Source organism: Perognathus longimembris, chromosome 3 (genome assembly GCF_023159225.1).
Source record: "Perognathus longimembris pacificus isolate PPM17 chromosome 3, ASM2315922v1, whole genome shotgun sequence".
In the NCBI taxonomy this organism is placed as follows: domain Eukaryota; kingdom Metazoa; phylum Chordata; class Mammalia; order Rodentia; family Heteromyidae; genus Perognathus; species Perognathus longimembris.
Window position 1 is genome coordinate 95,614,360 of NC_063163.1, and position 123,509 is coordinate 95,737,868.

At 51.0% G+C, this 123,509-nt stretch overlaps 3 protein-coding genes across 8 annotated transcripts; 1 reads left to right on the top strand and 2 right to left on the bottom strand.

Moving 5' to 3' along the window:
• The first annotated feature begins 28,969 nt into the window (after positions 1–28,969).
• Tbx1 (T-box transcription factor 1) lies at positions 28,970–39,019 on the top strand. Of its 2 annotated transcripts, XM_048340943.1 has the most exons (9): positions 28,970–29,010; positions 31,374–31,493; positions 32,752–33,121; positions 34,986–35,087; positions 35,915–36,086; positions 36,631–36,786; positions 37,450–37,517; positions 37,602–37,702; positions 38,072–39,019. In XM_048340943.1, the coding sequence occupies exons 2-9, from the start codon at positions 31,460–31,462 to the stop codon at positions 38,557–38,559; spliced, it is 1,491 nt and encodes a 496-aa protein (XP_048196900.1). In that variant the 5' UTR covers positions 28,970–29,010; positions 31,374–31,459; the 3' UTR covers positions 38,560–39,019. The 2 variants fall into 2 exon arrangements, with proteins under 2 accessions (XP_048196900.1, XP_048196899.1); XM_048340942.1 differs by lacking the exons at positions 28,970–29,010; positions 31,374–31,493 and having other exon boundaries at positions 32,691–33,121.
• A 21,983-nt stretch (positions 39,020–61,002) lies between these two features.
• On the bottom strand, positions 61,003–118,111 carry Gnb1l (G protein subunit beta 1 like). 3 transcript variants are annotated; one of them, XM_048343473.1, is made up of 7 exons: positions 118,014–118,111; positions 93,635–93,779; positions 92,816–92,941; positions 85,076–85,238; positions 80,776–80,874; positions 77,612–77,827; positions 61,003–61,436 (listed from the first exon to the last, which is right to left on the bottom strand). In XM_048343473.1, the coding sequence occupies exons 2-7, from the start codon at positions 93,757–93,759 to the stop codon at positions 61,125–61,127; spliced, it is 1,041 nt and encodes a 346-aa protein (XP_048199430.1). In that variant the 5' UTR covers positions 93,760–93,779; positions 118,014–118,111; the 3' UTR covers positions 61,003–61,124. The 3 variants fall into 3 exon arrangements, with proteins under 3 accessions (XP_048199430.1, XP_048199432.1, XP_048199433.1); XM_048343475.1 differs by lacking the exon at positions 118,014–118,111 and adding an exon at positions 108,680–109,036; XM_048343476.1 differs by lacking the exon at positions 118,014–118,111 and adding an exon at positions 97,482–97,512.
• Positions 101,865–118,111, bottom strand: Rtl10 (retrotransposon Gag like 10). 3 transcript variants are annotated; one of them, XR_007210506.1, is made up of 3 exons: positions 118,014–118,101; positions 114,133–115,941; positions 101,865–101,875 (listed from the first exon to the last, which is right to left on the bottom strand). XR_007210506.1 is itself a non-coding variant. In XM_048343472.1 (2 exons), exon 2 carries the CDS (start codon positions 115,725–115,727, stop codon positions 114,528–114,530), a length of 1,200 nt encoding a protein of 399 aa, XP_048199429.1. In that variant the 5' UTR covers position 115,728; positions 118,014–118,111; the 3' UTR covers positions 113,726–114,527. The 3 variants fall into 3 exon arrangements, 2 of the variants coding, with proteins under 2 accessions (XP_048199429.1, XP_048199428.1); XM_048343472.1 differs by lacking the exon at positions 101,865–101,875 and having other exon boundaries at positions 113,726–115,728; positions 118,014–118,111; XM_048343471.1 differs by lacking the exon at positions 101,865–101,875 and having other exon boundaries at positions 113,726–115,941.
• Positions 118,112–123,509: the final 5,398 nt, after the last annotated feature.

Genomic DNA, 123,509 nt, shown 5'->3' on the forward strand with positions numbered 1-123,509 from the left:
GGCTCCTCTCTTCCTCCCACTCGGCTGCAACTGCCCTCATTACAAAGTCCCATGTCCCTGGGGGACTCACCTAGCTGTATTTGTTTGAGCATGTCAGACAAATGGAGGAGGTGGGCCAGGCAAATGTGATAGGGTAGGGGAGGAATGCAAGGGCACCTTCACCAGGAGCCAGCCTGCCCCTTTTCCAGGTGTGACTCTGTCCCCATCTAGGCCACACAGAACCCTGGGGTCGGCTCCACAAGGACACTGCACCCCTGGCCGGTAAAGGAACCCTCCGAGAGGCTGGGAGGGGATCCTTGCCAGCTTTGCCTGGTAACATTCTGTGGTGTGTGGGCACAGACTTAGCGGAAACAGGCTCCCCATGGTGGCAGCCACTCTTGAATGGGAGGTGCATGCCCATCTCAGGGAGGAAGGCTGGGGGAAGGGTTCAGTGAGATGCAAATGGGGATCCCTGGAACAGGGCTGCACAAGGGGATCTGTGTCCCTAGGTCTGAGGAGTTGGGGGAGGAGGACTCCCAGATGGAGGAGGAGGAGCTTCAGGAAGGGAGGTGGGCTCTGCCCTGGTGTCTGGGTTCAAATCTATTTTGAGGTGATTTGTATAGGGCAGGGTGGGGGGTGCTTGCTTCTCTCTGGGCTTTGTTTATTTAAAGATGCTCTTGAAGAATTCCAGCCAGTCTTTGCAGATGCTAAGGAAGAAGCCTCTGAGCAGGGCTGGAAAGGGGGAGCCCTGACTGCTGCCTGTCCCAACATGCCTGCCGGTGGCCCTGACGCCTGCTCAGGGGGTCAGTAGAGCCTACAGAAGCAACTTGGGTGCACACACCAGAGCTGGGTAGAGCCATAGATGTGTTGAGAGAGAGAGAGAGAGAGAGAGAGAGAGAGAGAGAGAGAGAGAGAGAGAGGGCCCAATGGACACCAAGGACTCTGGGAGGATGAAAGTCTCTCCTGGTACTAAATATCTCACCTGAGCACTTTTTTGGGGGGGGGGCGGTGAGTCATGGAGCTTGAACTCAGGGCACTATCCCTGAGCTCCTTCACTCAAGGTTAGTGCTCTACCATTTTGAGCCACAGCGCCACTTCCAGTTTTCTGGTGGTTCATAGGAGATAAAAGTCTCATGGACTTTCTTGCCCAGGCTGGTTTTGAACCATTATCCTCAAATCTCAGCCTCCAGAATAGCTAAGATTACAGGTATGAGCCACCAGCACCCAGCACCTGGGCATCTCTTGTGCTGGGATCACCAGTTAGGGTCACTATTTTGTGGGTCTTTCCTTTGCAGATCCTTGGTTGGGGGTTCCTAGTCTGTGAGTCCCTGGTGTTCGTGTCTAGTCTCAAAATTCCAGCTATGAAAAAATAATCCTTTAACAGGTGCCTGCTCTTTGGTTTAGGGAGTGACCTGTCTCTCTGCTTACTTACATCTCTGCTATGATCATATCATAGTTCCATGTGGGACATCAGTGACCCCTCTCAATGAGCTAGGAACCTGCTATGATCAGAGGCCTGCATGCCCAAGTATCGTGTGGCAAAGCCAGGAGACCTGCCACAGCCTGAGGAGTTGTCCTCGGCCTCTTAGGACAGTGCTGGCCACTCAGACTCACCAGAAGACCCTCTGCTTCCCAAGTGTCCTGGACAGACTCGAGTGCTAAGGTTGACTCCACACCCAGCCCTCCCAGAGTCCCCCAGGTGCTCCCTGCCCTCCTTACTTATCCCAAAGTGTTCAGGCCCTTCATACCTGGAGCAGTCCCAGCCTGTATCTGGGGATAGAGTTCCACTGTCACCAGCAGAACTGTGAGCCTGGAGTCCCCTTTGTCCTAGGCAACAGAGATGGGGTGTCAGACACCAGTGGCTTATGCCTGTAATCTTAGCTACTCATGAGACCAAGATCTGAAGATCATGGTTCAAAGCTAACCTGGGCAGGAAAGTCTGTGAGACTCTTATCTCCAACTAACCAGCAAAAAGCTGGAAGGGGAACTGTGGCTCAAGTGGTAGAGTGCTAGACTTGAGCAAAATATCTCAGGAATATCCAAAGGGTTAGTCACACTTTCTCAGAGTGGCTGACTCCTTGAGTGTCCTTATCATCTAAGTATGCAAGCACGCATGCATGTGTACGTGCATACATGTATGTGTTATCAGTGGGTAGGTGTATCAGAGACAGATAACCGTGTGATTGTGATATTCCCCACACCCCCATGTGTATGCACCCTGTTCCCAATCCCACCTCATGAGTGTGTGCTGTGTCACCATCGCCCTGTCCATACATCTCTTGCATGCTCCCGTCCCGCTGCCTTGCCTCCCCCTCCCCTCCAGTTCCTCCCCATCACGCACCCCTCCGCAGCAGCCTTTCCCTGCTCGCCACCGCCACACCATGTGTACACAGACTCTTGTTTTCTCTGCCTTGTGGGCCAGGGGTGTGCTCGTAAATCGTGCAGCCGATGACACATTTATCCCGCGGGCGGCTGGCGGTGTGAATTTATGGCTGCACCTCCGAACTGGCTGAGGGAAGGCAGGAGCTGGGACAGCTCACAGGCAGACACCTTCGAGCCATATCGCTGAGCTTTGGTGGAGAACTGAGCCAGGAGGAACTCTGATATGCACCCTACCTTGCTCAGAAACTGCAGTTTCGGGGTGCTCAGCCATGATGGGGGCCAGGAGGCCAGGCCAGCCCTGCCTGGGTGAGCAGTGAGGGCTGCACAGGAGTTGCCAATCTGCCTGTGGCAAGGAAGCCAAGGGTCCAGCCTGACACCAAGGCATCCATCTTCCCTTCCCCCTCCCACTCCTCAGTCTTCCAATCTATGAGATGGGAGAGCAGCACCAATGCCCCCAGAAGAGCAGGTGTAGCAGCCCACCGTCCTCAGACGTGCAGTCAGCCTACCTACAGCTGCTGGGAACATGGAGGTTTGGAGTGGACTGTCCCTGACCTTTGGGGGCAGCTGGGGCTATGCCCAAGCAGGAGTAGTGCATCAAAGCAGAGAGGCCTGCCCTCTTGTGCCTGGTAAAGATGGGGAAACTAAGGCCCCATGAAGGGACAGAAGCCCAAGGCCGAGCAGCCTGGCAACCAAGCCTTCCTGCTCCCAGAATGCAATATGGGGGTCCCAGGCTCGCTCTCTCCAGATAACCGCTTTTGTCCTGCAAAATCTGAAAGTGGGGCGCCTGCCAAGGATTGGAGGGTTGGATGGGGGGGATGATGGAGCAAGTCAAGTCCTGTCCAGGCCACAGCTCTAGGGGTGGGGGCTGGCTACCTCCCCTCTGTCCGTCTGTCCATCTGTGTGCAGAGGTCGGGTCTCCAGGGGACCCTGGGTCGGCTCTCAGGCTCCCCCATCTCTGGTGCCTGGCCCCCCCGCACTGCCTGCTGTCAGGATGAGCGATGGCCAGGCCCCTCCCCAGGCCCTCGCCTCCGCCTGGTTCCTGCTCATTAGCGGCTGACAGTGTTTGCTTTCCCGCAGGGGACGCCCACCCCCGTCACAGGCCATTTCTCCTGGCGCCCCCTATACCCCCAAGGGCCAGCCCAGGGGTCCAGGGTGCTGGGCCAGAGTGGATGCCAATGCAGGACGGGTTCTGCATTTGACTCCCAGGGCTATGGCCAGATGTAGCTCTAGGAGAGTGGTCCATCCGTGCTCCTGGTCCTACCTATGTCACACACGGGGCCACAGAAGAAGGGAGCCTGGGCTGTGTGACTGCTCACCAGCCATCTACACAAAGGCTGGAGTGGGGCCCGCAGGGGCAGGGGCTCTGCTAACGGGCACCAGGCCCCAGTCTCCCAGTTTTCACCTCTGTTTTCCTCATGACCTCTAATGCTATCTTTATCCTTCTGGGTTTCTGCTGCCATTCCTAACCTTTACAATGACCAATGGAGCCAGGCACCATAGCTCACGCCTGTAATCCTAGCCCCACAAGAGGCTGAGGTCTGAGGATTATGATTCCAAGCCAGCCCAGGTAGGAAGCCTGTGGGACTGTTATCTCCCAATAACTGCCAAAAAGCTTGAAGTGGAGCCTTGAGCCTACTTTATAAGCTTAAGCCCCAATACTAGCCCCCAAACAAACAAAAACCCACTGAGTCCCAGTCCCTGGGCAGAAGGCCCCTCCCCTCGCCAGACCTCCCCCTCCCTCCCCCAGCTCCTCAGAAGTCCCAGGCACAGCTTAGGGCCGCAGGTCTCAGGCCCGGGCGCTCCTCCCTCAGCCTCCCCGCCTAGTATGACCACAGCTGGGCGGCATCAGGACCCGAAGGCCGGTGGCAGCCAGTCCTTCACTTAAAAATGTGTTTGTGATTTCGGCGGCGGGGCAGATAACGGTGACGAATGGCTGGCCTGCCCCACGGGCCCCTTGGCCCATCTGGTTTGACTTTGGCCTGTCTGCGGGTGCCCTTGGGCCCCCAGAAGTACCCCTAGAGTGAGGTGGGGAATAGTGTGGGTAGCTCCAGGAAGCCTGGTTCTCTGTCTGGCCCAACATTACACTGCCATGGACCTCCCTCATCTGTGCCTACCCAGGTCTCCCACACCATCCAAGCCTGGCACTGGGCAGGTTTGCAGAGCCATGAGAGGGCACGAGCCCAAAAGAGGTGAGGGGTGGGCTGAATGCAGAGTCATGTGCTCTCACCTCAGGCCTGAGGCATCATGGCAAAGAGGAAGCCATGACCTGGTCAGAGGGAAGAGGGAAGGCAAGGTGGCTGGATGCCCTGCACGGCAAGCCCATGTGGTCATTGTCAGGAAGAATTTCTGACAGGGCTCCGGAGCCTCTGCTGCCCCTAGATCATCGATTATCTCCAAGGAATGTCAGCTTCCGGTGCAACCTCATGCTTATCTGGGGGCAAGGGGGGAGGTGAGTCCCACTACCTTCCCTTCCTCTCCCTTTGGGGCTCCTCATGATGGCTAGGGGGATCTTGGGGACATCTCTAGACATGCCATTCCACACCCCTGTTCCTGCCCACAAAGCCATAGCCAGCACCCTAATCAGGATCTGTGCCCAGGCTAGCCACTGGGCCCCAACAAATAGGAAGCTATAGACTGCCCCCCATGGGGAAGGGTGGGTGCATCTTTCAGCCAAGTTTCCTGAGCCTACCCAGTTTTACAGGCAGGTGTTGGATTGGCATCTGGAGGTCCCCAGGCCCAACTCAACCTGGACACTTGAGAAAGCAGAGCGCTGTGGCTCATGGAGGTTGCTTCAACTGCTCCTTGTCCTTCCTGGTGGGGATAGCTGTAGGGGGAGGGGAGGGGCAGCACTGTGCCAGGACACCCCCCCCATCCTCACCACGCTCCCTATAGCAGGAAAATCCCTCTGCCTCGGTATCACATGGTTAAGAATTAGCTTTGTTGAAATAAAAATTGGTCTTGGTATTAACTCGGCCTCTAGGATTTTCTTTGGGATCCAGGAGGCCGCAGAGGGGTCAGACGCCCATTCCCAGAGTCGGCTACTGGCTCAGGTTTCAGGGGTGCCAACGACCTTCTAATCCCTTGCCTGGTTTCACCTTTTCCCACCAGGATGCAGCTCCTGATTGCCTGAGCTGAGAAAGCTGCACCGACCCCTGCTTCCTCTAGCCCTGGCCATGGACAATGGGGACCCCCACGAGTCCATCCTGGCCCATACCCTCTCTTGCCCCCTGCCTTGTCTCCTGTTTCTCTGTGTCATTTATACCTGGTAAAGCATAGGAGACCTCTCTCACCCACACACAGGGCTTTGCTTTATCCTCAGCCTCCCAACCTCCCTGAGCCTCAGTTTCCCTATCCCTATCCATAAAAAATGGGAGACTTAGCCAGGCGCCAGTGGCTCATGCCTGTGATCCTAGCTACTCAAGAGGCTGAGATCTGAGGATTGCAGTTCTAAGTTAACCTAGGCAGAAAAGTCCCCATGAGACTCTTATCTCCAAGTAACCACTCAAAAATAAAAAATAATAATAATGAAAGAGGTTCTGTGGCTCAAGTGGTAGAACGCTAGCCTTGAGCACAAAGAGGCTCAGGGACAGTGAGTGCCCAGGCCTCATGTTCAACCCCAGATGAGGTACAGCCTCATCTTTCAAAGAATACCACACTGGCACACAGACAGGTACCTGAGCATAACCTTACTGCTACCACCAGAAATCAGCAGCCCTGGCTGCCAGCTGGCAGGGATGACAACAGTAGGTACCATTCAGAAGGTTCCCCCAAACCAGCTCCCTGTTGAACAGGCAAGGACTTGATTCTGTCCATGCTGTCAAAAAGAACAGCCAAGCTGGCCACTGGTGGCTTGTGCCTGTAATCCTAGCTACGCAGGAGGCTGAGATACAAGGATTGTGGGTTGAAGCTAGCCTGGGCAGGAAAGTCTGTGAGACTCCTATCTCTAATTAATCACAAAAACAGCTGGAAGTGGCATTGTGGTTCAAGTGGTAGAGTACTAGCCTTGAGCTCAGGAGCGTGCTCAGGCCTAGAGTTCAAGCCCCAGGACCAGCAAAAATAAAATAAAATAAAATAAAGAGTCTTATAGACTTTCTTTTGGGGGCTGGCTTCAAACTGAGTTCCTCAGATCTCAGCTTCCCGAGTAGCTAGAACTACAGACATGAGCCACTAACTAGTGCCTAGAAGTATAGACACTTAAAAAAATTTTTTTTCAATCAGCAGTTGGTAGAATTGGTGGATTTGGGAACCAAGGCTGATGACTTGGAACCATGCAGACTCGAAGACACCCACTTCAAGAGCTGCAGGTCTTGTATCCATCGTGTTGTCCTCTTTAGCTCTGGGGGCTAGTGACCCCCTGGGGTTTCACTCTTCAGGGAGACTGTGCCTATGAGTTTGACTGCAAAGACACTGGGGTCTGGGAGGGCCTCCCACCCACCTGCAGGCAGCCGGTCCTGCATCCCAGTAGCTGGGGGACAGGTGATATCTCCCCACTGGGGAGGCCTCTTAGTACCTCAGCACACCACATCCCAACAAGTGTGTTTTGGGGAGGGGCTGCAGCCTGGGAATGGGCTTGCGTGGGGGCCTGGGAATGAAAGTGGTAGCCCCCAGAGTACGCTCGAGTGGGCCCAGCTGTTGTGGCCTGGCTCCAATTCCTGCTCTGTACTAAGGCTGGTCCCAGGGGCCGAGGCTGGTGGTCTGTCTGGGAGGGAGGGACTGTGGGGGCTGGGCCTCCCTCCAGGCGGGGGTCCCTGGGGCTGCTGGAGCAGGAGAGAGCCACCTTTGTGCCAAGAGACAGAACTGGCCAGCAGGGAGAGCTCTCTGTGTCCCAAACTCTGTGTGCCTGCTCTGAACACCTGAACCCCAAGACATCATTACCCTCTGCCCCCCAAATCATCCTGTCTCCCAGCACCCAGGCATGGGTCTGTGTTAAAGGAAGGAGACACCGGTGCTTCTCTGTCCCTTATCCATGTTCCAAGGTTTGTCTTCTACACTGTGAGTCTGGTGTCAGTTTTCAGACCTTTGCTAAGGAACCTCCTAAAACTCCTTTTCACCCTTCAAGACCCTACACGATTGTCTCCGTCTCTATTTTTTCTTTTGTTTTCTCTCTCTCTCTCTCTCATTGGTCATGGGGCTTGAACTCAGGGCCTGGGCACTGTGCCTGAGCTCTTTTGCTTTGTGCCACTTCCACTTAGCTGGATTCATTGGAGATGAGAGTCTCACAGACTTCTCTGCCCAGGCTGGCTTTGAATTGCGATCCCGAGGTCTTAGCCTCCTGAGTAGCTACAATCATAGCCATGAGCCCCCAGCACCCGGTGTTGATGTCCTTAATCCACCCCAAATACTTAGCCCTTCACTAACCTGGTGTCTGTCTGTTCAAGATCCCTTCCAAGTGCCTCTAACCTGGTATAAGGCTGCATACTAGATTGGGGTACAGAGCTCCTCTGCCACGAGAGAGGGCCTCTTCACAAGGTCTTGTTCCCCTGGCCTCAGTTTACCATCCAAATCATCTTTGGCTGAAGACATTCAGCAATTTTGAACTTGGGAAACTGCCTCCCCCCTCCCAAGTGTTCTGAGGATGGTGGGGGGATTTTGAAGAGGCTGCTCCCTCACATGAGGAGAATGGGGGTCCAGCTGGTACCCCATGACACTTAGCTGACTTCAGCTCAGACTGAGGCACAGGCAAGAGTGGCTGGTGGGGCGGGGGCCCAAGGGGGAATCTGCTTACTTCTAAAATCCCTCCCGCCTGCCCAGTGGCCCCCAGGGAAGCCCCGTGATGCGGGAACCTGATATTTTAAGACTTAAAGCAAATGTTTCTGGGGCCCTGAGCTGCACCGAGGCGCCCGCCCAGGCCTTGTGGGGGCTGGGCCAGGACAGAGAAAAGGATCCCTCCACACCCCCTCCCACAAACCAACCGGCCCCTCCCCAAGCCACAATTTCTGATGCCAGGGGAGCCCTGGAAACCCTTCAGCACTGAGAATGGGAGGCTTGATGTCAGACCCCCCTCTGCTGCCCACCCCACTCTGGTCTCCAGACCCAGGCGAGGGCCATCAGAAGCCTTGAATGCCTCTAGGGCTGGCCTTGCCCCATCCAGAGCACAAGGATTGACTGCCCTGCTCAGCCACCATCAACGCGGGCCTGTTTATGTCCAGGTGCTATTTTTGATCCAGTAGCATCTGGAGTTCTGAGCTTCCTGACAGTGTGGGAGATCTGGGATTGACTGGTGATGTCTGCCGGGGGTGCAGGAGTGAGAGTGGGGAGTCTGTGTGTTGAAACATCTCACAGAGACAGAAAGGTAACATAACAAGGTTAACATAGGAGACAGAAACTCAGCCCTGGCTGAGTGAAGCTGGCAAGGGCTCTACCCAGGTGAGGCCCAGGCTCTAGCATCCCACCCTCACCCCCAGGACTCCCTGGTATCATCTTCCTTCTGGGAGTTTTTGAAGGCTGGAGCACCTTGGGTCAGAGGCTGGGTGGGTGGGCAGAGAGTGCAGAACAAGGAGGCTAGGGCTGCACTGGGGCAGTCAGGGATTAAGGCCTAATCTCCAAAATATGTTTCCAGCAGGCCCAGCTGGGATGGTAGGGGTGGGGGGTGGGGGGAGAGATGTTCTGGGATTCTTCCAGGGTGGCCCAGCCCAACCAGCTCAGCCAATCAGGCCCCACAGCCCTCTAGAGCACCCCATACTGGGTCTCAATTGTAGCCTAAGCCCATCAAAACCAAGAGCTTCTTTCAAAGCCATTTGACAGATGGGGAAACTGAGGTCCAGAAAGGAGTGAGCCCTTCCAGAAATACAGAGCCTCCTGTCAGTTTAGCTATGTGAATTCCTTCCCCAACACTCCTCCCTATTCTGCAGCCTATGGGAGGAATGGAGCTCTGGGCTGCGGTTTGAACAAATCTAACAGTATCCAGGCCCCCACCCTGTCTCTGGTGCAGCCCACCTAGATTGAGTCCCGATTTTCAGTGTCACCTCCTGACCTCGATCTATCTGTTCCCTACTGGCTTCCCCAGCAAACTCCTTTCCTTCCTTCTCCCTTATATACCAGTACTGGGATTTTAACTCAAAGCCTTATCTTTTTCATTTAAGGCTGGTGCTCTATCACTTAAGCCACAGCTCCACTTACAGTTGGTTTTTTGTTGTTGTTGTTGTTAATTGGAGATAAAAGAGTCTTACAGGCTTTCATGCCTGGGCTGGCTTTGGACCATCATGATGCTCATATCTCAGCCTCCTTTATAGCTAGGATTATAGGTGTGAGCCATTGGCATCTAGTCTAAGGAGCTTTCTAAAACCTACCTATCTACTGCTAATAGGCCCTCATCTGCCAAGGAGAATTCCTTGCCTCAGTCTCCCGCTAGGATCCCACCTGCCCCTACCTCAAATGCACCAGGACTGGCCCTTCCCATGTCACTGAACAGGCTACTTTGTTGGCAGGCCTGAACAGACACACTATGTTGTGTTCCTGGGCCTCAGTTCCCCAACTAGGAAACAGATAGTGGAATGCCAGGGGAGTATTGTATGGGTGTCCTGAGCCAAATAGAGGAAGGGAGCTGGTAGGAAAACTAGGGGGCAACACCACATGATCCTCTGTGGTGCCTTTCTCCACTCTAGAGCCCTGGACCCCACCTACGGACCCCTCCAGGGCCCAACATCCTCACCAGGCCTAGAAGCCAGGCCTGGCTTCCAAGCCCCTGCTGCCTATGGGACAACTCCCTACTATGGCCCTGACAGGCTGGAAATAGGCAACCCTTCGCTGGGGGCTGATGCCACCATGGGGTCAGGCTGCCCAGAGCTAGTGTGCCCCTAGTGGCCATGGCCGGCACTTGGCTCGCCACTAGTCTCAGCAGTCTGGCCATGACCTCCCATCAGCTGCTTCAACTTAGCATTTTTTTTCCTACTCTTTGGGCCTTGGATTCTTCATATCTTTTACAACAGAGTGTGACTGGAAGGGAGGAAGGACAGAGGGTCCCAAGTACTCAGGGTAGCTGGGCGTGGGGTGGGGAGGGGCATGGGTGGTGGGACTTTGGGGCCAGGCAGAGGCAGGAAGTTAGGAAGATTGTCATCGATTTCCTCAAAGATTCAGAGATCAGCTGGGTGCTGGTGGCTCAAGCCAGTAATCCTAGCTACTCAGGAAGCTAAGATTTGAGAATTGCAGTTCAAAGCCACCCAGAGCAGGAAAGACTGTGAGACTCTTTATCTCCAATGAACCAGCAGAGAAATGGAAGTGGTGTTGTGGCTCAAAGTGGTAGAGCGCTTAGCCTTGAGCAAAAAAGCTCAGTGACAGCACCCAGGCCCTGAGCTCAAGCCCCAAGATTGATCCCCATTCGCAGCAGGCACATGATGTGGACTGAGGGCAGCTTGGTGTCACACGGGGCTGCAGGTTTCCACAGGCCGAGGTCCCTGGGTACAGCCCATCCCCTAAGTGTCTCCAAGGAAGACCAAGGGGCTGAGAACTGTGGCTGGAGATGCCAGAAATCCACCCCTGCCCTTGGCCCTCAACCCTCTCTTCACAGGGCCACAGAGGCTACACCCTGGGTCCCTTCTAGGCTCGTGACCTTCGCAAAGTCCCTGGGGCACCGATCACCTGGTACGCAGCGTGGCTCTCAGTCACCTGTCAGTGTGAGGGTGGGTGCAATCACTTGGCCCTGGGCCCCATCCCTTCTTTCAGCCCTGCCCAGCCATAGCCCCTCTCTCTCCTCACTCCTCCCACCCCTGTCTCCAGGCCCCCAGCCCTGCTAAGGTACCCAGACTGAAAACTGGAAAAACGGGATGAAGAATAAACAAGCCATGCTCCAGCCACCAACAAGTCCTGTGTAGGCAAGGACTGTGGAGCCAAGGTTCCGCCTTTCTTGGGGTCCTAAGGACCAGGGGTAGGAGGAGCAGCCCAAGGGGCACTCAGTACACCACAATGCAGCTTACTGTTTTGGTTTGGTTTTTCTGCCAGCACTGGGGCTTGAACTCAGGTCCTTGAGCTCTCCCTTAGCTTTTTTGCTCAAGGATGGCTCTCTATCACTTGAGCCATAGCTTCACTTCCAGCTCTTTGGTGGTTAATGGGAGGAGATAAGTGTCTCAGACTTTCCTGCTTAGGCTGGCTTGGATCCATGATCTCAGCCTCCTGAGTCTCTAGGATTCTAGGTATGAGCCACTGGCTCTGACTCAAAGCAAGCTGTGTATATCAGATGGCCCAGGTGCCATGGGATACCCATTGGGAAGAAGTGGCTCACCACTGGTAGGGTGGCCTCACACAGTAGGGTGGCCAAATTACATAAGGTTCTTTTTGGGGGTTTTTTTTTTGTCAGTTGGAGGACTTGAACTCAGGGCCTGAGAGCTGTCCCTGAGCCCTTTTGTTCAAGCCTAACACTCTATCACTTTGAGCCACAGTATCACTTCTGGTCTTCTGGTAGTTACTTGGAGAGAAGAGTCTCAGGGATTTCCTGCCTAAGCTGGCTTTGAACCATGATCCTCAGATCTCAGCCTCTTGAGTAGCTAGGATTACAGGCATGAGCCACCAATGCCCAGCCCCAAGGCTGTTCATACCCAGTCTTTAGACCCAAACCTTCTTCTAACACTCAAGTTCTAGGATTCTGTTAGATGGTGAGCACAGTGCTAGGCACCACATAGGTGCTGGACAAACCCTCACTCCATTGACAAACACCTTACTAGCGTCCAGGGGCCATTGGATGTCTCCGATTCATTGAGCTTTGCCCTTCCCTCAACCTGTTCCTGGCATGCCCACTTCCTCCCTAAGTGTTCTAGGCAGGTCTCCTCCTCTAATTCTGTTTCCCTAGGGCCCTGGTATAGCTAGAAACCAAAATGGAGCCATCTCTTCAGGTCTGCTTGCTGGTTCTCAATACCTTTGCAGATTGCTAGCTTAGCAGGTTTCTCTTTATAGGAAAGATAGAATCCTGGTGCCAGTGGCTCATGCCTATAATCCTAGCCACTCAAGAGGCTGAGATCTGAGGCAAGGCTCAAAGCCAAGTCTGGACAGACAGATCCAAAAGACTCTTATTTCCAAATAATCACCAGTAAGCTGGAAGTAAAGATGTGGCTCAAGTCGTAGAGTCCCAGCCTTGAGCAGAAAATGCTAAGGAAGAGCACCTAGGCCCTAAGTTTAAGGAGAGAAAGGAAGGAAGGAAAGAAAGAGGAAGGAAGGAAGGAAGGAAGGAAGGAAGGAAGGAAGGAAGGAAGGAAGGAAGGAAGGAGCGAACTAGGCACTGGTGGCTCATACCTATGAGGCTGAAATCTGAGGAACGTGGTTCCAAGCCTGCCCAGGCAAGAAAGTCCGTGAGACTCTTATCTCCAATCAACTACTTAGAAAAAGCCAAAAGTGGCACTGAGGCTAACCAAGAAATAAAGAAAGGGAGGGAGGGAGGGAAGGAGGGAGGGAGAAAGAAAGAGAAGGAAGCAGAGAAGAATTGTGTTGTGGAGAACCTAAAATGACACTGGAGAGGCAAGGCAAGCCAGCATGGAGAATGTGGCACTAAGCTTGGGACATAGGCCAGAGTGGTACCCGGGGCGAAAGGCACTGCCTAAGGGCTTGGGGGAGCATCCAAGAGTGGGCAGGGGCAGGGACACCTCCTCAGGCCACACCCCTCCTGTCACTCTCAGAGCCCTGGCCCCAGTGCTGGTCACCTAGGAACAAGGTGACCTCACCTGAATGGCTGAGAGCTGGAAGCCTAATCTGGAGAGGACTGGATGACACTAGTGAAGGTCTGGAGGTGGTCATCTGGCTGATTTGAGGAAGTTTGAAGGGAGGACAGGATAGGGCTTGAGGGTGAAGGGGACAAAGGAAACCTGGGCGATGTGGGACAGGATGGGAGATGGCTTCTTACATCTGGCCTGTGGGAAGGCTGCAGGCCTGGGCTGTGGAGGCCAGAGGTGTCCACTTTGTACAAGGACAGCTGCCCGTGTGTGCTGGCAGGCTGGGCACTCAGCTGTCCTATGAGGACACTGCTCCACCCTTAGGCTTTGCCACCGGACACTCACATGACCCATGCCTGGCTGCCTGCCTGCCAGTCCCCTGCCAATCATGCTGACCTTCTTCCCACGAGCACCTGCTAGGGGCTGACAGAGGTCTCTATTCCCGGCCGGGCGCCTGCTTGGGTTATATTTAGGCCATGGGGGGAAGAGGGGAGGGGTGGCACTGAGATGTTGACCCTTCTTGGGGCCTGGAGCAGGGGCAGCTGGGACTGGGCCATTTGCCTGGGCCCAGCCTGGTGATTGAAGCTTAGCTCTAGGGCTACACAGCCTCCCCCGCCTCTCTCTCTCTCTCTCTCTCTCTCTCTCTCTCTCTCTCTCTCTCTCTCTCTCTCTCTCTCTCTCTCTCTCTCTCTCTCTCAGATCCTTATCTTTCTATCTATCAACTATATGCAGGTTGGATGAGTCTGGCCATGACACATAAGGGGAAACTGAGGCTGGTGCTATAAAAGATGAAGCTGATGGCACTGGATACTCCAGGGAGGGGGTAGCCTGAGGGGATAGCCAAGGAGAGGAGCCCAAGCAAGACTTTCAGCCCCAGAGATTCAGCCGTACCATGACATCACTCTCTCCAGGGGTTCCCAGAACCTTGCCCTAGGGACACTGAGGCCCAGGCCCTTCCTGCCCAGCCAGAGATGGAGCTCTTGTCCCTCCCACCCTCATCCCTCCCACCACCCCCACAGGATGTTTCCAGGGAGGAAATGGCTGCTCCCAGCCACACCAGCATTGCTGGAACCCAGGGCCACTTCCTGCCTTGCTTGGGCCTTCGTTCTTCCCCTCATTCTGCCAGCCTGGGCAGGACCCCACACTTCCTGCCCCCATCGTATGGGGGTGGGGGGAGCACGGGTGTTGTGTTCTCACACAGAGTGTTAGGTACTGGACTCCACGGCCTCACCTAGTGCCTTCCCCTCTTGCGACATCACCCTGAGCAGAGAGAACAAAACTGGCCCTGTCCCCAAAGTTCCTCCACGCCACAAACACCCTCCTTCAGACTGGCTCTGCTCTGGGATCACCTGATGCTTCCAGGCCCATCATGGTGGGGAGGGTACATGGGACTCAGCCACCCCCAGTTCACCCGAGAAGCTTATGGCTACATCATTGTCTCCCTGGCTACAGCCCCATAGCACTGGCTTTGAACCGTTGGCTGTCCTGGACCTGATGGGTCTTAGGAGAGAAGTCATGGGCAGCCTGGTCTCCAGGGGATGTAGCTCCTCAGCCCAGCCCTGGTCCATCAGGTTTCCTGCCCCCCACTGACCCTGGATCTGGGTAAATCTCTGGGTCACCCCCTGGATCCCCTACTCTCCAGCAGCAGGAAACATCACTAGGGGGTGGGGAGTGGAGGGCTGGAGACTGGGACAGCAGGAGCTGAGGACAAGGCTGGGGGCTCTGGACGGAAGCAGCCGCCTAGTCTACTCTGAGGTTCAGGAAGTGGGGGTCTCAGAAGCTTCCTCTGGGCCAGACGTGTCCTCAGTGGGGCTGAGCAGCCGGAGGGTCAGAGGCCTGGCCACAGCTGCCCCTTCCTTTCTGACCAGTCACCAGTTGCATGACCCCCAACTCCAGCAGGCCTCAAGCTGGGTAACTGGGTGTCCCTTGGGTCCCCACAGGTGGCTGGCAGACAGGGCCGGAAGACTCTGAGTCCAGTCCAGTGTGGGATAGCTGCCGTGGTGAAATGGAGTGGTAGGGCTTAGGAGCACATGGCAGGGTCTGCCTTGGCTTGTATTCCCTCTGGCCAGACTTCCCTCAAGCCTCAGTTTACCCATCTCTATTGTGAAGCATTAGACTCTGGCCCCACCAGAGGAGCTGGCATAGAAACAGGAGCAGGGTGGGTGGGCAGGGTCTGCCAACCTCCATGACCTGTGCTGCGGTTACCATTGCCATTATTGTTATTGTTGCTGTTATTATTTACCAGTATTAGTGTTTGAACTCCAAGCCTTGCACCTGCTTCCTTGACAGGTGCTCTATCACTTAAGTCATGTCTCTAACCCAAAATTTTGCTGGTTAGTTTAGAGATGGAGTCTAGCAAACTTTGCTGCTTGAGCTGGCTTTGATCCTCAATCCTTTGGATCTTGACCTAAGTAGCTAGAACTCTGCTCTGTACTGCTATTATTCACTACACAAGCCCTTCTACTGGGCCCACCTGACCCTAGCCTAAGCTCGAGACCCAGCCCCTCCAGAGTCTTTCCTCCCACTGGCACCAAGCCCCCAAGTTGGGCTCTCCATCAGCCCAACCAACACAGCATTATGCAGCCTGCTCAGGCTCTGCTGGGGGAGGGAGTCACGGAGACTCCTGGCCACGCAAGGACACACAAGTGAGGCCCTGGCCTACAGAGGCCACAAGGCCAAGCAAGGTGGGGATATGGAAGATCCCATCTGTAGTAGGGGGTCTGGATTATGACCCCCAAAACACCAATAGGGAGACAATGGAAATTGGTGCTCCTGAGTTCCTGCCCTCCTAGGTCTCTAGCCCAGAAGAGTCCCAGGGTAGGTAGAGGCCAGCACTTCAGCTCTGTTGTGTTTCTGAGCCTGGCTGGCCTGTCCTCAGCCCACACATGATGAGCCGTTGTCCATCAGCACAGCCAGCCCCTCTGGCCATCCATCACCAGCCGATGGCCACAGGAGGAACGGCCTGTTTGTTTTGCCAGCTCTGTGTCACTCCCTGGGGTGGGGGGTGGAGGAAATGCCATTTTCTGCCTGGTGGGAGGGTGGACAGCAGGAGTGGGCAGTGCATCTGAGGCAGGGCCAGGCTGGGATGTCCGAACCCCTTGGCCGGCTCATACTCCTTGAGATGTCCATAGCCTTACCCTATTCTGTGCCTCTGTCTCCCCACTGGCACCAAGACAAGTGACATCAGTATCTCCCGATCATTCTCACAGAGGCTGTCTCCAACCAGGTCACTCACCCCTGCCCCTGGTCACAGGGTAGGGTGGGCTCAGGTATCAGCTGCCACCGGGTGGGGGGTCTCCAATCTGAAATCCAAGATGCTTGATCCTAGCTGGCCCAGGGGGAACAACTCTAGGGCTAGGCTTTAGAACTAATGGTCATTGGGAGGTGGGAGCTACCAGGAGATCTAGAGGGGCTTGAGTGCCAACTTGGAGACATCCAGTCTTGATATCAGAGCGAGGGGCTTGGGGCTACATGAAGACTACAGGAGGTGGCATCCTGCATTGGGAGGGGGCAGTTGCCATGGGGCAGTGCCCTCAGTGTGTGCTTGTTGTTCATGAAAGCATAATTTATACTTATGTATAATTTATGCTGGATGCCAGTAGCTCACGCCTTTAATCCTAGCTGCTCAGAAGGCTGAGATCTGAAGATCCTGGTTCAAAGCCAGCTCTGGCAGGAAAAGTCTGGGAGACTCTTATCTCCAATTAACCACCAAAACCTAACAACAACAACAAACTGGAAGTGGATGTGTGGCTTCAATGGTAGAGCACCAGCTTTGAGTGAATAAGTGAAAAGACAGCCTAGGCCCCAGTAATGGCAGAAAAAAGCCCACAAAAGACAAAAAAAAATCCCAGTATGATCCCCTCCAAGAACAATGATGTGACTATTGAATACCTACTACTGTAAATTATGCTTGTTGTATACATCTTGTTCACCGATATATATGCATACAATATTATCATATTTTCTGATGATTAACTGGAGATAATGGTCTCATTGACTGGCTTTGAACCACGCTCCTTAGATCTCACCCTCCTGAATAGCTAGGATTACAGGTATGAGCAACCAGCACCCGGATTTGTTTCATTTTTGTTTTGAGATTTAACTTGCTATGTTGCCCAGGCTGCCCTTCAACTCCCAGGCTGAAGCGATCCTCTTGCCTTAGCCTCCAAAGTAACTGAAACTACAGACATCAGCTACTGTGCCCAGCCTGCGGTTGCCTTCTGCTGAAGCCTCAGACCTCTGTCTTTATAAGCTGACACATCCCATGGTCATTCCTCACACTCTCAGTCCTGGGATCTTTGGACAAGGAAAGCAAGACTCTCAAGTCCATACCATCTAGGAAGTGAGTGTGAAGCCCCTGATCTTAGAGTGGATTGAGGCAAAGGGGCTTCCATCCCAGAGGCCAAGCAGAAGCCCAGGGCTGGAGTGAGGAACATGTCTGCCTATCCAGCCCTTGAGACCTCAAACCACTTTCCCCACAGTACCCTGTTTATATCTTTCCCAGGAAGCTGTGCTGATCCTATAGCAATTCTTCGTTTGAGAGCAAATCTCCTTCTAGAAAGTTCTTCCTTTAAACTTGAGCTGCTTTCTCTGCCTCTGTGGGCTCACTGGATATCTGCAGGGTATCCCCTGCCCTATTAAATCTCTCAAAATGAAAAGCTACTGTGCCTTAAATTAAGACTTTGTCAAAAGCACAGGCAACAAAGCCAAACCAGGCAAATGGGATTACATCAAACTAAAAAGCTTAAGCTCTGCTAAGAAAATAATCAATACAGTGCACAAACAATCCCCAGGATGGAAGAAAACCTTGCCAAGTCCACCTCTGATGAGGAGCTGATAAGCAAAATATAGAGGAAACAGAGAATTCTATTGCAGGAAAAAATAAATAAATTCTAAATAGTCTGTCACCAGTGGCTCACACTTGTAATCTAAGGTACTCAGGAGGCTGAGATCTGAGTATCATATAGCCAGCCCAGGCAGGAAAAAAGGAGAGACTCTTGCCTCCAATTAACTACCCCCAGAAAAGCTGGAAGTGGAGCTATGGCTCAAGTGGTAGAGTGCTAGATTTGAGCAAAAGAAACTTAGGGATAGCACCCTGGCCCTGAATTCAAGTCCCAGGACTCTCATACCCCCCTATACACACACATATACACAATCTGAAAGATAACTAAAAAAAAAAAGGGATGAAAGCATGGATTAAGTGGCATGGCTCAAGTGAAACCATGCCTGAATCCAAGGTTCTAACTTTGAGCCCTAGTACAGCAACACAGAGAAAGAAAGAAAAAAAAAAGGAAAGGAGGAAGAAGGAGGGAAGGGAAGGAAGGAAGGGAGGGAAGGAAGGAGGAGAGAAGGAAGAAAGAATAGAGGGAGAAAGGAAGAAAGAGAGGGAGGGAGGGAAGGAGGGAGGGAGGAAGGAAGGAAGGAAGGAAGGAAGGAAGGAAGGAAGGAAGGAAGGAAGGAAGGAAGGAAGGAAGGAAGGAAGGAAGGACAGAAATGTAGCTCAGGAATAGAACATTTTTCCAAGGCCCTGGGTTCCATCCTCATCATCAAAAAAAAGAAAATATATAACAAGTGTGGTTTAGGATACAGAGAAAAGGGAACCTGTGCCCACAAACTGTGATTGAAAACACTACAAAAATTCCTCAAAAATTAAGAATTTAAATACTCTGTAATCCAGTAATCCAGCTACCAGGTGTATATCCAAAGGAAAGGGCATGTCAGAGAGACATTTGACTCCTGTGTTCATTTTAACCCTAGTCACAGCAGCCCAGAAGTGGCTACAATGTAAACATTTATCAAATGTCAAAAAAATAAAGAAAGCATGGTATATCCATTCAAATGGAGTATTATTTAACCATAAAAAGGGTGAAATCCTGCCATGTGGCACACATAAATGAATCTAGAGGATGTTATGTTAAGTGAATCAAGCAAGCATAGGAAGACAAATATCACATGATCTCAAATACAGAATCAAAAAAGTTTGGGCTGGGGATATAGCCTAGTGGCAAGAGTGCCTGCCTCGGATACACGAGGCCCTAGGTTCGATTCCCCAGCACCACATATACAGAAAACGGCCAGAAGCGGCGCTGTGGCTCAAGTGGCAGAGTGCTAGCCTTGAGCGGGAAGAAGCCAGGGACAGTGCTCAGGCCCTGAGTCCAAGGCCCAGGACTGGCCAAAAAAAAAAAAAAGTTTCCTTGGCACTGGTGGCTCATACCTGTAATCCTCACTAACCAAGAGGCTAAAATCCAGAGGACTGAGGACTGAAAGTCCGTGAGATTCCATCTTCAAAACAACCACCAAAAAACTATGGCTCAAGTGGTAGAGCACCAATTGTAAGCAAGCAAGCCAAGCAAGAGCACAAGTCCATGAGTTTAAACCCTAGAACCAGCCCCATGCTAGTGGCCCCTGCCTATAATCCTAAACTATTCAGGAAACTGAGATCTGAGGATAGAGGTTCAAAGCCAGCACAGGCAGGAAAGTCCATGAGACTCTTATCTCCAGTTAACCACCAGAAAACCAGAAGTGGCACTGTGTCTCAAAGTGGTAGAGCACTAGCCTTGAATAAAACAGCTCAGGGACAGTTCCCAGGCCCTAGGACCAACAGAACCAAAACCAAAACCATAAAACCAGCAAATGCAACACAATACAATAAAATACAAAAGTTTTTCTTTTGAGGAAACAGTAGAATGGTGGTCTTTAGGAAAGATTAGAGGGAAAGGGCAATATTGACCAAAGAATGCACAATTACAATCAGATAGGAATAACTTTAAGAAATCTATTGTACTGCTTGGTGTCTATAGTTAGTGACAATACCATGTATTCTTTTTTTTTTTAAGTTCTTTCTTTCTTTCTTTCCTTCTTTCTTTCTTTCTTTCTTTCTTTCTTTCCTTCTTTCTTTCTTTCTTTCTTTCTTTCTTTCTTTCTTTCTTTCTTTTTTTCTTTCCTTCTTTTTTTTTGCCAGCCCTAAGGCTTGGACTCAGGGCCTGAGCACTGTCCCTGGCTTCTTTTTGCTCAAGACTAGCACTCTGCCACTTGAGCCACAGTGCCACTTCCGGCTTTTTCTCTTTATGTGGTGCTGGGGAACCAAACTCAGGTCTTCATGCATGCTAGGCAAGCACACTACTGCTAAGCCATATTCCCACACCAGCCATGTATTCTTTGTTATTTTTGTTTATTAAATGGTTCTATAAAGGGGTTTAAATTCAACAAGTCAGATTATGAGTACAACGCTTCTTGTCAGTGTCACCCCTTCCAGCATTCTCTCCTGTCTTTGCCCCTCCCATCCCTTCTCTTGAGTTATATAGCTCAACTTTAACATGATGCACATTGATTATAACGACTGCATTAGCTCACCCTTCCTCTCTCCACTCATGGCCCCCTCCTTGTCCTCCACCCTCCCAAACATGTTTCAGCTTCCTGGTATTCATGTTGTTAAACAGTTCATCAAATACTTTGTATTCTTGAAAGGTGCCAAGAGATCAGAGTGCGAGGTTATTTGTTAGTCACATTTAGCTATTCTACAGAGTGTATATACATGCATTGATCCATTATGTTTTGCACAATAGATACAATCTTGATTTTTTTGAGCCAGGAGCCAATGGCTCACTCCTGTAATCCTCACTATCCAGGAAGCTGAGATCTGAGGATCACAATTGAAAGCCAGCTCTGACAGACAAACCTGAGAGACTGTTATCTCTAAACAGCAAAAAAAAAAAAAAAGCCAAATATGGAGGTGTGACTCAAGTGGTAGAGCACCAGCTTTGAGAGATAAAGCCAAGTGAGAACTCAAGGCCCTGAGTTCAAGCCCCTTGTACTGGCATGTGCACATGTGCGTGCACGCATGTGCACACACACACTTTGAACATTCTCAAAATATTTTTTAAAATTTAAAAACTGGGTCTGGGAATATGGCCTAGTGGCAAGAGTGCTTGCCTTGTATATGTGAAGCCCTGGGTTCAATTCCCCAGAACCACATATACAGAAAACGGCCAGAAGTGGCGCTGTGGCTCAAGTGGCAGAGTGCTAGCCTTGAGCAAAAAGAAGCCAGGGACAGTGCTCAGGCCCTGAGGCACGCTCCAGGGCTGGCAAAAAATAAATAAATAAATAAATAAATAAATTTTTAAAAAACTGAGGATAATAGCAGATTTAGGAAAGTACATAATTGTAAAACTCTAGTGATAGTGACTGTCACCTGCCCAGACAGCCCAGCTAGGGGGAAGAACTTCCGAAGGGGTTCTGGAGCGAGTGCCATCCTGACAGCCCCAGGAAGCAGGCCGGGGCAGCAAAGCAGAGCCTAGGCCCTTGCAGGTGTGAGGGCTGCCTGATCTGGTGGTGGTTTATCAGTCCAGAAGGAGAGGACATATGGGGGGTACATAGACGCAAGAGCCAGGACCTAAGTAAATGGACCACACAGGAATTCTATGGGAGATCCAGGTCCAACTCAGTTGCTCTCACCTCACCTGCTGCACACCCACTGCCTCAGTTTCTCCAGGTTGGGTTTAACCTCCAGCTGCTCCCATCTGCCCCAGGGCCTAGCTGTCTCCAGAGACACCTGAGACCGCCTGGCGCCTGCCCCCATACCATGCTGCCGTGCGGAATGGCCACTGGTCCGTGATCCTGGCAGGCAGCCTGGAGGGAGGAGTGGTTTTAGGGAACCAGTGAAAACTCACATCCGGATGTCTGTCTGCCTAGCACAGCTGGGCCAAGCACCTACTTAGCATTAATAGGCAACTGGCTCCCCCATGCCACCCCATAACCTTTTCTTTGTCTCTGAGGCGTGACTGTGAGGCCTGCTTTACCAAGCCATTCTCAGCCTCAGTTTCCCCATTTGTGGAAAACCCCCTCCATAAGACAGACCCTCCCTCTCCAGGCCCCAAGTGCTGAGCCAGCTGTCCCCCACCTCCCCCTTCTCCAAACATTCCCCCCCATTCCATCTCCACATTACCTCAGAGTCTTCAACTGTTTAGTGAGGACCCAAGGGGGTGGGGAAACTTCTGCCCAGGCAGAATGGGCCCAGCTCAGCCCAGGGGACCTGTTTAGAGGACTTCCAGGGGAGAAGGCCCACAGGCAGGGGCTCCCGGCCCCTAGCCTCTACTCTGTCAGACCCATCCCCATCCAGCCAGGCAGCTGTCTCTGCTCCCATCTCCCCCGCCCGCCCCCAGGACTCTTATTTCACTAAGGAGATTAAGACCACCTGGCAAGAGCCCCACCACCACCCTCCCTCCCAGTCTCTAGCCCCTGGAGGTGCCCTCCTGTCCCTCCCGCTTCTCCCACGCCCATGTTCCCACGAAGCCCCACACCCTGCCTTGCCACAGCCCCCGTGCCCTTCTGATGGCTTGCTCCAGATACCGCCCCCAAAGCCCTTCCTGGCTCCTCTGAGAACCGCCTCCTCCAGCCTCCACCTTCCCTGTAGTCTCCTGCTGTCCTTGCCAGGTGCTGGGAAGAGACCTGGCCGGCCAGTGCTGTCCAGGATGATGGGCTCCCAGCCTGAGCCCTTGCTCTAGTCCAGCCACCAGCCGGCTGGGGGCAGGGAGTGGGGGCCCTGCTGACCACATGGGGGTAGCCAGCAGGGACTGGGGCTGGTCCAGACAGACTCAGGAGGAATCTGAGCTCTGCAAACCGCAACTCTGAGCTCGCCTGTTTGTTTGCTTTTGAGAAATTCCAACCTGGTTCAGCAAAGCCTCCAAGAAGGGGAGGGATTTTCAGAGCTGGGGTGGAGCTGGGGCCACACACTTGGACCTGGGGAAACCGAGGCTATGTGGTGGCATAGGAGCTATTGGGAAAGCCAGGCAGAGTGGGGCTCTAACAGGGAGGGCAGAGCTGACATGCCACTTCTGTAAGCCCAGACCAAGCCTGGAGACTGCGCATGAGTGGCAGAGTCTAGGGTTGCCCCACTCACAGTGTTGGGGACCAGCTGGGATGGAAGGGCAACAGCACTGAAGGTAGCACCAGCTGAGGAGCTATGATTGAGAGTCAACACCAGCTCCCTCTGTCCACCTTACAGAGCCTCAAGAACTCTTCCATTTCTCAGGTGGAAACACTGTGTCTACGTGCATTCTAGATCCAGAGGCCCAGGGGGCAAGGCTCACTTCTGACACCATCTCATGACAAGTGGGCTATACCACCGCTCTGGCTTGTCTCTGCACTGAAGCCCGGGCCAAAGCCTCCCCAGGGGAGGCTGGCATGCCAGCCCTGCCAGGCAAAGGGAATCTGGAATCTCCTTTCCATCTTGTCCCCCTTGGCAGAGGAACTGGAAAGCCCTCATCCATCAGGCTACTGTACCTTTGTGCCAATCTGTTGTGACAACAATGTCTCCCACCTGCTCCCAGCTAAAACAGCTCACCTATCTGCAGTGGGAGCTTCCTGGGAAAGATTATATTCAGCGCCCAAAGACAAGGGGGAGATAGCCAAGGTAGGCCTGCTGTATACAGTGGGCACATAGACTCTAGTTACCATACTGGGCATCTGGGCATGGTCTAAGCCAATGGGGATGCTCCAGTAACTCCGGGGTCTCTGGCAGAGAGCAGGATGGACAGAGAGGCATGAAGCATGGTGGGGAGGGGGGGCGGGGGGGCAAATCTGTAGTGCATTTTGGCCGGATTTCCAGTTTCAGTTTCTCCAAATAATCATACTTTGCTGCCCAAGTGAATGTGTGAACACTAGGACTAATTGAGCATTGAACAAAAGTTCTCAGTCTGATATGTTTGGTTATTTAAAATACCTTAAGTGCCAGGTGCTGGTGGCTCATGCTTATAATCCTAGCTGCTCAGCAGGCTGAGCTCTGAGGATCGAGGTTCAAAGCCAGCCTGAATAAAAAAGTTCATGAGACTATTATCTCCAATTAACAACAACAACAACAAAGGCAGAAGTAGAGCTTTGGCTCAAGTGGTAAAGCACTAGCCTTGAGCAAAGAAATCTCAGGGACAATACCCAGGCCCTGAGTTCAAGCCCCAGGACTGGCGCACGCGCGCGCACGCACACACACACACACACACACACACATACACACACACCACCACCACCACCAACAACAACAACCACCACAACAACAAACCTAAAATTCCTTAAACTCACACCTGTAATCTTAGCCTCCTAGCAACTCAGAAGGCTGTGATCTTGGATCCAAGCCAGCCCGAGCAGGAAATTCCATGAGACTTTTATCTCCAATCATCCACCAGAAAGCCAGAAGTGGAGCTATGGTTGAAATGGTAGAGAGTCAGACTTAAGCAAAAAAGCTCAGGGAGAACACCTAGGCCCTGAGTTCAAGCTCCAGTACCAGTATGCATGCTCCCATGGAGAAAAAGGGAAAGGATGCAGCTTGGGGTTAGAGCACTGGCCCAATATGTGCAAGGCCCTGAACCCAATCATCAGCACTGAAAATGAAATGAAATGCCTTAAGCATCTTTAAGAGGAAAGATGGAGTAGCTGAGTGACTACAGGTGGTCTCAGGCCTGCCAAGCTTCTCTGGTCCCATTGTCACGAGCTAGACCCAGTTGCTAAGCCTGGAAAGTGACTTCCAGTGGCTTCACTCACAAGCTTCCCCATTGACCAAGTCCCTTATGGTAGAATCTTCCAGTATTCAGGACATTGACCAGTCAGAGCTTCTCCCGAAGGCCAGCACCAAAGCATGTCACCTTCAGGAAATTACCTGGCACAAATGCACACTCTGGTGGAAATATTTTCTTCTTCCTACCTCATGCAACAAGCACCATGTTCCACAAGAGCCTTGTTGAAAGGGAGTCAAAGGTCCCACTGTGACTGAAATACATGACATTAGGAGTGAAGGTGAATGACAGCAGCCTCTGCGAGTGACAAACTTGCACCCACGTACAGATCTGTGCCCACGTGTAGTCCAGGTTGCTGTGTGTGCACCCTCCTGGGTGGTTGACTGGGTGTGTACAGTGTTGCCCACGTGCCTGTGCTCAAGTCTGTGCCCCCTGAGTCCAGGCATGTTTCTAGTTACCATATTATGATGGGTTGAGATTGTACATTACATATGTCATGATGTGTGGATGTAGGTCCATTCAGTTATGTGTGACACGTGTGAACATAGTGGTAGGGCCCCCAGGCATGGGCGCATGGGGAATCCTATCCAGTTGGAGTATTTGCAGCCCAGAGGAAGCTGGAGAGACTGTGGGCAGAGCTCTGTCTTTAGACCACTCCCTGTCAGCCAGCAAAGCCCTTTCCCTGACAGTGTGGCATTTTCTGCTGGGGCCCATGGAGGAAGGGAAGGGGCTGTTTTCCCCAGCTACTCCCTCCCCAGCACCTCACCTCTGCCTGACAGCACCTGGGGTGGAGGGGCTCTTGTGGCCAGAAGATGGACAGCTGCCTCCCCATGTGGCTGAATTTGCCCGCCAAGTGGGCAGCTAAATCAACAGGCTCAGAAATTGGAGAGGGTCTTGGGCCCTGGCTGTCCATCAGTCTGTCTGTTTGTTTGTTTGTTCTGGGGTTGTGGGAACTTCCAGTCTACAGGGGGCCCTGGTGCCCTGAGAGGTCGGGGAAGCAGGGGGTGCTATCACCCATCTGGCCAGACCCATTCCACTCAACAGATCTCCCCCATCTGCCTTCCTGGGCACGTGGCCCAGAGGAAGCACCCATAGTGGAGAAGAGAACCAATGGTAGGCAGGACCCAACTGTCCCCAGCTATGTGGCACTGGCCCATTGCCTGTCAGCTCCCAGGCTAGGGTCACAGCAATGAGTACTTCTGTCTTGTTTTCTTTCTTTCCTTTTTTTTTTTCTGTTTATCAGTACTGGGTTTGAAAGTAGGTCCTTGTACTGATCTGACGGATACAGTATGAGTGCAACAATAGAGCTATGCCCTCAATCTTGTTTTATTGCTGGTTATTTTGGACATGGGCCGAAACCCGAATCCTCCAGATCTCAGCCTCCTGATTAGCTAGAATTACAGGCATAAACCATTGGCACCACCAATGCAAAACTCATAGGAAGTTATTTTTGTTTTGTTTTTGCAATACTGGAACTTGCTAAGCTGGCACTCTACCACTTGAACCATATCTCCAGCCTATCTTGTCGTGTGTGTGTGTGTGTGTGTGTGTGTGTGTGTGTGTGTGTGTGTGTGTGTGTGTCCTAGGACTAGACCTTAAGACCGGACACTGTCCCTGAGCTGTTTTGCTTAAAGCTGGGGCTCTATCACTTGAGCCCTAGCTCCATTTCTGATGTTTTGGTGGTTAACTAGAGATAAGAGTCTCAAGACTTTCCTTCCCCAGTCTGGCTTCAAACCACCATCCTCAGATCTCTGCCTCCTGAGAAGCTAGGATTACAGATGTGAGCCACCAATGCCCAGCTTGTCTTCTTTTATACCTAGCCTTGCCCCCTCTTCATATGTCAGCTTCTTTGGGGTCTCCATTTTTCTTTCTGTTGGTTTCTCTCCATTTCTCATCTTGTAGTCACCAAGTCCCCAGGACCCAGGTGTGGGGAGACTGAGGTGGGTAAGCACTGTCCTGGCACAGAGGCAGTAGGGCTTAGGTGACTCCTCAGGAAGAGCCACACATCTGCTCATCCCAGCCAGCATCCTCCCCCTGCCACCAGATTGACCCTCTGAGCTATTCCTAATTCCCTGGTCTTTGCCAAGAATTTGATCAGATCTACATGTTGAGCCACCCAGTCCCCTCCTTAGACCACTGGTCCCCCTCGCATGAACACTGAACACAGTGGAACTGGGGATGCTCTCACCCATCTGGGCGGGGGTCCTGCCGCTGTGTTTTGTCACATCCCACAGTGATCAGCATATCCTCCCTTGGAGCAGTTGGGTAAAGGCACCAGGGCTGACACCTGGGGTGGGCTTGGCAGGACTTTCTTTCAGTAGAGGAGTGCCTGCTGCTCAGAGAGGAGAGAAGCTGCTGAGGGCAGGCAGGGCCTAGCAGCCTTGAGGGGTGTGGTGATTGGTGAAGAAGGTTTGCTGCTCCCTTCTCCAACCTCACCAGACAATGCTTCTGGTGGCAGCTGCACAGGATTCCAAGGTGGAGGGAGGCAAGTGCCCATCTGCTGAGACCTGACCGGGCGCTGCTCCTGCCCCAGCCCCTCCCTTGCCCTTGGCCTGGCCCAGGTTCTGGATCCACCTCCCAGCCTCAGCTGGAGCTGCAGAGCTCAAATCCTTATGTACCTATGGCACTTAGACCAACTGGTGCAGCCTGGTGTGGCTTGGGGCATCTTGGGACCAAAGATGGGAGAGAGGTCACAAGCAAGTGATCCCATGATTGTGCAAATGCAGAGCTCCTATTGGCTGGATTCTCCCTGCCTGCCCCCACCCCACAAGGTCTCCTGTGATGTATCTATCACCATTGCCTCAGGCAATGCACCCCCAAAGGGGACCTTGGTCACTTCAGAGGCACCAGTCAGTGGGTTTGGATCTGGGAAGGACAGAACCTTCCTGCTCATCTGATTCTCCCGCCTCCAACGAAGGCTGAACCTTTGGCTGACTGTCCCCCAGCTGCCTGTGGGACGCTGAAGATTGGATGTATCACAGACTGCTGGGGCCTGGGTGGAGCTGCCGACAGCTAGGAGGGGCTGGGGACTGGCTGAGCCTGGGGAAGGACGGGTTTTCTTGGAGCCTTGAGGCTAGCTAGTGTTGAAGACAATTTGTGACTATCAATCCTGAAACAAATTAACCAGGGCACTGTCAAGCTAGGTCCTTCTCCATGTTTCTCTCAAAGCCCTGTGGGTCACAGCCTGATTCTGCCACTTGGAGCTCTGGTTTCTGGAGAAAGGGGGGTCTCAGTGCACCCACCCTTGCTCCAAGAGGCTGGGAACCAACACTGGGAGTAGCTAGTCCTGGCATCTTGTTCTGGGGAATCCATGGGCTGTGAAAACACCAGAGAGACACACGAGGGTGTGCAGACCTTCTAGAGCTAGGACCCTGGCTTCCTGAGCTGAGCAGAATTCTCAGCGGCAGGCAGGCAGGCAGGCGAGTAGTGTCTTTACAATGGATGGGAAGTGAGGAGCTGGCCGGTGGGCGTGAGGGGCCTGTCAGAGGCTCCCCTGGGGGAGCCACGTGTGCCCAGGGGAGGCGGAGCTGGGCAGATAGCTGAGCAGCCAAAGACTCCAAGAAGCTGCCTCTCGTGCACACACACTGGGGAGAAATCTTCACAAATTTGGCTTGCTCCACGTCCAGCTCTGAAGATGCGAGACCAACGGGTGAGTGAGTTGGGGGCACATCGGACTCCAGGGGGAATGCTGGGGTGTAGCCCAGCACCTAGGCGGGCTCATGGCAGTCAAAGCTGTTGGGTGTGCTCCCTCCCACCCTACCCTTCCAACTTCACATTCTCATCCAAACTTCTGGCCCCCACATCTTGCCTACTGTCTGCCTGTTTCAAAGCCAAGCCTGGAGTTGCAGGCTGTAAAAATGATTTAACAAAAAAAAATCAAGGAACCCTTCCCAGTCCCCTCGCGTGGAGAAATGCGGATCTCACCGCGTGGCGCGTGTAGGAGCAGAGCGCGCACCGCAGGTCCCAAACGCGCACTGAGCCCTAAGGAGTCCGATCCTGGGCGGCTGCTCACGACCCCGCGCCGGGACGCACTCTCTCGGTCCGCACCAGGCCGGCTCCCAGCCAGGCCTCCCACCGGCTATGGAGGCGCGGCCGGCAGGGGGAGCGAGGCGGAAGGGAGACGGCGGCCGGTCCAGGTGAGGGAGGAATACTTCTCGCGGGCGAGGCGCTGCGTTTGTGCGGGCGCGGAACCGGCCAGTGCCGGGCATTACGGCCACCGGGTAGGTGCGCTCGCTCCGGGCCTACGGGGAGGGCACGGGCTATGGGGCAGCGAGGAGCTCGGGTGAGTAGTAGGGAGGCTGCCGAGCCCAGCGAGGCTTTGATTCAGAAGACAGAGAAGAAAAGTCCCCGGAGCCCTGCCCAAGGGGCGGTGAAGACGGCGGGGCTGGAGGCTCGCTCCCGCCGCCTCGCGCTTCCAGGACTTCGAGAACCCTTTGGGTCCCTGTAGCCAATGACTTCGAAAGGGTTCCAGCGTCGAACTTTGCGGGGTTAGGGGTTTCGCGACCCAACGGGTGAGTATCGGCAGCGGGTGTCCAGGATTGGCCGCCGCCAGAGGGGCAGCGTGGGGTCCCTCACGGTCCCCCAGGGCTCCGCAGGCCGCTAGGCTTTCCACCACTCTGCCTGAGGCTCTGCTGTGGTGCCATTTGTCTACCCAGCTCTTTTAATTCCCTTCAAGGCGGCGTGAAGGGGTTAATGGGGGCTGAAAGCAATGCACCCCAACTATTTGGGTCGGGAGCTTTGGGGACCTTGGGAAAGCACCCTCAGGGACAGACCTGGTATCTTCAGGATGCCTGGGGGTTTTTTCACTTTCACTTCTTGCTTCTCGCGGTTGGCCTTGTGTACAGCCTCAAATCTGGCTCCCACCTTCAGGTGTGTACAGGCAGGACCTCAGACACCTTTGTATTTGGGTACTATGCACCCCAGATATGAAAAATATATCTGAGCACCCACAGTAGCTCTGATTTCCATGTTCCCACCTACCCACAGCCTGCACTGTTCATGGCCTTTCTGGGCACAGCCCTCTGGTGCTAGGCATCACTACTGTGACCTGCCCCACGCGTGCCCTTGTCACCTGCCAGAAGCCTCATCTCCATTCCATCAGGGGTGGGCTTCCCGGAGTCCTTGAGGCAATGGGCTGGCCCTGCTCAGGGAAGAGGGACAAGGGCCCTGGAGCCCAGCTGGTCCCCTCTGCACTCCTCACTCCTTTACATTGGCCCTTGAGCCCCTTCGGTGACAGTCACTGAATGACATAGATCACCCCAAATAGTTTCTCTCCACGACCAAGGAATGGTGACAGTTGCCCTTTCCTGACAGGGTCCACAGGAATCCAGCTGCGGGTTGGGGGCAAGTCAGGGGCCTCCTTGCCTAGGCACAGTTACACACCACACCCAACACCCAGCACCATCTGTGTTCTGACCCAATACCCACTACACTCTTGGCCACATGCTCCTTCCTGGACCTCACGTCCAGAACCAGTCCCTTCACACTAGCGTCCTTAGACTCCGTTTTCAGGGTCTTCCCAGCTCCCAGCTAGTATTCTGTACAGTCCAGGATATAAGGCCTAGGATTGTAAAAGCCCAGGGAGAGGCTGCCTGCCTCCCACTCCCATCCCAAACAAGCAGAGCATGAACCTGCAAGGTCATAGGCAGAAAGGCCTGGGAAACTTGGCAACCAAGGCCTGAGAACAATATCAGGGAGGATTCTGGGAAGCTGGGAGGCTGCAGGCTTCATACCTAACTGGAGACACCCTGGACAGAAAGGCCATGGATGCACTGAACTGGCCAGAGGAGGATCCAGAGATAGGAGACAAGGCACAGATCAAATCAAGAATTGGCATGGAGATGTATGCCTGAGCCTAGTGGCAAGAGGCTGAGGACCTGGTCCTGAACCTCAGTAGCAGGGCCTTCTCCGGGTCAGGCTGGCTGAAAGGTGGCAAGGGGCAGCACCCGACCATGACCATGCGGCCTGAATTTCTCCGACGTGTCCTCAGCTCCCTCGGCCGGCCAGGCCCCGCCCCCGGCCCTCCCGGTGCGCAGGGAGGTCGGAGGAGCGGGCACTGCCCACCCTCCGGATGTAAAAGCGTCCTGGCCAAAGGCAGGCAGTACGCGCGGGTGCGCGTGACGCTGGGGCTCCCAGGCTTCGGCGGCCTGGGCGGCGTCCCCCCCCCCCCCACCTCGGGTCTCCAGCCAGGACAGCCAAGTGTCCTAAGGGGGTCTGTGAGATTATTTACTGGGCTAGGGCCTGTCCCGAAGCTCCGAGGAACGGAGGACTCCGAAGCCCAGGGGCATTTGTCCGTGGCCAGCGCGGGAGCTCTCTCACCCAGGTGCAGGGGCAGCCGGGGAGGAGAAGGAGGCAATAGGGACTAAGGGCAGGCGCAGAGCTGGTCTCGGAGCCCTGTGTGCTTCATCAGTGTTCTGCCACCTTCCGCTGGGGATGGGTGCTCTCCACAGGGCGGCCTGACCTCTGGGGCAGTAAAAGCTGATGGTGGCTTCGCAGAACAGAGAGACGTTCGATCTCCGCTGGGGCAGCGGGATGTCCAAGGGGCGTTGGTCACCGAGGGCTCTGAGACCAGAGGCGAGGGGCAACGAGCTTGGAAAGCAAGAGAGCCCTGAGCTCCCAGGGCGCTCCACCCGTTCAGGACTCCTGGACCGATATTGGCTCCAAATGGGGGGCCCATGACGCCATAATCCCTTGGGCCTGGGGCCGGCGGCTGTGAGTGGCACTATAGGCTCCCGCCCCCGGGCTGGGCTGGGCGCGGTGCGGCTGGGCGCACGCAGTCGGAGGCGGCGCCGGCCAGGCCGCTGGGCGCCTATGGACGCGCGGAGCCCGCTGTCTCCCCGGGCCAGCGCGTTCAGCATCGCCTCTCTCGTTGCAGCCGAGGCCTCGGAGGGCACCGCCCACCGGGGCCCGGGGCCCACCGATCCGGCGAAACTTCGCCGACAACCGGGATCCCCAGCCGGGATGCACTTCAGCACAGTCACCAGGGACATGGAAGGTGAGCCTCTTGGCCGTGTCTGCAGCGGCCGCCCGCCAGCCCCCTGCCTCGCTCGGGTCCCTTGAGGTCTTGCTCCTAAAGTAGAGGGTGCTCCTGGAGGAGTGGGCTCTAGCCTTAAGGATGGGACTCTGGCGCCAAGAGGAAGGGTGGGCATCTCCCCCCACCCAGTCTATGCACTCAGTAGCCTAGGGCCCCGGCCTCAGACTGGCACGCAGCTAGGCTAGATGTAGGCCTGTAGGAGGGGTTTGGAAGCGGGAGAAGGGGGACTGTAAGCTTGGAGAGGCGAGGCGAAGCTGGGAAGGTAAAGAGACTGATTACAAGGGAGTCAGGGAACACAGAAAAAGGAAAAAACAAAAACAAAACAACAGAAACGATGAAGGCAGCCAAGAGGAAAAGAAATCGAGAAATGCAGAGAAAGCACTATCAGAACGTAAGAGAGAAAAAGACAGGAAAAGAAATAAAGACAACAACGAAAAAGAAGAGAGAAAATGAAGAAAACATGTGAACACAGACAATAAGCTCATTAAAAATAAAGAACAAGAGAAAGACTCCAGGTTTTATTATTTTAAAGAAAGGAAAACATGAGTAACAGGACGTATAGAAATGGGAGGGAAGAGTAGATGGAAAAGACAAAGAGTAAAGAAAATAAAGTGGAAAGACAGGAGAAGGACATTCAAAAAAAGAAAAAGTTGGGAAGTAAAACAAATTAGGAGAAGCCAGAGATACTGGGAAAGGGAAAGATGGGTAGGAAGAACATTTTTTAAACGGGGAAGACAAAGGTAAAGAAATAAATTGGGAAAAGAAAATCTGGGACAGAGAAAGGAGAACTCCAACGCGGGAGGGCGGCAGAGCAGGGGCCGCGGATGGGCCCGCCGCTCCGGGGAGCCGGTCCGGGCGGTCGGGGGGCCCGGGCCCAGCGAGCCGCGGCGGGCGGGCTGGGGGCCGGGAAGGGGGGGAGAGGAGGGGGAGGGGCGAGGGGCGGGGGAGGGGAGCGAAGCCATTGTCTCGGCGCGGGAGGGGGGGCGCGGGGCGGGGCGGGGCGGGGCGCCTCCTCGGGGCCGGCCCGCGGTGTGGGGCGGCGCGGCCCGGGGCGCGTGCAGCGCTGCGCCCGCCACTCGGCCCGCGGCGCGGGACAGCGCTCACCTCGGCGGCGGCGGCGGGGGCGGCGGCGGCGGCGGCGGCGGGGGCCCTCGGGTCATGATCTCCGCCGTGTCCAGTCCGTGGCTCACGCAGCTTTCGCACTTCTGCGACGTTGCAGCCTTCACGGCCAGCAGCCTGAGCAGCCTGGGGGCCGCGGGGGGCTTCCCGGGCGCCGCGTCGCCGGGCGCCGACCCGTACGGCCCGCGCGAGCCCCAGCCGCCACGCTACGATCCGTGCGCCGCCGCCGCCACCACCCCTGGCGCTCCGGGCCCGCCGCCGCACGCCTATCCGTTCGCGCCGGCCGCGGGGGCCGCCACCAGCTCCGCCGCCGAGCCCGAGGGCCCCGGGGTCAGCTGCGCGGCCGCCGCCAAGGCGCCGGTGAAGAAGAACGCGAAGGTGGCCAGCGTGAGCGTGCAGCTGGAGATGAAGGCGCTGTGGGACGAGTTCAATCAGCTGGGCACCGAGATGATCGTCACCAAGGCCGGCAGGTCAGGGCGCCCCTCCCCGCGCGCCGCGACCCTCCCCACGTGCTGCCACGCTCCGGCTGCGCGCCGAGGACCGACGCGCTCGAGGGGGGCCGAGAAGCCGGGTGGGGGGCGCGGCCCAGACACCTGCGGGCCCCTCTGGGCCTGGCCGCCTTCTTCGCTCGCTGCGGTCCCGGCTCCGGCGACAGCCGCCCGCCGGGAGCGCCAGGCGGGAGGGCATGGCGCAGGAGGCGGAAGGAGGTCTGGACACTCGCAGCCCCCCAGGACGGTGCGAGGGGGGAAGCAGCGTCTGGGGGAGTGGGATCCTCCACCCAGGGGCCTGGCGGCCCAGATGGTTCCCAGAGGGTCCTTCCTCAAAGGAAACTCCAGTTTGGGTTCCTGAGTTGAGTCTATGTATGATGGCAAGATAAAGAGTAGAAAGCAAGCAATTTGTGTGGATGGTTTTTAAGAGAGAATGAAGACCCCCCCACACACACCCCCAAAAAAAGAGTGCGTTCAATTCGGTGGAAATCTCTCTACCCTGTTTCCTCAGGTGGTTGTGGGCCCAGCTCTGCACAAGCTGGGCGTCTGCCTTCCAATGGCCTATATTTGTTTTAAGGGCTAAGAGAGAAGGGGAACAAGTTTTGCAGATGCTCCCGATTTGACCAGAAGACAAAGGCGGGTGCTGGGCTGTGTCTAATGTACACACCAGCTTGGTGTCCACACAGCCAAGGGATCTATCTCAGAGCCTGTTTGCAAAACCTTCTGGTGGTTTCTGTTTCCCTGCTGTGCAGTCTTCCTGGGGGAACTTGTGGCCAGTCCTGGGATCGTGCTGTGTGGATTTCTCCAGGCTCCTTTTGCTGTTCAAGGGTACACCGACCCCCTTAACAGCTCAGGATCGCCTGGGCCCAGCCAGGGTCCTGTTTGCAGCCAGCGGTACCCTAGGAGCCGATATTCGGCAATACTCTGTAGCCTGAAGAGGCTGGGTCGGGGTGGCAGGACGTCTGTCAGAGTCCTAGTGTGTGCTTTGTCTACTGTCTTCAGCAAGTTGCGTGTGAGGGGGGACAGAAGGAAAGGGGGGGGGCAAGGCTTGTGTTGTTCCGCAGGCCCAGGGGCTGCTTCTGCAGCACTGCCAGTGAGGGGCTAGCCTATTGACAGAATGTCCTTTCTAGATCCCCCATGGGTTATGGAGTTGGGGTCCAGAAGAGATTTGATATAAGCCAACTCCTTCCTGGGAAACTGCGTCTGGGGTTATGCGTCCTGAGGGAAGCAGGAATTTGCCTGTGTCCTGCGGAAGATGGGGGAGACTCCAGCTTTGGGCCAGGCCTGAGAACCGGAGATCTGAGGTGTTAGCCTTGCGGGAGGGAGCGGGGAACAGCCGCAAACCCCACTGAAGGGGCACGGGAGACTCTTGTGAGTTTATCGGTACTCAGTTTCGCTTTGTTGGAGCCGGGAGCTGCTTAGCTCAAGCTAGGGAGGCTCTGTTGCAGGAGGAGAAGCTGATGTTAGGAGAACCTGTGTTTTAGGAGCACTGCTTCCAAAGCTAGGTTCGGGAAGCTAAGGAAGCCACACACAGGGAAAAGCTGTGTATATGTAGGCAAAGGTGGCAGAAGAAGGTTGGGGCTCCAAGGCCTTGGTACTGTGTTTTCAAAGAGGATCTGAGGCCTGCCTGGCCTGTCGCTCACTTGCCCGTGGTTGGGTAAGTCCCTCACTTGGATTAGAGAAGCTGAGATAGAATGGAGACCAAAGAGATGGACCGAACACTGCAGACAGCCCCAAGGGAGACCAGAGGGTCCACTAGTGAAGGGCTGCCAGTCCCCTGAGGAAGTCAAGGCATGGCAGCCCTGCCCTCCTCCACCGAGGTGACCTGAGGTCCCAATACCCTCAGGCGAATGTTCCCCACGTTCCAAGTGAAGCTGTTCGGCATGGATCCCATGGCCGACTACATGCTGCTCATGGACTTCGTGCCCGTGGATGACAAGCGCTACCGGTGAGCAGACCCTTTCCACCACTTGGGTTATGAGTACTTGGGACCTGGGAAGGCACTCTAGGAAGCCATAGATCTGCAGGTGACTGACTCCAAGTGTCATCTATAGCATGAAGCTCTCAGGTGCCTTTGCTGATTTGCCCCTCTGTTCTCGACCTGCACCCTCCCCTCTCCCCAGTGAGCCCCAGAACTCACAGCATCCCTTCTCCAAAGCCTGCCTCGGGAAGTCACAGCTTTAGGCCCAGGGCAGCTCGGACCCTTAAGGTTGGGGTGGAGGGGAGGCAGAGTGGCCTGAAGGAGGTGGGCCAAACACACAGCCCGTGGTTTCCTCCTGTCTCCCTCTCCCAAGAGGCAAGCCTAGTCCCCTTCCCCCATCTCCAGGGAACCCTTAGTCCCACAGCTTGGCCGGAAAGGTGGGGTGGCCAGGAGAGATTACGCAGGGCGGGCCTTGGCTGCTAGGACAATTAACAGCAATTAATAAAGTGAACGTGCACTGCCCACTGCCTGACTCCATCTGGTCAGCCATGTTGCACTGAGGTGGGCAGACCCGTGTGCAGCGAAATGAGGAGCAGAGGGGAGCAAGGTCCCCTCTTTTGGTGTTACAGTAGAGCTTGGTTCCCAGTTTGTTTTGTGTTTGGAACTGATGTGAATTTTCTGTTTTCCACAATCATCTTATTAAAAGCTTTCAGCCCATGTGATATTTTTGGAGGGTTTGATTTCCCTGGTTAGGAAACTCCTCATTCAGAGACACTTTTGGGGTTCACTGGACACATTAGGCAGTGCCCTCTTAGTTTACTTCTGCGCAGCATAACCCTACCCCCACTCTGTAGGTACGCGTTTCACAGCTCCTCTTGGCTGGTGGCAGGCAAGGCAGACCCTGCCACTCCTGGCCGTGTGCACTACCACCCTGACTCACCAGCCAAGGGTGCACAGTGGATGAAGCAAATCGTGTCCTTCGACAAGCTCAAGCTGACCAACAACTTGCTGGACGACAATGGCCACGTGAGCGACCCCCTCTCAGCTGCAGGGATGTCCCTCGTGCAAGCCCTCTGGAGTCCCCACCAGCCAGAGACAGAAGCAGAGCTGGACTGGCGGTGGGACAGACCTCCAGGAAGGGACTTGCAGTCTGGGGGTGGGCCTGGGAGAGGCCCTTAGGTCCCCCACCACCACTCCTGAGCTTATGTTGGAGACGTTTTAATTCGAAAAGATGGAGGGCTGTGTGTGGGGCTGGAAAGAGGCTTGCGGAATTGAAGCCAGTGTGCCTGCCTTCTGGCTGGGCTGACCTTTTCCCCTTGAAGGTCCGGTGACAATTGTTGAGGACCTAAGAGAATCTACATTGATGGTTTGCCACTTGGGACTTTTTTTTTTTTCCCCTGGAGACCCCAAATGGGTCACATAGCCTGGACTAGTTTCAGTAATGAGGGGTTTTGCCCAAAGCATTCGGGGAAATCCATTGCCTCCTCTATTCCTCTGCCGGTGCCCCTGCTCCACCTGGGGTCTGCCACCCAGCCTGGCTACTGGAGCCGACCCCCACCCTGTCTTCCAGATTATCCTCAACTCCATGCACCGATACCAGCCCCGTTTCCATGTCGTCTACGTGGACCCTCGGAAAGATAGCGAGAAATATGCCGAAGAGAACTTCAAAACCTTTGTGTTTGAAGAAACTCGATTCACCGCTGTCACTGCCTATCAGAACCACCGGGTGAGAGCTTGCCAGGAGGCCCTGAGGAGGGTCGGTCACATTCAACGTTTTGGGAAATGGGCAACATTTATGGTACCCCACCGCGTGGATGGCAGGCTGTGGATCCTGGTGGGGCACAATCCGATTGCCCTCCCCTCCCCCTCCTCTCCCCACTCTCTCCCCCCTCCCTCCTTACCCAGACCTTAAGCTCCCCCCCTCCCTCTGAGCGGGCTGCTCCAGTCTCCTATCAGTTTGACCTCTGTGCGGGGACTGTCACTGTAGCCTGAAAGTTTGTTTTCCAAACCATTCCGGAAACTTCCCATCTGGGGCCTGATCTGAGGTTTACCCAGATTCCAAGGGCACCGCTCAGTTTCCCCCACTGAGCTGTGGGGGGCGGAAGTGACTACATTCCCACCCCAGTCAGGGGCACGAGGTCCTTACCCCATTTATTTGGGGTGGCAGAGAGAGGGTCCTCTAGTGAGAGAAGGCTCCCCAACCCCCCTACTGAAAGAAGGAAACAGTGCCCGTGGGGCCGGGGACAGATGGGGCCGGTTCCTCTCTTGGCAGCGCAGAGAGGCGCGCCCTGGCCGGGTGTCTCCTAATACTCCTTGGTTGGCCGCCGCCAGGTCGGGTGGCCGCGGGCTGCAGGGTTCCAGCTTCTTTCTCACGCTCGTTCCCCCGCAGATCACGCAGCTCAAGATTGCCAGCAATCCCTTCGCCAAAGGCTTCCGGGACTGCGATCCCGAGGACTGGTGAGTGACCTTTGGAGAGAGCGCGCGAGCGCCCGCCCGGGAGCCTACTGGGGACGTCGTCCTGATCTGTCCTCCCTCCCGCAGGCCCCGGAACCACCGTCCAGGCGCGCTGCCGCTCATGAGTGCCTTTGCGCGCTCGCGGAACCCCGTGGCCTCTCCCACGCAGCCCAACGGCGCGGAGAAAGGTAGGATCCCGGGTCGTGGGATCCGGGGCCCGGAGCCCCGCGCGCGCGCGTGCTCCGCCCTGGGCCGACGGCCGCGCCCGGCCTCGCCTTGCACCCCCGGGGCGCTCGCGGCCTTCGCGCCGGTTGCACAACGGCCGTGGCGGCGGGCAAGCGCGCACTCGCCCGCCCGACGGCTGCACCCCGCCTGTGCGCCCCGCCCGCCGCTGCCGCCGGCGGAGGGGCGCGGGTCTCCGGGGAGGGCTCGGGGCGCCGGCGGTGCAGGGGCTCAGCAGGCTCGCCGAGGAGGGGCGGGGGACCCAGCCAGAGCCTTCTTCCAGGGATCTCGGCGGTGCGGGTGCACCGCGCTCACGCACCGGCTCTCCCCCGCAGACGCGGCCGACGCTCGGCGAGAATTCGAGCGCGATGCGGGAGGGCCGGCCATGCTGGGCGACCCCGCGCACCCGCCGCAGCTGCTGGCGCGAGTGCTGAGCCCCGCGCTGCCCGGGGCCGGCGGCGCCGGCGGGCTCGTTCCGCTGCCCGGCGCCTCGGGAGGCCGGCCCAGCCCCCCGCACCCGGAGCTGCGCCTGGAGGCGCCCGGAGCCTCGGAGCCCCTGCATCATCACCCCTACAAGTACCCGGCCGCCGCCTACGACCACTACCTCGGGGCCAAGAGCCGGCCGGCGCCCTACCCGCTGCCGGGCCTGCGGGGCCACGGCTACCACCCGCACGCGCACGCGCACCCACACCATCACCACCCGGCCGTGAGCCCGGCTGCGGCCGCCGCCGCCGCCGCTGCCGCCGCCGCGGCCGCCGCCGCCAACATGTACTCGTCGGCCGGGGCCGCGCCGCCCGGCTCCTACGACTACTGCCCCAGATAACGCGCGCCGCCGCCGCCGCGCTCGCCGCCCGGGCCCCAGGCGCCCCGCGCAGCCCCGAGGGCCGGCGGGGCCCCGTCCACCCGGCCCCAAGGGCCTTCCGAAGACTCCTGCTCCCCACCCCGGGGGCCACCGCGGGTCCCCCCCTTCCCCAGCCTCGAAGCCATCGGGGTCCCACCAGCCCCCAGGACTACGGCAAGTCTCCGGTGCCCCCAGGCCCCATAGTTCCCGCGGGTTCCTCCCCAGCCCCGAGGACCCACGGGGCCCACCCGCCAGTGCCAAAGCGCCCGATCCGAGGCGGAAGGAAATGCTAGTATTTATTGTTCTCCCCGAGAGCGCGTCGCCTCCGGCCCGGCCGGCATCGCCGCGTAGACGACCCGACCGAGCCCCGCCCGCACGCGGTGTAGATACGTGTAGATAGCGTGTAGATGCTGGAGATGCCGCGCCGGCGCCGACTGGATGGATAAACGGTTTCGCCTCTTTTCCAAGCTGCCTGTGCGTCCTTTCATTTGCGCCCACCTTAGATGAGAACCGGGAATCTCGGAGAGAGGGAGTCGTACAAGACTCGGGAACGTCGTCGTCTCTAGTCCCGCCCAAGTCCCCCCTAAGCCGCCCAGACCCGGGGAGGGGGGGGGAACGGGGTCCCTGGCAGTGCCCGCCCCACCTCCTCCCCACACCTCTGGGTTCTCTCCTGCTAGTCACTTCCCCCTCCTGTCCCACCTCCCCAGGATTGGCAGTTACCAGTCCCACCTTTTACATTCTGCACACCTGCAGGTGTCTGCATTCTGGAACTTGGCCTTCTTGGCCAGACGGATGCTTTATTATGCAAACTGTGAATAATCATCATAACAGCCTGGGAGGGAAGAAACCTTTGACCCGGATGGGATTGTGGAAAGACAAAAGCAGGCAACTGTAGTGTTCCCCTGGCCTGCCCCCAACCCAGGCCTCTGTTTTCCCTTGTTTGTTGACTTTGTTCGCTGTGAGTGCCCCCACAGAGTGACCTGGACAGGGGGGTGCACAATGACAGTAGCCATGAGTCATCTCAAAACCCGCCTGTGAAGTATTTTTCCCAAGCCAGGTGGCTGAGGGACCTCTCCCCAGGCACTCAACACCAGGGATGGGCCTGAGGAGCCCTTTGATCCCTCCCTTCCTGAGTCCAAGCAGGAAAAGCTGACCACCAGTCAACGTCAAGGCCAACTTGGACATGATGAACGGGAAATGCACGTGGCCAGGTTCTGTCCGGACTCTGTCCCAGCGTGTTTGCGGCAGTCCTGCTTGCTAGGCCACCTGGCTCATCACTTCCTATGTGGAAGTGGCATCCTGAGTGCCACCTCTCTATGGGAAAGAGCCAGGCATTTCCAGATGTCGGCCCTGGACCAAACCCATCCTGATTGTATTTTCTCTCTTGCTATGAAGTTACTGAGGGTTTACTAATTGGAAGGCAGGAACTTTTTATGAAGCTGGTCTAGGAGAGGAAGGGATAATAACTAGGCCCACCTAAAGCCTCTAGGGGCACCTAGCACTTGGTTGCATCTGCCCAAGTGGCCAACAAGCTCCTTGGACACACTGTAAGATCCATTCTTGATCCTGGCTTCTGCCCTGCCCTCAACTTTAGATCTCCCTTTGCCTGTGAGGATGGCTTGTGTTTGCCTATGACCATGGCTTGTGTGGGAGGCTAGCAACACCAGGCCTGTAAGGATGGACAGGCTAGAGTTTGTCCTGCAGAGGGCGCTGGGCAGTATCAGGCCTCCCCCCTCTCCCCAGTGGAATGCAGCCATTCGACACTCTTTCAACGGGCTGGCCGGCCGAGTTTCCCTGGGGACATCAGCGGGTAAGAGCTGTCATTAGAGAGACCTCTGCTTTAGTTTTGTTCAAAGCTGAAGCTGTAACCTGTCCCTTGGACAAATAACAGTGCCCAGTGTTTATGCGTAGGGGCAGAACATAGCATGAAGAGTAGAGACTTAGGGTATGCAGCATACAGGTCTTATGGGGCTGTCCCTGAGCACTTGGAGATGGCCAGTCAAGATGGAGTTGCTGTTCAACTGGGCCTCTAAAGTCTGGTCCCTCCCCAGCTTGATTCCAAGTACTAGATAGCTAATTACTGAAGGTCACCATCCTGGCAGAGAACTTGCCTGCCCTAGACTGGGATAATAGCTCCCAAAGGCAGAGCTTTCTTCCCTTGCACCACCCTACCCCCACCCCTACCCTCACCCCTGGTAGGTCTGAAAACTTTTTCTAAATGAGAAGACACAGTAGGATCCCCTTGGCCTGCAGCTTCAGAAGACAAGCTCACATCCATCCCCTCCCTGCTTGCTTTCTTCCCCCTCCCTCCCTCCCTCCTGCTGATTGATAGGGGGGGAGTGAGGGGGGACTTTAATTCAAGCCCTGAGCACTGTCTTTTAGCTTTTTCACTCAAGGCTGGCACTCTACCATGTGAGCCACAGCTCCACTTCTGGCTTTTTTGGGTGATTATTTGGCTATGAGTCTCACAGGCTTTCCTGCCTAGGCTGGCTTTGAATCTCCATCCTGAGCTATGGGCACAGGCTCCTCCATTAATTTCTTAAACAAGAGCCTACTGAGCATGTCCCAGCTCCTGCCCTGGCTGCTGCTCGCATGGAGCTGGCATCCGTGGGCAGCTACCTCTGGACAGCCCTGCATGGCCCTAGGAAATGGCTTTCTAGCAGTTTTCTTCCTGTGATTGCTGATGTCAATGTATGTGTCACTTCCAAATGTAACAATTGGAATAGTCACCCCAAGATGATAGCACTAGGAAGTGACGCCTTTTTAAAAATTGTTATCATAAAGATGATGTACAGAGAGGTTACAGTTATATAAGTCAGGTAAAGAGTAAATTTCTTTTTGGACACCCCTTCCCTTGTTGTCTCCCAATTTTTCCCTCTCATCCCCAACCACAAGTTGTAGAATTCATTTTCAACATAATGTTCAGTGAGTACCACTGCTGCATTTGTTCACCCTTTGTCCTTTCATTTCTGTGCCCCCTTTTACACTTCCAAAGACAGATAAATCAACAAAGAAGACAGAAAACAAAATCAGCAACAAAGAAAGAAACTGCTTGCTTCCATTTCCTAGAGTTCATGTCAATAAATATTATTTTATATGATCAGATGAACAAAGGAAGTGGTACCTTTGAGAGATGATTTGGTTATGGAGTGCAGTCCTTAGGAGCAGCTAGGATTAGGCTGAGATTGGAGGATTGTGGTTCAAAGCTAGTCCAGGAGGAAAGTCTGTGAGACTCTTATCTCCAAATCATTACCAAAAAGCTGGAAGTAGAGTTATAGCTCAAGTGGTAAAGCACTAACCTTGAGCACAAAAGCTCAGGGACAGTGTCCAGGCCCTGAGTTCAAGCCCAAGGACCAAAACACGCGCGCGCACACACACACACACACACACACACACAGCCTCAGAAGACGGGCACAGGTGGTTCATATCTGTAATTCTACCATTGAAGAAGCTGAGTTCCAGAGGATTGGGTGTGGGGTTTTCATTTTGTTTGTTCTATGCTAGTACTAGGACTTGAATTTAGGACTGTGCAACTACTGCTGCTTGGCTTGTATGCTCAAAGCTAGCACTCTTCCATAAGTTAAACCTCCTCTTCCAGCTTTTGTTGGTTAGTTGGAGATAAAAAAAAAATATTATCAACTTTTCCACCTGGGCTGGCTTCAAACCTTGATCTTTAGATCTCAGACTCCTGAGTAGCTAGGATTACAGGCATGAGCCATCAGCATTGGATTGTGTTTTGAAGCCAACTTGGGCAGAGGAGCATATGAGACTCCATTTCCAAAGTAACCAACAAAAAGCCAGACTGGAGGCATGGCTCAAAAGGTAGAATGCCAGCTGAGCAAAGGCTAGGCCCTGAGTTAAAACCCTGATACCACCATAGAGGCCCCAGAAAAGCCCTCTGACCCCTTTTACCATGTGAAGACAGAGAATGTGACCCTCTGCATCCTGGAAGAGAGCCCTCAGCCCCACAATCCTGCGTCGCGCTTATCTTGGACTCCAGCCAGCCTCCAGAACTGAGGGAGTTGCCATGGCTTGCAAGCTATTTGTTACAGAAGCACAAAGGGACTAAGACTGACTGCTTTTTGCTCTTGCTTCAGATTCCTCTGAGCAATTTGCCCTTCCACGAGTACTTCTCTGCCTTCTGCTGTCTCTTTACTCAATCACACCCCAGCTATTGGTCTCCAGAATCTTCCTCCGGAGTCCACAGTGGTTCAGAGGCTGTATTCTCTGCTCCCCTAACTTGTCTCTAGGTATCAGGACTTGGGAGAATAAAAGCTCAGATGCACAGGCTCCTCAGAGACTATAGATTCTGTTGTTTTGTGCACCTCCTGGGGCTTGAACTCAGGGCCTCAGTATTGTCCTTTAGCTGTTAACCATGATCCTCTCTGCATCCCATTCTTCTTTTCTTTTGTCTAAGAAAAACTGAGAGCTCTTTTGGCTCCGGGAGCTGGTGATAGAGACTCCCCAGGGAAACGTTTGGGGTGCAGAGGCAAGAGTGTCCTGAATTTTTGTTTTGTTTTTTTTTTTAAGAAAAAAAAAACAGGATGCTTCGAGCTTTGAAGGGAAGAGGCGACCCTAGCCACACTGAGAAGACCCTGTCTGCTCAGAGGGCTCCCTGGGAAGTGCTCTCCAGCAGGGGAAATCCCAGAGTGTGTGGGATCCCCTTGATGACAGATAGTTGAGGATGAGCCCCAGGTGTGCTGCAGATCAAAGCAACCCTCCCACTGGAGAATTCCTCGTGGACATAGCCGCCCAGGGCTGAGCAGCAGAGTGAACAGAGCCTCACCTTGGTGAGTGGAGAGTGATGGCTAGGTTGCCTCTTCTAGGTGATAAGGGTTGACGCCACGGTGCCAACAGTCAGCGTGGAATGGCCCGTATATGGAGGCTTCCTGCCTTAGTTTCCCTTTTACACTATGATGCTGCATGGGAAACTCTCAGTGAGTAGGGGAGAGGCATGGGAGCCGTGGGCACTGGACCTTTTTTGGTGTGTGTGTGGGGGGGGGGGTATGGACATGGGCGCTGGGCCTGGGGCTGGCTTGAATTCAGGGCCTGAGTGCTGTCTCTGAGATGTTATGCTCTACTACTTGAGCCACAGCTCCAGCTCCACTACCTGCTTTTTTGGTAGTTAATTGGAGATAACAGTCTCATAGACTTTCCTGCCTGGGCTGGCTTCAAACTGTGATCCTCAGATCCCAGCCTCAGAGTAGCTAGGATCATAGGTATGAACCACCAGCATCCAGCTGGGCCACTCATATTCCATATTCCTCTCCGTCTCTGTGTGGACTCCAGTGAGATCTGTAGGGCACTAGCTATGCCATCTGCTCATCCTCCATCCTTCAAGCCAGTCTTGCATCCTGTCTTTGGCCCAGATGTGAACCAGTAAGGCATGACTCACAGGCCCAGGCTGCCTCCAGCCCTGGAAAACTCAGGTAGACCTCTTTGGGTGATACTTCATACCTTTTCTATATCTCAAAACCTACAAATGAGCTGTGCGTGGGTGGCTCCGACTTGGTCATCCTAGCTACTCAGGAGGCTGAGATCTGAGGTGGTTCAAACCCAACCTAGGCAGGAAAAATCTGTGAGACTCTTAGTCTTCAATTAGCCACCCAAAACTTGCAAGTGGAGCTATGGCTCAAGTGATAGAGCACTAGCTTTGAATGACAAAACTAAGGGACAGCATCCAAGCTCTGAGCTGAAATCCTAGTACAGGCAAAAGAAAATGTAAAAAAAAAAAAAGAGAGAGAGAGAAAACCCACAAATCGTGCCTTTGATCCAATCCCCTTTTCCTGCTTGTTGTATTACTTCAAACCAGATGGGCTGAGAGATGCGGCCTTCAGTCTGTGCCTCCCCATGTCATGCTGCCAGCTCTGCGAGCAGGACATGTAACCAAAGGTATTCATCTCAAAGCAGCCCATGGCAGGGATCTGTTTAGGTCCTAATAGCAGTCATTAAATTATCCTCTTAATTTTAAGACGAGATGACATTGTGTGCATCCTTTATCAGATTGCAGTCACACGCACGATCACAGTTAATCTCCCCTTTCAGCGGCCCCAGTTGTCTTTCCTGTGCTCATGTCCAGCCCTGGACCTAGCGCGCAGTGCAGATTCCATCAGGGAAGGGATGGGGTCCATCACCCTAGCTCACCACTTCTGAGATGCACAGGTATTTCTTGAGGAGCAGGGGATTGATGTCAGGGCTTTGCACAGGCGAGGAGGGCCTCCAGATTGTGTTCTTTCACATTCCAGGGGCTCTGGAGTTGGGGCACCTGGTGATCAACAGCGGAGGAGGATCTTCGGTCTGATTGTGCAGTCCTTGGGTGCACATGGACCGGCCGCGCTCCAGCTGATGAGTGACAGAGCTGAGGACCGTGGCTTCTCTTTCAGCTGCATATTTGTGTGTCCTGGCTGGCTGTGGCATCTGGCTGTGGGAGGCCTCTTGCAAATGCCCCCCCCCCCAACCTCCTGCTTTGTCCTCAGCCCCCACAAGGGCCCCACCCTTGTGAGACTTGGATTCTAGCCTTTCCCGGTACACATTCCATCCTCCCCGCCCCCTCCCTACTCCTTCCTGCCATTCTGGCCTCAACCCACCCGCCTTCTATGACTGCTTGTTTTGTGTGTTCTTGAGCACAGGGCCTGGGCACTAGCCTTTAGCTTTTTTTTCCCTCTCTCTCAAGACTGGGACTCTACCAACTTGAGCCCTAACTCCACTTCAGGCTTTGTTTTTAATTTTTTATTGTTATTATAAAGGTTATGTGCAGAGGGGTTACAGTTACATAAGCCAGGTAATGAGTACATCACTAATGAGTACATTCATTTCTTTCCTTCTTTCTTCCTTCCTTCCTTTCTTTCTTTCTTTCTTTGTTTCTTTCTTTCTTTCTTTCTTTTTTTTTTTTTTTGTTGTTGTTGTTGGTTGTGGGGTTGAACTCAAGGCCTGGGCACTGACCCTGAGCTCTTTCACTCAAGGCTAGTGCTCTACCACTTTAAGACACAGCATCACTTCTGGATTTCTAATAGTTACTTGGAAATAAGAGTCTCACAGACATTCTTGCCCAGGCTGGCTTTGAACTGCAATCCTCAGTCCTGAGTAGCTAGGATTACACATGTGAGCCACCAGCTCCCAACTATGACTACATTTCTTTTTGGACAATGTCACCCCTCTCCGCTCCTAGTTTTTCCCTTCCATCCCCACATTTCTGGCTTTTTGCTGGTTAATTGGAGGTAAGAGTCTTGTGGAGTTTCCTGACAGGCCTGCCTTTGAACCATGATCTTCAGATCTCAGCCTCCCAAGTAGCTAGACTTATAGGTAATGAGCCACTGGCACCCCACTAGTGCCAAATATTTTGAACTTAGGAACCCCTAAGGCCTACCTGACTCCAAGTTGCCCCTTGCAGGGTAGAGCTTTTTCTTGGGGTTCCTTGGGGTCCTCTCTACAGCTCTCTGGGTGGACCCAGGCTCTCTGGTGGGGCTGCCCAGCCTGCATCAATGGCTCAAGTGTGTGAGGGGAACTGACTAGCTGTAGTGTGGTGACCTCCAGGAACTTTGGAAGGCTGGGACAGTATTGTGGGGATAGAGGAGAAGATATTGGAGCCATTCCTAGAGACAGCCACTCCTGTCCTGCTGGCTGTGCTACAAGATGTTCATGGACAAGTCTGCATGAAACTGAGTTTGTATCCCACTATCCTGGCACCCCAATACCAGCTGGAAAGCCCCACTAGCCTCCCAGTACCCATAACTCCTTCCTGGACACTTAGACCTTCCTCTCCAGCTCTGTCTCTGAGTCTTTCCTCCCAGCAGCATGGTGCTCAGGAGTTTTACTTGGGACTTCAGTTCAATAAGAGGTCAGTGAAGAACTGGGCACTCGTGGCTCATGCCTGTAATCCTCGCTACTCAGGAGGCTGAGATCTAAGGATCTCAGTTCAAAGCCAGCCAGGGCAGGAAAAGTCTGTGAGACACTTATCTCCAATTAATCACCAAAAAGGCTGAAGTGGAGCTGTGGCTTGGGTGGTAGAGTGCTAGCTTTGAGGAAAAAAAAAAAAAAGCTCAGGGACAGTGTACAGGCCCTGAGTTCAAGCCCCAGAACTAGCATACATCTGCTCAGAAAGTGCTGATGTTTCCTCATGGAGGGGCAGAAGATGCCTGCAGGATGGCCAGCCTTCTGTAGAATTAGACCTAGGGATTCAGCAGTAGCAAAGTGTACAGGCGACTTCAGGCTTCCCTAGGACCCAACCTACCTGCCCTCCTGCTCAGGCCTGACTGTTGTACTGGGGGTAGGCAGTGGCTCTGGGGGTGGGGTGGGGGGATAGCTCTGGGCCTGGCATGCGGCACTGCAGGTGATCAAGTTGGTTGAGCAAGGCTTGCAACCAAGTGCATCTCCCAAGAGGACAGAGACACAGAGACATGTGCCCAATGGCCACAGTGTCCTCTCCCCACACCAAAGCAAAGCCCAGGTATGCCTCTGGAGGCTGGGGAATGTTGTCCACAGAGCAAGTGCTGACACAGGTGACCTGTGGGAGGCTCCATGCATTATCTTGGGTAAAGAATTCCAGGCCGAAGTGGCATGACACTGGGACTTCACTTATATGCCACTTAGAAGGGGCAAAGCCAAGTGACTAAAGATCAGCAATGCCAAGGGCTGCAGGGATGGGAAGGGCCAGCCTCAACAGGGAGGGAGGATTTTATTGGATAATTAATCTTTTCTTTGTTCCTTTGTTGTTTTTGGTACTGATCTTTGAACTCAAAGCCTTGAGTTTGTAAGGATTGCTTGTTCAGCTGGCGCTCTAACACTTGAACCATGCCTCCAGCAGGTTTTTTGCTGGCTATTTTGGCGATGGACATTTTTGCCTAGTTTAGCTTCAAACTTCCGTCCTCCAGACTTTCAACCTCTTGAGTAGCTTGGATTACAGGCATGAGCTCCCAGTTCTATGGCCCAGCTCCGCACTGGGTCATAGAACTTTTGTTTAGAACTTACCCAAACTCAGCCAGTCACCAGTGGTTCATGCCTATAATCCTAACCACTCAGGAGACTGACATCTGAGGATCTAGGTTTGATCTGATTAACCTGCAAAAATGCAGAAGAAGATCTGTGGCTCAGGTGATGGAGCACAAAAGCTCAAGGACAGTGACCTGACTTCAAGTTCCAGGACTGGCGCGCGGGTGCGCGCGCACGAGCGCGTGCGCACACACACACACACACACACACACACACACACACACACACACACAAATAACTCAAAAGCAAATGAACAAAAGCCCAAACTCACAGAACTGGATACTAAATAGGTAAACTTACTGAATACATTTTTTTCTTTTTCATTTTTGCACTGATACTGGGCTTTGAACTCAGGCCACTGTTCCTTAGCTTTTTTGCTTAAATGTAATGTTGTATCACTTGAGCCATAGATCTACTTCTAGAGATAAGAGCCTCATGGACTTTCTTGCCCAGGCTGGTTTCAAACCACAATCCTCAAATCTCAGCTTTCTGAATAGCTGGGATTACAGGTGTGAGTCACTGCTTTCCCTTATTTTGATTTATGTTTGAAGTTTCCAAAACTGAAACACTTAATTGTTTAGGAAGTACTTAATGTGTGGATCTTTTTATAGTCATAGCCTACCTCAGCTGAGACTGTAAATTCAAATTTATGGATATAACAAAAGAAACATTCCCTGACATCTCTGTGTGTGTGTGTGTGTGTGTGTGTGTGTGTGTGTTGTCTGTCTGACTGTCTGTCCTGGGCCTGGGTGCTTTCCCTGAGCTTTTATGCTCAAGGCTAGCATTCTATTACATGTGCCACAACTCCTTGGTGGTTATTTGGAGATAAAAGTCTCACAGCCAGGCACTGGTGGCTCACATCTGTAATCCCAGTTTCTCAGGTGGCTGAGATCTGAGGGTTGTGGTTTGAAGCTAGCTGGATCAGGAAAGCTCAAGCAGGAGAGTCTGTGAGACTCTTATTTCCAATAAACTACTCAGAAAAAGTTCAAGTGGTAGAGCTAAAGGAGCTCAGGGACAGTGCCCAGGCCCTAAATTTAAGCCCCAGGACCCATGTGTGCACATGCACGCGCGCGCACACACACACACACACACACACACACACACAGTCTCACAGACTTTCCTGCCTGGTCTGGCTTTGAACTGTGATCCTCAAGTCTCAGCCCTCCTTGGTAGCTAGGATTACAGGCATGAGCCATTGGTACTTAGCTCTTCATTTCTTTCTTTCTTTCTTTCTTTTTTACTCCATACTTGGTAAGGGCTGGGGTATGGCTTTGCTGTCAGATCACTTGGATTGGATCAGTAGCACTGCCAGAAACAAAAACAAAAGAACTTGCTGGGTGCAGCTGGCTAGCACCTGTAATCAGGATCTGGAGGATTCTGATGTGCAGCTAGTCCAGGCAGAAAAGTCTGGGAGATTTCCTTCTTAATTAACTGGCAAAAAGCCACCATGGTGGTAGTAGTGTCAACCATTATTAGCAAGAAAGCAGAGAGAGTTTAAGGCCCTGAGTTCAAGCCCTTGTATCAACATACACACAAAAATTGTTATATTGTTATTCTTATACATGTGTATCGCTCTCTGTTTACCTTTCTAGGCAGGTTCTACCACTTAAGCCACATCTAGCCCTCATTTTGCCCATTTTCAAGTCAAGATTTGTGCTTTTGTTGAGTTTGTGCAGTTTTCTTTTCTTTTCTTTTTTCAGTCATGGGGCTTGAACGCTGGGCCTGGGCGCTGTCCCTGAGTTCTTCAGCTCAAGGCTAGCGCTCGACCACTTGAGCCACAGCATCACTTCCAGTTTTCTGGTGGTTAACTGGAGATAAGATTCTCACGGACTTTCATGCCCAGGTTGGCTTTGAACCTCAATCCTCAGATCTCTGAGTAGCTAGAATTACAGGCGTGAGCCACCAGTACCAGGCTTCAGTTTTCTGTATATTCTGGAAATTAATCCTTATCAGGTACGTGATTTGCAAATACTTTCTCCCTCTCTGAGAGCTATATTTATTCTGTTTGCATATATATGTATATATATATATATATTTTTTTCTTTTAGTCCAAGGGCTTAAACTCGAGGCCTGGGCGCTGTCCCTGAACTTCTCTACTCAAGGCTAGTGCTTTACCACTTGAGCCACAGAGCCACTTCTGGCTCTTTCTGTGTATGTGGTACTGAGGAATCGATCCCAGGGCTTCATGCATGCTAGGCAAGCACTCTACCACTAAGCCACATTCCCAGCCCTATTTTTTCTTTATTCTTGTGCAGTTGTACAAAGGAGCTTCAATCCAACATGTCAGTTTGTGATTTCAGTGCATCTCAATCACTGTCACTCCTTTCCTTGAAGCATATGATTTTCCAAATCTCATCAAGCCCACTCTGTCTATCTGTATTTTGTTGACCTTTTGGTATCATATCCAAGAAGTCATTGCCAAATCCATCCATGTAGCTTTTGCTCTGTGTGTTTCTTCTAAGACTTTCAGTTTAGATCTTTGACCTATGTTGATTGGGTTTTTTTTTGTATTATTTTTTATTATGGTATGAGGTAGGGATCAGACCTTACTCTTTTGCATGTAGACATTCAATTTTCCCTAGCAAAGACCTTGTGCTTGTTAGATAGGCACTCTGCCACTTGAGCCAGAGCTCTATTGGAGATCTTTGTTGGTTAATTGGAGTATCTTTGACTTTTTTTTTTTTTTTTTGCCAGTCCTGGGCCTTGGACTCAGGGCCTGAGCACTGTCCCTGGCTTTCTTTTTACTCAAGGCTAGCACTCTGCCACTTGAGCCACAGTGCCACTTCTGGCCATTTTCTATATATGTGGTGCTGGGAAATCGAACCCAGGGCTTCATGTATATGAGGCAAGCGCTCTTGCCACTAGGCCATATTCCCAGCCCCTATCTTCAGCTTTTTACTTTTCTGCCTGGGCTGGCTTTGAGGTCGTAGCCTCCTAAGTAGTTAAGATTACAGGGATGAGCCATCAGCATCAAGCAGTTTCTTTTGCCTCTTTCTGTCTTCTCTCCTTCCTTCCTTCCTTCCTTCCTTCCTTCCTTCCTTCCTTCCTTCCTTCCTTCCTTCCTTTCTTCCTCCCTCCCTCCCTCCCTTCCTGTGCCCACCCCATCCAGTAGGCTGAGTGAGGGATATGGCATATGGCATATGTACCTGTCCTTCCTGAGCAGGCACAGGGCTGCACCTTCCCAGTGATTATACATGAGGCCTGTCCACACTGCTCCTGGCTTCTTCCCTCAATTTCTAGGATCTCACTTGCTTCTGGAGTGTGTTGTTTCTTGCTGTCCAAAGGGAAATAAGGATGGGTTTTTATTTTATGAAAGAAAACCCTTCCTTGACCTGCCTGCACCAAGAGATGGGGTCTGTGTCCCCAGAGAACTGGTCATATCTTTAACCCTGGCTTTGTGGATGTGATGTTGGAGACCCCCATCTGAGAAGTTTTATTCCCCTGAGACCACTGCACTGAGAAAGAAAGGGGCTTGTGTTGGATGCTGGTAGCTTATGCCTGTAACCCTAGCTACTTAGAAGACTGAGAGAAGAGGATTGAGGTTCAAAGCCAGCCTACACAGGAAAAAGCCAGAAGTGGAGCTGTAGCTCAAGTGGTAGGGTGCTAACTGAGTGAAAAGCTAAGGGACAGGGCTGGGAATGTGGCCTAGTGTTAGAGTGTTGCCTAGCATACATAAAGCCCTGGGTTCAATTCCTCAGCACCACATACACAGAAAAAGCCAGAAGTGGTTCTGTGGCTTAAGTGGCAGAGTGCTAGCCTTGAGCAGAAGAAGCTCAGGGATAGTGCTCAGGCCCAGAGTCCAAGCCTCAGGACTGGCCAAAAAAAAAAAAATGCTAAGGGACAGTGCCCAGGCTCTGAGTTCAAGGATTCCCACTGTCCCAGCCTCTTTGGTGGTCTTAGCCATGATGCTGGTGTAGAGTCTGGGAGGAAGGGGATCTTGCAGCTCCGGTGCTGCCATGAGGCAGACATGAACCGCAGAGCCAGGCTCCTCCTGGGTTCCTGGCCTGGCCTACAGCCTTCAGGTGCACAATGGCTGTATCATGTCTGTCAGTTTGACTGGCTGATGAATACAGCAAGAGATAATGGCAGCTTATTGCGGCCAACTGACCCCATTTCTCAGCATTCTCCATTCAGGAAGCTATAGATGCACATGCCTAAGGCCTGTGGGCTGTGTAAATACCCGCTGTCTTTCCCACACACTACATAGATGTTTCCTAGAGAAACGTGTGGATTCTGAGCCTCTAGCTCTCACCTGCTTGCACAGACTGTGGTGGAGACACCTTGGTGCCTGCCTTGGATCACACAGAAAGCTTCTGGAGCTCGGCACTGGCGGCCATCTCTGAAGTAGTCTTTTTTTTTTTTGGTGCTGGTACTGGGGGCTTGAACTCAGGGCCAAAGAGGTGTCCCTTAGCTTTTGTGCTCAAGGCTGGTGCTCTACCATTCGAGTCACAGCTCTACTTCTGACGTTTTGGTAGTTAATTGGAGATAAGAACCTCATATGCTTTTTCTATCCAGGCTGGCTTCAAACCGCACCGCGATCCTTAGATCTCAGCCTCCTGAGTTTCTGGGACTACAGGTGTGGGCCCTGGCACCTAGCTGGAAGTAGCTATTATTTAAGGTGAGAGCAGACGCACTTTCTTCACAGATGGCCAAGCCATGGGTGTCCGTGGTTCTGTGGGTCCCACAATTCCATGTTGATGCCCAGGACGGTGGTGGGCAGTGCTTGGGGAGGACGTAGCTGTGGCTAGACATGATTTTGTTTTGTTTTTGTACTGGAACTGGGGCTTGAACTCAGGGTGTTGGGCTCTTGTTTCTTGGCTTTATTCACTCAAGGCTGAGACCCTCCTGCTTGAGCCACACTTCCAGATTTTGTTAGGAAGCTGTTTATTTTTTTTTTGTATTTTTTTTTCTGAGACAGGGTCTCATTGCATAGCTTAGTCTAGCCTGTGTAGCCAAACTCACAATAATCCTACCTCTGACTCCTAAGTGCTAAGATTAGAGATGGGTACCACTACACCATCCAAAAAATAAAAGGAGTTCATTTGAGCTGGTCACTGGTGGCTCATGCCTGTATTCCTAGCTACTAAGGAGGCTGAGATCTGAGGATCATGGTTTGAAGCCAGCCTAGGCAGCAAAGTCTGTGAGACTCTTATCTCCAACCACTATCACTACTACCAACAACAAAAACCAGAAGTTGAGCTGGGCCCCAAAGGGTAAAATGCTAGCCTTGATCAAACTCAGTGCCCCGGCCCTGAGTTCAAGCCCAAGGACCAGTACCAAAAAAAATTGCCTAAGGGAGGGAATATAGGCCAAGAGCACTTACTATATTTTTGCACACAAGCGTGTGTGTGTGTGTGTGTGTGTGTGTGTGTGTGTGTTGATACTAGGTCTTAAACTCAAGGCCTTATTCTCTTGCTTTGCTTTTTCTCCCAAGTAAAAGGCCATACCTACATCCTGGCCTTTTACTGGTTAATTGGAGATAAGAGTCTCATAGACTTTCCTGCCCAGGCTGGCTTTGAACCATGATCCTAAGATTTCAGCCTCCTGAGTAGCTAGGACTGTAGGAATGATCCACCAGCACCCAGCTTGTCCCCCTCCCCTCCCTCGCTGTCTCTCTTTTTTCCCTCTCATGGCTCCCATAGTCCTCAGGGCCCATAGTTCTATCCCACACTTGGTGACTGGTCTGCAGGAATGCTCTGTAAAGAACCCTATTTTGTTCTTCTAGTTAGCTGGTGTTGGTCAAGTGAACCATCTTCCTCTCTCAGCCTGGCTGGTGCCATTCCCCCTGCCCCCCCCCCCCCCCCCGCCTGGCCACCCGTGGGCCTCCCAAGGACTGGCATGTGGGAGCCAAACCACATCTTGCTGACAAAGCTCTATGGGAGTCTTGGAAGGCCCTCATCAGGTGAGCTGCATGGAGGACTTTCCAGGCCTAACACAGACTCAGAAATGACTCACAGGAATGGGGGATGGGGTGCGTGTGTGCGCTGGCATGTGCACTGAGACTGTAGCAGAGGCAGGCCCGGCCGACCTTGGAGCACTTGTGCCCTCGCAGAGCCGTCAGAACTGGTGGGCTTGGCAGCTTGGCTCAGCTCAGCAACTCACCTGCACGGGGCACAGGTGCATGGCAAGTTCAGCATGAATGTTGTCGTCGATGCCAGATTAGCTGCCACGCTAAGGTTCCGCATGAAGTTCTACCTAGTTGAGAATCAAGCATTTCTAAAGAACCCCCCGAAGGGATGTTTGCGCTTTGTGCAAACAGTGCTTTTGTGCACAGGGAACTCTGTGGCTTCTTGGCAGACAGAGGTGGGAAACACCTGAGAGCACCTCACTGCGGAGAATGCCGAGCAGAGAGGAGACACGCAGCACACGTCAGCACAGCCAGCGCCGTGGCAGCGGCTCCCCTGGGTGCTTTGGGTCAGGAGGGTTTTTTTCCCCCTTTCTTAGAGAATCTGCTGGCGTCCAATGAGTCCTCAATATCTGAGTGTGAGTCCAGGCCACCTTTGGTGTCACCTGCTGCTAGGCTGTCTGCAGCCCGATGATCTCACTTGTCCCAAGGGACCCACCAGCAGGGAGAGGTTGTGCAGTGGCTCCCCACCTGCTGCGTGGGTGCGGGTATGGGTGGAACTGCCTCTCAGGGTAGCTGGGGAACAAGAAGTCTCATCGATGGTGGCACTCATCATGGTGGGCAGCTCTCTGGAGGTGATATCTGGTGTTTTACCACATGGACACTTTTTTTGGGGGGGTGGGGTCAGTTCTGGGGCTTGAACTAGGGGATTGGTGGGCACTATCCCTGAGCTTTTCACTCAGGCTAGTGCTCTACCACTTTGAACCACAGCTCCACTTCTGGTTTTCTGATGGTTAATTGGAGAGAAGATTCTCCTGGACTTTCCTTCCCCAGACTAGCTTTGAACTATGGTCTTTAGATCTCAGGCTCCTCAGAAGCTAGGATTATAGGTGAGAGCCACCAGTGCCGGGCCCTAGATGGATACTATTAAGATGCCAAGCTTCCAGCTGCAGGCATGGGGCCATCCTGGTTTGATGGTCCTGGGTCAGAGGTGCTCCTCCCTGTTCCGGAGACAGGGCTGGATGGCTCTCGGGGACTTCACAGGCCTTTTAGCTGCAACTGAATCCCACCCTAGGCCACCAAAGCTATTAAATGGAACATTGCAAGGTCACCTCAGTTCTCCACGAAGGTCTACTACTATGTAGAACAGGTGGATGGACAGGACATGGTACAATGCCTGGAAAGCACCTCTGGAGTTCAGTTCTGCTCCATAGCTAAAACATTCGGATTGGGCTAGGCAAGGGAACTTAGCCCCACTTCCACTTTGACGAAAGCCCTGGGAGGCACCAAGTAGAGAATGGCCACATCCTGCCTGCCCTCCTGATGCAGGAAATACTTCCAGTGCAAACATAATGGAAGGTTGGGTGTGGTGGTGCAGGCCTGCAATCTCAGTATTCAAGAGGCTGAGGCAGGAGCATCTTGAGGTCCAAGCCAGTCTGGATTAGGGGAAACAACAAACATAACAAAACAAAACAGAAAGAACATGATGGCAGAATCGACAGAACACAGTCAGCATTGATGAAGACATGTTCACCATCATTTCTGACACAGGGTTCCTATGGTTCTGAGTGACTTACACCACTACAGAAAAGAATGTTACAAGCTGGGCAGTGGCAGCTCTTGACTGTCATCCTAGCTACTCAGGAGGCTGAGATCTGAGGATTTCCATTTGAAGCCAGCTTGGGCAGGAACGTCTGTGAGGCTGATCTCCAATAAACTATTCAGGAAAAACTAGAAGTGATGCTGTGGTTCAAGTGGTAGAGCACCAGCTGGCCTTGAGCACAAGGAGCCTCAGACATAGCACCCAGGACCTGAGTTCAAGACCCACAACCAACAAAAGAAAAAGAAAGAAAGAAAGAAAGGAAGGAAGGAAGGAAGGAAGGAAGGAAGGAAGGAAGGAAGGAAGGAAGAAAGAGAGGGAGGAAGGAAGGAAGGAAGGAAGGATGGAGGGAGGATGGAAGGATGGATATTTGGAGGTGGATGAATGAAATGTGTCCCTCTAGTTGATGGGACTGGAATCACTGACAAATGTCTTGCTGTGAGCATGACGCCTGTTACAGTGGGGCTGGGGAGCCCATGCTGCCTCTGGGAGCCACCATCGCCAGCCCTGCCCTCGCCAGCCCTGCCCCAGGAACGCTGCGCATGGGCTCTTGAGTGCGGTCTCTGGGCCACACTTCCCTCTGCTCAGCACCTTGGCTGCAGCCCTGGGCCTCATTCCTGCCAGAGGACAGAAAGCAGATGTTTGCGTGGAAGACATCATACTGATGTCCCCAGTAGGGCAGCCTCAGTTTGGCCACTGTATATACTGTGCTATTACAATCACTTCGGACTGGGCACTGGTGGCTCACACCTATAATGCTAGCGATTCAAGAGTCTGAAGCTTAGAATTGCAGTGTGAAGCCAGCCCAGGCAACCAAACCCGAGAGACTCTCATCACCAGTTAGCCAGCAAAAAGTCAGAAGGAAAAACTGGGTGCCAGTGGCTCACACCTCCTCTCAGGAGTCTGAGAGCTAAGGATTGCAGTCTGAAGCCAGCCTGGGCAGGAAAGACTGTGAGACTTTTACCTCTAATTAATCACACAGAAAAGCCAAAAGTAGGGTTGGGAATATGGCTTAGCTGTAGAGTGCTTGCCTTGAATGCATGAAGCCCTGGGTTCGATTCCTCAGCACCACATAAACAGAAAAAGCCAGAAGTGGCGCTGTGGCTTAGATGGTAGTGTTAGCCCTCAGCAAAAAGAAGCCAGGGACAGTGCTCAGGCCCTGAGTTCAAGTCCCAGGACTGGCAAAAAAACAAAAAGCCAAAAGTAGAGCTGTGGCTCAAGCTGGTAGAGTGGTAGCCTTGAGCAAAAGAAGCTCAAGGATAGCGCCCAGGCCCTGAGTTCAAGCCCCTGACCAAAATAAACCCCCAACAAAACAAAAACAACAATTTGCGTCTCCCATCAAAAGATCCTGGCTGGTTACCCAGGCCAGGTCTGGATATGAGTCAGGCAAGGCCTTGGACTCTAGTGTTCTACCAGAGTTAGCTCTGTTGCTGTTTGAAAGGGCTCAGATAAGTGACCAGGCCACCAGCTTTCCACATGGTACCAGTAATGTCTCAGAGGCCATGAATTTGCCTGGAGGGCCCCTCTTAGGCACCTGACAGGGCTCATGGCTCATATGCACTGAGGAGCCAAGGACCTGTCAGATAGAGAGTTTAAGAGCTGTTGATGCCTGACTATCTCTGCATATGGAGATACAAGACACACCTAGCTTAGTACTGAATGGCTTAGACTTGAGCTCCATGTTGCCATTTATACCCTGCACTACTAGGACCTAGGAATCGAGGAGGATGTAGCTAAGTGGCAAAGCGCTGCCTTATCATAGATAAGCCCTGGGCTCTACCCTAGCACTATCAAAAATGGGGGAGAGGGGTATCTGGTACAGTCTGTACCCCTTCCTATGCTTCCTCTTCACTTCCTTGTTTTCTCCAGGCAAGGCACAGGCAGCTCATGAACGACACCTCTCCCTAGACATTCTGGAAGAAGCTGGGCATGATGTGTATGTGCACCTGTAATCCCTGTCTTTGGAGGTAAAGGCAGGAAAACCTCAAGTTTGGGCCAACCCCGGACAAAGTCAGGCAGACCCTGTCTCAAAAAATAAAAAGGGAGCCAGTTGGGTGCCAATGGCTCATGCTCATAATTTAAGCTACTCAGGAGGGTGAGGTCTGAGGATCATGGTTTGAATCCAGCCCAGATAAGAAAGTCTGTGAGGCTCTTATCGCCAATGAACCACCAAAAAGCCAGAAGTAGAGCTGTGGCTCAAGTGGTAGAGTGCTAGCCTTGAGCAAAAAGAAAAAAAAAAAGCTAAGGAACAGTGCTCAAGCCCTGAGTTCAAGCCTTAGTACACACATACACACACACACACACACACACACACACACACACACACACACACACACACACACCAAATACAAAGGGAGGGAGTGGGGGTGCCAATAGGTCACACCTGTAATCCTAGCTACTCAGGAGACAGAGATTTGAGAATTGTGGTCTGAAGCCAGCCTAGGCAAGGAAGCCCATGGGACTCTTACCTCCAATTAACCACCCCAAAGCAGGAAGTGAGCTGTGGTTCAAGTGGTGGAGCATCAGACTTAAGCAAAAAAGTGAAGGGGTAATGCCCATGCCCTGAATTCAAGCCCCAGTACTGGCTCAAATCAATCCACCCATCAGGGCTGGGGACATGACTCAAGTGGCTGAGCGCTTACCCTGTGTGTATATGGTTCCAGAGTCAATCTCTTGCACTGCAAAGTGAATTAGTAAATGAACCAGCAAATAACTGTATAAATATAATAAATTCTAGAAGAGAGCGATTCTGCATTTAGCAAACCTAGGTCCACTCACAACACCTTGTGAGTATGAACCACATCTCATGGCTACCAGCTCATTTTTGTGACAATAGTACTGTACACGGGGATGGGGATGAGGTACAGTCCCCCACCTTCTTGAGAGACATATGGGCTCTTGTCCTGATTCTAGAGGTTCCAGGGCCCTGTTTCCGAGGGGCTCCTGGGTTGGGAGCAGAGGCTGACACCCTGACAGGACAGCATTTGGGACAGGCTTAAGGAGGCCGGCAGTGTGTGCTGCTGCCATGGTGGTGGGGGATGTCTCTCAGGGGAATGGAGCCTCCCCACACACATTGCCGGAGGGTGCTGGGCCCATGGCTGAGGGGCCACACCTGCTCCCCGCTGATCCCCAAGGTACCTGCTTCTGCAGCCAATTCAACTTTGCTCCATGCATGGCCCACTCACTCCATTTCTAGAGACCTCCAGCTCTGCCACAGGTCTCTGCCACTCAGACTCTTGTCTTTGGCAATTAAGTGCCACCTCCTTGATCCCTGCCATGCTAGACCAGTGACCTACATTGTACTTATTTACCAGTACAAAGGCTTGAATTCAGGAGCCTCACACTTGCTTGGCTTGCTTACTAAGCACTGGTGCTCCATTACTCGAGCCGTGCCTTCAGCCCTACTTTTGCTAGATAATTGGAGATAGAATCTTGTGGGCTTTTCTTGCTGGCTTGGCTTTTAACTGTGATCCTTCAGGTCTCAGCTTCCTGAGACCCTAGGATTACAGGGGTGAGCCATTGGTGCTGGCAGCCCACTGCATTCAGATCACAGGTTGGGGACAGCAGTTTCCATAGTAACTTTATCTTGTGTGTAAGCGTGCACGTGTGTGTGTGTGCGCATGCACTGAGGTTGGACTCCTGAGTCCCATACCTGCAAGACAAGCACTCTATCCCTAAGCCACACCCCCAGCCATCACTTCTGAAGGACAGAGAATAACCACCAAACCCTCTTTGAGGAGCCTGGGCTCACCCAGCACCCCTCCCCCCTCACGTGGGGGATGCCCAGGCCTCACAGGACAAATTCCTCCCAAGATTCTGACTCCCAGCTTCAGGGTTCCCCTCTCTTCTGGATATCAAGGCAGGTAGGCATTACAAATTCCTGAGTTTGTGCTGGTCCTGGGACCTGAACTCAGGGCCCGGGGGTTGTCTCTGAGCTTTTATGCTCCAAGCTAGAACTCTGTCACAAATAAGAATCTCATGGACTTGCCTGCCTGGGCTGGCTTCGAACCATGATCCTCAGATGTCAGCCTCCTGAGTAGCTCGGGTTACAAGTATGAGCCTACCAGTGCCCAGCTGAGTATGTGACAATTTGCCACCAACCCGGATCTCAGCTCTTCCTAGCTCTGGAGCTCCAACACCGAACCCAGGCCCTCAGCACCGGGGTCGTCTCAATTAATAATCTGACTTGTTTCACACTCCAGCCACCTGGTCCCCATACCGTTCATTCCCTCCCACACGTGCTCCCCAGACTTCTGTTGATTTAAGCTGGAGACACCAGGCTGTCTGCTGCTAAGATAACTTTCTGCATGGACACCCCAACTCTGCACACTGGCTATGGAGTCTACCTAGAGACATACAGGCCTGCGGGGGCCTGAGGTCAACAGCATCTTAGAGGGCAGGCCCCTCCCCCATCCCAGGGTAGGGGCTCCAGCTCTTTGTCAAGCACAGGAGGCTCTTCTGGTCATGATGGAAGAGCAGAGGTCTACGGTCCCCCCTTCCTAGGGATCTGTCCATAGGTTGAATCCCTACTTCTAGGGTCCCACCCCTCCCCACACAATGCCCACTTGACAGGATGCTCAGCCGGCCACCAGGGGCAGGAGGCAGTTGTGGGAGTCATCCCTAGTTTTCATGGCATTGGTGCTTGGTGTTTGCACAGTTCTGCTTGTGCCCCGATCCTCAGAGGGCCCATGTCCTCCTTGCCAGGCTCAGCAGAGACGGCTCCAACCCCTTTCACCTTGCCCTGTGTGGACAGGCACCTCCTTCCCTCGTCCAGTGTCTGGCCCCTCTCTCTGCATCACAGGCCCCCACTGCCCTACCCGCTGTGGCTGCTCCTTCCTGGTCCCTTTTCTATCTCGTTCTCGAGGGAGTTCACTAAGATCCCTTTCTCAATTCTGGTCCCAGCCCGAGGCATTAGGAGTTCCTGACCATTTTTGCCAGGGAGACACTGGCAGGAAGCTGTGACTACAGGGGCTCTGGGGATGTCTCCCCAGAGAGTTCACATCTTGAGCCTACAGGTTTGCAATGGAAATTTATTGTGATACCCTCCAGTTGGCAATGGTGCCAGGCCCACACCATGGCTTGCTCCAAGCCATCGGTGCCAGGTGTCTGGCCCGGTCACCAGGTTCACGGTCACACAGATGATGCAGTTCATGAAACGAACAGTGAAGCTGATGAAGAAAGGGAGGATCATCAGTTTGTTTTTTATTTTGTACTGACACTGGGGCTTGAACTCGGGACCTGGGTGCTCTCCATTAGGTTTTTCACTACTGACTGGTGTTCCGTGGCTTGAGGCACAGCTCCACTTCTGGCTTTTTGCTGTTTAATTGGAGATAAGAGTCTCATAGATTTTCTTCCCTGGGTTGGCTTCAAACTTTGATCCTCAAAATGCAGCAGTGGTACTCACTGGACACTATGTTGAAAATGAACTATACAACTTGTGGGTGGGGATGGTGGGGGGGGAGGTCCTGGGAGAGAGCCAGGGAAGGGGTGACATTGTTTAAAAAGAAATGGACTTGGTGCTGGGAATATGGCCTAGTGGTAGAGTACTTGCCTCATATACATGAAGCCCAGGTTCGATTCCTCAGCACCATATGTATAGAAAATGCCAGAAGTGGTGCTGTGGCTCAAATGGTAGAGTGCTACCCTTGAGCAAAAAGAAGCCAGGGACAGTGCTCAGGCCCTGAGTTCAAGCCCCAGGACTGGCAAAAAAAAAAAAAAAAAGAAATGGACTCTACCTGATTTATATAACTGTAACTCCTTTGTACATCACCTTTATAATACCAATAAAAAAATTTAAAAAGTCTTTCGATCCTCAGATCTCAGCGTCCTGAATAGCTAGGGTTACAGGCGTGAGCCGCTGGTGCCCAGCAGAGGGTCAGTTTCCACAGGACAGGGTCAGGCTGCAGTGAGATGCCTGCCTCCCACCTCGGACTCTCCCACAGCGGCTGCGGCTGAGTCACGTGGTCGGTAGAGAGACCAGACACTGATTCGCTGGTCCTTGGACCCTGCAGCCAGCAAGCTGTCAGCAGCGAAGGCCACACAGTGGACAGAAGCGCTATGGAAGCCCAGCACGGCCAGAGGCTTCATTGTCCTCCAGTGAAACACCCGGACGCGATGGTCCCAGCCTGCTGTGGCCAGGATCTTGTGGTCAGGCCGGATTGTGACCTCAGAGATCCCTGGATTAGTGAGTTCATGAGTGGTGCACACCTGCAAGACACAAGAGAAAAGCATCAGTGAGGGCACTGGTAGACCCAAGGATGAGGTACTCAGCCATGGATAACCCCCGTCCCTCCCTGCCTTGCAGTTGGGAATCAGGAAAGTGACAGAATCTGGGAGGACAAGCTGGCCTCCTCCTCTGTGATGGATTTCCACCCTTCCCTGCAGAGTTGCTGGCCCGGGCCAGCCCTTATCAGTAAGTGGCTCTCTGACCAGTAGATTGGGAGGCCCAGCCCATGGGGGAGAGCTTGGGGCTGGGTCTTGGGGCCCTCAGCATGGGGAACATGTTGCATCTAGCATCTAGACAGAGGTGAGCTTTCTAGCCTAAGGGTGACATATAGAACCTTGGCCAGCACCCCAAAGCTTGAGAATGAGGAATGCGAACTCTGTAGAGGTAAGTGGAACCCTGAAAAAATGTGACTGGGAACTCCCAGGGTGTGGACAGGCTGCTTCACAAATTCATATATTGATGGTATCTGGGTGTTGGGATCTGTGGGAGGCATCTAGGATCTGATGAGGGCAGAGAATGGAGTCTCTATGATAGCATTTAGTGGTTTCCTGGAAGAGAAAGAGACTGAGCTTGACTGCTGCTCCATCTTGTCATATTGTCATTCAGCAGTAGGAAGGCCCTTGTCAGATGCCAGCACCATGCTCCCGGATTTCCAGCTTCCAGAACTGTGAGCCAGAAAACCTCTATTCTCTATCAAGTACTCCAACTCAGGCATTTTGTGGTAGCAACCACATGGAGTAAGACAACAATGGAGGTGGAAGGAGAAGCTGGGAGAAGCACTCCCAGATGTAAGACCTAGTGCCTAGCCTGGTTCTCAGAAAAGAGCAGGACACTGGACAAGGTAAGGACTCACACAGGCATGTTCTGTCCAATGGTGCTATCCAGGATCTGGCCTCTGTCTGGGGACCAATTACCCCAACCTCAGTGCTGGAGGAGCATGAAGTCTCCCGCTGCCCCACACCATGCTCCAGGCAGCAAGCAGGGAACCCCTTCTCCCCTACCCCAGGGAGTCAGGGCTTCCTTCCTGGTCCCAAGATGCTATGGTCTGAGTACATTTAAGTGCTCCCCTCTATCGTGTGTCAGGAGCTTGGCCCGCAGTGGGGTGAGGATTAGATGGAACCTTTAGAAGTAGGGATCTAACCTGCCAGGTCTAACCTCTCAAGTGCACTCTGGACCCCCCGCCTCTCTGGCTTCCTGTCCGGTGAGGGCATCTATTCCTCTACATATATCCCTATCATGAGGGGACAGCATCCAGCGTTAGGCCCTCACAGAGGCCAAATCAATGTGACATTTCAATCTTCCAGAATTTTGATATAAGTAAGTTTTTGCCTCGAGTATTTTGCTATAGTAATGAAAAACTGACTATACATAGCATTCTTGGTTATGTGGAATTGGCCTGTTGATTGTGGGGCAATAGCTGCCACTGTCACTCCACAAATGGCATTTCCCATCACGATGATGTCCAAGCACAGCCATTTTCTTCACCAGTGTGTGGCCTGACCCAAGAACCATGAGCTCTTTCTATTGCTCCTACTTTTTTCTTTTCTTCTCTTCCTTCTTCCTCCTTTCCTCCCTCCCTCCCTCCCTCCCTCCCTCTTTCTTTTTCTTTTTGCAAATTCTGGGGCTTGAACTCCAGGCCTGGGCACTATCCCTGAGCTTTACAGCACCACCTCCGGCCTTTTCTGTTAATGTGGTACTGAGGAACCCAGGGCTTCATGAATGCTAGGCAAGCACTCTACCACTTAGCCACATTCTCAGCCTCTCCTATTTTTTTCTAAATGCCTCCTAATAGGGCCAAACCATCCTCAGTTGAAAATTACTCGTCTTTCCAGAGATAACACAAGGAAAAAGAAGGAAAGAAAGGGGGAAAATAAAAGGCAACCCCAGAAGCCAGTAGAAATAGTCACTTGGCAATTTAGCTATAAATTAACAAAGCTTAATAAAGTATCTCTACAAAGCATCTTTACAAAACCAGAATCCAAAGCAGCAAAGCTCTAAGGAGACTAACCTGGCAGATCTCAGGAAAGATCTAGAAGAAAGTATTTGAAATGAAAGGAAGAACAGAAGACCCAGAATAAAACAAGAAAGAATGTAGACAGCAAGAAGGATGAAACAAGCAAAATGGGAGGAAAACTAAGAGTCAAAATGGACAGGAGATAGTGGCTCTCATTTGTAATCCTAGCTACTCAGAAGGCTGAGATCTGAGGATCGTGGTTTGAAGCCTGGACAGGCAGGAATGTCTGTGAGACTCTTATCTCCAATTAAATCACAGAAGTGGAGCTGTGGCTCAAGGGGGAGTGCTAGGTTTGAACAAAAGGAGCTCAGGGACAGCACTCAGGCCTAGGACTGGGAAAAAGGGAGGGCAACGAGAGAGCTGGCATGTTCTTGAAATTGAAGTCTTCTGATTTAAGTCTAAGGAAAGGCTATAGAATGGTCAATATTATGATATGCTCTAGTAGAATTATTAGGCTTATTAGCCAACAAAGTCCTTTTGGTAGCAAGATTAAAAAAAAAAGACTACTAATAATGAAGGTAGAGTTTTGGCTGTCCTTGGAAAGTTCCAGAGCCATATCTGTGCCAGGGGACCATGGAGTGATGTTCACAGAGGCTGAGAAGGGAAGCGTGGTCCAAGGACTTTATACCTAGCCAAACTGTCACTCACTTGTACAAACAATAGAGAGACATTTTTGAACATGTAAGAACTCAAAGAATATTGCTCCCTTAAGTTTTTCTGGAAGAACAAGAAGATTAACTCCAGTCTTGGAAGAGAGAATCAGAGAACTATAGCAAATGGTCTGGCAGACAACTCTGAATCTACTTACCTGCAGGATTAGGTCTAAAACATATGGGGATTATGGGTATAGAGCCTGTTATGTAACCAACAAAATCTAGGAGGGAATGAGAAAGATGGTTAAGTTCAACTGCTTTGCTCATTGTTTGTCATCTGAGGTCAACCTTACATCTGAGAGATAATCTGTAACTCACCATAAATATTTCCCTCTTGTCTCTCTCTGGAGATAACCTTTTACTTCCATTTCTTAGTAATTACTCTTCATAATATGAATATGAGTAATACGAAGTAATAAAAGTATACATGTACTCAATAGCTTTCTGATTGGATTTCTGTGTTCTATATAAGTTCTCTGCAGGGAGGATTAGGGGATGAACCAGGAGAATGCAAACAGGGACAGGAAAAATGGAATGTGGAGCCCTGAAAAGTAAAAATCATACACTGTCGTTAGTAATGATAAAGGGCCCAATTCATGATAAAGAAACAGGACTGTCCGTTGGCAAATAAATAGATTCATCTTTCATACAGCGAGAAGAACAGGGAAGTGCTATCAGGAGTGTAAATATTGCAGACTAGTTGATGAAACAACCAAGAAACTGAACCACTGCAGACGGCAATGGCTTCTAGGCCCTAGAACAGGAAGCAGAGGTCCTAATGTTCTCTGTCTGGGGACAATGTTCTGGTCACGACTTCAGGCAGAACATGGTGACCATAAAGCTCAGAAGACAGACAACAGAACCTGAGGCAGCTAGAGGGTTGGAATTTGTGAGGATAAGATGGTGGGGATGAGGGAACTACAATATTTTGGGGTGAAGAGGGATGATTATATATGGGTTCCCCATGAGTCCTTATTCAAGAGCTAGACTATCCATACTTATAGCAAACTACACAGGCCTGCCAGAGAGGAGCTGCTGTCGGGTCAAATGGAACATGTAGGAGAGGTTGACAGTAATAAACCAAGACCAGCTGAGATTCCAGAATGGTGCATTTCAGGAATAAAGATCCCATCTTGGGCTTGTACAAAGCCCTAGAAAAGTCTGAAGGTAGGCAGAGTTTGGGAATTTAGTTCTGCCACACTAAAGGAACCTGAGAATGACTTCCACAGAGCTACCCAAACAAAGCACAAAGCCAACTTGGGTACACAAGTTCAAGTTGAATAGCCAGTGACTGAACTGTCTGCTAGAAAAAAAAAAAAGAGTAACTATTTCAGAACAAAATAACAAAATGAGTCTCTATCATGTATCAATTACAATATCTACCACACACACAAAACTTTACTAGACTTGTAAAGAAGCAAAATATATGACCCATAGTGAAGGGAGAAAAATTAGCCAGTAAATAGAAGCTAACCTAAAATGACATCGATATTGATGAACATTTCAAATATTTAGAAGAAGGTGAGGAAGGCCAGGTTACAAATGTCTCACAACTGTAATCCTAGCTACTCAGGAGGCTGAGATCTGAGGATCATGGTTTGAAGCCAGTCTGGGCAGAAAAGTCTTATCTCCAATTAACCACCAGAAAAAGCTAGAAGTACAACTGTGGCTCAAGTGGTAGAATAATGGCTTTGAGTGAAAAAACTAAAAAGACAGCACCCAGACCTTAAGTTCAAGTCCCAATACCAACACACATACAAAAGAAAAGGTGATAGGGGATAAGGGTAATAGGGTGAATTTGATCAAAATACATTACATACATGTATGGAAATATCACAATGAAGCCTCTTTATATACTTGATATATGCTAATAGAAAACAAAAGAAGCTATTCAATTTTTTAATGGGGGCTGGGGATATGGCCTAGTGGCAAGAGTGCTTGCCTTGTATACATGAGGCCCTGGGTTTGATTCCCCAGCACCACATATATAGAAAACGGCCAGAAGTGGCGCTGTGGCTCAAGTGGCAGAGTGCTAGCCTTGAGCAAAAAGAAGCCAGGGATGGTGCTCAGGCCCTAAGTCCAAGGCCCAGGACTGGCCAAAAAAAAAAAAATTTTAATGGAAGAAAAACATTCAAATAATTACAAAAATTATCTAGATGCCAGGCACTGGTGTCTCCTGCCTGTAATCCTAACTACTTAGGAGACTGAGAACTGAGGATCACAGTTCAAAGCCAGCCCAGGCAGAAAAGTCTGTGAGATTATTATTATTTTTTTTTTTGCCAGTCCTGGGACTTGAACTCAGAGTCTCAGCACTGTCCCTGGCTTCTTTTTGCTCAAGACTAGCACTCTACCACTTGAGCCACAGTGCCACTTCTGGCCTTTTCTGTGTTTGTGGTGCTGAGGAATCAAACCCAGGGCTTCATGTATGCTAGGCAAGCACTCTACCACTAAGCCACATTCCCAGCCCCATCTGTGAGATTCTTATCTCCAATTAACCACCAGAAAACTGGAAGTAGAGCTGTGGCTCAAGGGATAGTGCACTACCCTTGAACACAAAAGCTCAGGGACAGTGCCCAGAACCAGAGTTCAAGGACTAGGACCAGCACCAAAAAAAAAAAAAAAAAAAAAAAAGCAGTGAACAGAGCCTCAGGCAATATCAACCTGTGTAACTTAAGAAAATCACCACAGAAAGTACAAAAAGTAAAAATGATCAGGAGAAAATATTTAAGTAAAAATGGCTAAATTTCCCCAGTTTTAATAGGAAACACCAGTTTATAGACCCAGGCACATAATATTCAAACTATAGAAAACCACAGGTTAAAAAGCGAACCTCAGGGCTAGGAATGTGGCTTAGCAGTAGAGTGCTTGCCTAGTATGCATGAAGCCCTGGGTTCAATTCCTCAGCACCACATAAACAGAAAAAGCTGGAAGTGGTGCTGTGGCTCAAGCGGTAAAGTGCTAGCCTTGAGCAAAAAGAAGCCAGGGACAGTGCTCAGGCCCTGAGTCCAAGCCCCAAGACTGGCAAAAAAAAAAAAAAGCAAATCTCGGACAGGCATGGACTATGACATATTGAATGGATGGCAGTAACAATAAGCAGACACTATGAATTCTCACCAGAAACCATGAAGAGCATTTCTAAAAAGTATGAAGAACAGTGTCCACATTCTCTGGCTTCAAGCGTCAAACACACAAACACACAGATGCACCAAAGTTCATACAGAAGAATAAACAAAGCCTCATCCCTCAGCCCAATGCAAGGGCTCAAGCCTGTAATCCTTGCTCCTTGGGAAGCAGAGGTTGGGAGGAAGAAAGAAAAAAGAAAAGAACAAAAAGAAGAGAGAAAGTTCTCAAGACTCTGGCTCCACCAATGGCTGGGCACAGTTCTGTGAATTTGCCATCCTGGTGACAGAAACACAAAGCAGAAGATTATAGTCCAGGCCAGCTCAGACATAAAATGAGTCTCCATCTTGAAAATAATCAAAATTAATATTCATGATATTGTAAGGTGGAGTTTATGATGTGTGCAGCGGTCTCATACACTGCAGCAGCAGCAGAGGGTCAGGGTGGGTGAATGGAGGTTACTAGGACACAGGTTTACATTGTGAGATGGGGTGTGGACAACAATGGCTCTACAAAAATGTTGGTAAGATGTATATTTTTCACCCATGAACAATCATTCAGGAATAAAACAGTCGGTATAGCTGAAAAGTGCAGAGAGCAAATTTAATGAAATGCTAAAAAGAAGATGAAGTCACAAACAGCCAGATTAATGATGTTCTGGTTAACAGACTGAATAAGGCTGAGCAGAGTTATTGAAGCTACACTACCTATAATCCCAGATATTCCAGAAGCAATAATCTCAAGGATCGGGATCTGAGGACAGCCCTAAGCAAAAATGTAAGACCCTACCTGAAAAATAATGGAAGCACAAAAGGGCTGGTGGTGTGTGTGTGTGTGTGTGTGTGTGTGTGTGTGTGTGTGTGTGTGTGTGTGTGTGAAGTACTAGTCAGCCCTTGCCTAGCAAGTGGAGTGGATTCAATCCCCAGTACCACCAAGGGAATAAAAACCCCGAATAGATAAGAGTCATGCTGTGTAGCCTAGGCATACGTGTAAGGCTGTATCATCAAGGTGTGTCTAAGTATATTCTATAGTGTTCAGATGACAATTAAAATATCTAACAATGCTTTTTTTTGTCAGTTGTGGGACTTGAACTCAGGGCCTGGGAGCTGTCCCTGAGCTTGTTTGCTCAAAGCTAGCATTCTACCACTTTGAGCCACAGTTCCACTTCCAGTTTTTGAATAATTAATTGGAGATAAGTTTCATGGAGACTTTTCTGCTGGTATTGGCTTTAAACTGCAATCCTCAGATTTAACCTCTTGAGTAGCTAGGATTACAGACATGAGCCACAGGTGTGGCCTAGTGGCAAAGTGCTTGCCTAGCATACATAAAGCCCTGGGTTCCATTCCTCAGAACCACATATACAGAAAATGGCCAGAAGTGGCACTGTGGCTCAAGTGGCAGAGTGCTAGCCTTAAGCAAAAAAAAAAAAAGCCAGGGACAGTGCTCAGACCCTGAGTTCAAGCCCCAAGACTGGAAAAAAAAATCATGAAGCAGGGCTGGGAATGTGGCTTAGCAGTAGAGTGCTTACTTAGCATGCATGAAGTCCTGAGTTCGATTCTTTAGCACCACATAAACAGAAAAGGCCAGAAGTGACGCTGTGGCTCAAGTGGTAGAGTGCTAACCTAGAGCACAAAGAAGCCAAGGACAGTGCTCAGGCCCTGAGTTCAAGCCCCAGGGCTGACAAAAAAAATCATGAAGCAAAATTGGCAGAACTAAAGGAAGAAACAGGCATGGCAGGCAGACAATGTAAGATCTTCCACCAGGAACGGGGAGAAAACTAGACAAAGGTAATCCGTAAGAAAGAATGAAGACTTGAACTACAGACCATGTGGAGTGACCTAAGTAAGTCATGCTGACAGAAGACTCCACCCCACAACTGCAGAACACCAGTCCTGGCCAAGCACATGTGGTCTCTTTCCAAGATCCACCACGTGCAGAGCCCAAAGCAGCCTCCAGAAGTTCCTACACAGAGACTGCACAGGGCAGTCACTGACAACAAAATTAAAGGAGATTAAAGACACCTACAACATCAACAAATATCTGGAAATTCATCTACTTCTAACAAACTATGGTATGGATCAAAGAGGAAATCGCCCGGGGCGGGGGGGGGGGGGCGCGGCGGGATATTTGGAACAGAACTAAAACAAAGAAACTACCTTTCCCCACATGGGCGATAACTAGACTGGAAGCTGCTTTCTTAATGGCCCTGCAGAAGACAGACCCCTAAAATGTGGACCCCATGGCTACATCTCCAGAGCACAGATACCATCAATACCCACATACACACCCAGAGGTCACTGGCACGAGCCACCATGAGGTCGCCCCAAAGGACAGCCTTGGCTTAGGGGAGAAAGGCTGGAGAGACCCAGCCCTAGAATAGACACATCTCCATCTAGAGGGCCAGGAAGGTTGGAAAACCCCAAAAGTTATAGAAGGAAATATAACCAAAGGAAACAGCCTGAGCCATAGGGATATTTGAAAACAGCAGTTGGGGTAGAAGGGTGCCAAAAGACAATGAGCAGGAGATGATCTCTTTACCTGTGCTTGTTCCTAAGATGGCTTTCAAATGCATAAAGCAAAAAGGGGCAAGTCCTAGGGGAAAGGTAAGGAGAAAGCCAGCACCACATCCAGTGTACTTTCAGAGACCACGGCCATAACACTGACACAGTGGAGTTGCAGTCGGTGGATGTGCATGACCCCGTGACCCATTTACATGTGCAGCTGTGCCTCAGTCTCCACCAGAAAGAGGTGCACATGTGGAATACTTATGCAAATTGGCTGAGCCCTCCACATTGCAAAGAACTGATATCATTCAAACCTTGTACTCTAACCCCAAAGTAATTAAGTTAGAATTTGAAAACGAAAAGATAATGGGTGGGTGGGAGACACTTGAAACATTTGGAACCATAAACTCTAATCAGCTCACTGGCCACACAACACATAAAAACAAGGTCCATCCAGAGGGAGGAACACAAAGAACTAGCTAGAACTAGCCAGAACATGGGAACTAGCTAGAGTTTCACTTAATGGGGACACAGGCAAAGGAAGGACATGAACTGACAGCTTGCTGGCCCAACTGAGTGAACAGAATGAAAGAATGAACCCAGAGAACAAATGATGAATTAGAAAAATACAGACTTTGAAGGATCGCAGGGATTATGACTAATCAAGAGTAAAAAGGAAGCTGGACAGTGGTGGTTCCGACCTGTAATTCTAGCTACTCAGGAGGCTGAGATGTGAGGATTGCAGTTCAAAGCCAGCCTGGCCAGGAAAGTCTGTGAGACTTTTATTTACAATTAAATCATAGGAAAAGCCAGAAGTAGCAGTGTGGCTCCAGAGGTAGAGTGCTAGCTTTGAGCAAAAGGAGCTCAGGGCCACTGTCCAGGCCCAGAGTTCAGGACCCGCATAAATAAATAAATAAATAGGGCTGGGATGTGGCTTAGAGGTATAGTGCTTGCCTAGCATGCACGAAGCCCTGGGTTCGATTCCTCAGCACCACATAAACAGAAAAAGCCAGAACTGGTGCTGTGACTCAAGAGGTAGAGTGCTAGCCTTGAGCAAAAAGAAGCCAGGGACAGTGCTCAGGCCTTTAGTCCAAGCCCCAGGACTGGCAAAACAAACAAATAAGGAGAGCCAGTACTGGTGGCTCAAGCCCGTAATCCTAGCTACTTAAGAGACTGAGATATAAGGATCTCGGTTTAATGCCAGCCTGGGCAGAAAAGTCTGTGAAACTCTTATCTCCAATAAACTACCCCCCCAAAAGCCAGAAATGGAGCTATGTTCAAGTAATAGAGCTCTAGCTTTCAGCAAAAAAAAAAAAAAAAAAAAGTTCAGAGACAGTGCCCTAGCCTTTAGTTCAAGCCCCAGGCCCAGGGGGAAAAAATAATAGTACTGTAATATGGCAGTAACGAATATCCATATAAAACTACAACCTAGATTCCCAGAAAAACACAACTCTCCTGCCCCCCCCCCAACCTAAATAAATCCACAAACAAAATTGAAACTTCTCCTGAGAACAAACACACCATAGCAGTACAGGCAAAGACTGATCCCAGTAGATTTGGAGCTGACATAACTCAGTGGTAGAGAGCTTGCCCAGCACTCAAGAAGCTCTTATGTCTCACATACGAAGGAAGGAAAGGAGGAAGGAAGGGGGGGAAGAGAGGGAGGGAGGGACGGGAAGGCAAAAAGGAAAAGGAAGGAAGGAAGGAAGGAAGGAAGGAAGGAAGGAAGGAAGGAAGGAAGGAAGGAAGGAAGGAAATCATGGTCTGGTTTTGGTTGCTCATAATTCTAGCCACATGGGAGGCAACCAGGAGAGGATCGTGGTTTGAGACTGGTCTAGGCAAGCTGTTAGCAAAGACCCTATGTCAATCAATAAGCTGAGCCTGGTGGAGCATACTATAATTCTAGCCAGTCAGGAGGTGGAGAAAGGAGGATGTAAGACTGGCCTGGACAAAAATGCAAGATCCTATCGCAAAAATAACTAAAGCAAAAACGACTGGGAGTATAATTCTAGTGGTAGAGTGCTTGCCTAGCAAGGGTGAGGCCTTGAGTTCAAACCTCAACATTGTGAAATAAGCCAACTATAACAACAACCTGCCCAGACTCATACAGCAGTTGGGAAACAAAGGCCAGTTCCCAGGCTCCTGGCATCTCCACATCAGCAGAGCTAAGTGGAAGCAGGGGACCGATGCTGGTCAGTCCACAACAATGACCAACTCTGCCCAAGCCCAGTGGAGTGGGAAGGCAATACACTATGTGTTGATATATCTTTGAACTTTTCAGAGAAGACTTCCTCTATGTGGTCCAGGCAGGTCTTGAACTCCTGGATTCAAGCAATCCTCCTACCTCAGACTCTGGAGCATCTTAGGATTACAGGCACATACCACCATGTCTGACTTTATTTGGCTGTTTTGATGTTAAAGGAAGTAAACAAACAATCCAATTCACTAAATTAACAGATTCAAGAAGAAAACCTGCTATCAGTCCGAGGGATGCAATAAACACATCGAGTACCCACTCATGATCTAGTCTTTTCCACAAGGCGGGGAAGAGAGGAATCCTATCTGATAGCTCCTGTACACAACCTGTAGCCAGCACAGCCTCCCTGTCCACCCTACCCAGCCGTCCATGTCACTGTCCTGCTTAGATGTGCCAGACCTAGGATTCAGCCAGAACAATCAGGATATGGATCTCTTATTTTTCAAGTCCCCCTGCCACCTGTTCAGTATATTTCATGGCCAAGGCCCTGGCCAACCTGACATTCAGCCCTTCTAGCTGCTTCTCAGGGCCAGGCTCTACCAACTCCAGGATCTGCTGATTCCTGGCCCTGCCTTTCTCCTGCTGCCCACGGAGGCCAGTACTGTGTATCCTGAAGGCCTTGTCCATCTTGCATTGCTCTTACATGGCAGAGCCATGGTTCCAGGATCTCTGATCTCTGAGATCCCTGCATTTACATGTTGAGCAGTAGAATGGGCTGTACAATGAGCATGCACCTGGGTTCAGGGGCCCAGGTGAGGGAGGCTCCTCCTTACTCAGCTCCCCACATTGGCTATCTATGACAGCATCCCCACTGCTCAGCTGAAGGCCCTCACTAGAGCAAGGTCATGAAGCAGACACTACAGTGCCGATGAGCATGCAATGTGCAGCCACCTGCCTGAACCCTCCTCACCATGCCTCAGGCCCAGCACATGACTGGCCTGGGAGAACTGGCAGCAGGGAACCAGGGTAGGAGGCTGACCTCACCTCAGTTTAGCCTTCCCTCTCCTGGGAGTGCTCAGTGGTAGAAAGGCAACTTCTGGTGGCTGAGCACTGGGCATGGCTCAGTGTCATTTCCTCGATACTCCTTATTTATGGAACTTTTTCCCATGGTGGTATTTCCAGAGAGGAGAGAGATTTGTTTTTGTTGTTGTTTGGTTGTTTGTAGGCTTGAACTCAGGGCCTGGGTGCTGTCCCTGAGCTCTCGTGCTCAAGGCTAGAGCACACTACCACTTTGAGCCACAGTTCCACTTCCAGTTTGTAGGTGGTTAATTGGAGTTAAGAATCTCACAGACTTTTCTTCCCAGGCTGGCTTTGAAGTGTGATCCCCAGATCTCAGCCTCTTGAGTAGTTAGAATTACAGGCATGAACTACCAGCACATGGTTGAGAGAGCTGTGTTTAAACCTACACCCTGCTTCTGAAGATCCAGAGCTCCAGCAAGCCGACACACCTATATTCCTCACTCTCAAACTCCTCGGGCAGAAGATAGGTGTGAAAGAGGCAGCCTTGCCACAGCTTCCTCATGGCTTCCAGTATCTTCACCTGGGAGCAGCTGAGGTGCCAGGTCCCACTCGGGGGCATGGCTGAGCTGACTCACCACGGCCACAGTGGCACCACTGTCCTCAGGGACCACACAGCCACTCCTGGAAACAAAGAAATGCATGGAGGCAGAGGACCGAGTTCCCCTAGAGGCAATGATGGAGACCTGCCTGTGGTGTCTGGCCGCCCTGAGGCCCTGCGGTGGCCAGTTAGTAGAAGCCTCTGGCCACGCTGTGATCCAAATGGGACCGAGGATGGGAGCACAGCTAGGACACTGGCTGAATGCAATGAGGAGAGAGTATGGCAGGACCACTCCTGGCCCAGGGCTGACTGGGGTGGGGGAGCCTCATTATTACTTAAAGACCTAAAAATACTACTAGCTGTAAATCAGTCCCTGCTTCAAGGCTGCGGGCCCTGCCCCAAATGTGGGAGGAAGAATGGGGCCTGCGGACCACCTGTAGCCAACAGCAATCCAGGCCCAAACCCAATGGCTTGTGGCAAAGCCACCTCCTAAGGCAGGCACGGGGCTTGGGCATCATCAATCGTCTCTGAGCCATCTGTGGACACTGTCCTGAGCAGTTAGCCTCCTGGTCACTGCCATAGCCCCTGGCCGAGCCCTGGCCCAGGCCAGGACCCTCCAGGAAGGATCTGTGGCCACCAGTGGCTCTTACAGCACATGACCTCAGGTGCCAGGAATGCGCGGAGCGGCCGCCATCTGGTTCTGATTACCCACGCTCTGCTGCGGGAATGGCGTCCACAGCTCTGCTCCCCAGCGCTGCCCAGGAGAGATTGATTTGGACTCATTAGAGGTTTCAGCAGGAGGACACAGGAAGGCACGTCTAATACCCACGTGGCTCTTGGGCTAAGACAGGCAGCCATGTTGCAGTGCTCTGCCATGCATGGGTGAGGACCTGATGGATGCCGAGGGCTCAAGGCCACTTCTCTTGCCCCAGTGGGAATCTGTTTTGTTCTCCTAACTCAGTTTTGCTCCCATCGCTTGACCCACTGACTACCATTCCACCAAGGGATTTTCCTGAACTTCCCCAGTCTCAATCTACATATAAAAGCCCGCTGGCTCACCCCATGCCCAGGTACTAAGGGCCTGAGCTCCTTGCAAACAGGGTATGAGACTTGCTCAACATTAGATTCCCTTCCCGGACCTGCCAAACCTACACCATAAACTCAGGAGACTCTTTGAACCCTCAGCAACCTGCGACCCTGCCCCCTAACCTTCATGCCGCCTGTCTCCTGACTCTTCTCAGGTCACCATGATATCCTTCTTCAACTCTCCATTAAAGTTGTTCTGGTGTGTTGAGATGGTTTATCTGATTTTCCTTTACTCTAATACCCTTGTGACTCAGTTTCCTAACAGCCCCGAGAATCAAGAACCCTCTCAGATGGTTTGTCTGGGCAACACATTCCAATTCTTCCTCCCCCAGAGGCCTGGGTGTTACAGAACCTGGAATCTCCAAGGCCTCTGGGTCTAGGGCTAGACATGACACTAGATTTAACAACACCAGCCCTTTATCCAATCTATGGGGTCACCCTCTCTCTCCGAACAGCAGTGTGCTTAGTTGGAGGGGGGAGGGTCCCCCTCCTCTTTGATGTGTATGGCTGAGCCAGACCCAACCCAGCGCCCGCCATCACCCCAACCACTTCCAGGCTGCAATTCCTGCTTTCCCTTCTGCTTTAACTTTTCAATTCATTAGCGGAGTAAAAGTTCATCTCTGGACTGCAACGTGCCTCATAAATTTAAATCTTAAGTTCCAGCAGCTGTTTCCCAAACACTCCAGAAGAGACCAAACAGATCTAGGCCAGGACAGCCCCCTCCCAAGGAGCCTGAGTTGGGTGCAGGGAGCCTGGGTTGGGAGCTGTACAGCTCTCTTGGGGGGAAATTGCTGGGGTTTGGCCTTTTACAGTCAGGCAGATAAGGGTCAAGCCACAGGGGGACCAACACTGGACCCTATGGGGTCAGTACTGCTGTGTCCTCACATCAGGCTCGAGGAATAGAAGGAAGAGGTATGAGGGAGATGCCTACGCCCACTGGCTGGGCTTAGCATTTGGACAAAGCAGTTCAGAACTTTGTACCCGGAGTGGCTCACTGTCCAGTTTCTCACAATGGCTTATCAGCGGGGCTGGAGATATAGCCTAGTGGCAAGAATGCCTGCCTCGGATACACAAGGCCCTAGGTTCGATTCCCCAGCACCACATATACAGAAAACAGCCAGAAGCGGCGCTGTGGCTCAAGTGGCGGAGTGCTAGCCTTGAGTGGGAAGAAGCCAGGGACAGTGCTCAGGCCCTGAGTCCAAGGCCCAGGACTGGCCAAAAAAAAAGAATGATTTAAACAATGGCTTATCAGCATCTTGGCTTTCATTCCATCCAAGCCCACAATTCTGAGGGCTGACACACACACACACACACACACACACACACACACACACACACACCCCTTGGGTGGAGGTGTGAGAAACTCTTCCTTCCAACAAGGTCTCTGTGGGCCTCACCACACACTGATGGAAGGATGAGTGGACAGACAGGACAGCTCCCCTCCCAGTCTACTATATTGGCAATCAGTTGTCTGCCTCCTAGCTAGTCAGTGCCCAGGAGGTGTGCTAGATGCCTGCTTGGCTTGTAGACCCCACACTGCCTTTCTTCCCTTGCCTTACTGGGCTCTGCAGAAACCCTGGCAGGGATACCAGGCTGGTCTCCTAGCCTCCGTGCTGAGGTCTCTGGCACTTGGAGTACTCAGAGTCTGCCTCCCTCTATCCTCCGCAGTGAACAGACCCAGGCACGTGTTTCATCTTCTCAGGCACCTCCCAGCTCTTCTCTCTTGCTTAGAACCCCCTCCTCTGCTGTGACCCTTGCCCCCCCTCTGCCCACTGTCCTTACTTGTCCCTTTCTCAGTATGGCCTCACTGTGAGTGCTCAGTTGTACCGTGGGTTTGGTAATACCCACAGAGCCCCAGGTTCTACTAAGTACCACCCAAATCAGACTTTCACCCAGGATGCTTTCACCCATCACATGCCTCAGGGACTCAAGTGGTATCCACTCCGGGCACCTGATGAGCCAAAGGTGAGTCTCACCCCACGCCCCCAACTGCAGGGCCCCAGCTGGGGAATGCCAAGGCTGCTGGGAAAAGCTGTGTATGGAATATGTGGATGACCACACCCAGACCCCGTCCTCAGAGCTCTTGCCCAGAGTCCTAGTAAGGCCAGGAGCTGGGCCTGCTGTGGCTTCTGCTACTGGATACCACATAGAAGCCACAGGTCCCACCTGGCACCGCTCCCCCCAAATCAGGGCTGTTTCCCAAGTGGCACTAGAAGGTCAAATCTGTCTTCTGAGGTGACTGGTGATTCCTTGTCTACACCACATCTCCTAAGTCACCAGGCCACTCTCTGAGGGCCCCATGGCCTGTAGCATGACAAACCCAAACCAAACCAAGGCCCAGACCCTACTGGGGTGAAGCCTGCCACCTGACAGCCCTATAACTGCACATCACCACCACAGGCGCAGGTCTGGATATCTGGCAATCCTCAGCTACACCAGCTAGACAATGCACAAGACACTGGGGGAGATCTCCACTAACCCCACTCAGCTGTGGGCTTCATACCTGCCCGGGGGGGGGGGGAGGATTCCTACTACCCCTGAGTAACAAGCTCCCTAGAGCTAGCTTGCAGACCACCAATGGGGGTGCTATGTCTCTGTGCTTTCCATAGTGGGTTTTTGGTTGTTTTTTTTTTGATTAATCAGTTCCTTTACTGACTGAATTCCTCTGAGCTTTCACAAAGGGGTTTGGGTCTGCCTGGACTCTACGTGCCTTTCTCTAGATGGACTGACATGTCGGCTGTGAACCCGTGCTCTGGGAGAAACCCAAACCATGTGAGTGCAGGGCCACGCCCACACGCCCTTCTTCTCGTACTGGCTTGGGACAGGCGCGCCGGCACCACCACCTCCAAGTGATTAATTAGCCAGGGATCTGCGGCAGCTCCTCTTCATGCCTAAATATTGTTTCAGCCTATCAGAATGTTAGTGCAGAGCAGGATAAATGAGACACAGGGCCCATGCACTGACCTGCAGGGATGGCTGCCCATCCAGGCTCCAGACAGCCAGAGCCTTGCCCGCGGAGCCTGAGATGCCCTTGGCCTTCTGGGAGTCAAAGTCAAGTCCCATAACGGGTTCCTCATGGCAGGAGACTTGGCTGCACACCTTCCGCTCTGAGATGTCCCACAGGGCCACTGATCCATCCTCATACCCAGCTAGAAGGAGGGGCCGGGCACTGCAGTTGGCCTGTAGTGAATAGAAGAATGGACAGCTTCCAGAAGGGCCCTGACTCCAATGTATTTTGGTGACACAGGCTTTGGGGATGGGATGCATCTTCTGCCAGGTCTGGAGTAGCATGGCCCAATGAGGGAGTGGTTTCCTTTGCTTTCTACATGGCTGGTAGCCCCACACCGCATGCCCCTCCCCCTGCCCTCCCACACACCTCCTTTGATGACGGACACCATCAGCCTTGGTCTGACAGAACTGCTGAGGAGTGGAGAACACAGCCCAGAGAGGCCCAGCCCCGCAGGGCTGGAGCACTTCTTACCAGCCTAAGACCCCACACCCACTTGCACAGGAGCCAACGGGAGGTCCTGGGCACCCACCATCCCTTGGCTTGCCAGGGACCCATCCTCTCACCTCCTTCCCCCCAGGGCTGGGATTCAAGGCCATTCCTGATGGAGGTCGGTCACCTGTAGAACTCCCAGGCAGGAAAATCATGGGCTCTATCTTGGTGAAAAATGAACTTTCTGGGCTTTGTCAACGTGTCTGCGGAAGCCCCCACCGCTGGAGACTCTAGCAGCCCTTGCTACCATGATGAATGAGGGTGAGGGTCAGAGGGCTCCCCGCCCCAGGCAGACACTTCGTTTATTTAGCCTCTGCAGTAACTACAGAAGAAGAGCGCTGCAGGATCCCAGTCACCCTAGGGGACTCAGCCATCAGTGCCAGCATTCAGCAGTGGTTTAAGACAGACTTCATGCTGGGCACTGGTGGCTCATGCCTGTAATCCTAGCTACTCAGGAGGCTGAGATCTTTGGACCACAGTTTAAAGCCAACCTGGACAAGAAAGTCGCAGCTAGGGTAGGAAAGTCCTCAAGACTCTTAACTCCAATTAACCACCAGAAAACCAGAAGTGGTGCTGGTGGCTCAAAGTGGCACTAGCTTTGGACACAAAAGTTCAGGGACAGAGCCCAGGCCCTGAGTTCAAGCCCCACAACTAACGATGAGAAAGAGAGAGAGACAGAGAGAGAGACAGAGAGACAGAGAGACAGAGACAGAGACAGAGACAGAGACAGAGAGAAACTGAGAGAGACCAAGAGAGAGATAGGGACAGAGGCAGAGACAGAGATACACAGAGAGACATAGAGAGGCTTTTTTTGCCCATACTTGTAGTCTCTACAGGCTGCCACCAATAGCCCAGCACCTGGCTGGTCACCGGTCATCCTGCTCTTTGCTACCTCTGCCCTAAATCTCTGCTCCGGTCTCTGGCATATCTCCTGTCGCTCAGCTGAGATCCAAAAGCAAGGACTTGCTCTGAAGCCCTTCATGTCCCTTGATGTACAGCCAAAGGGACCACAGTAGGCCAGGGTCTTGTAGAAAGCCCAAACTCTACACAACTAGGCTGGGGCTTCCTATAGTAGCCCCAAGATTCAGGAACCGGAAGCTCTGTTTGAAGGCTAGTGCCAACACTATTACCTCACTCAGGTCTGACTTAGATCCTGATCTTAGATCCTGGCAATAATGCTTCTAACATTGTAGGTTGGCCACTTTGAGAAGCAAAATAAAAATGGACGAGTATTTTAGGGTAAGAAATACTAGATCAAATCATTTCTACACTCAGATGAATAAATTTGCAACCCAGACCTTCAGGCTTGGGGAGGAAAAAAAAAAAGGAATCTTCCTAGTTACCATAGGTAACTGTAGCTAAGCGCTTTACCTGGATCCAGAGCACCAGCGAAACTGATTTGTCCTTCTGTCAACTCTATTAATTACTGTAACAAGTTTGTACATCCCTTTCTACACACTTTTTTTTTTCTGCTGGAATTTCTACAAGATTGCGCAACAAGCCAGGTTTCCCAGGGAGCAGAATAGGAGCTGGTGCAGCCACGGGGGTCCTGCCCCAGGATGTGGTCACCCCCTTCAGACATTCTGGCAGGGATAGGCTAAGGAAGGAAGGAGGAGAGATGTTCATTTCCCAGGGGAAGCACCATGAATCCTCAGGGAAGCCCCATCTGCACCAAAAGGGGCCAAGAGTGCTTGCCTCGAATACATGAGGCCCTGGGTTCAATTCCCCAGCACCACATATACAGAAAATGGCCAGAAGTGGCGCTGTGGCTCAAGTGGCAGTGCTAGCCTTGAGCAAAAAGAAGCCAGGGACAGTGCTCAGGCCCTAAGTCCAAGCCCCAGGACTGGCCAAAAAAAAAAAAAAAAAAAAAAGGTGCCAATGACCCAGGCTCTGCCTCTGAAGCCCAGTTGGATCCAAGGAGTTGCTCCACAGACTCCGTAGTCTCTGGTGTTTCAGAAGCCCTGGTCTCCTCCATCTCCCCAGGAGATGATAGATAGCCCAGGATCAGCTTACTGGAGATCCTGAAATCCAGCTTGAAACTTCAGTCAAGGAATTGGAGGTGGGGGAGGAGCTAGCGGGAGACAGACAGCAATAAGGGCCAGGGATCTTTCTATTCATATGGAAAAAAAAAACAAAACACAAAACAACCTGGGCCAGGAGGGGGGGAGGGGGGGAACAGTACTCTACCCCCAGTGCTTCCTTTGGGGCTGACACCTCCAAATTGTGGTTCCTGCCCTGTCTCTTCAAACTTGCAAAGGTTAGTCACCATGTCCCTCCCAGCTCCAGAGGAGCCTGGAACCAGGGTGCTGAGGGGGAGGACAAGCAGCTGGCCTGCCTGTCCCCTCCTCACTGCCACCAGCCAAAGGGTACCCTGTGGGGCTCATGGAGGACAATCCCCAAAGCCAGGATTTGCGGGCCACTTACAGGAGCCCCTTAGAAGTAGCAGCAGCAGCAGCAAGGGGGAAACAGAAGCCCTGTCAGGGCCCCTGGAGCCACAGAAGGCAGTGTGCACATGTCCTCTGAAGGGCTATTACCCATTGGTTTGATGACAAATCAAACCCTGAGAGGGGCATGACTCAGGGCCCAGGAGGCGTGGCCGCAGGGCGTGGCTGGCGCACGCTCACCTTACCTGCCACAGCCGCAGGCACATGGGCATGCCTGGCTTGGCGTCAGCCTCCGGCTTCAGGGTGCACACTGACGTCTTGGATGGCATCTCCAGAATCTGAACCTGACAGTGAGAAAACAAGTTGATTTGGGCCCATGCCAAGCCAAGTCTCTGCTACACAAACAAGAGACTTTTAAGACGATTAGCTAGGGCTGCTGCGAGTTTCTGTCTGCTCTTCTCCCGATAGAGATCCGTGTCTCCTAATTAGGCCGCATGGGCTCAAGGGCCCCGGTTGCTGTGGGACTTGTGCAATCAAAGCTCACATCATTTGTGAATGACCACAGGTCACCAACTGGTGCCCACCTCTGGTGCCTTTCTGTGTTGCCATCTGGGCAGAGCAGGCCTAGGACACTTGGCTCTGACTTAGTTTGGCCATTCTCTTTCTCTCTCCTCTGTCGCTTTCCTGGTATAGGTTTTACACAGAAGCTACTCTGAATATATCAAATGGCACACAGCCCCACTGTGGCCTAAGATATGAGCATAGTACACAAGGCCTGAGGCTGCCATGTTTGAATCCTGGATTTCTAGTGCTTAAGTGCCTGGCCCATATAATTAGGCTGCTTTAGCCCTGGGCTCTTCTGTACCTGGTTTGGAGATGTGCCTTATGGCCCAGCTCTCATGCCAACTTGCCAACCTGAGTGGGCCTCTCATCCAGTGACTAGGTTGGCTTGGCTCAGCACCATCCCTAGGGGATGGCCCAGGCTGCCACACCACAAACTAGAATTGGGCCCCTAACTGTCCTATAGGTCGAGTGTTTGAGCTACCAGGGAGGACAAGCACCCCTCCTTTGTGCTGAGGAGTTCCCACATGACACACTGCATTGCAGGGCCTGTTCAATGTTCTCCCTGCGTCTGTGCTACCCAGTGCTTCTATTCCAAGTGTAACCAATCTGTGCCCTCTGCCATCGCTGAGAACTGAAGGGGGCTCTACTAGTCTTGACCAGTGGGAGTGGCTCTCTACTTATCACCCACAAGAATAGTGATGTACAGCCAGCCTGGACAGGAAGGCCAGATGACAAAGGGAATCTCCAATTTGTATATAAGACATGTTAGGTCCAAAGGGGCTGGGGCATCTACTGGATATGCTAGCTGGTGTCACTGTTCAGGCTAAGAGACAGTGTGTGTGAGGCCAGAGCCTGTGCAGATAAAAGCTGCAAGGCCCTCATTAACCCACACTGGAGAGCACACCCAGGCACTCAGGTTCAAATTCTAGATCAGCCATTAGAGTTTCGGGGTCCCTGCCCAGGTCAGCTTCTAGGTGGGGCTAAGAGCCAGGCACACAGCCTAGTTCTCTGGCTAGTGTCCTGCTGATAGGCCCACTTCTGACAGAGCTGCCTGCTCTATCAGAATGTGGTGTTCTCTGGTGATGAGAGGATTCTTCTTTCACCAGCGTCCCCATGTGGCTGGCTGCTAATGGCCAGGCATCTGCCTCTACTGAGCACCAGTGCACACCCCTAGCTCTTAGTCTCCTTTGCTGCACAAGTGAGTCTTTGCCTTTTTATACACATGCACACATGAATATGCACACAATATGCAAATATACACACGTACATTTGCACACATATGTACACACAGAGCCTCCCCCCGCCCCCAAAACCAGGAGCCTCCAGGTGAGCTGACAGCGGGATAGAAGAGGCAGCAGGTACACCAATTCAGTAACATGATGAAAGGAACAGAAAAAAAAATAAAACCCATAAGTAATGGAAGAAATCACAGAATAAGGAGGGGCTGCCAGGCAAGGAGCCATGAGAACAGGGAAAACATTGCAGGACTTCAGTTAAAGGTCAGTGAGAATGGAGGAGCTTGGGAGAGGTGACAAGAAAATCTGAATTCAAAAGACCAGCCAAGATGGCAAGTATGGAGGCAAAACCAGGTATAGAGGTATGCTTGGATACCAGGACTCCTTATGGGAAAAGAAATGTAAAAACCTCTAGTAAAATGGCAAGGAAATGGATGGAACTAGAAGAAATCATGTTTAGTGAGGCAAGCCAAACTCAAGAGAGACAAACGGTGAATGTTTTCTCTCATAGGTGGGAGCTATATCACTGGACATGATAACCTATACAGGACTCTAGGCATTCATGCACCAACAGTCAGACTTAGGGGAGAAACTCAAAGATGTAACTCTTCTGCACGTTTAAAATACTATTCATTGAGTGGGGAGAGGGGAATGAGGGAGGAGGTCACAAACAGTACAAGAAATGTACCCAAGACCTAATGTATGTAACTGTAACCTCTCTTACATCACTTTGACAATAAATAAGAAAAAAAGAAAAAAGAAAAAAAATACTATTCATTGAAACAAATGCCAGGAAATGGAATCATGGGGTTTTGTTGGTGGTGGTGGTGATAGGGTTTGTTCTTTCACTTGGGATTTTTAAGGGATGGCAAAATGGGGAGCACAGAAAGGGAGGAAAGAAGGGTGGACAAACATTGAAGGGACTCTCCTTGCAGGTCCTGCCATCACCATTGTGAGAAGAGGTTCAGGTACTGGGCATGACCACATGGCATGACCCAAACACTTCGGGGAGGAAATGCTGCCTTGAGCACAGGCATAGTTCTGGGGGTGAGGGTGGCACTGGAGGAGAGCCAAGTCACAAGTCTGTCCAGCCCACAGATGGGTGGAGTGCTGGCCCTCTGTGGGCTCAGGAAGACCCTTTTGGTGGCAGTGAGGAGGGGCTTGAGGACAAAGGGTCTTAGGCAGGCCAGAGAGTGGGGGCTGGTAAGGTCTGCTTTCTGTCTGTGAAGAAGGATGGGGCAAAAAACCAGGGCATCCCGAGAGACCTGAGGAGGGAGCTGTGGTACTTTATTCCTACCCTGTGTGGGAAGAACAGGGAGCCCAGGGCCTGGGCATAGGGCAGGCCCATGACTGCCTGGCCCAGGCTCCCTGCACTGGCTTCTATGTGGGGGTTGGAGTGGCTCCTGGCCTCCCTGTGCTCCCAGCCTCCTACAGACACCAGGAGCTTTCCACCTGGCACCCAATTGCAACTTTTGTTTCCAGAAGGAAAATGTTGGGTTTGGGCAAGTGTGGCCACCCAGAGGGCCGAGCAGGGCGGGAGCATGCTCCCAGGGCATTGTTTGGGCACAGGCCAGCGGTGCTTTTCCAGGGCCCAGTCTAGGCAGATTCCAGGTGGGAATGTGGAAAACAACAATTTTCCCAAGATGTGCAAGGTCTGCAGGCGGCTGCTCCTGTAAAACATTGGTGCCGCCTGTTCCGAGGGGGGAGGGGGCGGGGCGGGGCAGGAAGCTGCTTAAAACCAGGCAAGCACCTCCAGGGAGGGAAGTGACAGGCTGATGGTGGACTGGACAGAGGCCTGGGGGTGTTGAGATGGGGGCACATGGAGGACAGCTCAGCAACCGCCCTCACGGACAGAACAAGTCCTCCCAAACTCCAGCATGGCAATGCCATCCAGGAAGAAGCAGGCCCCTCCTGCTTACATTAATAAAAACTTTTAACAGGTTTCTGGCAAATTGGCAAGCAAAGTGTGTGTAGCTCCTAATTGGTGATTTAAATGCAATCATGAACAAATAAATACCTGTTCCTATCTCATTATTTATGAACTAGATCTACTCGGAGACAAAATGACTTTTCTTGGGTGGGGGCCAAGCTTAACGTAGTACATGGGCCTCATCTGCCAGCACCAGCAGGAGCCGCCCTGCCCAGGGCTGCCAGCCACAAAGGGCCCCAGGCCTTCGGGGAGGTGGGGGGAGGGGGGTGGGGGGGCAAGGTGGAAGACAGGATCCCTCCTCCTTCTCCTCCCTGACTGACAGCCCCTGGAGCAACTGTCCTGCACACTCACCAGGCCCAACAATTGTCTCTCTTGGTTCGTTTCTACTTTCCCTTTGGCAGACCCAGGAGTTGAGCCATAGTTCTGACTTCCTCATCGATGCCAGCTGCTGCTCTGGATTCCTGCCTCCACTCCCCGTCTTGGGCACCCCTTCTCTTCCTCTGTCCCTGGAGTCATGGGCACCCTGATGCAGCCTGGCCAGTCACCATGGTCACTGGTACCACCAGACAGTGACCTTTTGGCTGTCTGTGCTCTGGGCATGCCTCTGTCCTAGGAGCACGGCTCATGGCCACACCCACCTCACACATGATCAGAGGTGGAACCAGCCATGCACTGGCCCAAGGCCTCTGGAGCTGCAGTCATACAAGCAGATCTTAGATTCCACCAAGCAACCTCTTGCAGCACAGGTATGGTCTGCTTCCTCACCAAGGGGCAGGATAAGCAGAAACAGGGGGCTCTGGGGGGGCTGGTCCTCACCTCGTCAGTGTCCTTCCCTGGCATGGCAAGCATCCAGCATGGCTGTCCATTGGCCAGGATGGAGCTCTTGCAGAATCCCACACTCTCCAGGTGCACAGAGTCCACAACGGCATTCCTGCCCTCTGCCAGGTCCCACAGGCAGAGCCGCAGGTCCCGGCCCTGGCTGACAAAGCAAGAGGAAGAGGCTGAGAGACCCAGTGAGCACTGAGCACCACTTGAACAAGTGTGTGAGGTGCCTGTATTTCTCAAGAGTGGCTTTGATAAGCTTCAGATCATTGCAGGTTGGAAGCCTCAGCCAAGGATTCTCTGTCCCCACATTCATACCCAAGTGGGCACCCAAGGCTCTGGTGCCAGGACACGCAGCAGACTGAGGACACCAGGCCCTAACCTGCTTCTCATCACCTTCCTGCAGCTACCCATACCACTAAAAGCCGAGTCCTTCTCTGTAACTTAGGTGTAACGACCCAGTAGTCTCATTCAGGCCTTTTCCACAGTGAATTTTAAACCTATATTCACTCACAAACATGCAGAGGCAACCCCACTGCCCTTGAACAGGAGGACAGCCACCAACACTACAGAACACCACCAGTGACTGCTGACACATGTGACAGTCTGTAGCAAACTTAAATGTGATCTACTAAGTGGAAAAAAAGAAAGCCAGGTCTAAAAGGCCACACTTGAGTGGCATGCTAAAACAGCCATGAATGGAGAAACAGAGAATCACATGGAAAACTGCCACAGCCAGCAGCTCTGGTCTCGACAGGGTGACAGACTGCTCCATGCAGCCCTGGGGAGGCAGGTGTGAGACCACCTGTATGCACATTGTGTGCATGTTAAAACATCCTACCAACCAGCTAAGCAGGATCAGACACCAGGAAGCCAGAGAGAGCTGGCCTGTCATATTGGAAGAGGTTAGTACGAATGCATATGAGATCAATGTAGATGTGTATAAAAGTAAAGGCAAAGCCGGGTGCCAGTGGCTCACGCCTGTAATCCAAGCTATTCAGGAGGCTGAGATCTGAGGATCATGGTTCAAAGCCAGCACAGGCAGGAAAGGCCATGAGACTCTTATATCCAATTAACCACCAGAAGACCAAAAGTGGTGCTGTGGCTCAAATGGTAGAGCGCTAGCCTTGAGTGAAGAGCTCAGGGACAGCACCCAGACCCCAAGTTCAAGCCCCACGAATGACAAAAAAAAAGTATAGGCAATGCCCCCACCACAAGCACATAGAAGCAATAAGCCCACTTAGTGCCCAGAGCTAGGATTGCCCCATTTCCAAACACAACAGGTAGGTATCCAGAGAAATGGCCTATTTGAGGGTTGGGTTGAAAAAAGAAAAACAACAAACAAAAAACAAGATGAGCGTCCTTGAAACTAAGGAAATATTTAACAAAATAAACAAAAGCAAGGGTAGAGGCACATCAAAAGCACAGAAGCTAGAATAATCTTAATGATAAATATTAGCAGTGATGGATTTAAATCCAAAGAAGGAAGTAAATCTCTCTGAGCCTAAGCTCACCCTTGTGAATGGATGAGGAAGAAGTCAGCCCTCCTTGAAGATTTCTTAGGTTAAAGTAGATTTCCACCAAGAGGAGAATGAGGAGGAATAAGGGAAATATAAAGTCCCCAGGAGGACAAACCACTGCAGAGATAAACTTGCAGATAGCCCTTGCAGATGCTGAGAAAAATGAAGGAAACCTGAAAGAGAAAAGGGCATTTGCGCAGCTTGAATATCTCCTAATATTTCCTAGTTGCTGTGCTGGCTTTTACACAGCCCTCTTGGGGCTCCTGCCATCAGGAGGCAAGGTTTAGTTCTCCTCCAGAGTGGGGAGACCCCAGTGACTCGCTTCCCGGAAGCCCTGGAAGCAATGGGTCACATATGTGAGACCAGAACTATCTCAGGTTTGGAAGTTTTTTCTGATTTTGGAATATTTGCATTCGGTTATCCCTAATCTAGAAATCTTAAGTCTGAAATCCTAAACTTTTTGAGAACTGATATGTTCCAGAATCCTAAGCTTTTTGAGAACTGATATGCCACTCAAAACATTCCAAATTTCAATCAGCTATAGTGGCTTGAACCTGTCATTGCAGCTACGTGGGAGGCAGAGATGGAAAGGATGGTGGTTCAAGGGCAGCCGGGGCATGTGTTAGCAAGGTTCCATATCAACAAGCTGAATATGGTGGAATGCCTGTCATCCCATCTCTACACAATCCCACACGTCTCTCTGGCTCTTTATTTCTTTGCAACCATTCTCTGTGAGGAAGAAAGCAGTCTGCTATCATCCATCGCTCATCTGCTTTCTGTTCCACCTTGATGGACATGTACAGAGGCCCCCATGACTGTCATCCCAGCTACATAGGAAGATGGTAGTCCAGGCTAGCTTAGGCATAAGCAAGCCCCTATCTAAAAAATAACTAAAGCAAAAAGGGCTGGGGATGTGCCTCAGGCAAATGCAAGGTCCTGAGTTTCAAATTCCAGGAGCACCAAAAAATTAAAAACCTTCCAGGTTTTTGGATTTGGGATTTTCAGATTAGAAATGTTTAATCTGTTGGATATTAACAGATAGTGGACCCCAACAGACACTTCTCAACCTAAGTGGTCCAGGTCAGCTTCACCTGTAAAGGCACAGGGATGCCATGTACCTCTGGTACCAGGAGATGGGAAGGGCATTCACCTCTCTGGGTTTCCTCTCCAACCTCAAAACCTTGTTCTAATCCTGAGAAAATAGCAGAAAAAAAAAATCCAACATAGGACATTCTACCAAGCATCTGAGAAGTATTCTTCAAAAATAATTGAATCGGGGCTGAGAATGTGGCTTAGTGGTAGAGTGCTTGCTTAGCATGCATGAAGCCCTGGGTTCAATTCCTTAGTACCAAATAAACAGAAAAGGCCAGAAGTGGCACTGTGGCTCAAGTGCTAGAGTACTAGCCTTGAGCAAAAAGAAGCCAGGATAATGCTCAGGCCTTGAGTTCAAGCCCCAGGACTGGCAAAAAAAAAAAAATTGAATCAGCTGAGTACTGGTGGCTCACACCTGTAATCCTAGTTACTTAAGAGCCTGAGATCTAAGGATTGTGGTTCAAAGCCAAGCTGGGCTGGAAAGTCAGTGGGACTCCAATCTTCAATTAACCACCAGAAATACAGAGGTGATGCTGTGGCTTAAAGAGCAAAAGCCTTGAGCAAAAGAACTCAGGGATAGTGCCCAAGCCCTGAGTTCAAGCCCCATCCTGACAAAAGAAAAAAAGAAAAAGGCCGAGTCATGAAAAACAAAGAGCAGAGAAATGATTCCAGATCAGAGAGGACTCAAGATCTGGCACACTGCTGCCAACACCTCTACCTTACATCTCTTTTCCTGCCTACGACTTCAGATACCAGCATGGGCATGGGGAGGGAAGGGATGATGGGACCAATAGATTTCCCATGCCACAGGAAGTCCTAGGGGAGCCATGGAGCTAAAAGGAATGACAGTGAGCTCCTAGAAGACAGGGTGGGGCAGCCACCTCAGTGTCAGGATCCCCACAAGACCAGAAGTACTGAGCACAGAGGATAGCCTGGCAAGTGGGACTCCATGAAGATGAAGAACTTTGTTCACTGGAAGTGCCATGAAGAGAGGGACAAATTTGAGCTAGACATCGTGGCCCCTACCTTGTCATCCCAGAGACACTGGGAAGCCTATAGTCAGCAGGTGACAACTTGGGTGTGTGTCTGAGCAGGAAGACATTACCTCAAAAATAAGGAGTAGCAGTGAAAACATGTTTTGCAGGGTGGGTAATGTGGGGAGGACAGGAATGGAGAGAGGAAGGGTAAGCAAAATATAGTCATTATATTCAATGCGTATTATGTAAAAAATGAACTATAATTTGATAGTAGGGATGGGAGGGGGGAAGTGAGGAAGAATGATAGAATGACATTGACTTAGAAGCATTATACTCAACCTGACTTATAAAACTATAACCTTTGTACAACTAAATTAATAATAATAATAGGGCTGAGATGTAGCTCAGTGGCAAAGTGCATGCCCAGCAAGTGCAACATCCTGAGTTTGATCCCCAGTACCAAAATAATAATAACAACAATAATAATGCCCAGAGAGTCCATTCATTTTGGCCAGGATCATATAGGAAACAACAAAGCAAAACAACAACAACAATAACAAAACAGCACCAGGGTGCTGGTGGCTCCTGCCTGTAATCCTAGCTACTCAGGAAGCTGAAATCTGAGGATTGTGGTTCAAAACCAGTATTGTGGGCACTGATATCTCATGTCTGTAATCCCAGTTACTCAAGAGGCTGAGATCTGAGGGTTGTAGTTCTAAACCAGCCCTGAGAAGAAAAGTTCATGGGAGTCTTTTCTCCAATTAACCAGCAAAAAGCTGGAAGTGAAGGTGTAGCTCAAATGATGGAGTGCTAGCCTTGAGCAAAAAAGCTAAGGGAGCGTGTGTTGGTCCTAAGTTCAAGGCCCAATATCAGCACAAAATTAAACAGTACAAAACATGGCTAGCTATGTGGCTCAGGGGTAGAGTGTTAGCTTAGCAAGCATGAAGCCTGAGCTCAACTCCTAGTACTGCCCCCCCCCCAAAAAGAGTAAAAAATGTAATACTGCCAAAAAAAGAGTAAAAAATATGTCACTATGGTGAAAAAATAACTTTTGATATGAAAATACTGATCATATATGGAAAACAAAAAGAAATGTATTTATCAGTAAGAAAAAGAAAGTGAGTCCAACAGAGAAATGGGCAAGAGGCCAGAGGTACTTAAGAATTTATCTAAGTGGCTGACAAACACAAGTGGGTCTATCATGCTTAGGAAACTCCCATCAACCCACACCCACAAGTCCAGGCCCCCCAGGGACAGCAGAGGTGGGTGTTCCTGCTTCAGGACAAGTGGAAGGGTGTCTGTAGACAAGTCCAATGTGTGCATACACTGCCCCAGACACCCAAGCTCTGGGTCCAGGGTTCAAACTGCAAGCGTGCATACCTGGGCACCAGGAGGCTCTAACAGGAGACCTCCTGGCAGCTTTGTTTCTAAGCCCCAAGCAGGCAAGCCAGAAGCGCAGTGCAGGTGAGCAGGGCATCCAGTGGCTACCACACTGAGGAGGACGATGACAGAAAGGAGTTGTGCCTGCACATACCCTGCCGAACCTTACCTACAGAGGCTAAGTGAAATGTATACTATTGGTTTGGGGTTGTGGGGCTTGAACTCAGGGCCTGGATGCTGTCCCTGAGCTGTTTTCTGCTCAAAGCTAGCTCTCTACCCACTTTAAGTCACAGGTCCACTTTTGGTAGTTAGTTGGAGATAAGAGTTTCAATAGACTCGCCTGCCCCGGCTGGCTTTGAACCACAATCCTCAGATTTCAGCCTCTGGAGTAGGTAGGATTATAGGTATGAGCTACCAGGCCTATCTAAAAGTATGTTTTTGAGACAATAAAGCCTACCGAGTGTGGCATTGTATGCCCGTGATCTCAGCTATGCCGGAGGCATGAGGTAGGAAGATAGTGGTTTGACATTAACAGCAGGCAAAAGTTAGACCTTGTCCAAAAATATAACTAAAGCAATATGGGAATTGGGCATAGTTCAAGAGGTAGATCACCTGCCTGGCAAGGACAAGGCCCTAAGTTCAAACCCTAGTAGAAAAAAGATAGTAAAGCAAGAATAAGCCCTGGGGCCACTGTCTGCCCCTAGGGAGGGCAAGTGGTACTTGAGGGGGTGGCTGGTGGGGCTGGGGGCCAGCAAATGCTTCCTTTTAGACTGGAAAGTGATTACTCAGGTGCGACTTGTGCTAATACAAATCTCTGGGCCTCCCTTTCCCGTAAGTAAAGTCGTATTTCACAGTGAAAAATGTAAAGAAATGCCCAGCTGAATGGACTGTTATGGCCCAGGTGCAGGTGGAGCTGGGGGTCTTCCAGTCCTTCTGGACATGAAAGTCCCCAGCCCCTTCAAGGGCCCTTGGGACTTAGCTTCCAAACACAGCTGGGCATAGTCTGAATGCAGGCAGCCTCAGCAGGCTCCATCTTGAGTGAGACATGAATGCACACCTGGACACTGCACCACAAGCCTTCTGATCCATGGTCAAGGCTGCCCTCTGAGCACCTGCCACTTAGGTGGGAGATTCAGGGAAGGTGTGCAAACTCTGGATGTAAATGGCTTCGTTGGATTACTTTAACATGAGGTCTAACCTGACAATCAAGGAGAGACCAACAACACACAGACCTCACCCCACAAAGGGCAAGGGCAGGTTGTAATGGAGGCAAGGTTCAGAGAAGGCTCTAAAAGCACCCAAAGCTAGGGTTACCACCCTCTTGGACAACTCCGATCCCTCAGTTACCTGAAGACTGGACTCTATAGTGCCCAAGAAGCCCTGGTACCAGGTCTAGAGCAGCACAGCCTGTGCTTCTGGAGCCCTGGGCCATGGAGGTAGTTGCCCAGACATGCCCCAAACACTAAGAATGTCAAGCCTCAGGAGGGCAGCTGCCAGTCCGAGTTAGAGCAGAGGCTGCTCAGGCAGGCAGCACTTGGGGTTCCTGGGCGGGAGACAGCAGTCCATGCTTAGGGAGTGATGTTCCTTGATTGAGGACAGTGGCTGCTTTGGTAGGCTGGTGGCCCTGGCTTATGGCTAGCCCTCTCACTCCATCCCCTCCTTGTTTCTGCCATGTCTTTTCCCTTTCTTCTAGAGTGAAGCAGATCAGCCTCTCATCTTCCCCACTTTCTGCTGCTTCTGGGCCTGCCTGATACACCTGCACCCACTACCAGGCAGTCCTTGCCTCGGGATCCCTGCAGGCTGTCCAGCCTCCCGTACCTCAAGGCCACTGATGACAGAGGCTGCACTCTGTGGCCTCAACACGTGTGATATACCCCACCGGGAGTGATGGACCCTCCACCTCTGCTGATGCAACAGGCAGGTACTCAGCTGTAGAAAGAACCATCTTTGTCCCTCTATCAGGTTCTTATCAGCAGATACTTGCCCCTCCCCAGGGAGGGGAGACTGGCAGCTGGCAAGCACTGGAGACTCCGCCTCTACACAGTGAACACCTTGATGGGGATGAGCTACCTCTGTGGTCTCTACTGGCTGGGGGGTAGCCTAGGCAGGTGGTGCACAAGTGATTTGTGGGGGATGGAAAGCAGACACATTTATACACATGCACATGTGTGTTGGACACACACACATACTCGTACAAACACACAGTCAAGGCCCTGAAGGAAGGAGACTGGACAGGAAGGAAGCTTATCCTAAACTTGCTTCCCAAGCACACTGTGAACTCTGTGCTGGGACACATGGCCGGAGATCTAGTCTAGGACTTGGCTGTTTTCAGTCCATCCCCCCGTTAGCACATGGTGCTCTTCTTCCCTCTACCCACCCCCAAGCCACAACCCTGTGGCCTCCATAAGCCTGGCTCTTGCTACTGTCTCACACCTGGGCTGGCAGTGGCCCCTCAGATGTCACCAGCCCCATCTTCTGGCCTCCTGAGGTGACACCTCCCAGCCCTGCCACAGAGCACTACAGGGTCTCAGTGAAAATAGCAACGGCAACAGAGGCCAGATCTGCCCACTTCCCCAAGGACAGGGCAACACCTTAGGTCCTCCACATGCTGTGGCTAATCTAGCCAGATGGCCCTGACCCCTCCAGGTCATGCCCACCCTGACCTGACAACCAGGTAGGGTCATGAGGGCCTCTGTCAGAGACCTCTTGGCCAGAGGTCATAACATGGCTCCTCTGGGACAGTGCCCACTGCTGCCATGACTCACCTGAGGAGCTGGGAGCCCTGGGGCAGTGACTGCAGCCAGGTCACACTCTGCCCTCCATGGCCATCCAGGATGCTGACGGCTCTCCGTGTCTGCAGACTCCAGATGTGCACCAGGCCACTCTGAGACCTGTTCAGGAGCCAAGTACAGGAGACAGGGTGAGTGCCAGAGTCAGGTGGGCATTCTGAGACCACTCTCAGGCCATTCTAGCCCACTGGGACCACACACAAAGCTAACGGCGACTTCAGATCATCAGCGAACACTTCCTTGAACCCAGGATAAAAGTTGCCCTCCCATCGGGTGCCAGTGGTTCATGCCTGTAATCCTAGCTACTCAGGGGGCTGAGATCTGAGGATCGCAGTTTGAAGCCAGCCCAGGCAGGAATGTCTGTGAGACTCTCATTTCCAGTTAACCACCAAGAAGCTAGAACTTGCTAGCCTTGAGCACAAAATCTCAGCGACAGCGTCCAGGCCCTGAGTTCAAGCTCTAGGGCCAACAAACAGACACACACAAAACCTGGCCCTGCCTTCCAGTGAGGGCAGGAAAGAGATTGAGATTGGGGAGCGTTTGTGGGGAGCTAGGGCAGCAGGTGCTGCTCTGGAGTGGAGGGAGGGACACTGCATGAACACATACACTTCATGGTCTGTAACAAAGGCAGGCATGCCCCAAAAGGACATTGTGCCAAGCAGGCTCTGAATGTGCAATAAGCACAGATGCCGAGTCACCTGAAACCTTCTAGCACCCCAAATAAACACTAGGCATCGGGCTAGTCCACAACCCCCACTTTACCTCTGGGCTTGGGGCAAGTACGTTGCTACTCACCCTGAGAAGAGAAGGGAGCTCCCCTGAGCCTGGGATTCTCTGCAGAAATGGAGTGCATTCACTGCTGACTGCGTGCCTCGAAGGACAAACTGGGGGTCTGGGGGTGGCTGCAGTGGGGGTGCCATGCTGGGCAGGGCATAGTCACCTAGGGATCAAGGAAGGACAAGTGAGTGACAGAGTCCTCTGTCTTCCTCCAGGCAGAGGTGTTGGGGACACTGCCCTGCTCGGAGCCCCTGGCCTTGGGCCCCTTCTGAGGGGAGACTGTGCTTCCTAAAAGTGCTGAATGGCCCTGTGACAGCAGAGGAACCAGGCCCCTGCATGAACTAAAAGGGCCCAGCTGGAACCCTCTCTGGTTGCTGCTCATGCTCAGGCTAGGCTTCTAGAGCATGGTATACAAGTGACTTGCCTTTCTTGTAACCTGCCTCCTCCCCTCCCCACTTCTGTCTAGAAGCTTGCATACCCAACTGGCACCATCGAAGTCCCAACCTATCTGGGCAATCACAGTGATTGCTACTCTCACACCAGTCCTTTTGGCCCTGAGTGTCCTGTTCAGAGTCGCAAACTGCTTGTAGAGCTTGCTGTCATTGAGATGAAAAAGAGCTTTTGCTTGAAGCTGGAGGTGTAGGTCAGTGGTCAAGTACTTGCCTAGCATGTATGAGGCCCTGGTTTCAATCCTTTCTAGTTTTGAAAAAAAAATTCTTGGCTTGACCAAACTGAATTCAGGCTCCTAACAGTTCTCCTAGGCCCATCTATACATTTCTCTATAAAATGCAGCTTTAGCAAGAACTCTGCCAAATCGTTTAGCCCAAGTCCCCACCTCCTACCCTCCCTCCCCCATCAGCCAACCCTCCCTACCCAGCAGGCTCCGGGCCTCCTTCATCCCCCCCATCCCCCCAGGTGATGTCTAATCGCCTGGCCTGCCTCCAGCTACAACTTCCCAAACCCTGATGTCTCCCCTCATCCACTCCCATCACTGCCCAGCCCCGCTCCCCGGCCCTAAGTTCCCTTAGCCCATCCATGTCAGAGTTGAGTGCCATCTCTCCCCACTACAAAACTCCATTGCCTCAGTTCCTGCTTCTCTCACGGTGGATCTGAACGAAGTCTTCCTCACCGTGCTTGCTTGGACGAGTGTCACTGAACTGATTTAACACCAGCCATGTCCTCTGTTCCCCAGGTCCCATTGCCCATGCCAATGCTTTTTAGCCCTCGCCCTGCACACTTGGAGTGCTCCTGCCACTGGCTGGGTCTAACCTGTGCAGGCATCACTCCAGAACCCCCTTAGGAGCCTTGCCATCTCTTCCCTCCTTCCAAGTTCAGTCTCTCCTCCGGGGCCCCTCTTCCCTCCTTTCTGCAGCATAGTAACAACAGGCCAGGCTAGTTTAGGGGGGCCAAGCTAGCCTGCTCCCCTCCAGCCCCAACCCAGCCTCTAGCACCAGCACCTGCTCAACAGATGCCTGGTAGACAGGCAGGAGCCATGTGGAGACCTGGGGTGCCGAATGAAAGGTGCACCCCTCATATCCACAGCAAACAGCACTACTAAATCCCGTGCCACCACGATTTCTAATGATCACAAATAATATCTTCTTTAGGGAAACTGAGGCAGGAAATGTTGGAGGAGCTTCCTCAAGCCCCTTTAGTGCTCTAGAGCTTGCAAGCAATCGCCATAGGGTGATGCTGCAGTGAGGCTGTATGGGGCCACGGTGGGGTCACCTGACCTCTCCTCACGGGCTACTGTCCCAGATCAGAGGTCAGTCCCCAGACCATAGCACCTGTGTTTAAGGAAGCTTCCAGCATCTTCTCAGAGCCAATCCTACCCACAAGGCCTCCCACACCACAGTCCTACAGGAGTCTGCTCTTGACGGGCAATGGTGACCTCAGAACCAGAAGGGACCTGCTCCAAAAGCCAAGGGCACCTTGGCTGCCCACAAGCCATGTGCTAGGCTACGAGTGCTAAGAAACAGCTGGGGCTGCTGCAGCCTGTCACCATCCCTGTCCACTGGGCAGGTACCCTTCCCTCTCAACCCACCGGTAGCCAGGCACAGCAGGGAGGGCAGCTCATGCTCGGGGATATTGGATAGTCGATAGTGCCCAAGCCTAGACCCTACTGACCTAGTGTGTGTGCTAACTGGGCCAGGTCTTCCCTGGGCTAACTCAGGGTAAGGATCCATCTTTCCTGGGAAGAGACCTCAAACAGCAGCTTCAGCACTAGACCCTGCCTCTCAAGAGCCTTTGAAGTGAATGAGGTCACTAGGAATTCATTTTATAATATGCAATCTTTCTCCCCCTGTGAGGCTAGGGTGTTTAGCTAAATGCGGAACAAACTCTTCCTATATACAAGGGTAGCTCCTGCGGGCCAGGGATGGCTCCCAGGACCCAGGCCCTTGTTCTGGGCCCTAGGACTCAGATGCCTGAGACTGCCTAGGGCTGCCCCAGGCAGGCTAGCCAGCCTGGAGGAGAAGCTGGGAAGCTGCTGGGCCCTCAGAAGCCACGGAGCCTATGCTGTGCCTGCCATACTTGGCTGCAGGCCCAGTGCCACAAGAGCCAGGAAAAATAGCCTGGCACCTCCACCCAGCAGGAAACATGAAGACCAGAGTGGCATGTCCTTTCTATCACATGGCTCCAGGCAAGAGTCTGAGAGGCCATTCCTAAATAGGGTCCCATGTGCAATTCACATTACAGGCACACACTACAACCATGTAGACACACATACAGACTAACAGATGCACATGCAGAAACAGCTACAATGCACACATAAGACACAGTGGCACGCGCCTTCACAATCGTATGCAAACATGCCAGTATAGACTGACACACACACACACACATATACTCAGGTATATGCACACACGTACAACTCATATATACATGCATACAACCCTCATACACATGTACACAACTCACATAATATCCATGTGTGCACAGACATGCAGATACATGCATGCACACACTCAGGTACACACCCACACAGTACACAGATATACACAATTCACACATATAGGTTGCACACATACAGATACACACTCATACATGTACATGTACTCAGGGTCATGCACATATGTCCACACACATACATGTATCAAAAGATACACACATACTATAATCCAACTACTCAGGAGGCTGAGCTCTGAGGATCATGGTTGGAAGCCATACGGACCAGGAAAAAGACTCTTTTATTTCCAATAAACTACTCAAAAAAGCCAGAAGTGGCACTGTGGCAGAATTGGTAGAGCACTCACTTTGAGCAAAAGAAGCTCAGGGATAGCGCCCAAGCCCCAGGACCAGCAAAAAACAAAAACAAACAAACAAAAAAAGGCACACACATACCCCAGAATCAGGGAGGCCATGGGCAGTGCCAGGCAAAGCCCAGCCCACACTTGCCACCTGCCTGCGGCCTGGTGGGAGTTTCCAGAACCTCACAGTAGAAGGCTCATTGTGAGGTGATGAAATCAATTTCTCCTCTATTGTTTCCCCAGAAATGTGGGGAACAAACCAGTCACATTGTTACAACAGCCGAAATATGCAGGCCAGAATGATGCATTGGCAATTAAGGGCTCCATCATTTCAAGCAATTAAAATAAACGCTTTATTTTAAAAACTAATTAATTCTACCTACATATTTTTCCCATGACAATATCCTATGATTACTTGATTTATGACATCTAATTATTCTTTATTAATCTAATTGAGAATAATCGTATTATCCTATCTCGCCTGGCACAGGGCCACCTGGGGTGGAGGCCACTGCCTCTATACACAGCTCATGTACGGCCTCAGCCATGTGGTGCTGCTCTACCCAAGCTGCCCTGCTCTACCCATAGTGCCCTGCTCTACAGAGCCTCATCTTTACCTCCAAGAAGGTGAAGAGAAGAGAAGCTTAATCCAGAGCATAACTTCTGTTCTGTCTGTTCCTGGAAATATCAAAGCAAAACAGATTCTGTTGAAAACTGAAAGGAAAGGCAATCTGACACAATTTGTGTAAGGGACAGTCTTTCTGTGAGTGCTTTATGCATCCTGAAAGCCTGCAGGCCGTAGGCTCTGCCCACATATGGACAATAACATCCCCCTGGGGCTAATCACAGCAGCAGTGGCCCAAGTGCCCCACAGAATTGTCCTCATGGAAAGGGGTCTCAAGCTTTCTGGGGTGTCCTGGAGCCATGCTTTACACCTTGGGTAGTCCATAGGAGCTGCCTCAGCTCAGACGTAACCCATATGTCATTCAAGTCAAGATGACGCAGGACTGGGGTTTGCATGGTAGTAGCTGATGCCAAAAGATCTGATACTCTAGGGCTGCTAGGGATTGCATCCATCTGTATCCTACAGCCTGCCTCACAGAGAGACTGAAGGTCAGATCTATACACCTGCCCTGTCCTTTCCTCCAATCTTCTCATCTTACTATAGTCTGATCACTAGTCTCTGGGAAATTCTAAAAATCAGGAAAGAGCCCTAGGAAGAAGCAAAAGCGTGGAGCTGTTAGGGAGACTCCCTAACACTGCCTTGTCCGACCTAGTCCACTGGGCCTGCCCACCTGTGTGTAACACCACCACACAGCTTGCACAGGCTGTTGGGAGAGCCTCTCAGGGCACCTTACAGCTCCTTGCTTACACAAGATTAGCCCTTAGGGGACCCCACAAACTGGGCAGGTGTCACTTTCCAGTAAGGTGTATATTTTGATGGAATCTCCCAGAAAACAAATAACGATGTTGAGAAGATAGAAAAGAAATAGCTGGGTACCAGTGGCTCATGCCTTTAATCCTAGCTACTCAGGAGACTGAGATCTGAGTATGAGGCTGAGTATGAAGGTAGGAAAGTCTGTGAGACTTTTTTTTTTTTAATTAACTATCAGAAAACTGGAAGTGGAGCTGTGGCTCAAAGTGGTAGAGTACCAGCCTTGAGCAGAAAAGCTCAGAGACAACACCCAGGCCCTGAGTTCAAGCCCTATGACCAGAAAAAAAAAAAAGTCAGGTGTAATAGTACCCAGCTGTTATCTCAGCCTCCAGGAATCTGAGGCAGGAAGATCAGCCTGATCTGTATAAGGAGTCCCTGTCTAAAACAAGTAATAATAATAAACATCAGACAATTTGTTGTAAACTTGGGAGGGAGGAGAGATTGGGGGTAGGGAAGTTGGGAGAAAAATGTAGGAGGAGGTAACAAGTTTGACAAACAATGTACTCACTACTCTATGTATGTAACTGTAACCCCTTTGTACTCCACCTTAACAATAAAATAAAAATCACCAAAACCAGGGAACATGACACTGAGTGAGGGCCACCAGGAAGAATAGGAGGCAGAACTAGACCCACAGAACAAAGCATTCAAGGCACTGAACATGAGGATGTTTCACTTTTATTTATTTATTTATTTTTACCAGTCCTGGGGCTTGGACTCAGGGCCTGAGCACTGTCCCTGGCTTCTTTTTGCTCAAGGCTAGCACTCTACCACTTGAGCCACAGCACCACTTCTGGCTTTTTCTATATATGTGGTGCTGAGGAATCGAACCCAGGGCTTCATGTATGTGAGGCAAGTACTCTACCGCTAGGCCATATTCCCAGCTCCGATGTTTCACGTTTTGAAGGAAATAAAAATGAACTAAAGCCACAAATAGAGTGTCATGGATGTAAAAATCACTATATATCTTAAAAGGATCTAATTTGGTGACTGGTGGCTGGGAGTCAGTTTTCTGTTATGTCAAGTATCACTCTCCAGATAATTTACTAATCATGTGCACCAACTAAGCCTTTACAATGGAGACATGTGGCAACAGCTGGCACCACCAACGGTAAACATAATGCCAGGGCATCGTCCTTGTGTGGCCATGCCAACAATGTTCAACTCCAACCTGGCCAAGAAGCCATCAGTTACATCTAGACATGGGACACAGGGTGCTGGACCAAGCCTATGCTCACAAAAATGGCAAGATCCAGAGAAACAGCCTACACAAAAGCAAGAGAACCTTCTATCTTGAAATAGACTTCAGAGGTATCACAGGCAAACGCAGCATGGAATCTGAGATCTTGAATATTTATTATTAATATTAAATTAATAAAATTAATATTAAATTTCATCCTAGATGAAAAATAAGGCTGCCAAGAATAGTTTGGAAATATCTGAATATGAACTATAGATCACAGGGCATTAATTTTCTTTGGAAATATGTCTTTATTTCTAGAAGGCAAATGCCAAATGACTTAGGGGCAAAATGTCAACCTGTCCACACTCTATTTTCAGAATGTTTCAGAAAAAATTATTGTCTCTCTTAATCTCTCTATACATATTACTACAATCAACCCTTAGTTTCCACAGGGGTCAGCTCTAGGGGTAATCTTGTCCCACAGGTACAAAAATCCAAGAATGCCTGAGACCCTTATATTAAATAGCGTGGTATTTGCTTTAAATCTATGCATATCCTCCAATATGCTTTAAGTTATTTCTATGCACTATATAATACCTAGTACCAGATAAATGACACCTAAATGCTGTTATGTGGTATTGCTTAGAGAATGATGACAAGAACAATATCTATACATAGTGGAAGCACTGAAGTAAAGCAACATGCTAATCATTAATGAAAGCAGGTGAAGGGTATATAGGCATTTATGACACTCATTTTCAACTTTTATGTAAGTTTAAAAATATAACAAGAGGGCTGGGAATGCAGCTTAGTGGTAGAGTGCTTGCCTAGCATGCATGAACCCCTGGGTTCAATTCCTCAGTACCACATTAATAGAAAAATCTGGAAGTAGTTCTGTGGCTCAAGTGGTAGAGTGCTAGCCTTGAGCAAAAGAAGCTCAGAGACAGTGCTCAGGCCCTGAGCTCAAGCCCCAGGACTGGCAAACAAACAAAATCAGGAACAAATGTAGTCATGGTAATCAGTAATACAGGATATGGAAAATGAACTGTGCAACTTGTGGGACAGGAGGAGAAAACTGGGAGAAAGAAAAAGAAGGGGTGACATCATCCAAAAAGAGAAATGTACTCTTATGAAATGGTAACTATTCTGTATAACACCTTAATAATAACAATAAAATTATATTTAAAAATTATAACAGACTGGGAGAGAGTGAGGAAAATGAGGATATTTTCCAAAAAGAAATCTACTCATCTAACTTGTATAACTGTAACCCCTCTGTACATCACCTTTATAATACCAATAAAAGAAAAAATTCATATAACAGAATGCTAGAGGATGAAGGAGGTAGATAAGTTCACACTAGACTTCTAATGCAATTTTTTAAAGCAAACATGTTACCACACATCTATAATCCCAGCACTCAGGAAGCTGATGCCAGAGGTTCATGAATTTGAGGCCAGCTTGAGCTACAGAGTGAAACCTTGTCTCAAAAAGTAAACACTAAGCTGGTGGCTTGTGCCTGTAATCCTAGCTACTCAAGAGGCTGAGATCTGAGATAGAGGTTTGATGCCAGCCTGGACAGGAAAGTCTATGAGACTCTTATCTTCAATTAACCAGCAATAAGCTGGAAGTGGAGGTGTGGACCAAGTGATAAAGTACCAGCCTTGAGCAAAAAAAGCTCAGGGACAGAGCCGAGGCCCTGAATTCAAGCCCTAGGATTGGTACCCCACTGAAGAGTAAACATAAAAATGAAAAATGAGCAAAAGGCTTGAGCAGATATTTCACAAGCAATATAAATGTCCAATAAATATATGAAAGGATGTTTAACCTCATTAATAATCTTGGTAATGCCCATCAAAAACACAATGTGATATAATTACCCTCCTGGTTGACTAGCAAGATCCTAAGTCCTGCCAAATGTTGAGAAAGATGTGGAGGTAACCGGAACCCCTCTCCCATGCTAGAAAGAGGCTAAATTGAAACAACCATTTTACAAGCAATCTGGCACCTCATGACTCAGCAAGCCTAATATAAACACCCGAATTCTCAGAAGTGCACAGAGAATTTTGTATAGAATGTTCTCAGCAGAATTGTGAATAGGAACAAAAACTAGTAACTATCAGCTGCAGAACGGGATATGTTTGGTAAATCCATCCACAGAACTGAAAATGAACAAGCGCTAGTCTTACAAGGGCAAAGCTTAAAATCTGAATCCCTTCAAGAAAAAGACATTAAGTAAACCAGTAAGCCAGTGCTTTAATCACACCTTTAATCCTGAGACCTGAAGATCTCGGTTTGAAGCCAGGCAAGCAGGAAAGTCCACGAGACTCTTATCTCTAAGCGACCACCAAAAAGCCAGAGTAGAACTGTGGCTCAAATGGCAGAGCATTAGCCTTAAGCACAAAAGCTCAGGGATTAGTGCCCAGGTCTTGAGTTCAAGCCCCAGGACTGACATCCCCCACCCTGCAAAAAAAAGGGGGGGGGGGCGTTAAGTAAGTAAAAAAGGAAACTCCAGACAGGGAGAAAATATTTATGATACACATATCTGTTAAAGGACTCATATTCGGATAATACCCACTACCTCAGAATATGTCAATAAGAAAAATGCAAAACAGTGATTTAAAAAGGGCAAATGGGCAAAGGTATACAAATGTACACAGAAACAATGCAAAAATGAAGGCTGAAATGTTAAAACTACACCAAGTTGAATTATGGCCCCAAAGCACTAGACTTGACAAAGCCAGACAATGCTGAAAGCACTTCATTGTACTCCACAATAAAGATATAACAGCTCCAAATGCTAATGCACTAAATAACAGAGATATCACTCTTATAAAGCAGAAGCTACAGAAAATGCAAGCTGTCGCAGAAAGGACTATCCTAAGACTGAAGATTTTACCAAGTTGAATCAGATGAAAAGATAAAGCCAGGAGTCTGGTGGCTCACGCCTGTAATGGTAGCTACTCAGGAGGCAGAGATCCAGAGAACTGAGGTTTAAGCCAGCAGGCAAAAAGTTCATTCTAGCTATGCAGAAAGGAGGACTTTGGTGCAAGGTTGCCCAGGAACAAATGTGTGAGAACGAGAACCTTCTTTAAAAAAAAACCTAAAGAAGAGGTTAGGGATTTAGTTCCATGAAAGAGTACTTGCCTGGCAAGTGCAAGGCCCTGAATTTGGTCCTCAGCTATAGGGGGGAAAAAAAAACCTGAAAGCAAAAAGGGGTGGGGACATGGCTTAAGTGGTAAAGTATCTGCTTGGTGAATGTGAGGTCCTAGTTTCAAAACCCATTTCATCAAAAAAAAAAGTTTTTCCTTTTTAAAAATAAGGAGATGAAGGGGCTGGGGATATGGCCTAGTGGCAAGAGTGCTTGCCTCGTATACATGAGGCCCTGGGTTCGATTCCCCAGCACCACATATATAGAAAATGGCCAGAAGTGGCGCTGTGGCTCAAGTGGCAGAGTGCTAGCCTTGAGCAAGAAGAAGCCAGGGACAGTGCTCAGGCCCTGAGTCCAAGCCCAGGACTGGCAAAAAAAAAAAAAAATAAAATAAATAAGGAGATGACCAGTAGCTGGTGAGGTGCCACATATCCTGTAGAGACTGAGAAGATCATGGTTTGAGGCCAACCCAGGCAAAATGTAGTGAGACCCAATCTCAATCAAGAAGCCAGATATGGTGGTGCATGCCTGTGATCCCAGCTATGTGGGAAACCTTAAGTAGGAGGACCACTGTCTGAGCCAGAAACAGGAGACCTTATCTGAAAAATAATGAAAGCAAAACAGGTCTAGGGATGGCTCAAGTGGTAGAATGCATGCCTAGCCAGGGTGAGGCCAGGTTCAACACCACCTCCCTCCCCAGTACCACCAGAGAGAGAGAGACAGACAGAGAGACAGAGACAGAGAGAGAAAGAGAGAATTACCAAACAACACAACAGAGTAGATATTGTGATTTACCCAGACCTACAGCACATAGAACATGTGCAAACGCTGGTTATGTATTGGTCACAGATATCTTTTTATGAAGAAGATTCCAGCTGGGTGCTGGTGGTTCATGTCTATAATCCTGGCTACTCAGGAGGCTGAGATCTGAAGATTATGATATGAAGCCAGTTCAGAGGCAGACAAATCCGAGACACTGTTATCTTCAATTAACCATCAAAAAGAAGTGGAGATGATGTGGCTCAAGTGGTAGAGCACTAGACTTGAGTGAAAAAGCTAAGCAAGAACATGAGACACTGAGTTCAAGCCCTACTACCAACATACACACACACACACACACACACACACACACACACACACACGAAGATTCCATGATGATAGTGCAATGACCATGGTGGCTTAACCTATAATCAAAACTACTTAGTCCAGGCACTGGGAAGACTCAGATACAGGCCAGTAGGAACTGAACCAAGGCCACAAGGCCAGCGTAGACATAAAGTAGGATGCAGGTGGAATGTGCATAGAATGGGCTTCTAGCCAGGTGCCAATGGTTCATAGCTGTAATCCTAGTGACTCAGGAGGCTAAGATGTAAGGATCGTGGTTCAAAGCTACCCAGGGCAGGAAAGTCTATGAGACACTTATCTCCACTAAACTACAAAAAATAAAATAAAAATCCAGAAGTGGAGCTATGGCTCAAGCGGTAGAGTGCTAGCCTTGAGCACAAAAGCTCAGGGACAATGCCCAGACCCAGAGTTGAAGCCCAAGGGCTGGGAAAGAAAGAAAGGAAGAAAATAATGGGCTTCCTCCCAGTTCCTGCTCTTCCAGCACCTTTTAAGCTAAACCTAAAACCAGAGGGACTGCTCCACAGACATGTATATTTTTTTTAATGCATATTCATTCACTTTTTCTTTTTTAAAAATTTTATTGTCAAGGTGATGTACAGAGGGCTTACAATTACATAATAAGGTAGTGAGTACATTTCTTGTTATATTTGTTATACCCTCCCTCATTTTTCTTTCCCTTTCCTAGCTCAGATATACAATATCCAGTGTACCAAAATCATATACAGTGACCACAGGAGGTATACCATAGGAAATTCACCTAGTACATTAAACATAATGACAACAATAAAACCCTCCTGTTTCCATCTCTTGGAGTTCATTTTGTTTAGCCTCATCTTATATAATCATATGTACATAGCTGTTGAGTTCTTGTGATCCTCTGATAGGTCTATCCTAGACATTTTTATGTTTATTTAGTAATTGTTTGGTTTCAGAGACATGATGTAAAGTCGCTGACCAAAACACAGACATGTGCATTCTGAGAAGAGTGTTTTCAGCAGCAACTGACCCTAATATACTGAGGCCGCAGCAGTATCCATGCTTTCCCAGAGAGCCCTGCACTCTATTCTATGGAGCCAGGTCATAGTAGGATCCTTGAGCTGTCCAGGCCAGCCCACTAACACTGCCCAGTGCTGTTGCCTTGAGACAGGAAGTCTGGGTCATGAGCACAGCCCTCTCCTTCCCTGAAATGCAGAGAGATCCGGGCAAGTCAGTGGGCTCACACAGAGTGCCTTAGAAACCGGCCTCCAGCACCTTTCTCGGCATCATCTCCCTCTCAGCCATGCTGTCTGCCTGCCAAGGCCCGAGGGTCAGTATTGCTTCCATAGCTTTGGCTCTGGGCCCAAGATGGAGGTGGAGAGATGCCAAGGCCCCCAAGGGAGGAGATCCTGCCATAAATAATGCAAGGACACAGCCCCCTCCCAGGGAGGCAGGACCTGCTTGTGGGCTGCAGAAAAGCTGTGCTCCAGATGAAAACAGCGAAGCCTGCTGGGATAGCAAGCTCCCTATCCCGTTACCTGCCACTCGCAGCCACAAGGACCTGAACAAGTTCCTGGGCCAAGGAAAACATATGGTCCTCCCTGCCTGGGCCCATGTGCTGTCAGAGCCAGTCATGAAGGGCACCAGGTCTTTGCTAGCATCATCTGGTACAGGTCTAGCCTAGAAGGACCTGAGGAGGCCGGCCCTGCCACCACATCAGCCACAGCCTGGCCAGGCCCACATAGCCCCCTCCCCAGCCCTGAGCACGGGAAGCAAGTCTGGCTGCGGTAACTCAGATGCACAAAGAATCCATTTCTACAGCAGGGCTCCGCTTGGCGATTGGAAGTCAAAGGCGCACTTCATAGCTGCTTTCCAAATCCCATGCATTGTAAGGGCCCTTTCCCCTTTGAAGCCTCGTTGAGTGATTGAAGCATCTACTTTCTGAGGGGCAGATAGCACCGGGCCAGTAATCTGACTCTAAGCCACAGGATAAAGGTAGTTTGTTTCCTCTCAGCCCGTCTGTCAACACCTCCTCAGTAATTAGCCCTAATTATTACAAAGGGCCAGCCTCCCATTCGGTTATTAAATCAGAAATAGTATCATGGCTGGGCATCTGTCAACGCCCTGACTGGCGACCTTCGATTCATTGAATCCTCTGTCAGTATCCGCCTTGGGAAGCGCCCAGGCGGGCAGGGAGGCGATGGCTTCAAAGATGCAGTTCCTGAGGAGAAATTCCAGGGAGGCATGGAGGGTGGGTGCTGTACAGTTGGTGGAATAGTAGGGTATGCAGTAAGGGCACCCTTCTCTCCCTGCCTGCCAGGGCTGGTCCTACTCTATACCCTGGGCACCCTCAGGTGAAGCATCTCCTGGGATCTGGTGTGCCCAATACAAAAAGATTTTCATGCTGAGCCAACAGCAAGCATAAGCCTGGACCTGAGCCTCTGCTTCCATCGAAGAGACATGGCTCTGTGTTCCACCAGAGAGGCCTGCTGTTCTTGTAGGGTGCTGCTCTGGCTCATCTCACCTCCCTGGAGACAGCATCATACCTCAGTCGCTGGGGTTCCAGGCTTGCAGAAAGCCCAGCAGTGACGGAACACTCACTGCCACCATGTTTGCAAATACAGCCCACTGCTTTAGGGGAGGAGGCCAAAGCAAACAAATTATAGTCCCATCTTCCCAACAGGTCTCCCTGTGGTCATTTTTGTTTAAGCAGAGGGGATCACAACCCTCTTGCCAGCCCAGCAAACCCCTGCTCTTCTCTCTCTCTTTTTTTTTGCCAGTCCTGGTGCTTGGACTCAGGGCTTAAGCACTGTCCCTGGCTTCTTTTTGCTCAAGCTTAGCACTCTGCCACTTGAGCCACAGCGCCACTTCTGGCCATTTTTTATATATGTGGTGCTGGGGTATCGAAACCAGGGCTTCATGTATATAAGGCAAGCACCCCTGCCACTAGGCCATATTCCCAGCCCACCCCTGCTCTTCTCAGCAGTGCCATCTCCAAGACCCCACGAGATGCACTGAGTTCTAGTCATTAATTGTGATGCCGACAGAACCAAGCTGGGTGTGGTCTCATGAAGACCAAGGTGAGAGCTGATCTTCTTCCTGGGTTGGACACCTCTGGGGCACATCAGGCACTGAGGGGACATCAACACTACAAGTCACAGACTGAGGGCTCAAAGCAAGTGCCACAGTGGCGTCAGTTGGGCCATGGTTCTATGAATAGGCATCTCCAGGACTCAGCCAAGGATATTCATCACCCCAGGTGCAGGTCAGAGAGCCTGTAAGATGTCAGGAAGGAAGCCTGACCAAGGGACATTTTTAGCCAGCCTGTTCCCAAGCACTTACGGGCAGAGGTGGGAACCTAGCCAGCAACGGGCGGGCCACTGGCCTTTTCTGTGTTTGGTGAACACAGAAAAACTCACTTAGGAAGCGTGACCACTCTGAATGCTACAGCCAGCTCTAGTGCTGCCCTGCCTTCTGGAAGGCTGGGTCTGCTGCCCACCTCTCTGGGGAGAATAAACACCCAAGGAAGATGTGGGATGGTGTCTGGGAGAGGGGATGTGCCCAGACACATCTGGGAGCCCAGTTCAACCTGGAAGTGTCCTCAACCACAACAATGGAGAATTACTCAAAGGGACTTGTGGTTCTCCCTGTAGCAAGAGCCAGCTCAGGTGGAAGTCCCTCTCACACCCACAGAAGGCAGTGTGGCCAGGTGTGTGTGTGTGTGTGTGTGTGTGTGTGTGTGTGTGTGTGTCCCCTCTAGATGCCTGTGTACCCATACTCACGTGCGCTGTTGGCTGTGTACAGCACACATGCACTAGCAAAGTCTACCACACCCATGTCTACAGATGGGCAGATGAAGGTGAGGGCCAGCCTCCTGCTGGCTCCAGACCCCAAGGCACTGAGGGCCCCCATGTGTACAGCCCTGACAATGGGGCTGATCTCCACGCTTCCCACAGGCTCTATCTTCCCAGAATGCATGATGCCTCTGCTGGGTCCCCAAGATGTGATGGGATCCTGAGCACCACACTTCCACTGGGCTCCAAAGGCCCAGCCCCCTGTACAGTGTAGTCAAAGACACCCGGGTCAGAAGTCAGGCACCCCTCTCCACCTTCCAGATAGACCCACCAATGGGAGGACAGAAGAATCTGGCAAATTTCAGATCACCCATCGTCCACAGGCCCCAGAGGAGGAAGGGGCTGTGGAAGGTTCCCTGCAGGCCAGGCTGTTTTCCCTGCAGGCCATGCCCTATCCATGTCCCACACCTGTAACATGTATCTATGATCCCTCTAAGGAGGACATTGTGGCTCAAAGGGAAACTAAGGGAGCTTAGGGCTCCCACTGTTCTGAAGAGCAAGTGCACTGAACCAGGCTGCCCACACATGACTAGAATGAAGTGGGCAATGGGGGAGCTGGGGAGGGGATATGCCGGGGCTACTCGGACCAAATGCACTTTAAAACTGAGGAAGAGCCAGGCAACAGTGGCTCACGCCTGTAATCCTAGCTACTCAGGTAGCTGAGATCTAAGGATCATCTCCAATTAACCACCAGAAAACCTGAAGTGGCACTGTTGTTCAAAGTAGTAGAGCTCCAGCCTTGAGCAAAAGAGCTCAGAAACAGCACCCAGACCCTGAATTCACACAACCCAATAACACAATTTAAAAAATAGGTAAACAAGCAAAACCTAAAAAGAGGGTCTGGGAATATGGCCTAGTGGCAAGAGTGCTTGCCTCATATACATGAAGCCCTGGGTTCGATTCCTCAGCACCACATATATAGAAAATGGCCAGAAGTGGTGCTGTGGCTCAAGTGGTAGAGTGCTATCCTTGAGCAAAAAGAAGCCAGGGACAGTGCTCAGGCCCCAAGCTCAAGGCCCAGGACTGGGGAAAAAAAAACACCTAAAAAGACAACCAGAGAACAAGGGTGGGGGGTGGCGAGTTTCCTCTACCAGGAAATCAAGACTACTCAAAAAGTCAGAATAACTAACATGCGATATCCAGACCAGGCAGCTCTGCAGATGGGTATGGCCAAGATGGCACCAAGCTGCTAAGGCCAAGGTAAAAAGGAGAAACAGGATCCCCTACAGTCAGGATGGAACTGGTTATGCTCTGGAACACATAAGCCCCCAACTCAGCAGACCTACACATGAAAAATTTATTTCTTGCTCATATTACACATCCATGGTGGTTGGCAGACATGCTCTGCCCATCCCAGGCCCTGACGACAGGTCCTCTGTTACCCCACTGTTACACTGACAGGTGGACTCCAGGTTGCATGCATAGGTAACACATTAGACCCTGGCAAAACAGGACAGGGAAAGATTTGTTTTTTCCTGCCAGTCTTGGGCTTGAACTCAGGGCTTGGGCACTGTCCCTGAACCTCCTTATTGCTCAAGGCTAGCACTCTACCCCTTGAGCCACAGTGCCACTTCCAGCCTTTTCTGCTTATGAGGAATCAAACCCAGGGCTTCATAAATGCTAGGCAAGCACTCTACCACTAAGCCACATTCCCAGCCCCAAGGAGAGATTTCTTAGACAATAACTAAAACAGGCCCCCGCAGCCGAGCACTGCCTACTCAAGAGCAGAAGTCAGGCAATGCCACACCCACACTGAGATCCAGAATCCCTGTGCATAGCAGAGGAACACTTACAATAGCACTATCCAAAACTGCCACCAAAAATATCCAAAACAAAATGAGAGACACCCATCTTAGCTAGTGTTGAATTGTATTCCCTTCGATTCCTATGCTGAAGTTTTATCTCCTTGTATGTTTATTTGAAGCTGTTTGGTTTTTTTTAATTACTTTTTATGCTGAAGGCTAACACTCTACCATTTGAGCCACAGCACTACTTCTGCCTTTTTCTAAGTAGTTTATTGGAGATAAGTCTCATGGACTTTCCTGCCTGGACTGGCTTTGAACCATGATTCTCAGATCTCAGCCTCCTGAGGAGCTAGGATTATAAACGTGAACCACTGGGGCCCAGCTGGAGGTAAATTCTTTAAATAAGATAATTTAGGTAAAATAGTATCATTAGTATGGGCCTGGAATCAACATGATTGGTGTAATAGGAAGGGGAGAATTGGTGTGTGATTCACACCTTTAATCCTAGGTGCTCAGGTGGGAAGATCAGGAGGATTTCAATTCAAGGGCCATCTAAGTTCATAAGACCCCTTCACAACTAGTCATGGGGCGTACATCTGTCATCCCAGCTATGGGAAACCTAAAATCAGGCTGTGGTCCAGGCCTGTATCCAGGCAAAAGGTGAGATGCTATTTCAAAATAGCCAGTAAAAAATAGGGGTAGAGGGCATAGTTTAATGGTTAATAGTACCTGTCGAGCAAGCACTGAGGCCCCAGGAGGGGGAGACAGAGAGAGGGAGGGAGGGAGGGAGGAAGGGAGGGAGGGAGGGAGGGAGGGAGGGAGGGAGGGAGGGGGAGAGAGAGAGAGCTCGAGGGAGGGAGGGAGGGAGAGAGAGAGAGAATATTATGGGGAACAGATAGTCATCTACAAGCAAGCAGAGAGAGACCTCAGGAAAACCAAGGCTGCCTACAATTTGATGTTAAACTTCTAAGTTTCAGATTGTGATGGAAACACACCTGCTGTTTTGGACATCAGCATGCTACTTTTCCCCATGGCCTCCTGAAGCCCCAGCAAACAAACATTACCATCTTTAGTCCACCCCTCCTTCTCTCCTGTCCATGGCAGCACTGCTCAACAATGCAAATGTCTGTTTACATGTAACTACTCCATCTGCAAAGTTCCCCGTACAGTTCCGTGGCTTCCTCTGGCCAGTGTGTAAGTGGGGTGTCTTACTGTGGTCCTCTCATCTCCCTTGTTATAGAGAAGTCTGTCCTGATGGAGCACCTGTTAGTCACTTGTTCCCAAGTGATTAGAGAGCAGAGTGCACCTCATTGGTGATACACACTGGTTGCTGATTCATTAGTTTATGCTGATAGACATTAGGAGAATCAGCTTTATTTGCTAGATGTGTGGGCTGCTTGTTTTGTTGTTCATAAAAGAGTGATGCCCAAGAGGCCATGATGAGGGCTCAGGCCTTGAGCAAGGCACTGCGTGGACCTCCTCCTCACTCCCTTTCCTTCTGACTATCCAAGGAGAATAAATTATTTATTCGGTCAGAGATTGGGCAAGAAGGCTAGGTATGACCAAGCTGAAGTCTACACAGAATCCAGACCATGAAAGCATCATGACTCCCCAAAGCCTGAGTCTTCACACACAAAGCCCACAGTGAGCATGAATGCCTACCACAACGTGGTTCATCTACAGCAGTTTACATGCCCACCATTTACCCTACCTTTGGCCAGTCTGTTTGTAAACCCCTGGAATCACAAGTAAACACAATTCACCCACGGAGTATTGCTGTGGTTTGGTCTCACATCTTAGTTTAGTCCTCATCCAGGAGATGGTGCGACCTTAACAGGTGGGACCTAGTGGAGGTTTTAGGTCACAATTGTGTCTTTCCTCTCTTTTTCTCGTCCCAGATGTGAGGTGGATCGTGGGGCCAGGTGCTGCCCTTGATGGATGGGCTGCTGCTCCACAGGCCCAGAAGTAACAGCCAATCAACTGGGGGGGTGGGGAGGGGACTTTCCTCTTCATTAGCTGGATATCTGTTGTTTCTTATGGTATCAAAGTGAATGAAAGTACTTGTGTGACTTTTTTTACATGTTGACATCTTTAATCCATCTGGAAGGGGCCGTAGGAAAAGCTCAAGAAGGGACCCAGTTCTACACATTTCCCAGATGGGCAACCAGCTGGCCCAACTGTTTGTACTTAAATCTTTTATCCCATTTATTTGAAATAACACCTCTGGCACACACTACATCTCCCTCTTACCTGACTCTAGAATGGCTTGTATTCACTACTCTGTTTATCTTTACACACCAATATGCAAGGACTTGAAATACTGTAGCTTTATAAAAATCCCAGTGTCTCATAGGAACTTTATCCTCAGTACTTTGTGGCTTAAGGTGTTCCTTGGAGATAGGTTCTTTAAAAACCCTTGGCTAGCGCCTATGTCCTATTTTCAGGAAACAAAAATGTCTGGATATTTTCAAAGGAAGGGAGGGAGGCACACTAATCTGCAAGGTAGATCCTCCATCCTGACCAGCCCAAGCATGTCCTGCAAACTCTGCCAGGCTCTCGGCTTTGGCACCTTATCCCAGCTGCCTGCCCTACATGCAGACGCCGGCAGGACAAATGACCCAAGCTCCCTCTTACAGGCCGCACACCATACAGGCCACCTTCTCAAAAGAACAGAAAAGAATCAGAGCCATTGCCTGTGCCTAAAGCCATTTTGCAATGGTCTGGGTGGCTACAGTCTCTTCCTCCTGTATCTCCTGCATAGGCAACCTGGTGAGACTCAATCACAATGAATACCACCTAGACTCTCTCAAGGGAGTCCCCCAGCCTGCCTAAACACAGAAGCCACCCAGATGGCCCTGAGGCACAGTGGATCATACCTCAAGTCTCTAGATGTCTGGGCTGGACAGAGGACAGAAGGGAAGAAGCAATCTCAAGCTGAAAGGATTCACTGCATGTCCACCCGACACCCTAGGAATCCCACGTCTGAACTGAGGCCACCCTCAGTTTCCTGATAATAGCTTCCCAGCTATTGCATACACAGGTGCCTATGCTTTGAAATAATTCACAAAAACAAATAAAACCAGACTCAGAGCCTTTTAAAATAATTATGCCACCAAATAACACAATCCCAACCATTTCTCTTTTCCTATTAAAAAAAAAAGTCTCTTACCTGGTATTTTCTTAACACTTTTCCCTAAACTGGTTGTCTTTGCAATGCATGGTTTTTTTTTTCTTCCAACTTGCCAGAATGGAGTCTGCTTTTGTTGTTGTTACAATTTAAAAACGGCAAAGGAGACTGATATTCTAGTGTATGGCCCCCTAAGCAGACACTCACTGCAGTGCACAGCTGTAGTCCCCACCCTTAAGTAAACTTGGCTGGAGGGAGCTTCCCCACTCAGCTCTCATTAAAATCCTTGCTAGTACAAAACTGGTCTTTCTTCATTCCAGCCTCTGGCCTGGGGCCTTGAAGCTCCAATCTGCAGTCTCACTTCCCCTACAGCTCCCAGCAGCCAGTTCTCAAGAGTACCACCAGCAGCAGAGCCTCCATCCCAATCCCATCAGCTCCAACTCCTTCCACCTTAACCCCACATGGCGTCCATCGGGAGTCACAATTGACACAAACCCGGGGTTCTGACAATGGGTACTGAGCTCCCACCCCCAAAGGACTCTTGCTTTGTCAGCAACCACCACACACTCTGCAGTTGATCCAATGCACGTTTAATGAGCACCAATTGCATGCCAGGGACACAAAGCTAAGACAGAGGCTTGGCCTCAAGGTTCATGGTCTTCCAGAAGGTACAAGCTATTGACATCATTGGAGTTTTAAGTGCTAAATGGATTGCCGGAGTGAACAGGGGAAGGCAGGCCCAGGACAGGAAGGGGGTAGGCAGCACCACAACTTAAGGCATGAAGATATAATGAGAATGTTACAAGACAGAAGATGCCTGAAGTTGAGCCTGATGAGGGGCTTGGATTCCACCTTTTCTGTATCTCCAGGCCTTTTGGCCATCAGGGCAGCTGGTAAGCCCACAGGATAGCAGAGTTCTCAACCAAGAAGCCACCCTACTCACTCAATACAGAAGTGGCTGCTTCTGTGCTGCTGGCAAGAAATGCAACTGACCAATGTGTCCAGTGATGAATGCGTGGTTAGCAAAAACACAGTACATACATGCAATGGAGTATTATTCAGCCATAAAACCTGAAATATAAGGAGCTGGGAATATGATCTAGTGGTAGAGTGCTTGCCTCATGTACAGGACTGGCAAAAAATAAAAAATATTGAAACATAGGACTGGGAATGTGCGGTAGAGTGCTTGCTTAATATGCATGAAGCCCTGGATTCGATTCCTCAGCACCACATAAACAGAAAAAGCTGGAAGTAGCACTGTGGCTCAAGTGGTAGAGTGCCAGACTCGAGCAACAAGAAGCCAGGGACAGTGTTCAGGCCCTGAGTTCAAGCCTCAAGATGGGTGAGAAAGGGACAACATACAGGTAACAGATAACCAATTAGAATAAATTCTAGTGTGCTACAACAGTAGGGCGATTATAGTTTATAATAATGTATTATAAAAAAGAATTAAAAGGAGTTCAAGCATTCTAAGGATAAAGTGATAGAGATGGAAATGCCAGCCATCCTCATCTGTTCATTATGCATTGTATATGTATTATCAAATTATCATTGCATCCCATAATTATGAAAATTTAAAAATGATATAAAAAGCCAGCCCAGGCAGGAAAGTCCATGAGATTCATCTCCAATTAATCACACAAAAAGCCACAAGTGGTAATGTGGCACCAACCTTGAATAAAAAGGTGAGGGACGGAGCCCAAGCTGAGTTTGGGCCCCAAGACTGGCAAAAAAAAGATATAAAAAGCAAACAGCATGCTTCTTCCTGGCACAGGAAGGATGCTGAGTGGAAAAGAAAAACAAGTACCCTACAAGGACTAGGTCCTGACTAATACTGATCAGTGTTGAGAAACACTAAGGAAAGTGTTCTACATAGGCAACAAGTGACAGATTACGATAGGGCTGACCTGCAAAATTATTCTGTGGGGACAGGTGCAGTGAAATGGCACTCCTAGGTGAATGGTGACACAGCTGGAACCCAGCACAACTGGAGTATGAGGACACAGACAGGAAGGGCTGCAGAACAAATGCACCTCCTCACACAGGTAGGGGATCTCTTGGATTCATCTAGGGGTACCACTCTGTCCCACAGAGCCTTGGGGCTGTCCTGTTACACGTCACTTCATCCCAAGGGGCACTGTTGCACCTGCCTGGATCATGTTCAGGATCCAAGAATTCAGGATGTGCAACAGGTGGCTCTTTCGGGCTCTCTGGCACATCTGCCATCCCCTGTGAGGTATCCAGAGACATTCTCTCCTCTCCCTTTGTCTCAGAAATCTCCGCCTCTGCTTTCTGGAGTCCTGAATCCCCTGGGTAAGCTAGGTCTAGCTTCTGGATAGGAGATTTGGCCAATTCTGAAGGTTTAGAGACATATTTGGGGGCCGCCTCCTCTGACTGGGAGGCAGCTGGGTCCACAGAATCAGAATCAGGGCCACATACAGAACTGGCCTGAGTAGAGGGGTCTTGGGGCACAGGGGCATTCTCTTTGGGGAGCTGCTGCTCAAGCTGAGCACTCCCAGATGTAGAGTTAGGCCTGGACTGAGAGGGTACAGCTGAAGCAGCTGGGGCTGGCCTGGGGGAAGTGCCCATATTGAGTGCCAGGGTCTCTGAGAACCGAGCCAAGTACTGCCTCACCAGAGGTAGCTGCGGGGCCACTGGTGGCTGGCTGGACGCTGTGGGCAGAGGGCAGGGGACTGCAGCATGGTACTCAGCAAAATTGACTGGGTCTTGAATAACCTCCTCAAGATCCTGGCAGAAGAACTCATAATTGTCAGGCAGTGGCAGGTCCCCATTCAGGTAGGGGGCTGCCCAGGCCCGGGCTCGACCAGTCAAGCGTCCAAGGATCTCACAGACACGACTAAGGTGGTCCTGGTAGTGCTCAAAGCGGAAGGACATGTAATCACCCAACTGAGCCAAAAAGCGATCCAGCAGCCATGGAGAGCCATCAAATGTGCCTGGGTCTGAGCCAGGCACCCAATGGAAGTCCATCCTGAGAGGCCATGGGCCAGGCATGCGTCCAGCCAGTGGGCCCTTTTCCGTGGGTTTACCACCTGCAGAAGCACTAGCTGTGTTGTTCTGCTCCATGGTTATGCGCACGCACACAGGATCCCCACAGCAGGGCCGCTCAATCCAGGGGTCCACAAGAGGGGTGTACTCCACCCCAGGAGAGGCCTGGTCCATCTGCTGCCAAGGGTGTGCATTGGCGTAATTGGCGGCCGCCCGGATGGGATTGCGAGGGCCCTGCCGAGGGCGCCTGCCACGAGGCATGCTAAAGGAAGGGAGAAGGAAGAGCAGGCACAAGGGGTGGTGTGGACAGAGGGGGCACACACAACACAACAGGACAAGGATCGGCTGGATAAGGTGTGGCAGACCCAGTGGTTCCAGGCAAGTGCTCAGGACCAGGGGAGCTGACAGCTGTGGCCTCAGAAGAGCTGAGAAGCACCGAGGGAAATGTCAGACGCAGGCCATCATCCAAGGCAATCTGTCCAAAAACAAAGTGGGGAAGAGCAGGAACCAGGCCCAACCATCACCATCAGGATTCACAGGAGATGGTAGCACGCAGGTAAATTCCTGGTACCCAATTAAAGAGCTCCAAATTTAAAAGGGCCCAGGGAACTGGCCTGGGAGGTCTGAAAAGCAGACAAATGCTGCCTGTGACTTTCAAGGCAAAGATGTTATCAACAGATGCTGTCAATCCCAGGAGAAGAAAAGAGGACAGATCAGAGCTTCCAGGGAATTTCAGGACAATGATAACAGCAGCACCATTCCTGCAAAACCAACCAGTCCAAACATCTCATACATGAGGTTGGTATTACTGTGTGTATGTGTACATGGTACTGGGGCCTGAACTCAAAGCTTTGTGCTTGCAAGGCTAGTGATTTACCACTTGAGACATGCCTCCAACTCTGCTTTTTGCATGGAGATGGAGTCTAGTATACTCTTCTGTCTGGGCTGACCTCAAACTGCAATCCTCCAGATCTCAGCCTCCTGAATAGCTAGAAGTATAGGTGTGAGCTACTGACACTCAGCCACGAAGTTGGTACTATTGTCACCAAGGCAGAGTGATGAGGTCATGTCTGCATTCACAAACCAACTACTAAGTGTCAAGAGGCAGCAAACCTAGCTTAGGAAATGAAAGGCTTAATCACAAACTCCCCTTCACAATCAGCTGTATAGACTCCTATGCTCCCCACTGTAAACCACACATACCCAGAGTATGTCAAAAGATTCTTATACATCCCGGTATTAGGCACACCTGATAAGCAGGGCACCTGGATGTTATCAGCTCTTTCCCCTGCTCTGTCCCATGCTTTCTAGAGTTTGCTCTGCAGGCACTAGCGCCCCCTCTCTGAAAACAACTCTCTACATTCCCCATCCCAGTCAAGTCTAGCACCTTAATCCCCAAACATAGACATCCTATCATCCTACTTGCTATGTCCATTCCTGCCACCCTAGTCACCTGTTTCCCGAGTCTGGAGAGTCCAATGGAATGTTTATGATCTCTTCCAGGCCTGGGAAGCCTGGGTCTGGGGCTTTCACATCCAGCTTCAACATTCCCCAGCCTCTTAAGAGAAAGGCCCTGCTCATGATCTACACAAGCTTTGTGCTTCACCTTGTACTCACAGCTCACTTCTCCACTGGCTCACACCTACCTAGGAGTGCCATGGCCTGAACAACACCTTCACATCTGGCTTTCTGTGTTTACCACCACCAAAGACCTCCAAGTGGCTTGCAACACTCAAAGCTGCCAGGGCTACCAGCACCTTGTTTCTACCACTCAACCATTCTGGAACATTTCCCTTTCTGTCTAAACAGTCACTGAGCCTGGCTTCCCCATCCCACTACAATAAAGAATACATTAGGACTGCACGATGTGGATGGAGTCCATTCATGAAGCCAACTCTGATCCCTCACTGAATTCGTATTTAAAAAGAAAAAAGGCAGTACCTTCAATTCAGGTCCACCAAAGCCAGGCATTAGGCTGCCTACTTTCCAGTGTGTCACCCAGATCACTGTCCTTCCTCTCTTCTTCCTAGTCTTCACCTCCCAACCCCACTAGGAACCTTGATGTCACCCTGTCCATCCACCTGCACACATGTGCTGCAGCCTCGAGGAGAAAGTCTCCTGCACCCGCAAGCCAGTCATGCTTTGGCTGGAAACCTTCATGCCTACAACCCTGGGCCCTAATCTTAACATTTTGAGAACCTGGGCCAGCCCAGGCCTCCCTCGCCTACCGGCCTTTTGGTTTCTCTTGCTTCTCTCCCCATTCTGCCTGGGCTCTGGGAAACTCGATCCTTTTGATCCTTCTCCCGGAAAGCACAGTGCTCTGCTCAGCGCTGGATCCGTGGCGCTCGTTTTTGCCTCCGAAAGCCAAAGGCAGTGCCCGTGGAAGGCTGGAGCGTTCACTGCTCCGAGGAGCCCCAGGAGGAGAACCGCCCAAAGTTTCATGAAAGTTCGGGCAGGCGAATGCACCGCCCGCCCGCCCCCCAGCAGCCGCCATGCAGGAAATAGGCGCTCGCAAGTCCCCAGGCTTCAGAAGGCCCACCTACCTACCTGAGCAGACTCAAGGCGCCCGCCAACAGCACCCGGGGGCCGCAGCTCGAGACGAGCCAAACCAGCTTTCCTCAGAGACCACGAGTCCAAGATTCACCTAGAAAATGGAGAACGAAATGGACTGAGCGAGACCAATTGTGAAGCGGGTGCGAGGTCCCCAGACGGCTGCAACAGCTCCCCCGCCTCTAGGCAAACCTCAACCCCCGGCACAGACAGCTGAGGCCGCCGCTCGGAACACCCCTGTGCGGGCGAGGAGGAGGCAACAGATGGAAGGGCGCAGCGCGGAGCCAAGGCACGCTGGGTTCCCGCTCCACTGACCCTTCTGCCGGAGTCCGCGACGCACGCTCGCAACAGAAAGGGTGCCTAAGATGCTACAGCTTCGCGCGGCCACGCCCCCAGCGTGCGCGTGCCCGCCCGCCTACGTCCCCGCGCAGGCTGGCGACACACCCTACGCAACCCGAACAGCTGGACCGCGTGCGCGCGCGTTGGCACCCGCGCCTGCGCAATACTCTGTGAGTCGACTATCGCGCAAGCGCTCTCGGTCTTGCCAGCGCGGCAGCGCGGCGCGGGGGGCGATGGGAGTAAGCGCTCTGTTCCACGCAGTGCCGAGTGCCACGAGAGCAGGGGTGGGGGACGTGTGCGCAGCCGCGCGACGTTCGGGCGGGAGCCGCCCACTGGTGTAATTCCACCCCAACCAGCGCTGTCTGCTGCAGCCAAAGCGGCAATCCTGTCCTGGAGTCTGCTGGACATCAGAAGGGCTGCTGGAGGGCTAGGATAAAGCAGAAGGAGCCGAGGGCACCAGAGGGTGTTTGGGCACAGAGGAATTGCTGGGCCTATTGGCCCACACAATGCCCAGGATCAGAAGTTAGTTAGGCTTGGGTCTTCATAACCCTTTCAAGCAAAGTGCAAGGAAGTCGAAAGCACCCTCCATTTGCAGGCCTTGGGGCTGTCTAGGCAGAGCCCGTACGTTTCCGCGTGGATTTGTAGGTGCTGGACTCAGAAAAGACAAAGAAGGCAGGTTACCAAGGCTTTCCATAGGGCCATGCCCAAACACACCCTGAGGAGAGGGGAGATTGTAAGTTTGTGCATGGGCAGCCCTGTGCACAGGAAGAGGTGGGAGAGGGTGCCAGCCACACAGCCCAGACCTGGTATGCATGGATGGCCAAGGAGCTGGACACAAGCCAAGGGACCTGGGGCCGGGGACACCCAGATATGCTGGGAAATGATGCTTCTAAAGGCGAGCACACACGTCATACACCAACTCCCTTTCTGTCCTGGTCTAGTGACTCCTTTCATGAAAGATCTCTGAAATGTTATCTGCATTTACACCCAAAGTCACTTGCCTTGATCTTTGAAACGTGACTCAAAGATCACATTGTACCTTCCCTGGGTCTGTAGGGCATTCAGTGGTCTGGGCCAAAAATAATAAAAGTGGCACCCAGCCAAGAAATGCCTCCTTGAAGTGTGAATGAGACTTGGATTTTTTGGGTTGTATCTTTCCTAACTGACCTGATAATTTCAACTTCCTACCTCAAGGGAGAGCGGGAGTTCCTGTGACATCAACCTACCTCATAGCTCCAGGCTGCTGCTTCAGGCCAACTCAGAACCAGTCAGGAGAGAGTAGGTGGCAAGTTTGTACAAAAGACTATCCAATTGAGCCCCCAGAAGGCCTTTTAAAGTTCAAATGGTCTTTTGTTTTCGTTTCAGGGCATCTTCTATGTTTTCTTTTTCTTTTCTGTTGGTGATGAGGCTTGAACTCAGGGTGCCTGGGTGCTGTCCCTGAGCATTTTTTTTCAAGGCTATCATTCTACCACTTTGAGCCACAGCACCACTTCCAGTTTTCTGGTGGTTAATTGAAGATAAGAATCTCATGGACTTTTCTGCGAGGGCCAGGGCTTCTTTGACCCATAATCCTCAGATCTCAGCCTTATTAGCTAGGATTATAGAAGTGAACCACCAGCACCTGACCTATGTTTTTGTTTTGGTAAAATATACATAATATAAAAACTAACCATATTAAGTTGGGCGCTGGTGGTTCATGTCTGTAGTCCTGGCTACTCAGCAGGCTGAGATTTGAGGATCGCTGTTCAAAGCCAGCTCAGGCAAGAAAAATCTGTAAGACTCTTACTACAACTAGCCACTGAAAAAAGCCAGAAGTGGATGTGGGGCTCAAGGAGTATCACCCTTGAACAAAAGAGCTCAGGGACAATACTCAGGCCCTGAGTTCAAGTCCAAGACTGGCAATTAATTAATTAATTAACCATTGTCTTAAAGTGTGATTTAGTGACAGTTAAATCCTATGGTGTGGTTGTATGGTTTTATTATCACTTTAGAAATTGTTCATATTAAACACTAATTCCTCCTTCCCTCTGACATCTAAGCCCTGGTGCCTGTTAGGTTTTTAAAGTAGGTAGCCAGTAAAGGAGAACGCCACGCGGTATTCAGGCAGGAAAGAAAGTTTATCACCGAACTGCTGGCCTGTGGCCGAGATGATCCATGGCCGGAGAGAAGGGAGAGAGAGAGAGCGACCCCCACCCAGCCCTGCCTTATTTAGGGCAGGGGCAAGGGGTGTGGCCAGGTGGATTAGGAAGTGACCTCAGGGAAAGGGGAGGTAACTGCCTCCAGGTCTGCAGGTTACCCAGGTAACTGGGTGGAGACTTAATGAGGTGGGGGCATCTGCATGTAGCCCTCAGGGAGAGGACCTAACAGTGCCTATCAATCTACATCTCTGATTTAGCTTTTCTAGTACCTCATATAGGTAGATCCCTCCTAATTGTCTTTCTATGACTACATTTCATTTAGCATCATGTTATAAAGGTTCGTCTATGTTGTATCATGTGTCAGAATTTCCTTTTGGCCAAGTGCTGTAATTCTAGCTACTCAGGAAGCTGAGATCTGAGGACTGAAATTCAAATCCAGATCAGGCAGAAAAAGCCCCAAGACTATTACCTGCAATTAACTAGCAGAAAGCTAGAGGTAGAGCTGTGGTCCAAGGGGTATAGTGCCAACTTGAGCAAAGAAACTAGGCAAAAGTACCAGGCCCAGATTTCAAGCCCTAGTACCAATGCGCGTGCGTGCACACACACACAATGTAAGAGGAATTCCTTTTTGAAAGCTGAAATAATATTCATATGTATATAACATTATATCCATAAATATTACATATACAAGTATTATCCATTCGTGATTCCATGAACACGTGTTATCCGTCACTTTTTTATTATTATTTTGGCAGAGCTGGGTTTGAACGTAGGGCCTTGCACTTCCTAGACAGGCACTCCACCACTGCAGCCGTAGCCACAGCCCCACTTCCACCTCAGGGCCATTGTGAATAATGCTGCTGGAAACACTTCTACAAAGATCAATTTGAGGCCTGACTCTGTTCTTTAGTTACCTGTCTAATTGAGTGGAATTGATAGCTTTTGCAGTCATTGTGTTTCACTTTTTTTTCTTGGCCAGTCCTGAGGCTTGAACTCAGGGTCTAAGCACTGTCCCTGGCTTCCTTTTGCACAAGGCTCCACCACTTGAGTTACAGCACCACTTCAGGGTTTTTCTGTATATGCAGTGCTGAGGACTCGAACCCAGGGCTTCATGTATACAAGGCAAGCACTCTACCACTAGGCCATATTCCTAGGCCTGGGTTTCACTTTTTGAGAAATTGCCAAGCTGTCTTCCAGATTGCCTCATTTTACATTCCCATCAGCAGTGTGACAACTTCCCCAACACTTTTTGTTGCTCATGGAGCTTGAACTCAGGGCCTGGGCACTCTCCCTGAGTTTTTTTGCTCAAGGTTAATGCTATGCCACTTTGAGCTACAGCTCCACCTCTGGTATTTGAGTGGTTAATTGGAGATAAGAGTCTCACAGGGACCTTTCTGCCCAAGCTGGCTTCAAACCGTGATCCTCAGATCTCAAACTCCTGAGTAGTTAGGATTATAGGCATGAGCTTTTATTTTTGTTTTTAAATAGTAGCCACCCTAACAGATGTAATGTGGTTCCCATTGTGGTTTTAATTTGTAGTTCTCTAATGACTAATGATACTGAACATCTTCCTGTTTGTTGGCTATTTGTATACTTAGATATTTCACTGTAATGTCTATCGTGTGTGTGTGTGTGTGTGTGTGTGTGATCGAGTTTGGACTTAGGGAAAGAACTTTTTTGTTCACTTGAGCCACAGCTTCACTTTCAGCTTTTTGCTGGTTAACTGGAGATAGAAGTCTCACTGACTTTCCCGTTGGCTTCGACCTATGATCCTTATATCTCAGCCTCTTGAGTCATTAGAATTAGAGGTATGAGCCACTGGCACCTGGCTTAGGTTTTTTTTGTTGTTGTTGTTATTGTTTTATTATTGTTTATAGTTATTATAAAGGTGATGTACAAAGGGGTTACAGTTACCTAAGTCAGGTAAGGTGTTTTGGTTTTTGTATGCCAATCTTGAGACTTGAACTCAGGGCCTGGGCGCTGTCCCTGAGATTTTTTTCCTCAAGGTTTGCACTCTACCACTTGAGCCACAGTTCCACTTCTGGTTTTTTGCATGTTAACTGGAGATAAGAGTCTCACAGACCTTTTGCCCAATGTAGCTTTGAACCATGATCCTCAGATCTCAGCCTCCTAAGGAGCTAGGGTTTTAGGCATAAGCCACCAGTACCTGGCTTGGTTATTTTTTCCAGCTGGGTTTTGCATGTGTGCCCAGGCTGGTATGGATCATGTTTCTCCTATTTACACTTTGTGCTTAGCTGAGATGACAAGTGTGAATCACCTCGCCAAACTTATTGGATGACATGTGGTCTCTCAAAACTTTCTTTCTGAGTTGGCACTGAAACCTGATTCTCCTGATAACTGCCTCTAGAGTAGCTAAGATTACAAGGAGTGAGCTGCCACACCTGGCCTGCAATTGATTTCTGTGTGGTGATATTTTTAATCCCTCAACTTCACTGCATTTTTAGCTTTAACAATGCTTTTGTGGAGCATCAAAAATAATTTTATTATTTATTATTTTTATTGTTATTATTAAGGTGATATACAAAAGGGTCACTGTTTCATCAGTCAGATCATGAGTACATTTCTTTTTAAATTTTTATTTAATGTTTATTGTTATTATAAAGGTGATGTACAAAGGTGTTACAGTTACATAAGTCAGGTAAAAAGTACATTTCATTTTGGGCAATATCATCCCTTCCCTCACTCTCCCAGTTTCTCCCCTACCCACAAGTTGTGTAGTTCATTTTCAATGTAATGTCCAGTGAGTACCACTGTCGCATTTGTTCACCTTTTGTCCCTCCATTTCCGTGCCCCGCAAATCATTAAAAAAATTTATAGGGGCTGGGAATGTGGCCTAGTGGTACAGTGCTTGCCTAGCATGCATGAAGCCCTGGGTTCAATTCCTCAGCACCACATAAATAGAAAAAGCCAGAAGTGGCGCTGTGGCTCAAGTGGTAGAGCAAGAGCCTTGAGCAAAGAAGCCAGGGACAGTGCTCAGGCCCTGAGTCCAAGCCCC

Coding starts and splice junctions, on each gene's coding strand:
- Tbx1 (XM_048340942.1), top strand. CDS start 32,691: ATGATCTCCGCCGTGTCCAGTCCGTGGCTCACGCAGCTTTCGCACTTC. Junction 33,122..34,985: donor ATCGTCACCAAGGCCGGCAG/GTCAGGGCGCCC, acceptor CAATACCCTCAG/GCGAATGTTCCCCACGTTCC. Junction 36,087..36,630: donor TGCTGGACGACAATGGCCAC/GTGAGCGACCCC, acceptor CCTGTCTTCCAG/ATTATCCTCAACTCCATGCA.
- Gnb1l (XM_048343473.1), bottom strand. CDS start 93,759: ATGGCACCCCCACTGCAGCCACCCCCAGACCCCCAGTTTGTCCTTCGA. Junction 92,942..93,634: donor AGCTCCCTTCTCTTCTCAGG/GTGAGTAGCAAC, acceptor GCTCCTGAACAG/GTCTCAGAGTGGCCTGGTGC. Junction 77,828..80,775: donor TGTGCCTGCGGCTGTGGCAG/GTAAGGTGAGCG, acceptor TATTCACTACAG/GCCAACTGCAGTGCCCGGCC.
- Rtl10 (XM_048343472.1), bottom strand. CDS start 115,727: ATGCCTCGTGGCAGGCGCCCTCGGCAGGGCCCTCGCAATCCCATCCGG.